The following is a 144179-nucleotide window of genomic DNA, read 5'->3' as shown; positions in this document are numbered from 1 at the left end:
ATTTGATCTATAGCCTCTGCAGTATGTTTAATGATGGTAGCCACATAATTAATCATTTTCATTTCCAGCTTTCTTCGGAAGCTGTTTATATACCTGCAATAGATAATTCGTCCATATCACCACCAGTGTCATCAGCTGCTGTCCACGTATTCAGAACAAATACGCCGCCCATAGAACTGTAATTCCATAACCTGTTTTTTTTTGCTGATTTTTATCCTTTTACATTTTTGATATTCTGAATAAGTCAACATGAAGAGATTACAAAGACTACTCTAATAATTTGCCTTTTATCTCATGATCCAATGCTTGTGTGAATTTTTGTAATAATAGTAAAGAAGTCAAAGAATATGAAAGATTTTCAAGGCCGCATATAAGACTGGATGGTACAACTTATCATTACTATATCTTTTCTTTGATGAATCCAAATTGATAAAAATCAAATAATTATATGGCCAAGATTACTTGAAACAGACAACTTAAAAGCAGTAGCTTAGCCAACTCAGTGTAGTATTCATGTGTAAAGATTATTGATTTTTTTTTCTTCTCAGGAGAAGTGACCCTTCAGGGATTGATGGAGTTAAACCTTTAGAAAATGGTGTATTATGTGATCAAGAATCAGATCAAGAAAATCCGGTAAGCGAGATTTTTGAAATTCCAAGTGGCCTGTCTTTCAAGGGGAAAATGAAGACACACAAAGTAAATATTGATTTCCAGTGGCAAAAGTAAAATTTAGTTGTAGTTAGATGTAAACTGTCAGTCCTAAAATTAGGATTAGTAGTTAAGTTATTCAGGCAAAAATGCAAGGACCATCTGGAAGCTAAAAAAAATTTGAAATAGGTGAGTAAATACTGTCTTGTGTTCACTTGATGAATCCAATGTATGATCTTGGCTATTTTATGCTGAATATTTAAAATAAATGAACTGCCAAAGATTTAGCTTCCGTAAATAGTATGTAAAAGACATTTATTATGGGCTGAATCTGCAGACTTTTGGATGTCATTTCATGAAAATTGCAATTGACCATCGGAAGGGTAAGGTTTACTAATAATCCTGTATGTGGTAAAGCTTTATTTAAAATTATAAGCTATTTAAATCGTCCAAAGGGTAAGATTTACTTATGATACTGTACGTGGTAAAGCTTTACTTGAAATTATATGCTATATAAAGTTTTCAGATGTGTTGATACTGAGTGGATGACAGTATAAAAATATTTTGTTTTGCTACCTATTTGTGTGAATATTTAATAAGAATTTTCTTTTTAGGTTATTTTAACTACAGGTACTGCACTTTATTATCTCAGAAAAAGTTCATTATTCTGTGATATGCTTTGATAAATGTGGAATATTGTGCATTGACTCCTTTACAACAAATAAAAAAATGGCCCTTTTATTATGAAAGAATTTTGTTTTATAAGAAAGTTGGTGAGAAATGGGTTGCAATATCAACTTCATACAATTTTTTGGCCAACCCAATGATATATTCTGCCACAAGGGGACCAAAGGAGGCAGCAGGGCCTATGGGAATGTGTCACAATCGCTCGCCCTTTGTTCCTGTTTCTTGAAAGCTCTTTTTACCTCTCTCACATCTATCTTCCTATCACCTAGAGCTTTTTTCACTCCATCCATCCTTGTTCTTCTTCCTCTTGTAGTTCTCCCATCAACTCTTGCATTCATCACCTGCAGTCCGCCACATTCCATTCTCTGCACATGGCCAAACCACCTCAACACATTCATATCCACTCTAGCTACTAACTCATTTCTTACACCCGTTCTCACCCTCACCACTTCGTTCCTAACCCTATCTACTCGAGATACACCAGCCATACTCCTTCGACACTTCATCTCTGTCTTCGTGTTTGTTGCATAGAGTATTACAGGCTTTATGATGTATCAAAAGTTTTTTCCCTTTTGTTTCTTAAGAAATTTTTTCTATACCACTTCCACTTCATAGAGGTTGTTGCTGCTCTTTATTATGGTATCACCTTTTTATGGCTTATAAATCTTTTGCATTTTGAGTTATTGAGCAATATTTCATACCAATTCAGTTAGAACAGTGTTGTCTTGTTTTCCTTTATCTTGTTTTTCATCATATTCTTTTGTTCCTTTTCAAAAAGCATTTAGTAATACAAATGCAATAATTTTTTATGCAATTAAATCTTTTAATGAAAATTTGGATTTTAGGCTCTCCCATCTAATGTTGAGGATTATTATTATTATTATTATTATTATTATTATTATTATTATTATTATTATTATTATTATTATTAGCTAAGCTACAACCTTAGTTGGAAAAGCAGAATACCATGAGCCCAGGGGCTCCAAGAGGGAAAATAGCCCAGTGAGGAAAGGAAAAAAGGAAAATATATTTTAAGAATAGTAACACCATTAAAATAAATATCTCCTATATAAACTATAAAAACTTTTAACAAAACAAGAGGAAGAAAAATAAGATGGAATAGGGTGCTCGACTGTACCCTCAAGCAAGAGAACTCTAACCCAAGACAGTGGAAAGCCATGGTACAAAGGCTATGGCACTACCCTGATTAGAGAAGTATAGTTTGATTTTGGAGTGTCCTTCTAGAAGAGCTGCTTACCATAGCTAAAAGCCTCTCTTCTACCCTTACCAAGAGGAAAGTGGCCACTGAACAATTAGTGCAGTAACCCCCTGAGTGATGAAGAATTGTTTGGTAATCTTTGTTGTCAGGTGTATTAGGACAGAGGAGGATATGTAAAGAATAGGCCACACTATTCAGTGTGGATTTGTGTGGGCAAAGGGAAAATGAACCGTAACCAGAGAGAAGGATCCAATGTAGTACCATCTGGCCAGTCAAAAGACCCCATAACTTATATATGCTTCTGAAGTATTGTCTTGAAACTTTAATTTGTGGGTTTTAGTGGGATTCTATTAGTGTAGCACTTTTCTCTCTTGAGTTCCTCTCTTTAGCACTGTATCCTCATCCAAAAACCCAGCCCCATTTTACATGCCTATTAAGGTTTTCACCACTTTTAGATAATTTTTTTCCTTTGGCCCTAGTCACTGAACCTTTTGTCTATCTTGAATAATTTTTTTTTTGCTCTGGTCTCCCTGTTTATTGTGTAAGCAATGAGAATTCATATACAGTTCATTTTTTGTATAAAATCAGTGTTATAGAAAGATATATAATACAGTGAATCTATTTATAATGGGAGGAGAACTATTTTATTCATACTGATGGCAGTATGCTCTCTTATTTATGTTCTGCATGCATGATAAATACTGTACTGTTAATATACACATGCTGGCTTGGTAATTTTAAGATATTCTATGTAGTATTCTGTATTGAAAATAAATTTGTATAATAATGATGATAATTTATATTTTTTCTCTTTTTTTCTTCAGTATTGTGGTGCACCTCTACACACTGGTAACACCTCAGCCCAGACAGCAGCGTGGCTAAGGGCTAACAACTTTGGTGATTACGTTTCCATGTTTTCCAATTTTACTGGGACAGATTTGTTACGATTATCACGCTCAGATCTTATAGAAATGTGTGGCCTAGCACATGGGGTTAGACTCTACTATGCACTGCATGCAAAGTAAGTACAATTAAAACATGAACTAGATATGAATATAGTAGTTAAACTTGTGAAGTTTTTAAAGGAAAATGTAGTTTATCTGTATTGTAAAACAGTTCCTCTTAATTTTGAATTTTATTTCACTGTATACTGTAGACCTAAGTATAGATTATTTCATTTCTATGAAACTTTCCTGAAATTCATGAGCTATTCATTCTTGCAATCAAAAGCATGATTGTTAAAAAGGAAATATTTTTTCAATACTGTATAGAGATTACCAATATACATGTTGAGACAGGCTGTCTTTAAAGGTTTTTACCTTGAGAGATAAAATGTTTTAGGGTAAAGTTGAAGTAAAATGAGAAATAAAATCGTAGTAGGGTAAAGTACAATTGCAGTTCTACTGCAGATATTTGAAAGAGATCAAACAGGACAGATGAAGAGCAACAGTAAGAAAGCAAAGACAACCAGGAACTGAAAGTTACTCCAAAGAATTTTCAATGCAGTTTAAATTGTTTTGTAAGGCATATTATAGGTGATAACTCTCCTGCAGTATGTCAAAAGTTGGTAATGTCTAGGACAATTCTATTTGTGAGTTGGCATTAACATTTTTTTTTTCTATGAACCTCACCTGGTGTTCACATTGCTTCTCTCTTGAAGCTTGTTAAATGTATATATTTACCTTTAAACTATAAATTTACGTTTACATTGTTTCTCTCTCGAAGCTTGGTAAATGTAAACGTTTTCTTTCCTTGTAATTGCTATACCCCTCTGATATAGTATTTGGATCATATGGTGGTTTATGGCAACATTTCCACATGGGTAGATCATATCCCTTTGTCTTTCAGTTTTCTTACCATGATAGGTACTCTAGTACACATCTCCTGTGTTTCAGATTGTGATTTTGTATTTTTTAGGAAAATTCTATAAAAATGCATTATTATTTATTCATTATAAGGGGATGTCTTCAACTGGCTTCTCTTTGTTTTATTTTGAGCATTGCTCAGTGGGTATATTGCTGAAGCAGCTAAAGTGAGATTTGAATAACTACTGTGGAGAGAGTAATTCCTTTTTAGTTCCTCATGGAAGGATTATTGTCAGTTGGTAGCTGTTACTGTAAGAGATTAAAGTCAGAAAGGGAATTGTCTTTTGATTCAGGGGAAAAGTCAGGGAAGACTACACTAAGTTGCCATATATTCACTTCTGTCAAATTGGCATTGAGGACAGTGGAAAGCACAGTCCTAAAGCCAATTCCAGACACCGATGTACTGTACATATGATTTAGCATGTTGCGCACTAAAAATTCATCAATCCACAGAATTGCACAGTTCACAGACTTTTATTTTATTTCTTGGACGGCATCTAGTGCTTGATCGAGAGAGAGGTCTTTCCATTCATCCGACATATAACGCATTCAGTGCTCTTTGTAGCTGATCATCACAGTTCAACTGAATATTGTACTAAGCACAACATCCTAGTCAGAAACTACCAATTTGGAACCAGTCTGTCATTGACCTTCGCCACTTGCTAAATGTTCTTGTAACATTTCGTAACAGCACTTCTCGAGCATGTTTGCTCTCATACCTAAAGGGCCACTACTGTTCTGTCTCTGCTGTAGGAAATTATTTTTTATAACATTTAGAAGGTCCCCATTGCCACCACTGACACAGGCATGTGGATGGCAACGAAGGGCTCCTCTTCTTTAGGTTGTTGAGAATCTTACACCTGACATCTCAAAGGCTTCCCAAGCTCTTATATCTGCGCCATGTAGACAGGTTCTATTGAAACATGGGTGAGGTGCACCTTGTATAATTGTTGAATAATGACTACATTTAAGTGCTACAGTGAGTCAGGCCATGTTGACTATCTACAGGCCACAACCAGACTAGCTGCCCAAGTGGACTTGAAATCTGCCTAATATATCTTGGTAGGGTAAGAAAAGTCATGTTTCTTTGACACACGTATGAACACATCCTACAGTTACCAATTCAAATGTCTATGTTTTGGTCAGGGTGGCTCCTCAAATATTCATCAGCCATCTCATAAAAGAAGAGGTTCCTGGACATCAGAGATATGTTGTAGTGGTTAGCTTATTGTGGTCTGGTATAGCACGCAGACTTACTATCGGGTTGACAACCTCAATCCTACCAACCCACAATTAAATAAATGTCGCCATTAATTACAGTACTACTGTATATGATACTTGGCACCACCCCTTGTTTTGATTCTGGCAAGGGGACCCTACAAGTTACATAAATTTAGTTATATTGTACATCAAATAAGATTTTTCTTTAGGGCATTACTACTTTACATACTGTAATCTACGATAAGGGAAATGGTGAGTTTTATGTAAGAATAGGACAAATAAATAAAGAAAATTTAAATGTTTTAGTTTCAAGTGTAGTGGTTGACATTTAACCAGGTTTGAGAAAGAGAAGCTATATGAACTTATAGGAGTATTTTATTAGCCGGGAAGGATTTGAACCAACATCTTTAGTTTTCATACACATTTGAAATGTATTTTCTTCGTGATAGTACTTTTGTACTCCTTAGTAATCCACTGTTTTTAAACATGATTTGTATGCAATTTTTATTATAACCTTTTTAGCTTTTTATCTTGCATTTCATTTTTTAGTTTTATATTATTAATAAATTTTAGCATTTTGATTTATGAATATCAAAATTTAAATTGTTGATCAATTAAAGTAGTTTGATATAATTTTTTTAAATTCAGCAGATCTGCAGAAAAGCTTTAAATTACTATTTATTTTGATGTTATTCTAAGTTTTGTAAATTAAAGTTCACATTTTTACATTGCAATGTGAAAATTAATCCCAATATACCTATATGCAGTACATTTCTACATTATCAACATTTATACCTTATCATTATCTTAATTTTGTTAGGTTCAGTAGTGTGTCTCTTTTACAGAAGTGTTATCCCAAGACTGACAGTTTACGTTTGTCTTGAGCATGAGCAAGTCTATCATGCTATATATTTGGAAAATCTGACCTGCCACGACTTTACACGAAAAGTTTCTTCTTTAATGCACATAATGCCTGAAAGAATACATGATGTATATCTGCAAGGCCCTACGGGAGTCCACATACTGGTAACAGATCAAGTAAGTTTGGAATAGAATCCAAGGCCAATAGCTTGAACTAATCAAAGTACCTTTTTGATAAGTTGCTTTTTCATGCAACCATTTTGATGCTCATGTTCTAGGTATTTCAGCTTCTTTTTTTACAACTATTGTGTTATGTTATCTTATCCAAGACTTGTAATATACTGTACTGTAATTGTGCCATATTTGATTTGACTAAATGTAAATCCATTGTTAATGGAGCTTAGCTATTTACTATAGTATGTCCCAAGAAATCACACACATTCTTCTGTATTTTTTTTAATCTAAAGATTACTAAATTAGAAGAAAATTTAACCATTCTGATTTTTTATTTCACAATTGTAGCATTATGGTTTTCCAACTTAGCTGTTTATAGTGATAACAGTAGTAATAATAATTAAGCTGAAAATTATTGCATCTAGACTCCTTTTCTTGTATATGTTTTTCAGGTTGTGCAAAACATGAGAAATGAATCCTTGTTATCAATTGAGGTGCTACAAGATGCTGCTGGTGAAAGATTTAGACTATTACTGAGACTTCTCAGTCCTAGTAACAATGCACAGACAAGTTAAGAATCTCTTCCGTTGGAAAATGAAGCTGGTGAGAATATGTGAACGAGACAACGTGTATAGTTTAAAGGCTGATAGTGAACCTGCTATTCATATTAGTGGATGTGAAACTTTAAAAAACAGCATTCCCATATAAACAATGTGTTATGTAACGGCTTACAAACTTCTAATGGAACTGAAGTATGTATGTGCTGTTAAACTTGTGAAGACTACTCAGTGCCTGTCAGCATAGTTGATAATTGGATTTTATATCTAACAGTTCATGTTAATTTCATTCATTTATTGTTTCATGTCTTGTTATTGTTTATACTTTTTCTCATTCTGTTATTGTTTTCACATTTACTTCATTAACATAAGTACTACCATAGTTTGGCAATATCTTTTAACACTTAAAGGTACAGTCATGTGGCATTAAGTGACAGGTGTTCCTACTCAAATACTAACCTTCTTGTTACATAAGCCTCAGTTTTCTGGTAGCTTTTAAAGTAGATAATTATAAATATAAGTAACTTAAGCAGACTGAAATGGAATTTTGAGTGATGTTTTATATTGAAATTAGTCACAATTGCATTAAAGTGTTGAGCCTGTTGATCTCTTGAATGAGAATCTGGTCAACATAATCGTATGTTAATATACAGTAAAAGACAAATGGTGGTTCAATGTCGATTGTACTGTCGACATGCCTATTTTGAAGAAACGGGATGCCTTTAATCTTAGGAAGGCAGATTAGATTTGACTTGGAATAACTATAGTCAGCTAAAAGCTACTGCTCAGAGAGTTTATGATTCAACTGAAAATGAATACAATTTGACTATAAATGAAATTCTTTTTGGTGCAACCCAGGAACACAAATGGTGGGATACCTGTAATCTGGTGTAGATTTGACAGTTCTTCCTTTACTTAAACCTGATAGATGACTGTCACTAGCTGTCCAAAGGAAAAAGGCAACCCTTTTGGCCGATATGTTTGGCATTAAGCAGAGTAATGAGAAACTCGACCTTCCTCATTCCTGTTTTCCTGAGGGTAAACCAACTAGTTTAGTTTCTCGGTCCTGTGAAATTAAACTATTGATTGATGCATATGTAGGTGTAGACCTGAATAGTGTTTTTCCCTTTGTAAGTTATAAAGACAGATGAATTAACTCTTCAGTGAATGTGTCTGTGGTAGGACTACACTGGCTGATTACCACCCAATTTCCCTAACTCCCTTATCAAAATTTTTGAACGTCTTGGCAAAACGTTAAGTAGGTATGTTGAAGGTAATAATCTGGTTCCTAGTTTGCAATTTGGTTTATGCAGATGCTTTTGAGCATGTAATGCCTTCTTACAATCTCCAATGCTGTACAGAAATTCCTTGATTTTTGGTCAGGAATTTCCTATGATTGGCCTTATTTTATTGCTGTCTTTGACTGTTAATCATAAGGCCTTGTTTTCAAACCCAAAAAGTTGGGAGTAGGTGGGTCTATTCTTATCATCATTATTGAATTTTTATGTAATGCAAAGATTTGTTGTCGATGGGCACCATGGTGAGTATAGGAATATAATGAGCGTTCCTCAGGGTAGTGGTCTGGGCCCATTAGTGTTCATATTTCTGTATATGCACATATGTGGTTTGGCCTATAAAACAAGCTTGTAGCCTGTGTAGATGATGCTACCCTCTCTGCATCAGTTCCATCTCGTGAATGTATATCTGGAGTTGCTAAATCCCTTAATATCTAGCAAAAATTTGCGTATGGTGCAAATTATGGGGCATGAAGTTGAATCCTAAGTAGGTAAAAAACAGTGGTTCCTCAACATCCAGATCTCTGCATTGATGTTTCATTAACTATATACACCCTTTAAAATTTTAGGCTTAATTCTTGATAGCAAATTAACTTTTAAGAAACATTCGGTTTATTTTTTCTTCATTTGCACAAAAAAGGCTTAATCTATCCTGAAGAAATTTTTTGATTCTGTCATTCTACCCTGTTTCAAGCATTGTTCTCCTGTCTGATCTTCAGCTGCCGACTCTCCTTTTAATGTGTCGGACAAATATTTGCAGTCTATTGAATTTCTTATGCTTAATTGGATATTACTCTCTGGCATCATCATTCAGTTAGTTCTTTATGCATGTTGCATAAGATTTTTAATAATTCTCACCACCCTTTGCATTCATAGCTTTGCGGACTGTACCATCCTGTACATAGTACTAGGTATGCAGTTAATTCTGTCAGTCCTCCATTATAAGGCTTTTAACACTACACATTACACTATTAGTTTTGTTCCAGCTGTATCTTGGATCTTCTTAAGCAGGCAGTTGAATGGGGGGAACTTCAGAAGTTTGAATTTGCAAAGAATGTTTTTATGTTGAACAGGTTGACATTATTCTGTCTTCACTCTTTATACATGGCAGATCTATTTTAATGTTGTTACTGATCTTAAGATAGTTTATATTTTTTACACTCTTCTCATATATATATTTATTTCTTTTCCTCATTGGGCTATTTGCCCTGTGAGAGACTTGGGCTTGTAGCATCTTGCTTTTCCAATTAGGTTTATAGCGTAGCTAGTAATAATAACTGGCTTTTGCGGGTATCAGAAAGGTCACAGGATTATGGAAGTGTCACCATAGTTATTGGCAAGAATGGTTCTCATACATTTAGTAAGTTGCTCTTACTTTGTCAAGTCATACTAGGGAAGCATCTATTTCCAATTATTTTATCTTTTATTTGCACCTCTATATTGCCATTTTTAGTTTTCTTGCATTTTTTTTTATGAACTATTAATAATTATCAGCCCCAGAGACTGACTTTATATACATATAATCAGCATACAAGCCCCTCTCCACCCAAGCTAGGAATAGGAAGGGCCAGGCAGTGGCTACTGGTGACTCAGCAGTTAGACCTACAGTATAAGCTCCACCAAATCCTCTACCCCCATCAGTGATGGTGAGATTGCAAGAACCACAAAAAACCATTAAGCTTGAGCAAGTCTCAAAGTGCAGCAGATCGCCATACAGGGATGTTTCCAAAAGGTCACCACCACCTTGTATCAATTACTGTATTTTTCACCTACCTTTTTATCTATTTCTCCCAGGAAATGAGGGACAGCAGTAGCATTTGATAATTTTTGTTGTTAACTGAAAATAGTTTTGGGAGATATCCCTAGAAACTTTGTGGGGAAATTTTTTCCCAATTATAAAATGATTATGTAAAAATATGTCAATTTTTATAGAATGCAGTTTCATTAGTGTAGGTGTTAGGCTTTGACAATTTTACGACCAGAGCCAGTTGATTTTGTATAATGATCACTTAAGGAGAGACTATGGTAAGGTCATTTAGACATACTGTTCACAGTCTCCCAGAGAAAATTGAAAGATAAGGGGATGATGAATGGTCAGCAGAAGATATTGTATAGGCTATGTAGCAGGACCTGGAAGCTGTCAGGAAATGACTCTATGTATAGAATAACCCATATCTTGGCTCTATGAAAAAGGGAAAGTAACTCATTTTAGAATAATCCAATTAAAACAGCTAAATGGTATCATTTGTCCTGCCAGACTCTCGGAGATCGAGTCTTTTAGGACTGCCATTAGAAATGTTTTAAGAAAATACGTCTTCCCGAAACCCTTTTAGACAAGATAGCTTAAAGTTCTTGACAAGTAAGAGTTGGTAGGAGTTTTCATATAAAATTGTACCCTTTTAAATTGATAAGTATCTCCTCTGCAAGCATATTCGAGGACATTATAGGAATATACAATTACTCGCCTATACAATTACTCATTGCACTGCAAAGTTATGTTTAATATAGACAAGCGTATGAGGGAGAGGTGCAGATGATCTACAAACCCACAGGGGAGGGTACCATTATTAAAATCTTGGTCAGTAGAGAATTAGGCAGGGCAGTTTTCACCAAGGTAAAAAAAACTTTATTTTTGATGCTGTAGCAGGATATCTCTGAAAGGTTTGTGACATTCCATCATTCACTAAAGGTTTAAGGAATAACAAGGAATGGCTATATTTCATATTTCCTCCATTTTCCACAATTAGATCTAGATCCTGAATGCAATTTTAAGGCAAGACCCTCCTTTTTTATGCATATCAGATTCCCTTGGTGGAGGTAGTAAACACTATTCATAGAGCATTACATCACATTAAGTTAATTCCTGGCCGACCTGAAGGATTTTTTTTTCAGATGTTGATCCATATTCTATCGGTGGAATTTTTGTATTTCAAATTCTGGATAGCTTTGGCCTGTTAGCCAACCCATACGTAACTGAAAAATTTATGATTCACTAGTGGATAAATGCTTCTCTCAAACAGAGCATGGGTGTGTGTAAAGTTTTTATTAGGAGCACCATAGGAATATTTCATCTTTGGAGTAACTACATTTTGTAGGAATTCTGAGCTCAGTCCACTAGCACTAGGTACTAGTACAGGAAGGACTCTTCAAACGCTGGACCACTTGAATAATTTGTATTTAGGACCGGGCTAGTATCTTTGGATGCTTCTCCATATCTTTTATTGAGAAGAGAATTTGCCTAATTCAGTATTTCCCAGTCTTATTCTGGGTAAAGAGAGTGTTTTTCAGTTGACAAGAGAACACCATTCCACAGGGGGAGTTATCCTGTGATGCTACAGCAAGTCAGCTTTAGCAGTGTATTGCTGATTTTCAGACCCATTATAGCAGTCGAAGTGCAATATCTGTAAATAGTTTCAAATGGGATAGGCCTCCCCAAGTACCCTTCTTCCTTAAAATAGGGGCATTTGTCACAGACAAAGGTCTCTTGTCATCTGTATGGACTAAATTTATGATTGTTTCATGAACTTTAGTTCCAAAAATAAAATGAGTTTGGTCTCATAATTTTAACTACTGTGCAGTAGTATTTATAAAGGAAGCTTCATTAAAATAACATGGGCAGTATTCACAATAGCTTTTGTGTCAGTTAAGCCAGTGATCATAGTCTACTGTCTGCTAGCAAAGAATAGCTTCACTTAGGAATATGTTTCATCCAATAATTGTTTTCCTAATAAAACATAGACATTTGTAAGAGAAATGCAAAGCCACATTTACACTCTTTCATCTGTATGACTGCTTGTTATTGACGAGTGTAGTCATCCATGCAGGTTACTTCATAGTCATTAGAGAATTTTGAGTAATAACATTAGTCCTTAGAATAAAAGCAGTTACAAGTCATTTTAGACTCCTTAATACAAGCTGAAATGTTTATTATATAATGCCTGCTTACATTCTTGTTGTACTGTACTGTTCAAGTATATGTATGCGAGAGTTGGATTCATGCAGTTATAAATCTGGAATTATTTTCATGATATTCATAGACCCAACACAATTCCTACCTCTGCATCATGCTGACTGAACTTTATTTGCCAAAATGATTGCATTCAAGTCGGCAATATCCTCACCCACAAATAACTCATATTCCTTTAACTAAGTAAATGCTGTGACAGTTACTTGAATTTTGAATGGCATATTTCACTATCTACCAGTAGGCTGAGATTTATGTAAAATAGGGGTCTGTATAACAGGAAATACTTAGTTTTTGTGATTTTCAAATTACTGTATGTCAAGTTAAATTCTTTTGCAAAGGGAATTTCAAGTTAGAATACAGATCAGTACAGCTATGTATTAATATAAAACTACAATTTAATTTTGCTAAAAAAAAAAAAAATTATATTTCTGAGCGGTGAGCTGTGTTGAATTGGGCAAGTCAATACAATTAATAAGTCAAATTAATTTTGGCTTTACCATATTTAAATGAATCATTGTTATTTAAGCCTATGGAAAGTGCCTTTAAGCCAGTAACAGATGATGTTCTGAAAACTTTGAGGTCCAATTGTATTTACATTCAGAATATTACTAGGGTTGTTGAAAATGTAATTTTTATTTTATTGTGAAAATTTAGGAGTGCCTCATGATATTGTATTTATAATCACATACCTGGTCCATTTGCATAAATTATCATTCAGAATAAAAGAAAACTATAATATATAGCATAATAATTTTATGTATGTATTCATGTAAATAGAGAATACCTTATATTTTCTAAACTTAGTTGCTTTTCATACTTGTTTTTTTTTTATCAAGATTGTGCCATCTAAACTTACAGAATTTGAAGGTTTTAAGTTATTCTTACTTTCATGATCTCCGTCAAATGTTGCTTTCTAAGATAACCATGAGACTTGATGATACTTTTATATAATTTTTTCCTCAGCGTTAATCAGTTAGACTTCATTGTTTAGTTGACAGAACTCATTAATATTTATATATTAAACTCTTCTTTCACACTGCCTGTTTGTAAGGCTATGGTCATATTGTTTGTAGGTTATATTGAATATAGACTAACTATTTTTCATATGAAAATGTTGGTGCTTTACACACACACTTTAAGCTATTAGGTCATGGACTAGAAAAGACCTTTTTAATTTCAGGAATTGTTTTAATATTTTTTTTTATTAAAGGTTAAGGAGAATTAAAATATTTAGGGCACAGGAAATTAAACTCATAATGTAACTTTGGAGGTTACCTAAGAAGTTTAATATATATCAATCAACCAATATGGTAGGTGTTGTTGCTTGTCGTTTTGCCTAAGCACATGGCTACATGGATGCTTTAAGAAACTACTTGTTATATATACACCTGTACATTATGATAGTTGTTTATACTGATGGCATATTTAGTTCTCTGACTATTTTAGTGCCACCTACTTACAAAATCATTCACTTTATGATGTCAGATATTTAATAGCACATACTTTCTTTTAAAGTGTGCATTTATTCATGAATGAATGTTTTTATCACACACTCGAACTTACTGTGATGTTGAGGAGTTCATGACATTAAATTGGAAAAACTATTTCTATTAAAAGTATTGTAATATGTGTTGTGTAAGTTGTGATTTTTTTAATCAGAATGTATTGATAATAGTAAAAATCTGTAGATATTTTTTATATTACATACACCATTGAAACTTAATTGAGAGTACAGTAATAGGTTATGGTTCATTTGTTTTAAAAAAAAATTATTTTCTGCATCTAATTATATCCCTCGTACTTACCAACTGTATCACTGCCAAAGTTATTGATTGCATCAAAGGAAATTATAATAAGCAATCTATCATAATGGATTTTGAAATACCACAGTTTTTGGAGTCTTGTATATATATAACTGTAAAGTAGGAACTTTTTTTAAACTCTTGAGGGTGCACAAAAATAAGGATATCAGATAAACATGAATATTCATTGTCATTATAGTCATTGATATTTTCATAACCAAAACTGAAAATTTCATCACATATTTAATTTTTTTTACTGTATCACTAAATTGTCATTGAATTCCATACTATACCTATATTATCTGTTGTGACATTTTTCATTTCCTGTAAATTGCATTGACATCATTATCACTTTGAATACACTGTGTTCATTTGAAAAATCAAATAAAATTCCATTCATCATTTTCAATCAGTGTTTATTTTAAAGAAAACTAAGGAGAATTCAAACATTCTGCTGTTAATCTAATCGCAAATATTCTTCCCTATGAAGCCAGAATGTTAAAACTACAGAAAATTCCAGTTGTTCCAACACAGGGACTTACCTCGAACTACTTTCATAGGAGTTACCTGGAACCTCCTCTCAACCGACCATAGTTTTGTGTAGTTTACCCTACTTCCGTTTTCTGTGATGGTAGGCCTAGGCGGAAGGATACGTGCCCTGAGGGCAATCTCGAGGCAGACCATGTTAGCTTGGGTCTTAACCTTCAGTAAGTTCTCTGGTCGCGTCGTGATATCATCTCAACGCTTTCCGTATCTCAGTGCGACCCTTTGTGTCCCCGACTCTTGTGTTCCACGTGTGTTTCCTCGTGGTCCGTTGTGCTTTCGCGCTTATAACTTAATTCCCTCGTGTTTTCCCTTGTGTTTATTAGTTTTCTCTTATCATTTTACGCTACGTTCCTGTGTCTGGTGGTACTGTGATAGTGTGTATGGAGCATCCCCGCCGTTGTCCTGGGCCTAAGGCCGGGAAGTCGTGTGGAGCGTTCTTGTCCAAGCCCGATGTGGACCCGCACTCCCTTTGTTCCTCGTGTAGGGGTAAAGTGTGCTCTCCTTCGGACACGTGTCCGGAATGTGTTTCGTGGAGTGAAGTGCAGGGGGTGAAGTTTGGTAATAAGAAAAAGAAGTCGTCAAAACGTTCTCCCAGGAAGGCGGGTTTTTCTTCTCCCGCGACATCGGCTGGAGAGAAATCTGACAGGGTTCCTTCTTCCCCTACCCAGAGTAGGGGACGAGGTAAGTCAGTTAAGGGGAAGAAACCGGCGGTTCTTCCCCAGGAGTGTCTTCTAGATTCTGGGGTGACTGTTTCTGTACAGGCAAGTGGGGGGCCTGAGACTATGTTTTGTGAGGGTCCGCGGGACTTTGCCCTTGTGCAAGGGGGGCACGTGTCGCCTGGCGACCCTATGTGGAATAAAAATGTCCTTTTTTCTTCTCCAGATTCGTGGGTAGATGTTTCAGGCACCTCCGCAGCGGAAGGCGCCCCAGAGAAGGAAGATTCACCGCTATAGGATCCCCTCGGATGGAGCCTTCCGAAAACTCCACGTAGGTCTCCGTTGAGAGTGGAGGACGGTCTGGGGTACTGTTTCCCGATCATAGAGCGTCCTTCTACTCCTCCAGCAACTTCTTCGGCAGTCCCTGAGGTTTTCCTGCAACCATCGACGTCCGGGACCCAACAGGTGTTGAGCAAAGCTCCACCTGCCCCTCGGTCCCGTTATGAGGAGATGTCGGAATATTCGGCAGCAGGTTCGTCGTTCTCATCAGAAGAAGAAGTTCGGAGGAGACACCGGAGGAAGGGAGACAGATCTAGGAGAAGGCAGTCCTATTCAAGGTCTCCATCTAGGTCTCGGCATAGCAGGAAGAGATCTCGTTCCCCCGAGGCGGAAGGTCAGGAGGAGCTGTTCGCTGAAAGAACAATGGGTCCTCGTCCCCCGCAGTAAGCTTGCGGACTTTACCACTATCCCGAGGACTGCGGGTCGGCTTACCGGAGACAGTCCTCCTAGAAGGGCCTCCAACAGCCACAAGTCGGCTACAGCCATGGACCATAGGTCCTCGTCGGACAGGCGTAAGACCTCGACCAAGGAGACTCAATCCGCACAGCGGAGGGAGTCGCCTCTTCGGTCGGGCAGCCGCGGCGAGTCAGCCCGTGGGAGTGATCGTCCCCGGACGGAGGAAGCGGAGGGTGATTCGGAAGACGTTCCGGCGGAGGACTCCGCGTATAGTAGAGTCATCAACCTTATTAGGAAACATCATAGGATCGAGGAGCCCGTACCTTCAGAAGAAGACGTCTGGCGGTCAAGCCTTAACAGAATCATGGAGGAGCCAGTCCAGAGGAAGCCTTCCTTAGCCCTGCCGGAGGCGAGAGATGTTAAACTGGGATGGGCCCACATAGACAAGGTTGTGGCCCGGAACAGGGAGAACTCTAAAGGGCAGAGTGCTTCCAAACTCCTTCAAGGACTGAAATCACAAAGCAAATACTATTCTTTGGAGGGACGTCCACATGGAGCCAATGACCTGGAAGACTCCCTGGAAGTATTAGGCCAAGGTTCCCCAGAGGACAGAGCCTCTTCTGCACCGATCTACTTCTCTCAAGCGGAGGCAATCATGATGGAGGAGCTGTCAAAAGACCTCATCAACATCGCCTCCTGGTTGGACTAGTGGGCTTCTACGCTAGTGGGCACCCAGATTTCCTCCGAATCAGTAGACTCCTCCAAGCGGGATGCGCTGAAAGATTTAGTCAGGTCGGGGGAAGTTTTTGACCTTCCAGTCCTTAACCTTGTCTGCCAACTGGGTTCTAAGGAGGAGGGACTCGGTGCTGAAGAATCTGTCTAGAAAGATTCCAGACAGGGAAGCGAAGACTCTACGGAATCTCCCAGTGTGGGATGAAGGGCTCTTTCCACTCAAGAAGACAGAGGTCGTCGAGAAGCTTGTGAAGAGGAAGGAGGCCAAGTTGCCTAAATCCCAACCTATGAGAAGACCTGCTTATAGGAGACCTGCTCCCGTGGCCCCTTCGACTTCTCGCGCATCTCCTACCCAGGTAAGGAGAGAGCCCTCTACGTCACTGTAGTCTCAAACTACGCATCCCACCCGCAGAGGAACGAACTCGGCCCAAGCCTCGTTTAGAACAGCCTATTCTTCATCCAGAAGGGGACGTTCTGGACGTTCCTCCAGAAGGAGGTAGGGAGAGAGGCCCCCTTCTCCTGCCCAAGCCTCGGGTAGGGGGATGCCTCAAACGATTTTGGCAAGCATGGAAGTTTCACGGAGCAGAACCGTGGACTGTGACAGTTCTGAAAGAGGGGTACAGACTTCCGTTCCTGGCAGACCCGCCCCCCCTTATCCCAGCAAGTCAGGCGGATTGGTTGGCCCCCAAGGACCCCTTGAAGAGAGCAGCCTTGCAGGAGGAAGTCTCCACTATGTTGGCAAAAGGGGCAATGGAAACTGTTCTTCTTCTGGGACCGGGTTTCTACTGTCTTCTTTTCCTGGTAGAAAAAGCAATGGGTGGTTGGAGACCAGTGATAGATCTGTCAGCCCTCAACAAGTTCGTATGCAAGACCGACTTCAAGATGGACACCCCGAAGTCGGTCCTGGAGGCCTTGAGGGAAGGGGACTTCATGTTGTCCATAGACCTCAAGGACGCCTATTTCCAGATTCCTATTCATCCCTCCAGCAGAAAGTACCTCCGGGTGAAATGGGGTACCCAGATCTTGCAATTCAGAGCACTGTGCTTCGGACTTTCTACAGCCACCCAAGTATTTACAAGGATTTTCACGACAGTCTCCGTTTGGGCTCATGAACGGAGAATCCGTCTGATTCGATACCTGGACGACTAGTTGCTCCTTTCTTCCTCAGAGGAAGTTTTGAAGGAACAGGGCACGGAGCTACTTCAATTCTGCAAGGTTCTGGGTATCACCATCAACCTGGAAAAATCTCACCTGTCCCCCACCAGCAGGATGACGTACTTGGGCATAGTCCTGGACTCGCAACTAGTCAGAGCCTTCCCATCAGTAGACGGGCAGAACAATCTGAACCAGGTCCTCTGTCCTTTCCTAGCGGGTCAACCCAGGAGAGCAAAAGATTGGCAGAGGTTGAGAGGCCATCTAGTGTCTTTGGAGAAACTGGTACCTCAAGGAAGACAGAAACTCAGGAGCATCCAGTGGAATCTAAATGATCTCTGGGATCAGAGGGACTCCCCCTACAAGATTGTCCCGATTCTTCCAGAGACCAGACAGTCCCTGGAGTGGTTGCAGGACTGGTCAAACACCCTCAAAGGGATGCCACTCTCTTCCGAGCCTCCGGAGTTACTCCTCTTCACAGACGCGTCCAAGGAGGGGTGGGGAGCCCACCTCCTAGGAAAGGCAGCAAGAGGCGTTTGGATAGAGATCGAGAGGACTCAACACATCAATGTCCTAGAGATGAGAGCTGTTCAAGAAGCATGTCTACACTTCGCATCCCTTCTAAAGGGAAACACAGTGGCGGTGATGTCAGACTACGCCACAGTAGTGGCTTACATAAAGAAGCAAGGGGGACTGAAGTTAAAGGAGTTGTGCGTTCTCGCGTTGGAGATCCTAAAATGGGCCGAAGAAGAGCAAGTCAGGATGACAGCAAGGTTCATTCCAGGGAAGAAAAATGTCCTGGCCTCGGCAGAGTGGGTCAGGTGGTAGGAACCGAATGGTCCCTTCACCCGGAAGTAGCGAAGTTCATCATTCGAATGTGGGGCTCTCCGGTGATGGATCTCTTCACAACAAGACTGAACGCACAGCTCCCCGTATTTTGTTCTCCTGTCCCAGACCCAAAGGCGGCATTGGAGGACGCCTTTCAACACAAGTGGGACAATCTCGACGTTTACGCCTTCCCTCCATTTGCACTGATCAGGCAAGTGCTCAACAGAGTAAGGACGGCTCACAACCTAAGGATGACTTTGGTAGTGCCCTGGTGGCCGGAGAGAGAGTGGTCCGCAGATCTAAAGGGACTGACGTGTCTTCCTCCGTGCCCCTTCCAGACAGGCCAGACCTCCTGAGGCAACCACACTTTCTAAGGTTCCACGAGAATCCTCAGTCTCTTCGTCTTCACGCCTGGAGGTTATCCAGCGCCTTCTGAGGAGAGAGGGATATTCGGCAAAAACAGCAGACAGGATGTCTCGTTATCTTAGACAATCATCAACAGCAGTATACCAGGCAAAATGGGCAACATTTACAAGATGGTGTGCCTCAAGAAAAATCAAGGCCTTAGGAGCCTCGATCCCGGACATCGCAGACTTTCTCGTCCACCTCAGGGATGAGGTGGGCATGTCAATTCCAGCGATGAAAGGAGTGCGTGCCGCTCTAGGCCAAGTTTTCCTCTTGAAAGGAATTGATCTAGGTGCTTCTAGACATATTTCTATGCTCATCAAGAGCTTTGAACAATCCTGTCCTCCCTATGCCTCCAGGGTTCCTCAATGGGACGTAGCTAGAGTCCTTGATATGCTTAGTAAGCCTCCTTTCGAACCGTTGAAAGATATAGTGGATAGGAATCTTATGCTTAAGACTGACTTCTTGTTAGCTTTGGCCTCAGCGAAGAAAGTGGGCGAGATCCATGGGTTATCCTATGAAGCAGAACATTCAAGAGGTTGGCGTGAGATCTCCTTCAAGTTCGTACCTTCGCTTGTGGCTAAAACACAGAACCCATCGGTCTGGGACCCTAAGTTTGAGGGTTTCTCGATTCCGGCAATTCCTAAATCAGGTAATCCGGAGGACTTGAAATTGTGCCCAGTCAGAACCATAAGAAAATATCTGAAGAGGACGGCCAGCCTCCGTCCAGGTATAAAGAACTTATTCGTTTCCACAGGTCCTGTTAAGAAGAAAATATCTAAGAACACCATCTCTTTTAGGCTCAGACAAGTGATCATCAAGGCATACAGTAGTGCTGGTCTGTCAGTACCAGGAAGACCCAGAACACATGACATTAGGGGTATTAGTACCTCTCTGGCTTTTGAGAAGAACATGGCAGTAGCACAGATCCTCAGAGCAGGCACCTGGTCAAACCAATCTACGTTCACGTCTCACTACCTCAAAGAGTGTACGAAGTCTCTAGATGGTTTTTCTATCGGGACAGTCATCTCCGCGCTCCAACCGATTTAACGGCCCAAGCCCCAGGTTCAATCGCGGGTATCAAAACCCACAGACACAGGTGCGATTTTTCTCCCTTCCCCTTGTCTTCTTTTTACTCTTTATTTCCCTTGGAGCTCGTGACCAGCATTACTGCACAAGCCATGAATATACAACTTCTTCATCAAGCACACCAACAGGGAATTCTGAAGGGTGAGTACTTAAACACTAACATGAGCTCTTTGTGTAGTTTGACCTACTATCCAGTTTCCTTATCCATCCGTACCTAGCCTCCTATCTAAGTACTTGTCATTACCGTTAGTTGGGTCTAAGTCAGGTAGGCACGCCCACCTCCTAAAGTGTAAGTCTCCTAAGAAAGTAGTTCGAGGTAAGTCCCTGTGTTGGAACAAATCACAAATTATTGGTAATTTGTATTTTTCCTAACATACTTACCGAGAACTACTTTCGGGTTATGGCCCTCCCTTCCTTCCCCGAGTGCCTCACTGATCTTAAGTATTTATTGTTTTCAAGAACTTACTGAAGGTCAAGACCCAAGCTAACATGAGGTCTGCCTGGAGATTGCCCTCAGGGCACGTATCCTTCCGCCTAGGCCTATCACCACAGAAAACGATAGTAGGGTAAACTACACAAAACTCTGGTCGGTTGAGAGGAGGTTCCAGGGTAACTCCTAAGAAAGTAGTTCGCGGTAAGTATGTTAGGAAAAATACAAATTACTAAAAATTTGTGATGTTCTGAGTGCTAATTTTATTTCAAACTGACATGAAGTGGAAAGGAATTTTTAAATGGTTATGATAAAAGAGAGCGTGCTAGAAATAGGAATGAATGGCAAGCGATTGTGACGCAGTTTTGGTAGGCCCTGCTGCTTCCTCCGGTGCCTGAGATGACCGCGGAGGTAGCAGCAGTAGGGGATTCAGCATTATGAAGCTTCATCTGTAGTGGCTAACGGGGGAGGGTGGGCTGTGGCACCCTAGCAGCACCAGCTGAACTCGGTTGAGTCCCTTGTCAGGCTGGGAGGAACGGAGAGAGTAGAGGTCCCCTTTTCGTTTTTGTTTCATTTGTTGATGTCGGCTAACCTCCAAAATTGGGGGAAGTGCCTTGGTATATGTATGTATTTATGATAAAAGATGAACAACTTCCAATCCCACTTCCATGCAAGAACACTGAACCCCTTTGTTGGAAATTTGTAAATGGTGTTGGAATTACATGTACATTAGAATCCAAATGTAACAAAATAAAGAAACTGCTTAAAAAAGTAATGAGCTGTTAACCAAAGGGGTACTTGTTCCCATGTGATGTGTTTACTCCAAACTTTCTTCTTAGATTTGGGTGTCAAACCAGTCACGACCAGATAATTCTGATAGGCCTCCCAAGTTTCCCCAAACATTGTGCAACTGGCAGGGCTTAAGACACTCTACTCAGTGGGTGAATACCCAGGTCAGGTTGCACAAAGGTATCCTTCCTCTTTACAGCTGGTCGTTATCTTGTGTAAAGGTCAGCTGCCTTCCATAGTCCAACCATTTTTCCTTGTGTGATAACACGTCGTCGTCCGGGTGTGAATGAAAAGTCTTGTGGGGCTTATCTGTTGGACTTGGAGGTAGATCCACACTCATTGTGCAGGACTTGGAGGTAGATCCACACTCATTGTGCACCCTATATTGAGGTGGTGTTTGTGTACCTGAGGACACCTGTCTGAAGTGTGCAGTGTGGCCTGAGTGGCAATGGACTCTTATGGCCACGAAGAAGAAGAGAAAGCCTCTCTCTATTGAAGAGAAGCAGGAGTTCCACTACTCCGTCAAATCTTTCTACAGCGAGGAACCACCCTTCTTTACTGGCTGTGTCTCCTGGCCCTCCCAAGGGTCCTGCTGTATCTCTTTTGTCAGGAGGGGCTCCCTTGTCGATGGAGCCATCGGCTTCCTAAGAGGCCTCCGTAGAGCAGAGCCTTTTTGCCATGTGAGCCTATTTTAGATTTAGTGAGGCTCTTCAATCGACTACACATCTAAGATGGTGGCTGCCTAATGCGCCACTGCGCTAGCAGTTTTCCAGGCTGGGCTGCTTCCCTCGCATAGCCCCTTCGCCTTGGAGGTTAGCGGCAAACCATGTGGATGCACCAGCTGTCTATGGAGCCGCCTTGCTTTACCAGTGTGCAGGGTAGCTTCCCCACTACCGCCGTCGCTTCGAGAGGACTTCCCAAGTTTCCTGGACTGGCAGCTTGGTCATGAACTCCTCTTAGCCCCTTCAAGCCTGCTTCCTCATGTCCATGTAGAGTGAAGTTGTCTCTGCCTCCTCATGTCCTCATCGAGTGAAGTCTTCTCTCCTTCCATGATACACCAGGCCAGTACTGGCCGAAGTGAGAGGTGTCATCGTTGGTCCTCATTGTGGCATGGAGACAAGAGTAGGTCACCATCTAGCAGGAGAAAATGTTTTTGTTGCATGTAGACAGGAGCAGGTCACCGTCTGGCAGGAGTAAGCATCGTCGAAGCAGGAGTGCTAGTTGCCTGTGAAACCATTGGAGTTCCCACAAGGCTCACAATAGCTTCCCTGCTTGAGACTGTCATGTTCCAGTAGACTCGGAGAGGACCGCCTCTCCCGTCACTGCTCGCTCCATTACAGTGGTGCCCACTTCATTGAGTAATGCTCCTCACTACTCCTCCTGGTCCAGGGTATCCAGCGGTGAGCGCCAGTATTTGTCGTCAGGACCCTACTATTGTGGCACCGTTTTGCCAGACTCAGAGAAGGGCAACAGTCCAGGCTCTCCCCTGCTGCCATCAGGGAGTTGGCAGCTTTGGGCATTGGGGAGGCTCATCGACCATTCTTCAGATGGTGATTTGTCGAGGCCGAAACGGGAGCAAGTCTCTGCGGAGGAGCCATCTGCTTTCAGCCGGGTCATTGCTCTGATGCAAACTCGCGTAAGACTGCCCCTCCCTATAACTCCGCCCTTTGTAGAAGGCTCCTTGTAGGTGGAGATGATTCTGGGTCTACCTCAGTAGGGCAAGCTGCCTCTCACTTTCCCCTTGTCGCGCCCGATGTCCCATGCCGCCGCCAACCAGGATGAAGTGATAGCAGGACCCAAGAATTCCTCCGCGGCTCAATAGCTTCCTAAAGCTTCTCCTCCCGACAAAGGTGTGTCACAGGTGCTTCTATACCCCGGAGGGCGTTGCATCGGGGCATCTGGTTGCCAAGAACAACCTGGTAGAGTTGGCCCCCAGCTACGCGGAAGAAAAGTTGTTAAGCAGGATACTGTTGTTCTCCCTCCAAGAAACAGTCTCAATGGAGGTCTCATCTCGATCGGCCTCGCATCTGGCTTCTTTGATTAACATTCGGACTGTGACAGTCTCGTCTTTTGCCATGCGACACATCAAGTACGACGACGAGAGGGAGCAGTTCTGAGAGTTGGTTTTGTTGGTGGGCAAGGCCGTCAACTTGTTCTTGGAGCGGGTCTTCACCCAGTGGGCGAACTGGGTGCTTCAGCGCAGGGACACGCCTGGGTTGGCTTCCTTATTAGATCCTGGACAGGGAAGGCTGTCTTCTCAGGAACTCCCCGGTGTCGGGAGAATCACTCTTCTCGGAGGACATGGTTGCAGAGACAATAGAGAATGGGCACAGGGCCAACCAGGACGCAGTTCTTCACAGAGCTGTAAAGCAGTCGAAATCACTGCCCCAAAGAAATTATCTCTAGACCTCTGTACTGGCCCCACCCTACGTGGCGCCACTGCCCTCCAGGCCCTTGACGATCTGATGGTCCCCAGTAACACGGCCCTCCTCGGGGGTTTCCTCCGCTGCATCTTCTCACCCTTAAAGCCTCTGCCAGCCGCAGGCCCCGTCATGGACGATCCTCCAGGAGGTATGAAGAGAAGGACCTATTCCTTAAGGCTCCAAGGGTTGAGGGTTGCCTTTCAATAGTGGCGTAGCTGGCCAAACACGGGCCTTACCTTTGAACAGTATAAATCCTGGAGGAAAGCTACATATCCCCTTCCAGGGCACCCTAATCCCCTCATCAAAGGGGGCCCTCCACCCTTCAACTGAAGGGCCAGTTACAGAGGTAAAGATGCTGCAGAAGGGGGCCTTATAGAAGGTGGACGAGGAGTCCCCAGGATTATTCAATCACCTCTTCTTAGACCACACAAATGACTGACAACCTAAGTGCTTCATTGGCAGCCATCTACTAGGCGAAATGGGCAACATTCGGGGAGGTGGTGTCAGCAGAAAGGCATCAAACCCTTGAAAGCATCCATCCCCCAGATAGCTGACTTCCTGCTGCACCTCAGGATGGACGAAGACCTTTCGATCCTAGCAGTGAAAGGGTACCGAGCGGTGTTGGTCCAAGTGTTTTCTCTCAAGGGCCTGAACCTGGGGTCCTCAGGCAGTTGCTGATGCTTCTAAAGAGCTTCAAGCAGTCATGTCCCCCATGCTTCTAAGTGGGACTTAAACAAGGTATTGAAATTTTGAGCCCCTCAAGGACATCTTGGAGAGGGATCTGACCCTAGAGATGATATTTCTCCTAGCCCTAACCTCAGCCAAAGGTTTAGCAAGATTCATGGCCTGTTCAACTGTCACACTAGGGGGGTGGAAGGAACTGATGTTCCCTTTTGTCCCCTCCTTTGTGGCCAAAACTCCGAATCCCGTGTTAGCTTTTAACACTCGGAGAATTGGTAATGATTGATTGATTTAAAGTTTTCGGGCATCCTGACATCTAAGGTCATTGATGCCGATATCATTTATTTGTTCCAACACAGGGACTTATCTCGAACTACTTTCTTAGGAGTTACCTGGAACCTCCTCTCAACCGACCAGAGTTTTGTGTAGTTCACCCTACTTCCGTTTTCTGTGGTGATAGGCCTATGCGGATGGATACGTGCCCTGAGGGCAATCTCGAGGCAGGCCGCATGTTAGCTTGGGTCTTGACCTTCAGTAAGTTCTCTGGTCGCGTCGTGATATCATCTCGACGGTCTCCATATCTCAGTGCGACCCTTTGTGTCCCCGACTCTTGTGTATCACGTGGTCTGTTGTGCTTACCCTTGTGCTTTCGCGCTTTTAACTTAAAATCCCTCGTGTTTTCACTTGTGTTTCTTAGCGTTCTATTTAATTTTCCGCTATGTTCCTGTGTCTGGCGGTATTGTGTTTGTGCGTGATGGAGTATGCCCGCCGTTGTCCTGGGCATAGGGCCGGGAAGTCGTGTGGAGCGTTTTTGTCCAAGCCCGATGTGGATCCGCACTCCCTTTGTTCCTCGTGTAGGGGTAAGGTGTGCTCGCCTTCGGACACGTGTCCTGAATGTGCTTCGTGGAGTGAAGTTCAATGGGTGAAGTTCGGGACTAAGAAGAAATCGTCGTCAAAACGTTCTCCCAGGAAGGAAAGTTTTTCTTCTCCCGCGACATCGGCTGGTGAGAAATCGAACAGGGTTCCTTCTTCTTCCCCTACCCAGAATAGGGGACGAGGTAAGTCAGTTAAGGGGAAGAAACCGGTTCTTCTTCGCCAGGAGTGTCTTTTAGATTCTGGGGTGACTGTTTCTGTACAGGCAAGTGGGGGGGCCTGAGGGTATGTTTGGTGAGGGTCCGCGGGACGTTGCCCTTGTGCAAGGGGGGCACGTTTCGGCTGGCGACCCTTTGTGGAATAAAAATGTACCTTTTTCTTCCCCAGATTCTTGGGTAGATGTTTCAGGCACCTCCGCAGCGGAAAGCGCCCCAGGGAAAGAAGATTCCCCGCTAGAAGATCCCCTCGGGTGGAGCCTACCGAGGACCCCGTTTAGGTCTCCTATGAGAGTGGAGGACGGTTTGGGCTCCTGTTTCCAGATTATAGAGCATCCTACTACTCCTCCAGCGGCTTTGTCGGCAGTCCCTGAGGTTTTCCTGCAACCGTCGACCTCCGGGACCCAACGGGTGTTAAGCAAAGATCCACCTACCCCTCGGTCCTGTTATAGAGAGATGTCGGAGTCTTCGGCAGCAGGTTCCTCATTTTCTTCGGAGGAAACACCGGAGGAGGAGAGATAGATCTAGGAGAAGGCGGTCCTACTCTAGGTCTCCATCTAGGTCGCGGCATAGCAGAAGGAGATCTCGTTCCCCGCAATGGAAGGTCAGTAGTAGTTCTTCCCCGAATGAACAATGGGTCCTCGTCCCCCGCAGTAAGCTTAAGGACCTTACTACGGTCACGGGCACTGCGGGTCGGCTTACCGGAGACAGTCCTCCTAGAAGGGCCTCCGACAGCTGCAAGTCAGCTACAGCCAGGGACCATGGATCCTCGTCGGACAGGCGTAAGACCTCGAAGAAGGAGACTCAATCCGCCCAGCGGAGGGAGTCGCCTCTTAGGACGGGCAGCCGCGACGAGTCAGCCCGTGGGAGTGATCGTCATGCACGGCTACCTCCGCCGAACATTCCCACGGAAGAGCTCATTACTGGTTAAAGGATCAACGAACTGCGGAGGCGCCCGTCTCTTCCGAGGGGCGTAGCCTAGATTCAGTGCCATTTCCCATCCCTGGACGGAGGAAGCAGTTGATGACTCAGAAGAAGTGCCAGCGGAGGACTCCGCTTATAGGAGAGTGATCAACCTGATCAGGAAGCATCATAGGATCGAGGAGCCCGTACCTTCGGAGGACGTCTGGAGGTCAGGCCTCAATAGGATCATGGAGGAGCCAGTCCAGAAGAAGCCATCCTTAGCCCTGCCTGAAGCGAGAGACGTTAAACTGGGACGGGTCCACATAGACAAAGTTGTGGCCCGGAACAGGAAGAACTCCAAACTCCTGCAAGGACTAAAATCACAAAGTAAATATTCTTTGGAAGGACGTCCACATGGAGCCAGTAAGCTGGAAGACTCCCTGGAAGTTTTGGGCCAAAGCTCCCCAGAGGACAGGGCCTCTTCTGCGCTGATCATCTTCTCGCAAGCAGAAGCGGTAATGATGGAGGAGATGTCTAAAGACCTCATCAAAGTTGCCTCCTGGTTGGACTGGTGGGCTTCTACGCTAGTGGCCACCCAGATTTCCACAGAATCAGCAGATCCCTCCAAGCGTGATGTGTTGAAAGAGTTCGTCAGCTCGGGGGGTCGCGCTCTGAAGTTCTTGATCTTCCAGTCCTTAGCCTTGTCTGCCAACTGGATTTTAAGGAGGAGGGACTCGGTACTGAAAAATCTGTCTAAGAAGATTCCGGACAGGGAGGCGAGGACACTACGGAATCTTTCAGTGTGGGATGAAGGGCCCTTCCCGCTTAAGGAGACGGAGGAAGTCGTCAAAAAACTGGCAAAGAGGAAGGAGACCATAGTACCTAAATCGCAACCGATGAGAAGACCCGCTTATAGGAGACCTGCTCCCGAGGCTCCTTCGACGTCTTGCTCTTCTCCTACCCAGGTAAGGAGAGAACCCTCGACGTCTGTGGTCTCAACTACGCAGCCCACCTGAAGAGGAACAAGCTCGGCTCCAACCTCATTAAGGACAACCTATCATTCAGCCAGGAGGGGACGTTCTGGACGTTCCTCCAGAAGGAGGTAGGGAGAGAGGCCCCCTTCTCCTGCCCAAGCCTCAGGTAGGGGGATGCCTCAAACATATTTGGCAAGCATGGAAGCTCCACGGAGCAGAACTGTGGACTGTGACAGTTCTAAAGGAGGGTTACAGACTGCCCTTCCTGGCAGACCCGCCCCCCCTTATCCCAGCAAGTCGGACGGAGTGGTTAGCCCCAAAAAACCCCTTGAAGAGGGCAGCCTTGCAGGAGGAAGTCTCCACTATGTTGGCAAAAGGGGCAATGGAGACTGTTCTTCTTCCGGGACCAGGTTTCTACAGTCGTCTTTTCCTGGTAGAAAAAGCAACGGGTGGTTGGAGACCAGTGATAGATCTGTCGGTGCTCAACAAGTTCATAAGCAAGACCGACTTCAAGATGGACACCCCGAAGTCGGTCCTGGAGTCCTTGAGGGAAGGGGACTTCGTGTTGTCCATAGACCTCAAGGACGCCTATTTCCAGATTCCGATTCATCCCTCCAGCAGAAAGTACCTCCGGGTGAAATGGGGTACCCAGATTTTGCAATTCAGAGCCCTGTGCTTCGGACTTTCGACAGCCCCTCGGGTATTTACAAGGATTTTCACGACAGTCTCCGTTTGGGCTCACGAACGGGGAATCCGTCTGATTCGATACCTGGACGACTGGTTGCTCCTTTCTTCCTCAGAGGAAGTTTTGAAGGAACAGGGCACAGAACTTCTTCAATTCTGCAAGGTCCTGGGTATCACCATCAACGTGGAAAAGTCTCACCTTACCCCCACCAACAGGATGACGTACCTGGGCATAGTCCTGGACTCTGTTAGTCAGAGCCTTCCCATCGACAGACAGGTTGAACAATTTGGATCAAGTCCTCCGTCCGTTCCTAGCGGGTCATCCCAGAAGAGCAAAACACTGGCAGTGGTTGATAGGCCATCTTGTGTCTTTGGAAAAACTGGTGCCTCAGGGAAGACAGAAACTCAGGAGCATCCAGTGGAATCTGAAGGATCTCTGGGATCAGAGGGACTCCCCCTACAAAATTGTCCCAATTCTTCCGGAGACCAGACAGTCCCTGGAATGGTGGCAGGATCGGTCAAACACTCTCAAAGGGATGCCATTATCTTGCGAGCCCCCAGAGTTGCTCCTTTTCACGGACACAACCAATAAGGGGTGGGGAGCTCACCTCCTAGGAAAAGCAGCAAGAGGCGTTTGGACAGAGATCGAGAGGACTCATCACATCAATGTCCTGGAGATAAGAGCTGTTCAGGAAGCATTCCTACACTTCGCATCCCTTCTAAAAGGAAACACAGTGGCGCTGATGTCGGACAACGCCACAGTAGTGGCGTACATAAAGAAGCAAGGGGGACTGAAGTCAAAGGAGTTTTGCGTTCTTGCGTTCGAGATCCTAAGATGGGCCGAAGAAGAGCAAGTCAGGTTAGCAGCAAGATTCATCCCGGGAAAGAAAAATGTCCTGGCCGACGGCCTCAACAGGGTGGGTCAGGTAGTAGGAACTGAATGGTCCCTTCACCTGGAAGTAGCGAAGTTCATCATCCGAATGTGGGGCTCACCGGTGATGGATCTCTTCGCAACAAGGCTGAACGCACAGCTCCCCGTATTCTGTTCTCTTGTCCCAGACCCAAAGGCGGCATTGGAGGATGCCTTTCAACACAAGTGGGACAATCTCGACGTTTACGCCTTTCCTCCATTTGCACTGATCAGACAAGTGCTCAACAGAGTCAGGGTGGCTCACAACCTAAAGGTGACTTTGGTAGTGCCCTGGTGGCCGGAGAGGGATTGGTTCGCAGACCTAAAAGGGCTGGCGTGTCTTCCTCCGTGGCCCCTTCCAGACAGGCCAGACCTTCTGAGACAACCACACTTTCTAAGGTTCCACGAGAATCCTCAGTCCCTTTGTCTTCACGCCTGAAGGTTATCCAGCGTCTTCTGAGGAGAGAGGGATATTTGGCGGTAACAGCAGACAGGATGTCTCGGTATCTTAGGCAGTCATCGGTAGCAGTATACCAGGCAAAATGGGCAACGTTTACAAGATGGTGTGCCTCAGGAAAATCAAGCCCTTGAAAGCTTCGATCCCGGACATCGCGGACTTTCTCGTCCACCTCAGGGATGAGGTGGGCATGTCAATTCCAGCGGTGAAAGGAGTACGTGCCTCTCTGGGCCAAGTTTTCCTCTTGAAAGGAATTGATCTAGGTGCTTCTAGACATATTTCTATGGTCATCAAGAGCTTTGAACAATCCTGTTCCCCCTATACCTCCAGGGCCCCCCAACGGGACGTGGCTAGAGTCCTTGATATGCTTAGTAAGGCTCCTTTCAAACCTTTGAAGGACATAGTGGATAGGAATCTTACGCTTAAGACTGTCTTCTTGTTAGCTTTGGCTTCAGCAAAGAGAGTAGGAGAAATCCATGGGTTATCCTATGAAGTAGAACATTCAAGGGGTTGGCGAGATATCTCCTTCAAGTTTGTACCTTCGTTTGTGGCTAAAACACAGAACCCATCAGTCTGGGACCCTAAGTTTGAAGGTTTCTCTATTCCGGCAATTCCTAGGTCGGGTAATCCGGAGGATTTGAAATTGTGCCCAGTCAGATCCATAAGGAAATATCTGAAGAGGACGGCCAGCCTCCGTCCAGGTATAAAGAACTTATTCGTTTCCACGGGTCCTGTTAAGAAGAAAATATCTAAGAACACCATCTCTTTTAGGCTCAGACAAGTGATCATCAAGGCATAAGTAGTGCTGGTCTGTCAGTACCAGGAAGACCCAGAGCACATGACATTAGGGGTGGTAGTACCTCTCTGGCCTTTGAGAAGAACATGGCAGTAGCACAGATTCTCAGGGCAGGAACTTGGTCAAACCAATCGACGTTCACATCTCACTACCTCAAGGAATGTACGAGGAAGTCTCTAGATGGTTTTTCTATCGGGACAATCATCTCCGCGCTCCAACCGATTTAACGTCACAAGCCCCAGGTTCAATCGTGGATATCAATTCCAACAGACACAGGTGCGATCTTTTTACCTTCCCCTTGTTTTCTTTTTAACTATCTCTTCCCTTGGAGCTTGTGACCAGTAGGCCTGCAAAAGCCATGAATATACAACTTCTTCATCAAGCACATCAACAGGGAATTCTGAAGGGTGAGTACTTAAACACTAACATGAGCTCTTTGTGTAGTTTGACCTACTATCCAGTTTCCTTATCCATCCGTACCTAGCCTCCTATCTAAGTACTTGTCATTACCGTTAGTTGGGTCTAAGTCAGGTAGGCACGCCCACCTCCTAAAGTGTAAGTCTCCTAAGAAAGTAGTTCGAGGTAAGTCCCTGTGTTGGAACAAATCACAAATTATTGGTAATTTGTATTTTTCCTAACATACTTACCGAGAACTACTTTCGGGTTACGGCCCTCCCTGCCTTCCCCGAGTGCCTAACTGATCTTTAGTATTTATTGTTTTCAAAGAACTTACTGAAGGTCAAGACCCAAGCTAACATGCGGCCTGCCTCGAGATTGCCCTCAGGGCACGTATCCATCCGCATAAGCCTATCACCACAGAAAACGGAAGTAAACTACACAATACTCTGGTCGGTTGAGAGGAGGTTCCAAGTAACTCCTAAGAAAGTAGTTCTCGGTAAGTATGTTAGGAAAAATACAAATTACCAATAATTTGTGATTTATAAAAAAAATAAAAGAATAATCAATTAAAACCATAAAAGTTGAATGTCATTATAAAAATTAAATAGTTATCAGAAGACCTGCTTCTGAAATAAATCTAAAAATGCTGCTCGCATGGTAGGACATATGTCCAAGAATCTTGGCAAGGATGAACCTGCTATCCTCACCTCGTGTCTCAAACAGATATCTATCCTAAGTTATTATAATTGGGACATTCGGTCAACAAATGCCTCACTGTCAAAGGTACTAAACAGTTGTCACAATACGGTCAGTGTTGGCCCTTCAGCAGAAACTCGTGTCAACCGACTGATTGATTTGGAGTTCTCTGGCATCTGGACATCAAAGGTCATTGACGCCAATATCGTTTATTATAAATAAAGACCAAAAGAATATTCAATCAAAACCAGAACAGTAAATGTTATAAAAGTTAGATAGCATTAAGAAGACCTGCTTCTGATATAAATCTAAAAATGCCACTATCATTGTACGACACATTATGTCTAAGGATCTTGGCAAGGATGAACCTGCCATCTTCACCCCGAACCTCTAACAGATATCTATTTCTTTCAGTGCTATAAGTGGGTCATTCAGTCAACACATGCCTCACAGTGAAGGGTATTTAAACAGTTGTCACAATATGGTTGGTGTTGGCCAGCCAGCAGAAATTCATGTGTCATCCGAGTGTGACCAATGCAGAGACGACAAAGAGTAGTCTCCCATTTTCGGGGCATCCCATTATATATCTCCAAGGGGATATAACAATCGCAATTTCTCTCATCTTATTTTTGCTTAAACTATCCCAATGCTGTTGCCAATTGTTATGAATAAAGTTCTTAATTGCTAGTAAAAAAAATCATTACAAAGAATGGGATACCTTCTTGGTAGCAACTCTGCTGTAGCACTCTTTGCCAGTGAATCTGCTTCTTCATTTCCAGACACACCTACGTGGGCCGGAACCCAGCAAAATCGAACTGATATACCTTTCAGGCCAATGATTAAAAGCCACTCTAAAATCTTTAAAACCTAAGGGGTACTAGAATTAAAACATTCTAAAACTTGAAGGACACTTCTTGAATCAATAAAAATGGTAAAATTGCCCTCCTCTTTTAACGCTACTTTCTTAATAGTGGTTAGTATGCCATGAAATTCCGCAGTAAATATGGAAGATATTGGAGGAAGTGCCCCTCTACAATTAAAAGAACTACTATATACTCCAAATCCAACACCAGCATCAGATTTGGAACCATCAGTATATATAAAAGTGGGTTCCTTATGTTCCTCAAAATGTTCTATAAAAAGAGACCTAGCTTCTAAGTCAGTCATATTTTTCTTAATACCAATAAAATATTCACAAAAAGATACTGTATATCAGGTAATTTCCACAGAGGGGTGATGATATCCTAAATGGAAGCACCTTACCTCTGATTATATCAACCCTGTTAATTAATTGTTTTACCTGAAAGCCATAAGGTTGAGGAGATTTTGGGTGCAACTCAAAGTATGTTGAATGCCTTACAAGGCTTGCAGTTGAAAGGTTAAAGAGTTAGGGAGTCTTTGTAACCTAAACCAATACCGAATAATGGAACACATCGGTAATGGTATAGAGGCAACTCTCCGGCATCAACAAGGAGACTTGGGATAGGTGAGGACAATCTAATACTGTACCAGCATGATGTATTGAATCTAATATCTTTAATCGGCTTGGGGTGGCTGAGGAGTATATTTCACACCCATAACTAATTTTGGAAGAAATTAAGGACTTGTATATTTTAAAATAGTTTTACGGTCTGTCCCCCTGATGTATGGGACAATACTTTTAAAAGATTCAGAGCCTCAAGACATTTAGCTTTTAATGTCTTCTAGTGTGGAACCCATGTCAACCTACAATTGAAAATTAATCCTAGAAATTTAGCTTCCCCTACACATGGGATCCGTTGTCCTTTCATGTATATAGCCGGGTCTGGATGTAATCCCCGGATATGACAGAAGTGGACAATAGTAGTTTTGCTTGTTGAAAAATTAAACCCATTCATATCAGCCCACTGAATAATTTTATCAATTATGAGTTGTAGTTTTCTCTCAACCATTGCCATTCTAGCTCCAGCAAATATAGAGAGATCATCCACAAATAGTGCAGAGAGGATATCTTGGGAAATGACTGACGATATCCCATTAATTGCTAGTGCGAATAGAGTCACACTCAGCACACTACCCTGGAGAACTCCTCCTTCCTGACATTTACTCTCTGATAGTTTCCATCACTCTCACTTGGAAAACTGTGTGTGAAAGAAATGACTGAATAAATAGTGGTAGCTCTCCTCTTAATCCAAACTCATGGATTCTTTTAAGTACTGTATACCTTGTGATATCATATGCCTTTTCAAGATAAAAAAAGACTGTCACATGTTGCTGTTTGGAAGCAAAGGCTTCACAAATGGAGGACTTCAAGTCGTATCAGCACATCAGTCGTTGAGTGCATTTTTCTGAATCCACATTGAATAGGTGATAAAATACCCGTCTTTTCAAGGTACCACATCAGCCTTGCATTGATCATCTTCTCCATGATTTTACATAAACAAGATGTCAATGCAATAGGTCGGTAGTTTGCTGCTAAAAACTTGTCCTTACCGGGTTTTAAAAAGGCTAAAATAATGGCTAGTTCCCAAACACTTGGATAACTATGATCATGACATATTCTATTAATAATGCTTAAAATAAATAACTTTGTATTAAAATGTACATGTTTAATCATTGCACATGGAATTCCATCGGGTCCAGGGGCTGTATCGTTAGAAGTAGCAAGTGCGGAATCAAGTTCTCATTCAGTAAAAAGAGAATTATACGATTCTTCCCTTCCTGTTGCAAAATTTAAAATTTTCTTAACTTCAGTGCTTCTATACTGGTGACCAAGAGCTGCTACAAACTTGCATGATACATTTGGAAAATAATCAGGCAGGGCATTACTAACTTCATTTGCTTCAGTCACATTCTGACTGTTAACTTTCAACACTGGTGGTGGGTTTGGGGTAAATTTCCCTGCAATCTTTTTTATTTTCCTCCATACAGAAGATGGTGGTGTTCTACTGTTAATGGAGGAAACAAATAACACCCAACACTAGTGTCTAGCTTCTTTCATGGCACGATGGAACTGTGCTCTACACTTTTTGTATGTTATCAGATTTCCATCAGTACGGTGTCTACGCAATCTAGTCGAGATTTTCTGGTGGCTCTGTGCAAGACTGTTAATTCTGAAGACCACCACGGGACAGGTTGTCGTTTGAATAATCCTGTGGTTTTGGGAATCAAATTGATTCCTACTGTGTGGAGAGTTCCATTCAGTAGGTCTATAGCATTATCAATACTTTCAAACTGTTCTGCACTCCCCTCGATTTCACATAGCTCACGAAATTTAACCCAGTCTGCCTTGTCAAGATTCCATCGTGGCGATCTTTGTAAAGGCGGACCCTTGTTGGTGTTTCTAATGATTGATTGATTGATTTGAAGTTTTCAGGCATCCTAACATCTACATCATTTATTTTATATAAAAAATAAAAGAATATTCAATTAAAACCATAAAAGTTGAATGTCATTATAGAAGTTAAATAGTTTTCGGGAGACCTGCTTCTGAAATAACTCTAAAAATGCCGCTCACATAGTAGGACACATCATGTCCTAGAATCTTGAGAAGGATGAACCTGCCATCCTAACCTCGAGCCTCAAACAGATATCTATTTCTTAAATTATTATAATTGGGGCGTTCGGTCAACGAATACCTCACTGTTAAAGGTACTAAACAGTCGTCGCAATACGGTTGGTGTTGGTCCTTCAGCAGAAACTCAGTGTCAAACGAGTGTGACCAGTACAGGACGACAAAGAGACGTCCCCCACTTTCAGGGCATCATGTTATACCTCCAAGGAGATATGACATCTGTTATCTCTCTCATCTTATTGCCTTTTAGACAATCCCAGTGCTGCTGCCAACTATTACAAAACAATTTCCTGATGTTGGGTAGGAAATCGTTGAAGGGAATAGGACACCCTCTTGGTAGCAGCTTGGATGCAGTATTCTTCGCTAGTAAATCCGCCTTCTTGTTCCCATACACTTCTGCATGTGCTGGAACCCAACAAAATTAAACCATTATACCTCTCCGACCAATAATAAAAAACCATTCTAAATTCTTTAAAACTAGAGGGTCACTAGAATTAAAAACTTCTAAAGCTTGAAGAACACTCCTTGCATCACTAAAAATTGTAAAATTACCCTCCTTCTCCAACGCTATTTTCTCAATAGTGGTTAGTATGCCATACAGTTCGGCAGTAAATATGGAAGCTGTTAGAGGAAGTGCACCTGTACAATTAAAATAATTACTATACTCCAAATCCAATGCCAGCATCAGATTTGGAGCCATCAGTATATATAAAAAAGTCGATCCCCTATGTTCTGCAGCATGTTCCATATAAAGAGACCTGGACTCTTAAGTCAGTCACATTCTTCTTAACTCCAATAAAATATTTACAAAAAGTTACCTCTGATAATTTCCATGGAGGCGTTGATGATACCTTATATGGAAGCACCTTACTTCTAATTATATTCAGACTGTTTAATAATTGTTTCATCCGAAAGCCATAAGGTTGAGGGGATTTAGGGTGCAACTCAAAGTATGATATGTGTCTTACAAGGCTTGCAGTCTGAAAGGCTAAAGAGTTAGGGAGTCTTTGCAACCTAAACCAATACCGAACAACAGAAGACTTTCGGTAAAGGTCTAGAGGTAATTCTCCAGCATCAACAAAGAGACTTGTAATAGGCGAAGTTCTAAATGCTCCTGTGGACAATCTAATACCAGCATGATGTATTGAATCTAACATCTTTAATCTGCTTGGGGTGGCTGATCTGTCGCATGAGGGCATTCAGGTTGAGTTCCTGCCACCCAACACCACGTCATTAATTCAACCGATGGACCAGGGGGTTATCAGGGCATTCAAGGCCCTCTACACGAAGAATACCTTGGCGGACCTCGTTGCGTGTGTGGATGCTGCCCAAGATGATGAGGATGAAACTTTCAATTTGAAGGTGTACTGGCGGAAGTACACAATAGCCACGTGCCTGCAGAACCTCCAGAAGGCACTGCAAGAAATGAAACCTGCTACTGTCAATGCGAGCTGGAAGAAGTTGTGGCCCCAGATTGTTTACGATGACGAGGGATTTACACCTGCTGAGATTCAATACTCTGCAATACGCAAATCTGTGCAGTTGGCTGCCATAATTGGAGGTGACGGGTTTGGCGAAATGACGACTAAAGACGTCGACGAGTTGTTGGACTGCCATTCCCAGCCGCTAACTGACGCAGACCTAGAAGACCTGACGAAATCGGCCAGTGAGGAAGACAGTGAAACACAGGAAGAGACCCAAGAAAATGTTGAAGAAACGGGCTTAACATTAGAACGGCTTGCCAAGCTCTGCAACCTTGCGAAGGAGTTGAGAGAAATGTCGCAAGAGTGGGACGAGGATATGGTTCGTTCTATGCAATTCTGCAACAAGATGATGACGACATGACTCCCTACAGGATGCTCTTCGAGCGAAAAAAGAAGCAGCGGCAGCAACTTCCGATCACAATGTTCTTCCAGCCTCGCAAAAAAGAGCCAGTTCCTCCTGCTAGTACGCCTTCGGAAGAAATTGAAGAAGTGTCCCAGGAAGAAGTTGAAGAGGTGTCCCAGGAAAAGACACCTCCGTCTGAAGAGACGTAAAATACTATCATTGGCTGCACAGTAGAAGACATCATCAGCTTTATCATCATCATTTCTACTGTGCAGCAAATTCATCGCCATCATCATTCAAGTTTTTCTTCAACTTCTTTCGTGGTGAGTACGGTAACAATCTTTATTTTTTTTATACGTTTTACTTTAATATTCTAACATTTTAATATTTGTGCCTGTTTTAGTTTAGTATGCATTAAGTTAAAGGGAAGGTTTTAAAAACATTAGATCAACAGGGAACCCCACCGTGTGAATTCGCTACAAAAATAGGAATAACCGCCATTTTGGATATGGTGCCATCTAGATACTCAATAGTAGTATGGGAGAATGGGTAACCTTGATAACGGCTCCCCTTCTATTTTTGCCACTCTTCCCCTCGAGGCGAAAACACTATTCGGGGTGAAGATTGCTATGTGTCGTATCAAGATATACGTCCCCTGATTTATGCGATATCCTTAAGAGAAATTTAAAGATATTCGCGCCAGGAGTTAGAATTCTGGAGACCTAAAGGTGAATTCTCTGGGAATATCACTGTAGTCAAATATCCCTTAGGAAACTACTAATAGGAACCTTCCATCAGGACGACATAGCTTGAGCCCCCCCAAAAATTTTTTTAAAAAGGCCAAAAAACAAAAAAGGGATTTTGACGAAGGAAAAATCTATTTCTGGGCAAGAGACCTGTGCCGCCCAGTGAAATGCTCCTTTAGCATCATTTCTAAGATATATAACTGCTAAATAATACCAGAGAAAAAATTGCATAGGAATGCCAGGTATGAACCCAGCTCGCTCACCTGAAAGGTGTCGCTATATTATAACAAGGGCGTGAAAATCACAAGCAGAGGTCTCGTACCAATTAGATATCTCCTCGTCAAATATCCCCAAAACCAAAACCAAGAGGGGCCATCCCAAGTCCACTACTGACCGTCGCTACCAACAAGCCCACCCACGCCAATGACGTCACTCCTCATAGCACCCAAGTTTGGGTCCATCAGGGAGGGCAAGCAGAGGGTGGGTTCACTGGGCGGCACAGGTCTCTCGCCCAGAAATAGATTTTTCCTTCGTCAAAATCCCTTTTCTGGGCTCCGACCTGTGCCGCCCAGTGAAATAGTACCAGTGAAATGGTCCCAAACTTGAAACCAAAATCTTGAGTGGAAAAGAAAAATTAAAGTCAAACATACCAAAAACATGATTTAATACAAGGTAAATGTAAATACAAGGTATTCGAGATGAATGAAAAATCTCCTTACGTAACAATATAAAGGCAAGGCGAGTATAAAAATATGGGATGCAAACTGAATGTATAATCCTAGGTATATAGGAGAAAAACACAGGCATCAAAATAAGGTCCCAGCTAAGGGAACACCAGGACAAGTTCAAAACAAATAAATTACTGTAAGGATAAAAATATTAACAATTTCGAATGAATATAAGTGATCATGGACAAAAATTATAAAATGTTGAGGACTGTACATAAGGATGCAACTGAAGGGTGCGATCCAAAAAGATAAACCAAACCACTGTAGGGACAATAAGCGAGGCAGGTAAGGGGAGGAAAAAAGGGGGAAAGCAAGACCCTGTGATTAAGATTCATGATGATCAGGAGGAACCACATTCCCTGCTGCCACTGTGGCAAATTTTATGGCTTCAAAAGGTTTTAAATAGTGGCATTTGAAAACTGTTGGGGACTTCCAGCATGTATATTTCGTGAGGTCATCAAATTTCATATGATGGAAATAATTAATAGAAGTAGCTACAGCTCGAATATCATGAACATGTGGGAATGATTCTGGGTTAGGCTGTTTAATGAAGTACAGAATCTTGTCTGATCCCTTTAAGGGTGATGGTTCCTCCGTTCTCTCTAATAAATAAGGGCCCCGAGGACTTAGTGGAAGTTCTAGTTAGGTAGGCTTTCAAAGTCGTAACTGGGCACAAGGATGGATCCCGAGGAAGGGGAACAATCTTCCAGGGGGACCATCTAATCTGGGGGTCCTCATTCTTTGCTAGGAATGTTTTGTCAGGGGAGAGTAGAACCTCTCCTGACGAGAGAAATTCAATATGGCCTGGATTTCTAGACAAGGCTGAAAGTTCCGAAATTCTGGCGCCAGAGGCTAGGCTCATTAGGAATAGGGTTTTCCGTAATAATGGGATATAGGCACATGATTCATTAAGAGTGTCAGAAGTTAATCTGAGAACATCATTCAGAAACCAGGAAACTGCGCTAGGACGAGTTGATGGTTTCAATCTGGCACAAGCTTTAGGAATGGAAGAGAGGTATGAATCCGTAAGGTCAATATTGAATCCAATTTGAAAAATCTTTTTCAAGGCCGATTTAATGGTAGTAATCGTGCTAGCTGCGAGGCCAGATTCAAATAGAGTCCTAAAAAGGTTACTGTTAGGTTCATAGTCATTCTCTCAACCTTTGAGTCCTTTAAGAACTTGGCGAGTTTCTTGACAGCCGAGTCATATTGTCGAAGGGTGGACTCCCTCTTATCTGATTCCAAATATAAAGTATTTTGAGGGTCAATATCTGCGCCTCTTTGGGTCACGAATTTCATAAAGTCCATAAAGTTAGGGCACTCCGAGCGTTTGAGGAAGCGAACGCAGTGCAAGTTTGTACTGTCTGTTAGTATTGGATTGGGGATGCGCCGGAGACGGAGGCCCAGTTCCACCAGAAGGGGGAACCAGTTGCTCTTGGGCCAGTTGGGGGCTACTAGAGCCACTCGCCCTTTGAAAGTTCTGAGCTTGTCCAACACTTTCATCAACAGGTTGATTGGAGGAAATAGATAAATCCTCTCCCAAGTGTTCCAATCCAGTGACATTGCGTCTGTGGCGTAGGCTAGAAGGTCCAGGTTGGGGGCTACGTAGCACTCTAGTTTGAGGTTGGACTCTGTCGCAAACAGGTCCACCCGGAGGCCCGGAACCTGGGATAGAATCCACTTGAATGACTTGAGATCCAGGGACCAGAGCGTCCGCCACCACATTGCGTACTCCCGCCAGATGGACTGCTGACAGATGCCACTTGTTGGATGTTGCCAAGGAGAAAATGGCTATCATCACATGGTTTATGTGTCCCAATTTGGAGCCTCCTCTGTTTATGCAGCGAACTACGACTTCGCTGTCTAGAACCAATCTGATGTGTTGGTTTTGGGCTGGGGCCAAGCGATTCAGAGTGAGGAACACTGCCATGGCTTCTAAAAAGTTCATGTGAAGTTGGCGGAACATTGGTGACCAAAGACCTTGGGTTTTCTTGAACTGGGAGTTTCCCCCCCAGCCTGTTAAGGAAGCATCTGTGTGAATGACCAGCTTTGGAGGTGGATATTGCCAGGGGACGGATTTTGCCAAGTTTTTTACCAATGTCCATGGTCGGAGCCTTTTCTTTAGGATTGGAGGGAGACGAGCTCTTTTGTCTCGATACCTCTTGTTCGCCCTGGAATGCCAAAACCTGGCCTTCAGTAATTCTCGATACCTCTTGTTCGCCCTGGAATGCCAAAACCTGGCCTTCAGTAATATGTCTGTTACTGAGGCAAACTGGAGGGCACCCAGAATCCTCTCTTGGTTTCTTCTGGACGTCAATTTGTCCTTGAGGAAACGCTTTGTGTTTTTTGCTATTTCTCTTCTTTTGGCCGATGGAAGGCATAGGGTGTGGGAATTTAGGTCCCATTGTAACCCTAGCCATTGGAATGTCGACTTCGGGACTAGGAGAGATTTCGCGAAATTGATCCGGAACCCCAAGTGTTAAAGGAATGATATGACCTTGTTTGTTGCCGTCAGGCAGTTCTCGACGTTGTTTGACCAAACGAGCCAGTCGTCTAGGTACGCTACTACCTGAATTCCTTGGGTTCTTAATTCTTGTATTACCGTCTCTGCCAGTTTGGTGAATATTCTGGGTGCTATATTTAGTCTGTAAGGCATTACTTTGAAGGTGTATGCTTGTTTGCCTAGCTTGAAGCCTAGGTACGGACGAAAGTGCCTTGCTATCGGAACATGATAGTAGGCATCAGTAAGATCGATAGAGGTGGTGACGGCCCCACGGGGAAGTAAGGTCCGCACCTGAGAGACGGTTAGCATGTGAAACTTGTCGCATTGAATGTAAGAGTTCAGATGGGACAGGTCTAGGATTACTCTTCTTTTGTCTGAGTCTTTCTTTGGCACGCTGAACAAGCGACCTTGAAATTTCAAGTGACGTGCCTTTCTGATTGCATTCTTTTGAAGCAGATCGTCTGCGTACAATGCTAACTCTTTTGTTGGGTGTTGGTAAAAACTGGTTGGTGGAGGGGGCCCTTCTATCTAACTCCACCCCAGACCTTTGGAAATTATACTGAGTGCCCAACTGCTGAAAGTCCAGTTCTTCCGGAAGATGTAGAGTCTTCCCCCTACCTGTAGTGTTTCAATAATTCGTGGAGGGTTTACCTTCTCGTCCTCCGCAGAGACCTCGGCCTCGGGGGGCGATCCTTCCACCACCTCTGTTACGAAAGGTACCTCTCGCGCCAGAGCTTCTGGTACGCTGGTACCCTTGAGAGGCACCCCGAGTCTCAAAGGTGGGGTTGAAGACTGGGGAAGCATAGGTAGCGGGGGCTATCTGAGCTTGAGGGACCAACACGTACTGTTGTTGGGGATGGCCCTTTGAAGTGGAAGGGAAGTTTCCTTGAGCTAGTAGGACCGTTTGAACCATCTGCTGGGGCTGCCGGTTTTGATAAGAGGGGAATGGCTTTAGTCTCTTCCTGCCGCAAGATCGGGGAGCGGCAGGTTCGAACTTACGTTTAGGGACTAGACCCCATCAAACCTTAAGACTCTGATTAACCCTAGCCGCTTCACTGAGGACGCTATTCACCAGATCTTCGGCAAATAGGTCCGTACCCCAAACTGGGGCCTTAATGCGCTTGTTAGGCTCATGCCTGATGGTGGCTTCAGCTAAGACGTGCTTGCGGCAGCGGCGCCTAGCTGTCAGGAAGTCGTAAGCATCCGACAACAAGGTGTGGAGCAACGACTTTGTTAAAACTTTGAAGAGGGGTTCCTCTTCATACAGGAAGGAGGTCAATTCCGCCATAGTTGCCGAGTTAATAGAGCGACTCAGGCGCATACGAGCCTCATACTCGAGGCGAATCAGGGACTCCGGGAGCTTTGGGATTCTCTCACTAAATTGAGTGGAGGCACAATCAGGGCTCAGTTTACCCACAGTAAATGTCGCCGGGGCATTAGACCAGCACTCATGGTCCCCCGGGAAAACAAGGGAAGTCAAGTCTGTCTCCCGCAACTGCGGTAATGGCTTGTCTTCGTTTACGGCCTGCTGGGCAAGGTCCATAATCTTAGTGACACATGGCGTAGGGGTGCGCTCGTCTGCCACAAACATGGTATAAGAGCTCTTAAAGGGAGTGAGCATCGTGTTGACACACTCCAGCTCATTTAGGGTTCGAACCCAAGTGAATTGGGCCTGCTCTATAGGGTAAATCACTGTCTCCCTAGGAACTTTGTCTAGGCGGACCAGAGCCTCCTCAGTGAGCCGAGCGAAACCAGGGAAAGGAAACTGCAGACCCGGCGGGTAGAACTCAAAGTCTTCCACCGGCCGGGTGCCAAAACCCTCGATGGTCAACATCCCATCCTTAAAGGGAGCATGAATGGCCAACTTCCACGGATTGTTTTTGACAAATTCCGGGAGTTTCGAGGCATCCGGGATAGCGTACTGCTGTTGCTGGGGCAGACCGGAGCGCACGAGACCCTCGACCAGAGACACTTGATTTTGTACCTTCGAGACGAGGGTGTTAACCAAGGAACCAAGGCGTTCCAAGGTGTTGGAAAAGGCCGAAACGTCGAAGGAAGGCGCCGGGACGCTTACTGCCGGCTGCGTAGGTTGCGAGCCGGGTGTCACTCTCAACTCCGGGGCGGGAGGAGCATGTGTGACTGGGTCCGCAGGGACCCTAGAAGACGAAACTCGCGAGGACGAAGTCCTAGGGGTTTTGGGCGATTTCGTCGGATTGGAAGACCTGCGGGTCTTAGATAGGGATTTGCGTGAAGGTTTAACCTTGGGCAACACAGAAGGGTTGCCGACAACAGTGCGGTGTCGTCCTGAGAACCCCGGAAAGGAAGAAGTGGAAGATGTAGAGAAAGTCGGGCTAAGGACAGGAATCTTAGACCGAGACACACTTGCCTCACTTACTGTCCTACCTGGGTCTGGCTCATCCAAGGCCATGGGCTCGATGTCCAGATTCATAGCTGCGACGTCACTGGTAATAGAACCTCCCGGAACACCGGGGTCCTCGGAGAGAAGTTGTTCGGGAATCCCGGCGATGATAGGGTCCGCCACCTCCTTAGGAACCGCCGCTGAATGTTTAGCGTTGGTATAAAGGAGGGTGCACATCTCCTCGGAGAGAACGTAGGGGTGCCGGGCCATGACATTGCGGGCGAACCCGCCGACCCAGACCTTAAGAGTCGCCAAGGCTGAAGACTTGGAAGACTGTGAACTCTGAAAGAGAAGGTACCGTTACTAATGAAGGGGAGGTAGAGAACACCGAGAAGGTGAATATACCGAACGCATGCGTCGTCGGAGCCTCCTATGACTAATTTCAAATTAGAATGTAACAGGATAGCAGGTAAATCCCGAAATTAAACCTAAGTTTAAACTATAACGTATAATAACGGTAGGAACACTTACTGAGTCCCAAGTGAGTATGGAGACAAGGTCGTAGCAGACCACACAGTTGTCGGGGTGCCAAACAGTTAAATCACCGACATGGACCGCACAGTGGGAGTGTGATCTGCACACACATCATGGCCGCATGCTTGTTGCAGAATGGCAGCACAGGCTGTCATCATACAGCGAACAACCTGTAATATAAAGGATACATAAGTATCACAGATAATTCAGTATCCTACGGGGATCCCGGGTGTGCCGGAACTAAAATAAACGATAAGTAACGTTAGCATTAGGATACTATATGAGGTCCTCCCGGTAGGGCCGGGAGAAACAGCATAAAATTAAATTAACTTAAATTAAATAAAATTAACAGTATAAGTTAACGATTAACGTTAAAAATAATAAGGGAATTCCGTGTATGGTGAGATCATTCTGGGTAAAAGGAAAGGGAGATATCATCCCTTAGGCATCAGAGTGTGAACACGTAGAAATATAAGGTTAACATAACATGCTTCCGTTGGCTCCGGAGAGACAACTGAGGAAGGGAGACGGGCACCTTGACCTACCGGGGTAGGGGGGGAGGACTCCCTACTAATCGCAGGAACCTTAAGTCTAATAAACACTTGATAAAACCATGTAATATCCCGCATGGGGGATGAACGGAGAGCTCACAACCAAAGGAACAACCAAAACCCCCGATCTCCTGATGGCCAATCGAAGAGGGCGGGGAATCCGGCTGTGGCGGAAGGAAGTGAGCAACTCGAAAGGGTAACGGCTGTTCTCGGCTCTGGTAAGGCAAGGAGTCAGGCGGTATCCCGGGGAGGGATGGGGGGGGGGGGGGGGGTTGGTCGGGCGTAAGGACGAGAGGACTCGGCCGAGAACCCGAACAGCTGACTCCAGGCCTCGAAGAGACGGCAGGTATCCCCAGGGGGGATGAGGTGTATGCGGTGGCATACTCAGGATCAGGTAGTGGGAGGAGCCCCAGAGGGGAAGAGGAGTATGGGGAGGCATACTCGAGATCAGGTAGTGGGAGGAGCCAAAGAGCCGCAGGTGGATACGAGGCGATCGCGAGAGGCCGAGCGAGGACAGGAGTACCAACCTGTCCGACCAGGATCGCGAGATACTAACATAATGAATGATCACAACATGGAATAAAATAACTAGGTTAAGGCATGCAAGATAATCTGATAAAATAAAGATGAGAGAGAGGGACGCAAGAAAAGGCAGGGAAAAACAAAATAAACGCAAGGGCGAGCCCGCCAGCACGGGAAGGACCAGGGCTGGACAGGGGGGCCAACATAACACCAATCGGATACTAACCGGACGGTAAACTAAAATGCGTTAAACACTGCCGATCGAGAGTCCCCCTCGAGGTAACATGACTAAACTCTTAAAATAACAGCGATTCCATAGAATTGCGAGAAGAGTAAACTACAGTGAACCCTCGTTTATCGCGGTAGATAGGTTCCAGACCCGGCCGCGATAGGTGAAAATCCGCGAAGTAGTGACACCATATTTACCTATTTATTTAACATGTATATTCAGACTTTTAAAACCTTCCCTTGTACGTAGTACTGTTAACAAACTACCCTTTAATGTACAGAACACTTAATGCATGTACTACAGTACCCTAAACTAAAACAGGCACAAATATTAAAGAAGATTTTATATCATGCGTTTCCTAAACACGCCAAAAAGCACGATAAAAAATGGCAACCAATGTTTTGTTTACGTTTCTCTGATCATAATGAAGAAACAAACGCATTTACTGTACACATCTGTGTATAGGTTAGTTTTTGCATCGATTATATTGATTATTCAGTACAGTATGTTGATTTTCTTATTACCAATGTTTTACTTAATTTTTCTTAGGACTTCCAAATGAAATGTTTTTCTTTATGCCGCCTGAAACGACGGCGTCATAAAGTACGCTCAGTAAACAACCACGCTCAGAACAAAGAAGGCATTTAACGCGCATGATGAAAGTGATAAATAATGATATTTACAGTAAAAGCTTTTAGAAAATATGTTATTACAAATATTATTTACCGTATCTATATAAAATCATACAGTACATACTGTACGTAGCAAAGCAGGAAAACAATTTACGAGAGAGAGAGAGAGAGAGAGAGAGAGAGAGAGAGAGAGAGAGAGAGAGAGAGAGAGAGAGAGAGAGAGAGAGAGAGAGAGAGAGAGAGAGAGAGAGATTGTTTTACGTACGTAAATGTAAATTTTAAACAAAAAAAAATATGATAGGTTACAACATGTATACTCTTCAGACTTTTAAAACCTTCCCTTTAACTTAATGCATACAGTACTAAACTAAAACAGGCACAAATATTAAAATGTTAGAATATTAAAGTAAAAAATAAAGATTGTTACTGTACTCACCACGAAAGAAGTTCAAGAAAAACTTGAATGATGATGGCGATGAATTTGCTGCACAGTAGAAATGATGATGATGAAGCTGATGATGTCTTCTACTGTGCAGCCAATGATAGTATTTTACGTCTCTTCAGACGGAGGTGTCTTTTCCTGGGACACCTCTTCAACTTCTTCCTGGGAAACTTCTTCAATTTCTTCCGAAGGCGTACTAGCAGGAGGAACTGGCTCTTTTTTGCGAGGCTGGAAGAACATTGTGATCGGAAGTTGCTGCCGCTGCTTCTTTTTTCGCTCTAAGAGCAACCTGTAGGGAGTCATGATGTCATCGACCTTGTTGGAGAATTGCATAGACTGAACCATATCCTCGTCCCACTCTTGCAACATTTCTTTCAACTCCTTCGCATGGTTGCAGGCCTTGGCAAGCCGTTCTAATGTTAAGCCCGTTTCTTTGACATTTTCTTGGGTCTCTTCCTGCGTTTCACTCTCTTCTTCACTTGCCGATTTCGTCAGGTCTTCTAGGTCTGCGTCAGTTAGCGGCTGGGAATGGCAGTCCAACAACTCGTCGACGTCTTCAGTCGTCATGTCGCCAAACCCGTCACCTCCAATTATGGCAGCCAACTGCACAGATTTGCGTATTGCAGAGTGTTGGATTTCAGACGGAGTAAATCCCTCATCGTCGTAAACAATCTGGGGCCACAACTTCTTCCAGCTCGCATTCACGGTTGCAGGTTTCATCTCTTGCAGTGCCTTCTGAATATTCTTCAGGCACGTGGCTATGGTGTACTGCCGCCAGTACGCCTTCAAGTTAAAATCTTCATCCTCATCATCTTGGGCAGCATCCACACACGCAACGAGGTCCGCCAAGGTATTCTTCGTGTAGAGGGCCTTGAATGCCCTGATAACCCCCTGGTCCATCGGTTGAATTAATGACGTGGTGTTGGGTGGCAGGAACTCAACCTGAATGCCCTCATGCGACAGATCAGTTGCGTGTCCACCAGCGTTATCCATAAGGAGAAGGATCTTGAATGGCAAGCCCTTCTCTACGAGATATTTGCTGACTTGCGGGATGAAACACTGGTGGAACCAGTTGGAGGTCAGCATCTTCGTAATCCATGCTTTTGGATTATGCATCCAGTACACGGGAAGGAGATTCTTGTTTTCATTTTTCAAAGCGCGAGGATTTTTCGACTTATAAATAAGCCCCGGCTTTAGCAAAAATCCAGCAGCATTGCCACACATCACGAGGGTAACGCGATCCTTGAATGCTTTAAAGCCAGAGGCTTTGGCTTCTTCTTTGAACAGGAAAGTTCGCGACGGCATTCTCTTCCAAATCAAGCCGGTCTCATCCATATTAAAGACTTGTATCCACCTTCGGCGATAATATTCTTGAACGTCTGGTTCACGTAAGTTTCAGCAGCGGCAGTGTCAGCGGAAGCAGCCTTGCCATGCAGGGAAACTCTTTTCAGGGCGAAGCGTTTCTGAAACTTCGCGAACCATCCTTTGCTGGTGGAAAAACGTTGTTTCTGACGCTGGGAATCAGTGGATGTCCCTGGTTGAGGTTCATCTACATCATCTTCTTCTTCAGCATGGTCGCCATCGTCGTCTTGAGGTTCCTTTGCCGCAAAATTCTCATACAAGCTCAAAGCCTTTGTTCGGATGGTGTTCGTATCCAAGGCTATGTTCTTCTTCCGGCAGTCGGCAATCCACACAGCTAAAGCACCTTCCATGCGTACGATCGTTTTATTACGCGTGGTAACGACTCGCTTCGCTGATCTGCTAAAGGTGATTGCAGCCGTCTTTCTAATGTTCGCCTCGTCCTTCTTGATATAGCGAACGGTGGATTCATTGATTCCAAAATGGCGGGCTGCGGACGCAAAACTTCTACCGTCTTTTAACATATCGAGAAGCGTCACCTTCTCAGCAATCGTCTCATCCTTCGGTGGCGTTTAGGCTCACTACCAGCCTTAGTAGAAGCAGAACGCTTGGGAGGCATTGTACAGTAGGGTTTAACAGAAAGTTCAACAAAAAGTTCAACTTAAAACAGTCACGCACAGCACAGATTAAAGTTCACAAACTTAACAACGTCTACACAGCGATACGGCAGGAGAGAAAGTGGCCGCGAAAACCTAGATGCTGGAAGTTGGAGATGCGGGCAAAACACCAATCACAGGCTAGATAACAAAACTTGAGTTCTGATTCGTCATCTATCAGCGCTTGAACCAATCACAACCCGTCTTATATGCTACGTAGGTTACCAATTCAAAGTACAAGATACCCTGCGTATACTGTACAGTAATAATAATAATAATAATAATAAATAATGATACTGTAATAATAATAATAATTATAATAATAATAATAATAACAATAATAATTTTAATAACAACAACAACAATAATAATAATAATAACAATAATAATAATACAGCTTTACGTACGCTATTTTACGCTTTTGTTGTAGGATGTGTGTGTTTCTCTCTCTCTCTCGTACGCTTATTCGAAATGTGATTTTTGCAACAAAGAATATTATTGGATGCAATACTACGTACGTATACATACAAAAGATTCATGGAAAAGAAGCATATCCATTACATTTGTAGTACAGTAGTAGCCATCAGCAGCCTTACACCATTCTAATATGGTATGACTGCATCTGATTTGCGTTTCATGTTCGATTTAATTTTATTTCGTACTGTATACAGTACTGAATTATCGTATGATCACATTCTCTTTTCGTGTTTTATTTCTTTCTGTGCTTAATTATATGTCATATGTAATGCAATGAACAATCAATAAGAGCAGATATTACTAATTACAGCATTAATGGAATTACAGGTAACGAAATATCGTATTTGGGGTCTTCAGATATCGCGGTATTTTCGAGATTTCCGGAAAATCCGCGATATGTATATATATATGGGTTATGAAAAAAAATCCGCGAAGTGGTGAATCCGTGATGGTCGAACCGCGAAGTAGCGAGGGTTCACTATCTTAAAATACCAGCATAAGGCATCTTCACGGTACTAACCGAGAAGGGCGCCGCCATAACCTAACAAGGCATGGGATAACCATGGCGATAACAATAACAGTAAAAATAACCGCTCAAGCATCGGTAATAGCGCAAAGGTTCAAAACGAATAACAATTAGTATGGGAGACCAAATGTAAATCGTTAAGAACGAGCTAGGAGTTAGCAAGAACTAAATGGCCACCGCGTCGCGGGGCCGCCAACAATAGCGAAACAAATAAACATGAATAACACTAAAGGTAAGGCTAATGCTACCTCCGAAAGCTCAGAAAACATAAGTCTGGTAATTAATTTTGATGAGGAAGCTTGAGAGTCCGACATCATGAACAGAAAGGGCGCTAAAATCCGAAAAGCACAAGCGAAAAAATCACAGCAACAAAGCGAGAGTGATGCTAAATGAGGAGTGACGTCATTGGCGTGGGTAGGCTTGTTGGTAGCGACGGTCAGTAGTGGACTTGGGACGGGGATATTTGTCGAGGAGATATCTAATTGGTACGAGACCTCTGCTTGTGATTTTCACGCCCTTGTTATAATATACCGACACCTTTCAGGTGAGCGAGCTGGGTTCATACCTGGCATTCCTATGCAATTTTTTCTCTGGTATTATTTAGCAGTTATATACCTTAGAAATGATGCTAAAGGAGCATTTCACTGGGCGGCACAGGTCGTAGCCCAGAAAAGAAAAAAATCAAATTAATTTTAAGCTATAGTAAAGTTAAGTACTAATATTTCCTGCCATTTGTTAATGTGTTTCTTAAAATCAAGTGTTAATGTTTTCTGTCATTTATTAATCTGTTTTGTAAAGTTAAGTGCGTACGTTTTCTGCCACTTGTTAACGTTTTCCGCGTTTGTCATCCTCCTCTACCGCCCCGCTACTTCGCTCTTGGACATCACCTCACTCCAAAGGTAAGGTTCCACATTTTTGTTACTGTATTTTTACTATTTGTTCTAATTATACATTTCTTTTACAGATAACCAATGGTCAAGTTATTATTGAATGATCCAAATAATTCTAGTCATACACTGAGTACTGTATAGTGGAGTGTATCCTTTTTATAATAATTCAATGTGGTGTTTTTGTAGGGTCTGGAACGTATTAGGCTATTTACATGTAAAATGAGACTCACAAGACGAAAAAATCACGTTACGAAATCCACTACAGAAGCAATTAATTTCGTGTTGTGAGACATTACTGTATACTGTAGTTGTTGTAAAGTAAAACATTGAACTCTTATAGAAGTAGTACTTAACCTTCACAAGGAAACACCTTAATCAATCCTGTCAGTTTTCAACATTTTCAACTCCTATAATAATGAATTAATTTTTGATGAAATATAATAGAAAAGGATAAATTAGAGTACAAAAGACCAAACCCCTCAAACTCACCCCTATGAGAGTTAATGAATAGAACTCAATGGTCTTCTTGCTTTATTTATTGACAATATAGATAACAGTAACAGTATTGGTTTGGTTAGATTGCTACCACGACTTAATCTACACAAAATCACTACTTCAACCACCTTCTGGTAAGTGAATTATGAACAATAAGCACAGAAAGTTGCAAGAGGCTGCTCAAGTTCAATGGATGTGATCAAGCAAAGGATCTGAAAACCTAGGGCAGGGTTAGAGGTTACCAGTTTTCTGTTATTTCTAGAATCTTTATGACATGAGTTAAGTATCAGAATTTTGCTGATGGTTTGATTAAAAAGAATACAGTACTTTTCAGTTCCAAGGTGAGGCCAAAATCTGGCAGGTAAATAGTAAAGACTATTGGCCACTGTGAATTTCAAGAATTAAGATGATTTCACCTGATATAAAAAGGGATACAGACTGGGAGGAATGGAGGTAATAGATATTAATTAGGCACAGGCAGTTTGTCCCTGAAGGTCTGGGTGCATGTTAAGAGCAATCCATAACAAGAAATAAAACTTGAAAAGTTTAAGAATTCCCTCAAAAAGCCCTCATGTTATGGCACATCAGTCTAATGTATAGATTTTGTTACAGGAGGTAATGCAGTTTCTAGATACCAACCTTCATCAAATTGTTTTTCATTGTAAAGTCATTAAACTAACGATGCTTTATAGGTGTGTAATTTTGAAGTTCATTGTTGACTAGATTTTAATATAACTACTGTACAACAGCAATGTAAGCAACACGCTGTTTCCCTTGATTTTAATCAAATTTTCTTGTTTATAAAAAAATAAAGATCCCTAAAATAACTGTAAATAACATAATAACAGAAAATGGACTAGGAATCATTTCCCTTTCTTTTAAAGCTGTACTCACTGATTTGCCACTCAGTATTCTCTGTGTCGACTGGTTCCTTCATTGTCCTCTCCTTGTAGAAAATTCTGTCTTTATGGTCCACAAGTATAACTGTGGTAGTTCTGTGGAAAGATAATATCTATCTTGGCTACTAAAATATTAAAATAGAAAGAAGTGCATAAGCAATATTTATATAAAAAAAAACACACAGGGAAAATGAAAATATACAGTGAATATGACTAGTTTTGTCTTACTTCATTGAAGAAATAAGACAAGACTAGTCAGGATTCATTCTATATTTTCATTTTCTCTATGGTGTTTTTGCATCTGAGCATCATGTTTCCTTGTGAGTTTTACATCCACATATATAAATTATTCACAGCATGCCTAGAAGATTTTTAAAATTTAGATTGGGCAAATGTTGCCATTTAGCATTAATGGGATAAAACAACTTAATATTTGCAGATGACATAGTTCTGTTTAGAAAATCATTAGAGGAATTGCAAGAGATGATAGAAGATTTGAATAGAAAACGTAGAAATGTAGAACTGTACATTAATATGAGTAAAACTAAGACAATGTTCAATGAAAATGCAGACAACAAATAAAAGTTATGGACGAACTTCTAGAGATTGTTAATGAATATACATACTTAGGACAGACAGTGTTTTCCCAAGGTCATGGGACCGAAATTAGAAGAAGTATAAGCATGGGATAGAAAGCTTATGGTAACCAAAATGAGATTATGAAAAGTAAAATGGCACTTTCTCAAAAAAAGGAAGTATTTATTCAGATGATCCTACCAGTTTTAACTTATGGATTAGAAACTTAGAGCCTTACTAATCCCATAGGACATAAGTTAGTTCCTACTCAAAGAGCCATGGAAAGAATAATTATGGGAATAATACTAAGAAAGCAAAAGAGCAACATAGATACAAAAGCAAACTAATGTAGAGGATATTCTAACGTGTAAGAAAAAGATATGGAAATGGCAGGACATATGAGAGTGACAGATAATATATAGACATTAGGAATAACAGAATGGGTCCCTAGAGATTGCATAAGAAGCAGGGAAAGGAAGAAAAGACGATGGATTGACGAGCTGGCATAGAAAGACCATAAACAGATGCATATGGAAGGAAATGTTTGAGTCCTTTGTCCTGCAGTGGACTAGCAATGGCTGATGATGCTAATCATATAACGGATTTTTAGCAAAGCGAAAAATCTATTTTTGGGTGAGATAGCCATGTCGTCCTGATGGAAGGTTCCTTTAGGTAGCTTTCAAAGGGATATTTGCTACAGTGATACTCCCAGAGAATTAACCATAGGTCTCCAGAATTCTAACTCCTGGCACAAGTATCCTTAATATATCTTTAAGGATATCACATAATATCAGGGGACGTATTTTTTGATACGGCACATAGTAATCTTCACCCCAAATAGATTTAACTCTTTGAGGGGGAAGAGTGGTGAACAAAAGGGGAGCCGTTATCAAGGTATCCAGTGGATCCCCTCCCTGTACTGCTACGGCCCATCATTCCTTGTTGCCTTTAAGCAAGAATAGACGCAGATAGAATAGTTTCGGGTGTGGTCATTTTAAGAAAGAAGGGTGGGTCCATCAGGACGATATGGCTATCTAACCCAAAAATAGATTTTTCGTTTTGCTCAAAATCCGTTTTTTGGGCTCGGCCATGTCGTCCTAATGGAAGCTTACCAGAGAATTAACTTGAAAGTACTATATCTGTGGGTTTGTATAAGTGCCTTTACTTTGAATGAGTTCCTTATATGGTCTCCTAGACCTTTATATATGACATTACCGTTGTCTGTCATATCCACTAAGCTTAGAACTAGCTTAGGGCTTCCTGCCCCTGCAGGGAATGTGTCGACTTTGACTATAAGGATTCAAAGTTTTTATCTCCATAGAGACGGACGGTAATTCTTTGAGATTATCCTTCTCATACCTTGGAAATCTGTACTCTGATTTCAAGTTGGGCCCTACTAGGGTCTAATTAAAACTCTAGTATGCTTTATTCATCTGTAACTGAGATAGCAGCAATAAGACGCAAATACGTTTAGTATTTTAAATTGCAACTAGATTATCAAATGTAGTTACAATCAGGTATGAATCTGATCCGGCATTGAAAACACATCAGGGTCCATATTTTCTCATGTCGAAAAAATATGTAATTTCATCGAAATGATGCCACGCACCCGATGCACTGGAAAGTCCCAAAGTAGTTCACTGTTCATCGCAGCGCTAGACGACGGGTTTTATAACACTACCCGCCGCCACCACAACATGTTTTATTTCATGTACTTGCTTCGTATAGTGTCTGTAAAAGATCTGGTTGATCTCCACCCAGTGTATGAGAAGAGTATCAAAGCCCCTGTGTTGGAAGAAACTCTGTGAAGAAGTAATTTTCTTTGGATCGTGACCTGCTGGTGAGCTGTCAGGATCCGCTCTGCGAATAAGTAGATGAGCATTGCTCTCAGTTATCTTAGGGATAGATTTTGATCCTGAGGTTTCACCTCAGAAGAGCTGTCCTCCCTTGAAGTCTGAAGTTCTACGAAGACAGACCTTAAGACACTCTACTGGGCATAGAGAGACATCTTCATTCAGTGGGCAGATTCTCCAAGGACCCCACCTCTTGGTGGGTAGCTCGTTCTTGGCCAGAAAGGCAGGATAAGGAAAAGGGTTCAGTTCTCTGGTGTCTAGGAGCTGAATATGGTCTACATCCCTGATAGGGCCAATATTTCACTACCCTAGCCCCTGAGGCTATTGCGAACAGAAAATAGACTTTCTGTGTTAGTTCCTTTAGAGTACAATCCTCATTGTTTAGGTTCAAAGCATAGTGCAAGACTTTGACCAATGACCATGCAATAGACTTTGGAGAGGTTGCCGGCTTGGGTCTAGTGCATGCTTTGGCACATTATAGAAGGTTTCGCTTGTGAGGTCCACTTCAAAGGCGTATAGAAGAGGTCTAGTCAGGGCCGACTTACACGCGCTTATCGTAGTGGAAGTCAGGCCTTGTTCAAGTAGGTAAATGAAGAAAGAGAGACAGAAATCTGTTGAAATTTCTGTTGGTCCCCTTGTTTTCACAAAAGATACCCATTTCTTCCAAGACAATTCACATTGTCTCCTAGTTGAACTTGACTTTTACTCTACAATGAAGTCGACCTTGTTCTTAGAGATCCCAATCTTTTGTTCGCTGCTAGGGCGAAAAAATCATGAGATGCAGGTTGTTGGTTCTCAAGGATGAAATATAAACAGTCGACTTCTGCACCAGTTTGGATAAAACTGGGTTCGGCAGAGGAAACAGCTACAGTTTCAAATCTAGAACCAGAGAGAACTAATTGTTTTTGGGCCATTTGGGGGCCACTACAGCAGCTGTTCCTCTGAAGGATCTTAGCTTGTCGAGGACTTTTAGCAGGAGATTGGTTGGTGGAAACAGGTAAATCGGATTCCATCCGTTCCAGTCGAGAGACATGGCGTCTATCACTTCTGCTTAAGGTTCTCGTAAGGGGCTACATAACGAGGTAGTTTCTTGCTGTCGCTCATTGCGAAGAGGTCGATCTACAGCTCCGGGGCTTTTATCGAAAATAAAGGAGAATGAGTCTGCGTCTAGGGACCATTCTGTGTCTATCGGCTTTCGCCTGGATAGAGCATCCGCCGTCACATCACGGAACCCTTGAAGTTGAACTGCTGATAAATGCCATCTTCTCTTTCTTGCCAGGCGGAAAATGGCTAACATCACGTGATTGATGTGAGGTGAACTCGAGCCTTGTCAATTTAGACATATTAATATCACCTCGTTGTCGATGACCAGTCTGATGTGGACTGCTCTGCAAGGGGATAATCTCTTCAACGTCAGGAAGACTGCCATAGCCTCCAAGATGTTGTGAAAGTTTTGAACTGGAGTGATCAATTCCTTGCACTTTCATTTCAAGCGAATGGCCTCCCCATTCTTCCAGGGAGGCGTCCATGTGTATCACCACTGATGTTTGTGGTAGCTGCAAGAGAATTGTCTGTGCTAGGCTCTTATTCGTTGACCACAGACTTAATAGCGTGCGCAATCGTGTCGGTGTCAACCTTGTTGATCTCTTCGAGCGTTTGATGCGTATCTTCTCCAGACTCCTGACGCATCCTTTAGCTGTGCTTCTAGCACCGGGTGTGTCACTACTACGAACTGGAGAGAGCCCAGTAATCTTTCCTGTTGGCGTCTTGAAATCCTCTTGCGTTGGATTAGTCTCTTGACAGATGCCGCTATTTCTCCCCTCTTCTTTAATAGAATGGAGAGGTGGTGTGACTGCAAGTCCCCATGGATTCCTAACCATTGAAATTTGTGAGCTGGAGAAAGGCGAGACTTCTAGCGACTGATCTTGAAGCCCAGGTGTTCCAAGAACTGGATCACCGTTCTGGCCGCTTGCAGACAAGTAAGTAGTCTTGGATGCTGCCCGCACCAGCCAATCGTCCAGATTATGCTACTACTTGTACTCCTTCGGAGCGTAGTTGCTGGACGACTGTCCGCTAGCTTCGTGAATACCTTTGGGGCTATGTTTAGTCCAAAGGGCATGGCTGTGAAGACATATTTTGACTTCTGTAGCCTGAATCCTAGGTAGGAGGAGAGGGGGCGACTGACTGGTAGGTGCCAGTAAGCATCTGCTCCTTCACACTTGCATGATACATTTGAAAAATGATCAGCCAGGGCATTGCTTACATCATTTGCTTCAGTCACATACTGATTGTCTCCCTTCATCACTGGTGGTGGATTTGGGGTAAATGGGCTGGCAATCTTTTTTATTTTCCTCCATACAGAAGATGGTGGAGTTCTACTGTTGAATGAGGAAACAAAAGATACCCAAGATTGGCACCTAGCTTCTTTCATGGCATGACGGAACTGTGCTCTACACATTTTGTATGTTATTAAATTTTCCTCAGTATGGCGTCTAAGCAATCTAGTCAGAGATTTTCTGGCGGCTCTGTGCTAGGCAGTTAATCTTGAAGATCACCACAGGGCTGGTCATTGTTTGAATAATCCTGTGATTTTGGGAATCGAATTGACTCCTGCTGTATGGAGAGTTCCATTCATTAGGTCTATGGCATCATCAATACTTTCAAACTGTTCTGCCCTCCCCTCAATTTCACTTAGCTCACGAAATTTAACCCAATGCGCCTTGTCAAGATTCCATCGTGGCGATCTTTGTAAGGGTGGACCATTGTTGGTGTTTATAACGATTGGTGCATGATCACTAGTACGCTAATCATCTAATGTCCTCCAATCAAAATCAAGAAGGCAGTTAGGATTTGCAATTGAAAGGTCAATGCATGACAAGGTACCTGTCTGAATATGGATTGATTGATTTGAAGTTTTCTGGCATCCTGACATCGAAGGTCATTGACGCCGATATCGTTTATAATAAATAAAGATTAAAAGAATATTCAATTAAAACCAGAGAAGTAAATATGTTATAAAAGTTAAATAGCATTAAGAAGACCTGCTTCTAATATCAATTTGAAAATGCCACTAGCACTGTACGACACGTCCAAGGATCTTGGCCAGGATGAACCTACCATCCTCACCTCAAGCCTCAAACAGATATCTATTTCTTAAGTTATTATAATTGGGGCATTAGATCAACAAATGCCTCACTGTTAAAGGTACCAAACAGTCGTTGCAATACGGTTGGTGTTGGCCCTTCAGAAGAAACTCGTGTGTCAACCGAGCGTGACCAATGCGGAGACGACAAAGAGACATCTCCCACTTTCAGGGCATCGTGTTATATCTCCAAGGAGATATGACATTTGTTACCTCTCTCGTCTTATTACCATCTAGATCATCCCAGTGCTGTTGCCAACTATTACAAAACAATTTCCTGATGTTAGGTAGGAAATCATTAAAGGGAATAGGATACCTTCTTGGTAGCAACTCGGATGCCGCATTCTTCGCCAGTAAATCTGCCTTCTCATTCCCAGAAACTCCTACATGGGCTGGAACCCAACAAAATTGAACCATTATACCTCTCCGACCAATTATAAAAAGCCATTCTAAAGTCTTTAAAACTAGAGGGTTATTATAATTAAAAACTTCTAAAGCTTGAAGGACACTCCTTGCATTACTGAAAATGGTAAAATTACCCTTCTTCTCCAACGGTATTTTCTCAATAGTGGTTAGTATGCCATAAATTTTGGCAGTAAATATCAAAGCTGTTAGAGGAAGTGCACCTCTACAATTAAAATCCTTACAATGTACTCCAAATCCAATGTCAGCATCAGATTTGGAGCCACCAGTGTATATAAAAGTCGATCCACTATGTTCTGCAACATGTTCCATAAAAAGAAACCTGGACTCAGTCACATTCTTCTTAACTCCAATAAAATATTTACAAAAAGATACCTTTGGTAATTTCCATGGTGGTGTTGATGATACCTTAAATGGAAGCACTTTACTTCTAATTATATTCAGCCTGTTTAATAATTGTTACACCCGAAAGCCATAAGGTTGAGGAGATTTAGGTTGCAACTCAAAGTATGAAGTGTGTCTTACAAGACTTGCAGTCTGAAAGGCTAAAGAGTTAGGGAGTCTTTGCAACCTAAACCAACACCGAACAATAGAACACTTTCGATAAAAGTCTAGAGGTAATTCTCCAGCATCAACAAGGAGACTTGTAATAGGCGAAGTTCTAAACGCTCCTGTGGACAATCTAATACCAGCATGATATATTGAATCTAACATCTTTAATCGGCTTGGGGTGGCTAAAGAGTATATTTCACATCCATAATTTTGGAAAAAATCAAGGCCTTGTATAATTTTAAAAAAGTATTGCAGTCTGGCCCCCATGATGTATGGGACAATACTTTTAAAAGATTCAGAGCCTCAAGACATTTAGCTTTTAACGCTTTCATGTGAGACACCCACGTGAGCCTACAATCAAATATCAAACCTAAAAATTTAGCTTCACTTAGACATGGGATACGTTGACCTTCAATGTATATATCCGGGTCTGGGAGTACTCCCCGGATACGCCAAAAATGGACAATAGTAGTTTTACTTGTCGAGAACTTAAATCCATTCGTATCGGCCCACTGGATAATTTTGTCAATTGAGAGTTGTAATTTTCTCTCAACCATTGCCATTCCAGCAAATGATATTGAGAGATCATCCACAAATAATGTTGAGAGAACATCCCGGGGAATGACTGAGGATAACCCATTAATTGCTAGTGCAAACAGGGTTACACTCAGCACACTACCCTGAGGAACTCCTTCTTCCTGACATTTACTCTCTGATAGAGTTTCCCCTACTCTCACTTGAAAAACTCTATGTGAAAGAAATGACTGAATAAATAGTGGTAGTTCTCCTTTTAATCCTAATTCATGAATTGTTTTAAGTATACCATATCTCCATGTGGTATCATATGCCTTTTCAAGGTCTAAAAATACTGTCAAATGGTGCTGTTTGGAAGTAAACGCTTCACAAATAGAGGGCTCAAGTCATAACAACACATCAGTCGTTGAGTGCATTTTTCAGAATCCACACTGAATCGGTGATAAAATACCCTTCTTTTCAAGGTACCAAATCAGTCTTACATTGACCATCTTCTCCATGATTTTACATAAACAAGATGTCAGTGCAATAGGTCAGTAGTTTTCTGCTAAAAACTTGTCCTTACTGGGTTCTAAAAAGGCTAAAATAATGGCTAGTTCTCAAACACTTGGATAACTATGATCATGCCATATACTATTAATAATGCTTAAAATAAATAACTTTGTATTAAAATGTACATGTTTAATTATTGCATATGGAATTCCATCGGGTCCAGGGGCTGTATTGTTACAATTTGTGAGAGCGGAATCAAATTCTCTTTCAGTAAAAGGAGAATTATATGACTCTTCCCTTCCTTTTACAAATTTTAAAATTTTCTTTTCCTCGTTGCTTCTATAATGGTGACCAGGAGCTCCTTCACACTTGCTGGATACATTTGAAAAATGTTCAGCCAGGGTATTGCTGACATCATTTGCTTCAGTCATATACTGACCTTTCACCTTCAACACTGGTGGTGGGTTGGGGGTAAATTTGCCGGTAATCTATTTTATTTTCCTCCAAACAGCAGTTGGTGGTGTTCTATTGTTAATGGAAGAAACTAAAGACACCCATGACTGGCACCTAGCTTCCTTCATGGCACGACGGAACTGTGCTCTACATTTCTTGTATATAATCAAATTGCCCTCAGTGCGGTGTCTGCGCAGTCGAGTTAAGGACCTTCTTATAGCTCTGTGCAGGGCAGTTAATTCTGAAGACCACCAGGGGACTGGTTGTTGTTTGAACAACCCTGTTGTCTTGGGAATTGAATTAATTCCTGCTGTATGAAGGGTTCCATTCAGTAAGTCTATGGCATCATCAATATTTTCAAACTATTCTGCATTTCCTTCAATTTCACTTAGCTCACAAAATCTATCCCAGTCCGCCTTATCAAGATTCCATCGTGGAGATCTTTGTAAAGGTGGAACATCGTTGGTGTTTATAATGATTGGTGCATGATCACTAGTATGCCAGTCATCTAATGTCCTCCAATTGAAATAAAGGAGACAGTTAGAGCTTGCAATTGAAAGGTCGATGCATGACAAGGTACCCGTCTGAACATGGAAGTGTGTGGGCTCTCCTGAATTAAGGAATCCGACATCTTTGTTTTCGACAATTGATGATATAATATTGCCCCTGGTGTTTGCTAAAACATCACCCCACAAAGGATGTCTACCATTCAAATCTCCAAGTAAAAGAAAAGGTTGAGGGAGCTGTTGAATCACCTCTACTGAATTATCATACAATATGTTATTATTTGGATGCAAATACAGAGAGCAGATTGTATATTTTCTCCCTATATTAATCTGTACAACCACTGCCTGCAGAGGTGTACGAATAGATGAGGGTATTTGGGGAACATCTCAAGGAACGTATGTGAGACTTCTGCCATGGCCCCCTACTCGGTGATCATATGGTGTCCTATAGCTAATATATTCGTGAGGGCAAGGGGTATTAGCATCAAGCTTGCTCTCCTGCAGACATATGATTTTGGGGGAATGCTCGTGAATAAAGAGCTTAAGTTCTTCATAAAATAATTTTCTGTACCTCCTGTAGATTGAGCAAAAAGCCCCATTGGTGGTTTTGGCTTTTTTTTGGGATGGCATGACTATTTTTATGTCTTTATGAATCCAGTCTGCTGGTCTGTAGACATCCAGATCTTTAGGTACCCCATCACACAGAGCACCCTTAATACTCATATTACCTATTTTATTTTTGATAATGTTACAGCTTGCATTGAATGCTAACTTATGACAATTAAATGATAACCAAGAATGCCATTTACCATCTTGAAGTTTCATTCTAATTTCTTTTTTTAATCCGTAGCATGCAAATATTTGATGTAGCACATCATAATTAGCTTCTAATGGGATTTGGGTAACATGTAGGATTTAAAATTTTCCTGTGTTGCCCAAATTACCCTTTTTTCGAATGTTCAAAGAATAGTTCTTTCTGGGCTCCACCTGTGCCGCTCCGTGAAATGCTTCTTTAGTATCATTTCTAAGGTATATAACTGCTATATATTACCAGAGAAAAAAGTTGCATTGGAATGCTAGGGATAAACCCAGCTCGCTCACCTAAATAAGGTGTCGGTATAGTAACTGGGGCGTGAAAACCACTGTCAGAGGTCTCTTGCCATTTAGATCTCTCCTCCTTCAAATTCCCCCGTTACTACGAGGTGCCGTTCTACATCCCACTACTGTTCGCCACTACTACACTTCCACCCACGCGAACCCGCCCACTCCTTTCATAACATCTTTGTTGGTCACACGCATGCTTTTTGGTTCTGTGATTTGGTGTTTTGTGTAAGATGTGGGATCTTTTGGAAGCTTCTACCACCAAGTTGAGTATTAAAACTATCAGTTTTGGGGTTCTGGAAGTAGCGATATTCGATACAGTCTTTTACTTAAAAATTTATGTTTCGGGAGTCGGAGAATGCCGCTCCCTGTAAGCCATTTTGATATCGCTACCTCCGAGAGCTTCTGTTTCCATGACGAATATCAATTAGTTCCTCATACTAATTGTGTTCCGTTTTATCCTTAACATCGTGCATGCTCATTGCCATTTCGCAAGTTTCTCCGCGGTGCTATTATATTACTGCATTTATTTACGTTATGGGCTCGCCTGACTACCCGACCGGGCCGTGTACGACCTTGGAAGGCAGCCTACACCAGTAACAGGTGTATTGAGTATTTTTAACTTTAGGGATTAGTTTAACTCTTTGTGTAAGTTTGTTAACCTTTCTTATATATAAGAGATAGGTCCTTAAGTTAAGGTTATGATAGAGAGGAACCTCGTGGTCGCAGGATTATATCCTTAATCAATTCTTTCGTCCCAAATCAGTATTTTACCCGATTGGGTATATCTATCAGTTAAGTGTTGCAGTCTTCCCGACCAGGTCGGTAGCTACCCGATTTTGGAGGGCTAGGCTAAACGTAATTCCCATTCACGTTTTACCCCCCCCCCATGTTCCTCTCGTAGCCGAAAATATTCACGTTATTTTCTCCTTTTGCTTGCCATCATAACCTATATCATAACCTATATATACTTGTTTCATTATATATCGTTAATGTGTATTTTATGGTCACATTGTTAGGCTATGCTGTGGGGATCAAGTGGATCCTCTGTTTCTCGGAGGGTTGTCCCGCCTGGCCGGTTTCAGGTCCACTTGATCGCCATGAACCATGTTCCTTGGCTAGTTCCCGCTTGCTACCCACCTAGGTGGAGTATGCCTCACCTCATCCCTCTTCCGGGGTACCACATGACTCACTCTCTATAGAGATTAAGCGGGGAACAGCTGATTTTATAAATGGTTGAGTACGCTCGCATGCGTCGGGTTGTCGTAAGCCGTGCTCTCTCCCGGCTGCTGACGGCTGGCGTCCGGAGGGGCCGGGAGGTTTACGGGTTGCGTATTGGGTATTCTTCAGGCGTGATCTTCTTCGTTGTTATTTCATTCACTTATGATATTCTGAGGTTAGCCTACATATGATTTATATTTGTTGGTAAATATTTTGGTCCAGGTTCATGTACATTACCGTGCTCTGAAGTGTAGGCTAACTATACGAACAAGACGAAGTAATCACGGAAGAACTAATTGAATTTTTTACTTTTATTGTCGTTGTTTCATAAGGAAAGTTCCTGGGGTTGGCGGGAGTCAATTGAACTCTTCCCTCCCTAAACCTTCCTCTTTCGGGACGTCCTACCTTGGTAGGCGTTCAAGACCCTTGGGTCTTACTCAAGTTGGCCTCCCGGATCCAACGGGAGGAATTTAATTGACTTTCAACTATTGTTAACTTTAGATTTTACATCCCCGGCATTGGCGGGATAATATAAATCTCATTTACGACAATAATAATAACAATGAATGATCATAAATTAGTATCATAATAAATTTGCATCCACCTGGATATTATAACTTCAGTTAAGCTTAATTTTAAGAACCCGGAGCCTCCGGTAATCCTATTAGGATACTCGTGTATCATTTTAAAATGATATTTTCATTATAAAATAAATTTTTGAATATACTTACCCGGTGAATATATAAATAGCTGACGTCTCCGACGGTCGACAGATTCCAAAAACTCGCGAGCGATCGCCATGAAGGCTGCCGGGTGTGCCCACCAGCGCCGACTATCGGCCAGATACCGCATATACTTCTCAACCAAACCAGTTCTTCTCAGTCCGTAGGGTCTCTTATCGGGGAGGAAGGGAGGGCCTTTAATATTATATATTCACCGGGTAAGTATATTCAACAATTTATCTTATAATGAAAATATCATTTTTAAATATTAAACTTAGCCGGTGAATATATAAATAGCTGATTCACACCCATGGTGGTGGGTAGAGACCAGTATTAAAACAATAAAGGCGTATATGCTCAAGAGTTTTTGACAACTATTCAAAAAACAAACTTAAGTATAGGTACCTGGTAAGGAAGCTGACTCTGATAATTACTCTGCCTCATTAGTCCGCTATCCTCACGAAGCCCAGCGATCCTCTTAGGATGCTGAAAGACTCCCAGGAGCTGCTATATCCAAGGTGAACACCCCTATAACAGGACCTCATCAATACCCTTAATCTGGGCGCTCTCAAGAAACAATATTTTGACCACCCGCCAAATCAAAAAGATTGCGAAAGACTTCTTAGTCTCCCGTACAACCCAAAATAAGATTAAAAATTTCAAGAGTAGATTAAAAGGATATTGGGATTAAGGGAATGTAGTGGTAGAGCCTTCACCCACTACTGCACTCGCTGCTACGAATGGTCCCAGTGTGTAGCAGTCCTCATAAAGAGTCTGGACATCTTTCAAGTAATATGAAGCGAATACCGACTTGCTTCTCCAAAAGGTCGCGTCCATAATACTTTTAATGGATCTATTTTGCTTAAACGCTACTGAAGTTGCTATCGCTCTAACTTCATGAGCCTTGATTTAAGTAAATTACGATCCTTCTCACTTAAATGAGAGTGTGCCTCCCGAATGAAAAGTCTAATAAAATAAGACCACGCATTCTTAGACATGGGCAAAGAGGGCTTTTTAACGGAGCACCATAAAGCCTCTGAACAACCTCGTAGCGGTTTAGTTCTGGATAAATAAAATTTAAGAGCTCTAACGGGGCACAGCACTCTTTCAACTTCATTCCCCACAATCTCAGAAAGACTGGGAATTTCAAATGATTTAGGCCAAGGACGAGACGAAAGTTCATTCTTGGCCAAAAAACCAAGTTGAAGAGCACATACTGCTTTATTAGTGGAGAAGCCGATGTTCTTGCTAAAAGCATGTATCTCACTAACCCTTTTAGCTGAAGCCAAGCTCACCAAAAAAAGTGTCTTGAGGGTAAGATCCTTCAGGGAGGCTGAATTTAATGGTTCAAACCTGTCTGAAATAAGGAACTGTAGGACCACGTCCAAGTTCCAAGCAGGAGTCGAAATATGACGCTCCTTGGAAGTCTCGAAAGACTTAAGCAGGTCTTTCAAGATCTTTGTTATTAGAAAGCTCAAAACCCCTATGCCTGAAAACAGAAGCTAACATGCTTCTGTAGCCTTTAATGGTGGATGCAGAGAGGGAGCGACCGTTTCTCAGATAAAGCAGAAAATCCGCAATCTGCGCTACAGAGGCACTGGAAGAGGGAATAGAGGAGGACTTGCACCAGTCTCTAAATATCTCCCATTTCGACTGATAGATCCTGATGGTAGAGGATCTTCTAGCCCTTGCGATCGCTCTAGCTGCCTCCTTCGAAAACCCTCGAGCTCAAGAGAGTCTTTCGATAGTCTGAAGGCAGTTAGACGAAGCGTGGGGAGGCTTTGATGAAATCTCTTTACGTGAGGCTGTCGCAAGAGATCCATCTGCAACGGCAGACTTCTTGGAACGTCTACCAGCCATAGAAGTACCTCTGTGAACCACTCTCTCGCGGGCCAGAGGGGAGCAACCAATGTCAACCTGGTCCCTTCGTGAGAGGTGAACTTCTGCAGCACCTTGTTTAGGATCTTGAAAGGTGGAAAGGCATAAACGTCCAGGTGAGACCATTCCAGCAGGAAAGCGTCTATGTGGGCTGCCTCTGGATCTGGAACTGGAAAGCAGTAAGTCGAGAGCCTCTTTGTCAGTGAAGTCGCAAAAAGGTCTATGGTGGGTTGACCCCATGTCATCCATAGCTTCTCGCACACAGTCTTGTGCAACGTCCACTCCATGGAGATGACTTGTCCTCTTCTGCTGAGGCAGTCCGCCAAGACATTCATTTCTCCTTGCACAAATCTCGTCAAAAGAGAGAGGTTACTTGCCTTAAATGGAGTTCCTTCTGATCCGTGGACCAAAGACCCGAGCATTCCAGACTGTCCAGTGGAGCTCCCTAACCCAAAACCGATGCATCTGAATACAACACATGGTTTGGGTTCTTGATCGCAAGAGAAAGACCTTCTCGAAGTCTGATGTTGCTGTCCCACCAAGTCAGACATGTCTAGACTGAGTTAGAGATTGGGAAAGAGATACTCTCTAAGCCCTTCTCCTTGTTCCAATGGTTTAGGTGAAATTGGAGAGGGCAAAGGTTGAGTCTCCCCAGAGAGATAAACTACTCCAGCGATGAAAGAGTTCCCACGAGGCTCGTTCAAACTCTTACAGAGCAACTGTTTTTCTCTTGCAATTGACGGACTTTTAACAGAGCTTGTTCCATTCTTGTGGGAGACGAAAAGGCCCGAAAAATTCGACACTACAGTGAACCCTCGTTTATCGCGGTAGATAGGTTCCAGTCGCGGCCGCGATAGGTGAAAATCCGCGAAGTAGTGACACCATATTTACCTATTTATTCAACATGTATATTCAGACTTTTAAAACCTTCCCCTGTACGTAGTACTGTTAACGAACTACCCTTTAATGTACAGAACACTTAATGCATGTACTACAGTACCCTAAACTAAAACAGGCACAAATATTAAAGGTGATTTTATATCATGCATTTCCTAAACAAGCTAAAAAGCACGATAAAAAATGGCAACCAATGTTTTGTTTACATTTATCTCTGATCATAATGAAGAAACAAACTGGAGGTAGAACATTGCTTATTACCCAGACATATTTCCCATACTTTTCCCTTAGAACTACATCACATCTTCCTACTTTAGATATATATATATATATATATATATATATATATATATATATATATATATATATATATATATATATGTGTGTGTGTGTGTGTGTATATATATATATATATATCTATATGTATACACATATACATACCTACATATATACATAAATACATGCATACATATATATATATATATTACTGTATATATATGGGTTATGGAAAAAATCCGCGAAGTGGTGAATCCGCGATGGTCGAACCGCGAAGTAGCGAGGGTTCACTGTATCTCCATTCCCAAATAAAGAATAGTCTGGGATGGAGTACTGTAAGTTACGACTTCTCTACGTTCACTATGAGACCTAGCTCCTTGGTTAGGTCTAATGTCCATTAGAGGCTCTCCAGACAGCGATTTAATGACGATGCCCTGATTAGCCAGTCGTCAAAATAAAGGGAGGCTCTGAATCCTCAAAAAATGTAGAGGAGCAGGAATGAGGCCGAAACACAGAGCTTGAAATTGGTACACTACTTTCCCGTCCACAAACCTCAGATGTTGTTGAAAGTTTGGATGAATCGGGATGTGGAAGTATGCATCCTGAAGGTCGAGAGAGACCATCCAGTCGCCTTCCCTTACTGCTGCCAAGACAGATTTGGTAGTCTTCATCGTGAACTTTGTCTTGACAATGAACACATTGAGCGCACTTACATCTTAAGTACTCCTGCAGTGAACGTGGCTGCCAGATCATTGGAGCCATCCCTGATAGCCTTGTTCATGCATGACATAATTGTACAGCAATACATTGACAGCTAGAGAGACCTTCTTACTTAAGGCTCCCAGGGACCAATCCAACAAATAAATACTTCAAACGCTCGAAAAAAAAACTCCTAACAGGAGATGGTCTAGCTCTGAAGCAGACCATAAAATCTTGGAGCGTCTCATGGCTAGACGACGAGGAGAGTCCACTAGGCTTAAGAAGTCTCCCTGGGCAGAGGCAGGTACTCCCAAGCCGAGAACTTCGCCTGTGTCACACCAGACGCTGGAGCGAGAAGCTAATTAAGAAGGAGGAAAAGCAAAAGCAGACTTTCCTAAACTTCTCCTGGATTCCAACCAGTCTCCCAGTAAGAGCATGGCTCTCTTGGAAGAACAAGAGAGAACTGACTTCGTAAATGTAGGAGTCGAAGGAAGTCATGCCAAGAGTAAACTCAGACGGCGGAGCAGCCGTTACAAAACGAGTAGGACAAAATTTCACTAAAGAAATTCATAACTATAAAACAAGGGATTGTTGGACCACCCTAGGATACTCCTCTTCTGAATGACTCCCCAAAGGTACATTAGTTGAAAGGGGGTCATCAACTTCTCAGAAGGCACATCATCTGATAAATCTAAAGTCTTGCGAGAAAGAGATTTATATTCAGAATGACGTGAAGGAAAAGCCTGACAGGCTACATCACCTTGTATATGAACAGAAGTTAAAGTTGGAGGGACGATGTCACGTTGTGACTGCAGAGAATGTTATTCTACTACACGTCGTGACAGAAGTAACTGACGTTCAAACGTCCCGTAGTAACAGCGGTGACTGCTGTTCGATGCTATATCGTGACTATGATGACTGACTCTCGACGTCATGTCATGTCTACGGTGTCTACCACTCAACGTCACGTCGTGTCTGCGGTGTCAGCAGCTCAACGTCACGCTGTGACTGCGGTGGCTGACGTTCAAAGCGATCAAAGTTACATCGAGATTTATGCTCCGCATCTCGTTTAACAGCAAAGCCGTCACTAGGGATAACGTCAGCGTGGCGTAACAAAGCTCGTTTAGAAGGTTGAAGACCCGAATCACGTATCCCAGAACCATGACGTACAAAAAGCAAAGGATCCTTTCGCACAGGAACAGGATCGTAAGCTTCTATTAAAGAAGAAAGCTTTAACAGCATATCTTGCAAAAAACTTAACTTCGGATCAACCTGTGACTGCGGTGGCTGACGTTCAAACATCACGTAGTAACAGCGGTGACTGCTGATCGATGCTATATCGTGACTACAGTGACTGACACTCGACGTCACGTTGTGTCTACGGTGTCTACCGCTCAACGTCACGTCGAGTCTGTGGCAGAAACGTCTGTACATGAACGTCATCGCTATGAACGGGACTCTCATGATGACTACAGCTAGGACGTTGAACTTGTTCTGAAGGAACTAATAAACGTTTCAACCGTCTCGAAACCTTACGCCCAGGCTTTTAAAGAGACGAATCATCGGAAGACAAGGAGAAACTTCGTCTCTCCTGTCTTATGGCAAGGACGTGCTTGACGAGCAATGTCTGATACCTTTGAGGGAACGTCTGTTCGTTGGTTTACACCCCTCACTCCCTTAGGTCCTACGACATTCCTTCTCCCTGGTGCAGGGGAGCCTGAAAGAGGTCTCGGACTAGGCAAGCGACAAGCACGAACAAACGAACCCTCCGCAACACAACGTTTTTTTTTTTTTTTTTTTTTTTTTGCACTTTCTTCACTGATATCGCATTTTTTAATAATTTCACATTAGACATGAATAAAGCTGATTTCTACCTGAAGCACGCAATTCTCCCTTAAATCAAAAGGTTAGAATTGCGAAATGAGTCGTATAATGTAAGCACATTAGTACAAAATGAAACACACATGCAAAAATCAATAAACATATACATATATATCGAATAAAACGGAAATATATAAAGTTAAAATGATCAGTGACTGGGGATGAGACTAAAAACTAGTTCACTAAGGACTACGTTTTCAATCTCTCACCGTACAGTGCCTTGGGATGAGAATAAAAACTAAAACGTTTTATCCTCTCTCCCCGTACAGAGACTTGGGACGAGAGTAAAAAACTGAATCGAGAACAACGTTACTCGCTCCCAAACTCCTTGTACAGAGACTTGGGACGAGAATAAAGATCGGATCGTTCTCTCTTTCTCTCTCTCTCTCTCTCGCCACTCACAAGAGAATGGCTCATTCACTCTACGTCAATAACAGGTTATTTGACTAAAGGAAAAAACTGAAAGGACTAAGAAATTGAAAATTAACATGTTCCTTTAAATTAGTATCTAAAAAACTTCAGTTTGAAAGAAGAATGAACAAAACGTCAAAATCGATTTACTCTTTCTGCAAAGTGAAACCGTGATTCTCTCTTTCTCTATCGTAACGATAGAGCGCAAACTGCGTAGCATAAATAAACCAAACGTTAGTTCATCTTTGAAAAACAGCACCAAGACTATTCAAAGAATAAATTTCTTAAAATATTTCTAAAAATATTCATCTCAGTGTTTAGTATAAATGGAAAGCTAATCGAAGAGGCCTAATAAAGGCGGGTGAGATATAAAATATATAGAGGTAAATCTATAAATATCAACAATAATTTATAAAGTGATAAAATAATTACTAAAATCCTTTAACACACTTCTGTACACTGAGGGAAGGGTCGGCCATCTATTCTCTATGGAAAAACCAGAGCCGAGATTAAAAAAGCAAGGGCAAAAACTTTTCCTCTCCTTTCAAAAGCATTTCTTTTGAAGATAGTATTGAATAATCCAACACGGCGAAAGCAATAAAACCAAAACCAAGTACTTCACCAATCGGTAGAAAACTCGAGGTCAAGCGCGAGCGGAACCAGTGTTGTCTTTAACACCGACAGAGAAGAACTGGTTTGGTTGAGAAGTATATGCGGTATCTGGCCAATAGTCGGCGCTGGTGGGCACACCCGGCAGCCTTCATGACGATCGCTCGCGAGTTTTTGGAATCTGTCGACCGTCGGAGACGTCAGCTATTTATATATTCACCGGCTAAGTTTAATATTTAAAATTACAGGTAGTACGATGCCAGATGACGGCTTGTGCGGCCGTTTTACAGCAAGCTTGTGGGCATGAGGTCTGCCGATCTCATGCTCCGTGTGCAGTCCAGGTGGACGACTTGCTGGTGTGGCACCCGGACGGGTGCGAGATTTGCTATGGGCTAGTCTCAAAGTTAACCGCGGAATCGGTAGGTATCCCCATCGGACAGTCTTATAATTATTTCTAAGTATAAGTTGATAGAGTTTAAGGAGATTATTGACTATATAATCTTAGACGGCGGGTCGGCTAGGAACAATGGTAACGAAAACATTCTTTTTCAGACCCCTCAGGCCACCAAGAGTTCTGCCTTGTCGACCCTCAAGATCTGGGTCGGCGGGTTTGCCAGGAACGTGAAGGCCAAGAAATGTGCAATCTAATCTACCCCAATGCCAAGATATCGGCAGCGGTAGCCAAGGAAGTGGCGGAACCGATCATAGCGAGGATCAGAGAGGATACTCAGGTTTTGCCGGAGGACCTGGAGGGACTTGGAGAAACGGTTCTAGAGGACGTAGCGGCCATCAGCTTGGACCTGGAGCCGATGGTTCTGGACGACGCGGAACAAGGTAGGGAGGTAAGTGAGGCAGGAGGTGCACGGTCTAGGATACCCATTCCTAGCCCGTCACCGTCTAGTTCTTCTCTAACTTCCTTCCAAGGGTTTACTGAGAAGACCATGGCCAGGGACAGGCCACGCTCAGTAATCCCTAAAGTAAAACAATTGAAAAAGACCTTACCAAAATCAGGTAAACCTTCCAAGCTACCAAAACCATCCAAGTCGTCTTTATCTATGACATTGAAAGACTCAGCAGTAGCTACTTCCTCTCACCATGGGTCGAGAGCAAGGAGCAGCTCGAAAACTAAGACCCCGGATGTACCCTTTGATCCGGTAGCCTTCTCGAATCAGCTAATGGAACAGATGGGCAGCATAGTCCAATCTCAGGTTGGATTTTTTGTTGATCGTCTGCAGTCTGTAGACACCCTGGCACAGAGACTGCAAAACCAAGAGAGTCTAATGGAGAATCTCTTGCGGTCCGGACTGCCTGAGCAACAGCAGTAAGTGATCCCGGACGCCTCTAAACTCCCGGCATTCGTGAAAAGCAATCCCTGGCGATTGGCTTTACATGCCTCCTTCAAGGATGGCATGTTGACTATTGAAGGATGTGGCACCCGGCCGGTGGAAGATTATGAATTCTATCCGGCGGGACTTCAGTTCCCCTTCCCCGGGTTTGCGCGCTTAACGGAAGAAGCGCTAGTAAGGCTAGATAAGGTTCCTAAGGAAACTGTTATCTACCCTAAGGAACAAGCACAGTCCGCCTGGGTTCGGACTTTGAACGAGTGGGAGTGTGTTAACACCATGCTGACACCCCATAAAAGCTTGTATACAATGTTTGTGGTGGAGGGACAAACTCCAACACCTTGCACCACGAAAATAGTGGACCTTGCTCTGCAAGCTGCGGTTGAAGACAAACCGATGCCACAATTACGAGAAACGGATTTGACTTCTCTTCTATTCCCGGGGGATCACGATTGCTGGATTGATGCTCCAGCAACGTTTACAACGGGAAAATTGAACGCTGCCTGTGCCTCTACTCAGTTCAGCGAACGGCTACCCAGGCTCCCGGATTCCCTGATTAAGCTTGAATTTGAAGCTCGCATGAGGCTGAGTAGGTCCATCAACTCAGCCACAATGGCAGAAATGTCCTCCCTCGTATACGAAGAGGAACCATTATTTAAGATTTTGACAAAGTCGTTGCTGCATACGTTACAATAAGATGCATACGATTTTGCGGTAGCCAGACGTAAATGCCGGAAGCACGTCTTATCTGAAGCTTCTATTCGGCATGAGCCTAATAAGCTCATTAAGGCATCGATTTGGGGTCCTGACCTGTTCCCGGAGGATATGGTGAACAGTGTTCTTAGCAAAGCTGCAAGGGTGAACCAGAGCCTCAAGGTCCGGTGGGGTCTGATGCCCAAACGCAAATTCGAACCATCCGGGAACCAAGCTAGAGGCAGGAAAAGACCAAGGAATTTTCAATCGTTCCAAGGTCAACAGACTCAACAGGTGGTCCAGACAATACCTGTACCACAAGTGAATCAGCCTTCGACATCAAAGGCACAACCCCAACAACAATACGTGTTGGTCACCCCACAACCACACCAACAAGTAGCCACTACCTCTTTTACGACTTCACCAGCCTTTAATCATACCTATGAATCACAAGGCGTGTTCCATGGGTACAATAGAAATGCCAGAGGTAGTAGGGCAAGAGGAGCCTTTAGCAACAGAGGCAGCGGAAGAGCCTACACTAGAGGCAGAGGATTCCGGGGAACCCGGGGGAATAGATCCACTTCAAACCAGTGAGAATCCTCAGGTAGGGGGAAGGCTGTACCTCTTTCGGAACTGTTGGATATTCAGCAAATGGGCTTACAGCATAATTTCCAAGGGTCTGGGGTGGAGTTGAATAGAAAGGGCCCCTCCACCAACCAGTTTTCATCAACATCCAACGTAAGAGTTAGTTCTGTATGCAATAGATCTTTTACAAAAGAACGCAATAAAAGAAGTAAAATATTTGAAATTTCAAGGTCGCTTGTTCAGCGTTCCAAAGAAAGACTCAGACAAGCGAAGAGTAATCTTAGATCTGTCTCATCTGAATTCTTACATTCAATGCGACAAGTTCCATATGCTGACCGTCTCTCAGGTGCGGACCTTACTTCCCCGTGGGGCCGTCACCACCTCTATAGATCTTACAGATGCTTACTATCACGTTCCGATAGCAAGGCATTTTCGTCCGTTCCTAGGTTTCAAGTTAGGCAACCAAGCATACGCATTCAAAGTAATGCCATTCAGACTCAATATAGCACCCAGGATATTTACCAAACTGGCAGAAACAGTAATCCAAGAATTGAGGACCCGAGGAATACAAATAGTAGCCTATCTAGATGACTGGCTTATTTGGGCAAACAGTGTAGAAAATTGTCTCAAGGCGACAAACGAAGTAATAAAATTCCTACAACAGTTGGGATTTCAGATCAACTTCAAAAAGTCACGCCTAGTCCCGGAAACAAAATTTCAATGGTTAGGGTTACAATGGAACCTAAACACACACACACTGTGTATTCCAGTAAACAAGAGGAAAGAGATAGCAAGGAACACAAAAAGTTTTCTCAAGGACAAGCTGACGTCCAGGAGAAATCTAGAGAGAATCCTATGTGCTCTCCAGTTTGCCTCAGTAACAGACATATTACTGAAGGCCAGACTGAAAGATATAAACCGAGTATGGCGGTCCAAAGCAAACAAGAGGTATCGAGACAAAATAGCTCGAATTCCAACAATTTTGAGGAAAAGACTTCAGCCATGGACAAAAGTCAAGAATTTAGCAAAATCCATCCCATTAACGTTTCCACCACCAGCACTGGTCATACATACAGACTCCTCTTTAACCGGCTGGGGAGGGTACTCCTAGTACAAAAAGGTCCAGGGACTATGGTCGATAACATTTCGCCAACTTCATATCAATGTCTTAGAGGCCATGGCAGTACTCTTGACTCTAAAGAAGCTTGCTCCAGCAAGGAAGCAACATATCAAACTAGTGCTGGACAACGAAGTTATAGTCCATTGCATAAACAGAGGAGGTTCCAAATCGAATCACATAAACCATGTAATGATAGCGATATTTTCCTTGGCAACAATGAACCATTGGCACCTGTCAGCGGTTCATCTGGCGGGAATACGGAATGTAGTGGCAGACACACTTTCGAGGACAACTCCGCTGGAATCGGAGTGGTCACTGGACTTGAAGTCGTTCAAATGGATTTCACATCAGGTCCCGGGTCTCCAAATAGACCTGTTTGCAACAGAGTCCAACCACAAACTAAAATGTTATGTAGCCCCCAACCTGGACCCTCGGGCTTATGCCACAGACGCAATGTCACTGGATTGGAACTCTTGGGAAAGAATTTACTTATTTCCACCAATAAACATGTTGATGAAGGTACTAGACAAACTCAGAACTTTCAGAGGCCGAGTGGCTCTAGTAGCCCCCAATTGGCCCAAGAGCAATTGGTTTCCCCTACTGGTGGAATTGGGTCTCCATCCTCAACGGATTCCCAATCCAAAACTAACACAAGTATTACAAACTCGCAGTGTGTTAGCTTCCTCAAAAATTCAGAGTGCCCTAACTTTGTGGACTTTATGAAATTTGCAGCTCAAAAGGATGCGGATATTGATCGTCAAAACACCCTATTTTTGGAATCAGATAAAAGAGAATCCACTCTTCGTCAGTATGACTCAGCTGTAAAGAAACTCGCAAAGTTTTTAAGAGACTCAAAGGTTAAGACGATGACTATGAATCTAGCAGTAACCTTTTTCAGGACCTTATTTGAATCAAGCCTGGCGGCCAATACAATTACAACAATTAAATCAGCCTTGAAAAAGATTTTCCAAATTGGATTTAATATTAACCTTACAGATTCATATTTCTCGTCTATCCTGAGGGCTTGTGCCAGATTAAAACCATCAACTCGTCCTAACACAGTTTCTTGGTTTTTGAATGATGTACTTAAGTTAGCTTCTTACACTCTTAATGATTCCTGTAATTATATATCACTATTTAGAAATACTTTATTCCTAATGAGTCTACCATCGGGCGCCAGAATATCGGAACTTTCAGCCTTGTCTAGAGATCCGGGTCATATTGAATTCCTTCCGTCGGGAGAGATATTAATTTCCTCAGACAAAAGATTTTTAGCAAAAAATGAGGATTCTCAGAACAGATGGTCTCCCTGGAAGATTGTCCCGCTTCCACAGGATCCATCTCTGTGTCCAGTAAGCACTCTGAAAACATACAGTGGAACCTCTACATCCGAACGTATCTACATCCGAATTTTCCAACATCCGAAGTAAAATTCGAGCAAATTTTTGACTCTACACCCGAATTTTATTTCGACACACGAAGTAAGCAATTTTCGTCGTACGGTTGTATCCGAATTTTTCGACACGCGAAGTACAATTCGAACACGTTCCGACTCTACACCCGAATGTTTTTTTCGACACCCGAAGTAAAAAATACTCGTACGCGTAGTCGGTGCTCATAGCGCCTGAAGTGTTTTTTATTTCCGCCGATAGAAGGCAGCACATCGACTTCGGAGGGACGCTCAATTAGCGGGTCTTGGGTCAGTCCTCTATTCTCGTCGGCTTCTTGCGGTTGTGCTCTGTGCGTTCTGCTATTAACTCTGTTTTAATCGTGATTTTTTACGTGCATCCCTTAACGGTAATTTACGTAAAGTATGGGTCCTAAAAGGCTTAGTTTTGCCAGTGGTAGTGGTAGTGGTAGTGGTGAGAAAAGGAAGAAGGAAATGCTTTCTTTAGAAATTAAGCAGGAAATTATTGAAAAACATGAGCGTGGCGTCCGCGTGAGTGAACTTGCTAAACAGTATGGCCGTAATATGTCGACGATCTCGACAATCCTCAAACAGAAGGAAGCTATTAAAGCAGTGAAACCTTCTAAGGGGATCACCATAATTTCCAAACGCCGTACCCGTATCATAGAAGAGATGGAACGACTTCTACTAGTGTGGATTAAGGATAGAGAGATCGTTGGCGACACCATCACCGAGACCGTTATCTGCGAGAAGGCGCACGCCATCTTTACGGACTTGAAGGAGGAGAGCTCTGGGGGTGATGCTGGGGAGAGCTCAACCGAGCCTTCCTCAGATGATTTCAAGGCATCTCGTGGCTGGTTCGAGAAATTTAAGAAACGGTCTGGGATTCATTCAGTTGTTCGCCACGGAGAGGCTGCTAGTGCGGACACAAAGGCTGCAGCTGACTTTGTCAAGAACTTCGAAAAGATCGTGCAGGAAGAAGGCTACGTAGAGCAACAGGTGTTTAATTGTGATGAAACCGGGCTGTTTTGGAAGAAGATGCCGAGTCGAACCTACATCACTGCCGAAGAGAAGAAATTGCCTGGGCATAAGCCAATGAAGGATCGGTTGACTCTTGCCCTATGTGCCAATGCTAGCGGGGACTTTAAAGTCAAGCCCTTACTGGTTTACCATTCAGAGAACCCTAGGGCCTTTAAAGCACACAACGTCGATAAGGATCAGCTTCATGTTTTCTGGCGATCCAACTCGAAGGCCTGGGTCACTAGGCAATTCTTTGTGCAATGGGTTAACCAAGTTTTCGGCCCTTCTGTGAAGAAGTATCTTCATGAACAGAAATTGCCTTTAAAGTGCCTGCTATGCCTTGACAATGCACCCGCTCACCCCCCCGGATTTGAAGATAATATCTTCGATGAATTCAAGTTCATAAAGGTGCTGTATCTTCCACCGAATACCACCTCTATCCTCCAGCCCATGGACCAGCAAGTCATCTCTAATTTTAAGAAGCTGTACACCAAGCACTTATTTAAGCAGTGCTTTAATGTCACGCAAAGCACCAACTTAACTTTGCGTGAATTTTGGAGGGGCCACTTCAACATCGTGCACTGCTCAAAGATCATAGATCAGGCTTGGGTGGGATTAACTCGACGGACCCTCAATTCTGCCTGGAAGAAGCTGTGGCCTGATGGAGTTTCTTCCCCAGATTTTGAAGGTTTTGACCCCGAACCTGATCCCGTGGTCGGTGCAGCGGAAGCCGTAGAGGAAATCGTCTCCCTTGGCAAGTCCATGGGTCTGGAGGTCAACGCAGATGACGTTACGGAACTCGTCGCCGAACATCACGACGAACTTACCACGGATGAGCTCAAGGAACTCCATGCTATGTCGGAGCACATGAGTGATGACGAGGAAGGGAGCGAGGAGGTAGAACATGTGTTAGGTTCGGCGCAAATAAAAGAGGTGTTAGGAAAATATCAAGACGTGGTCGACTTCATCGACAAATACCATCCGAAGAAATTGCAGGTTTGTCGTGTAGTTTCTCAATTCGATGATGTTTGCCTAACTCACTTTCGAAACATTCTGAAAAGTCGTACCAAGCAATTATCTATCGATAATTTCTTTAAAAAAACTGCGAAGCGAACTCGTGATGAAGAGGATGTAAGTGATTCGAAGAAAACGGCAAAGAGTGAAGCGGAAGAAAGTGAAACAAAGAAAACGGAAAAGTGAAGCAAAAGAAATTCAGTCAATTTTAAATGTAGAGAGTGAAAGTGATTAAAATTACGTGATCATCAAAAAGAAAAAAAGAAAATGTAAAAAAAAATATAAAATATAAAAATAAAAAAAAAATAAGCTAAGTTATGTTGAAGTTCACTTAGTGTAAGTTAGAATAAGTTACGGTAGTTTACGTTTATCGTAGTTAACCTCTCTACCTCCTCGCCGCCCGTCCGTCTCCTCTCTGCGTAGCAAGACTAACAACACCTGTGCTGGAGTTTCTAAGGTAAAGTGACGCTAAAAACCCGTTTCTTATTTATCATTTTTTGCTAATTCTTCTTATTTACATGTCTATTCTTCTTATTTACATGTCTATTATCTAATTTAGTGTTCATTATTCTCATGGGAGAATTATGTGTAGTAGTTTATTAAGAAGTTATCATAGGTTTTTGGGCTCAACCATGGATTAATCCTATTTCAATGTATTCTTATGGGAAAATTCGTTTCGACATCCGAACATTTTCTACATCCGAAGTTGATTCTGGAACGGATTAAATTCGTATGTAGAGGTACCACTGTATTTAAATAGAACCTCCAATAAGTCCTCGGGGCCCTTATTTATTAGAGAGAATGGAGGAACCATTTCCCTGAAAGGAATCAGACAACAGATTCTGTATTTTATTAAACAAGCTAACCCAGAATCATTTCCACATGTTCATGATATACGAGCAGTAGCTACATCCATTAATTACTTTCACCATGTGAATTTTGATGAACTAAAAGATATACAGGCTGGAAATCCCCAGCAGTTTTTAAACGCCACAATTTAAAACCCTTGGAAGCCTTAAAATTTGCAACAGTGGCAGCAGGGAATGTGGTTCCTCCTGATAATTATGAACCATAATCATAAGGTCTTGTATTAACTTTTTCACTTTCTCTCCTACCTGCCTTACTTATTGTCCCTACTGTAGTTTCGTATTTCACCTGGATTGCACCCTATGTGATATTAGATTGTATATAGATATTAGCTTTAGGCATTTATTTGGACGTCTTGTTGATTTCTTTTTACTCCCAAGAAATTTGGAACTCATTATATTTTAGTTTATGATGTTTAATTTACTGTCCTAAATGATAAGGAAATGTTAAAAACAACTTATTTTTGAATACTGTTATTTTCACATATATACAATATAGATTAAATCAAGTTATTTAACTTCAGTTTTTAATTTATTTTCCTTCTCAGGTGTTGGTTTCCAAGCTTTGGGACCATTTCTCTTGTACTATTTCACGGAGCGGCACAGGTGGAGCCCAGAAAAGGGATTTTGACGAAGGAAAAATCTATTTCTGGGCGAGAGACCTGTGCCGCCCAGTGAACCCACCCACTGCTTTCCCCACCCAGAATTGATTCAAGCTTGGGTGCTATGAGGAGTGAGCGGGTTCGCGTGGGTGGAAGTGTAGTAGTGGCGAACAGTAGTGGGATGTAGAACGGCACCTCGTAGTAACGGGGGAATTTGAAGGAGGAGAGATCTAAATGGCAAGAGACCTCTGACAGTGGTTTTCACGCCCCAGTTACTATACCGACACTTTATTTGGGTGAGCGAGCTGGGTTTATCCCTAGCATTCCAATGCAACTTTTTTCTCTGGTAATATATAGCAGTTACTGTATATATCTTATAAATGATGCTAAAGGAGCATTTCACTGGGCGGCACAGGTCTCTCGCCCAGAAATAGATTTTTCCTTTGTCAAAATCCCTTTTTTAGTTCCTAAGATGTCAACAGAATTTTCTTTAAATGGACTGCCAGAGGTCGTCAACAGTGCCGGGGGTGAGTCAGCATATCCAGGGGGGGGGGGGAGTTGTTGTCAGCAGAATCCATAAGAAAAAATAAAAGGATAATGAGATTTAGATTTGTCTGATTCACATGCTTGAGAACATTAAGGCATCACATGTTGGAAAGGAAATTTGTACTTTCCACTATCAGCACAATGAGAGTATACTTCCCAGATGGTCCCCTCCATATCCTACCGGAAGGATAGCACCAAAACAGATATAGAGGCACAGGTGTAAGCTGAACCCGCCTGTTAGAACCAAGACCAAGAAACTATGGAATCATCCTCCCCATATCTGTGATGATAGGCTTCCAGCCCAAAGCCAAGAGTCCTACCCCAAGCACTGGATCCCCCTGGATTCCAAAGACCCAACACTTGAGAATAGCTCCGCAATAAAGGTCCAAACTATCTTTGGGATGGCTGAGATCATACAATACTCTCACATATAGCTTTGAGCGCAAACACCTCCCAACCATGACACCTCCTCCGATTTATCAAAGCAGGTAACAATAACGGATGTAGAAACATCCACGCCAATGGCAATAACGGATGTAGAAACATCCAAGCCATTAAAAAAAAAGGTCATATGTACTGTACATATATACACATATACATATGGGAAATTTTACTCAAAGTGTTGGGACAGCAACACGAAAGAAAGTTTATAGGAGAAGGTCGAAGTAATATTAAGAGGAAGAAAAAGATGAGAGAGATAAATTTAGATTCGAACTCGGGGAGAAATTTCCCCAAGTTCGAGAGCCCTCTTGCCCGTCACCAAGTTTCAGCACGGGAATGATATGTCGTGCTGAAGCTTAATGACCTCATCAAGGCATTCTCTCATTAAGAGGGCCCATTGAATGAGAATCTAGTCAACATAATTGATAGGCGTGTCCCTTCTCGTGTACTAAGGTACCGAGTGAAGGACCAACCATGGTTCAATGATGATTGTAGACATGCTTATTTGGAGAAGCAGGAGGCCTATCATCTTTGGAAGGGTAACAGATCAGATTTGACCTGGAATAACTATACTCAGTATAGAGCTTTTGCTCAGAGAGTTTATGCTTCAACTAAAAAAGGATGTAATTTTAACCATAAAAGAAACCCTTCCTGTTACAAACCAGGAGCATATGTGGTGGACTACCCTTAAATCTGCACTCTTTGGTGTAGATGCAACAGTTCCTCCTCTACTTAAACCAGATGGCTCAGTCACTCACTGTCCAAATGAAAAGGCAACCCTTCTGCCAGATGTGTTTGACAGCAAGCAGAGTAATGAGAAACTCAAACTTCCTCATTCCTGTTTTCCTGAAGCTAAATTAACTAGTTTAGCTTTTCGATTTTGGGAAATTAAAGCTTTGTTGATGGACCTTGATGCTTATGGAGGCGTAGACCTAAATGGTATTTTTCTTTTGTCTTTTTATAAAGACTTAAGATTTCTTAGCTCCAAAGTTATCTGTTATTTTGCGCAAGTTAGCAAGAAGAGGAACTTTTAGCAATTGTTGGAGTATTGGTAATGTTACTCCACTACGTAAATGTGTTTGTGGTAGCTCAAGTCCAACTGATTACCGCCCAATTTCCATAACTCCCATATCATCTAAAGTTTATGAAGGTCTTTTGGCAAAATGTCTTAATAGGTTTGCTGAAGGTAATCATCAGTTCACTAGTTTGTAATTTGGTTTTCATAAAGGCCTTGGAGCATATGATGCCCTTCTTACAATCTCCAATGCTGTACAGAAAGCCCTTGATTGTAGTAAGGAAGTTTGTATGATTGGCCTTGATTTCAGTGCTGCCTTTAACCGTGTTAATCATGATGCTCTTGTTTTCAAACTTAAACATTTGGGAGTGATGGGTCGTTTCTTAGCATCATTATTGAATTTTTAAGTAATAGATCGCAAAGAGTTGGTGTTGATGGGCACCATAGTGCGTATAGGAATGTGATATCTGGTGTTCCTCAGGGTAGTGTTCTTGGCCCATTATTTTTCATACTGTATACACATGATATGTGGTTTAGTCTAGAAATCAAGCTTGTTGCATATGCAGATGATGGTACTCTCTTTGCTCAATTCTATCTCCTGATTGTAGATCTGGGGTTACTGAATACCTTAATAGAGATCTAGCTACAATTAGTGCACGATGCAAATTATGGGGTATGATTGTAAGTAGATCAAGAACCGTGGCGCTTCAACATCCGGATCTCAGCATTGATATTGTTTCTTTAACTTTGTATGACTCTTTTAAAATTTTAGATGTGATTCTCAACAGCAAATTTACCTTTGGGAAGCACGTTGGGTCTGTGACTTCTTCAATTGTACAAAAAATTGGCTTATTGGGAGAGTAAAGATTTTTGGTGATCAATTTATTTTGAAGAAGTGTTTTAATCCTTTCATTTGACCTTGTTTCGAGTATTGTTCTCCTGTCCGGTCTTCAGCAGCGGATTCACATCTTTAATTTGTTAGACAGGAACTTACGGTCTATTAAATTTCTTACTCCTGATCTCGACATTAATCTCTGGCATCGTTGTTCAATTAGTTCATTATGCATGTTGCTTAAGATTTTTCATAATTCTGACCAACCTTTACATTCAGATCTTCCTCGACAGTTCCATCCTGTTAGTAATACTAGATATGCAGTTAATTCTAAAAGTCAGGCCTTCTCCATCATGAGTCACAGTACTACACAGTACTCTAGAAGTTTTATTCCAGCTGTGACCAAGATGTGGAATGATCTTCCTAATCAGGTGGTTGAATCAGTAGAACTTCAAAAGTTCAAACTCGCAGCAAATATTTTTATGTTGAACAGGCTTACATAAGTCCTTTTATATTTCATATATAAAATATCTGTTTTAATATTGTTAATGTTTTCAAAATATTTTATTCTTATTTTTCATTTACTTCTTATATCGTTTATTTATTTCCTTATTTCCTTTCCTCACTGGGCTATTTTTTCCTGTTGGAGCCCTTGGGCTTATAGCATCTTGCTTTTCCAACTAGGGTTGTAGCTTAGCTAGTAATAATAATAATAATAATAATAATAATAATAATAATAATAATAATAATACATCATACATACATATACCAAGGCACTTCCCCCAATTTTGGGGGGTTGCCGACATCAATCAAATGAAACAAAAAAGGGGACCTCTACTCTCTATGTTCCTCCCAGCCTGACAAGGGACTCAACAGAGTTCAGCTGGTACTGCTAGGGTGCCGCAGCCCACCCTCCCCTGTTATCCACCACATATGAAGCTTCATAACGCCGAATCCCCTACTGCTGCTACCTCCATGGTCATCCAAGGCACCGGAGGAAGCAGCAGGGCCTACCGGAACTGCGTCACAATCGCTCGCCATTCATTCCTATTTCTAGCACGCTCTCTTGCCTCTCTCACATCTATCCTCCTATCACCCAGAGCTTCCTTCACTCCATCCATCCACCCAAACCTTGGCCTTCCTCTTGTACTTCTCCCATCAACTTCTTTAGCAGACAGCCATTTTCCATTCTCTCAACATGGCCAAACCACCTCAACACATTCATATCCACTCTAGCTGCTAACTCATTTCTTACACCCGTTCTCACCCTCACTACTTTGTTTCTAACCCTATCTACTCGAGATACACCAGCCATACTCCTTAGACACTTAATCTCAAACACATTCAATTTCTGTCTCTCCGTCACTTTCGTTCCCCACAACTCCGATCCATACATCACAGTTGGTACAATCACTTTCTCATACAGAACTCTCTTTACATTTATCCCCAACCCTCTATTTTTTACTACTCCCTTAACTGCCCCCAACACTATGCATCATTCATTTACTTTCTGACATACATCTGCTTCCACTCCACCATTTGCTGCAACAACAAACCCCAAGTACTTATACTGATCCACCTCCTCAAGTAACTCTCCATTCAACATGACATTCAACCTCGCACCACCTTCCCTTCTCGTACATTTCATAACCTTACTCTTACCCACATTAACTTTCAACTTCCTTCTCTCACACACCCTTCCAAATTCTGTCACTAATCGGCCAAGCTTCTCTTCCGCGTCTGCAACCAGCACAGTATCATCCGCAAACAACAACTGATTTACCTCCCATTCATGGTCATTCTCGTCTACCAGTTTCAATCCTCGTCCAAGCACTCGAGCATTCACCTCTCTCACCAATCCAACAACATACAAGTTGAACAACCACGGCGACATCACACATCCCTGTCTCAGCCCCACTCTCCCCGGAAACCAATCGCTCACTTCATTTCCTATCCTAACACATGTTTTACTACCTTTGTAGAAACTTTTCACTGCTTGCAACAACCTTCCACCAACTTCATATAACCTCATCACATTCCACATTGCTTCCCTATCAATTCTATCATACGCTTTCTCCAGATCCATCAACGCAACATACACCTCCTTCCCTTTTGCTAAATATTTCTCGCATATCTGCCTAACAGTAAAAATCTGATTCATACAACCCCTACCTCTTCTAAAACCACCCTTTACTTCTAAGATTGCTTTCTCTGTTTTATCCTTAATCCTATTAATCAGTACTCTACCATACACTTTTCCAACTACACTCAGCAAACTAATACCCCTTGAATTACAACACTCATGCACATCTCCTTTACCCTTATATGATGGTACAATACATGCACAAACCCAATCTACTGGTACCATTGACAACACAAAACACACATTAAACAATCTCACCAACCATTCAAGTACAGTCCCACCCCCTTCCTTCAGCATCTCAGCTCTCACACCATCCATACCAAGTGCTTTTCCTACTCTCATTTCATCTAGTGTTCTCCTCACTTCCTCTCTTGTAATCTCTCTCATTCTCATCTCCCATCACCGGCACCTCAACACCTGCAACAGTAATTCTATCTGCCTCCCTATTATCCTCAACATTCAGAAAACTTTCAAAATATTCCGCCCACCTTTTCCTTGCCTCCTCTCCTTTTAACAACCTTCCATTTCCATCTTTCACTGTCTCTTCAATTCTTGAACCAGCCTTCCTTACTCTCTTCACTTCTTTCCAAAACTTCTTCTTACTCTCTTCATATGAATGACCCAATCCCTGACTCCACCTCAGGTCAGCTGCCCTCTTTGCCTCACCTTGCACTTTACTTCCACATTTTTTTCTCTATATCTTTCATACTTCTCTACACTATTACTCTGCAGCCATTCTTCAAAAGCCCTCTTTTTCTCTTCCACTTTTACCTTCACTCCTTCATTCCACCATTCACTGCCCTTCCTCATGCTGCCTCCAACAAACTTCTTGCCACACACATCACTTGCAATCCCAACAAAATTTTCTTTTACTAACTTCCACTCCTCCTCTAAATTACCAGTTTCTCTTATTTTCACTTCGTCATATGCCATTTTCAACCTTTCTTGATATTTACTTTTTTCCCCCGGTTTTATTAGCTCTTCAACCCTCACTAGCTCCCTTTTACATCCACCTACTCTATTCCCCCACTCTTTTGCTACAACTAATTTTCCTTCCACCAAAAAATGATCAGACATACCATTAGCCATACCCCTAAACACGTGCACGTCTTTCAATCTTCCATTCTTTTAGTTATCAACACATAATCCATTAGCGCTCTTTCTACCACTCTTCCATTTGCCACTCTTACCCATGTATGCTTTTTATCTTTCTTTTTGAAAAAGCTAGAACTTATCACCATCTCTTGCTCAACACACATATCTACCAGTCTCACCACTCTCATTTTCACCTGGTACGCCATACTTCCCAATGACACCTTCTACCTCTCCAGCGCCCACTCTAGCATCTAAGTCACCCATGACAACTACATAATTCCTTCTACCTAGTCCTTCTACACACCTAGTTAATTCATTCTAGAACTCATTCCGCTCTTCTTCATTTTTCTCACAACACGGCCCATACGCACTGACAAAAGCCCAACATTCCCTACCCAACCTAACCGTTACCCACATTAACCTAGATGATATCTCCTTCCATTCCACTACTTTACCTGTTATCCATTCACTCAGCAATAAAGCCACAACTTCTCTTGCTCTTCCCCTTTCAATCTCAGACACTCTACCAGACATTTCACCAAACATCACTTAACCTTTCCCTTTTATCTTTGTCTCACACAAAGCCAAGATATCCATCCTTCTATTCCTAAACATACTTCTAATCTCACATCTTTTACTCTCTATTGTACTACATCCACGCACATTCAAACACCCCAAAACTAGAGTGCGGGAAGCAGTCACTCTCCCCCCAGCTCCACCTCTTTGATGTTTCATAGGATTATAATCCGTAAGGAGCAAAGGAATTCACGGCGGGTGCGGCTGACTGATTTGAGAAGAGTGGGCCATGGGAGTAACTCTCTTGGGACCTCTACCAGAAGAGCAGCCAGATCGAGGTACCACTCAGTATGAGGCCATCCGGGAGCCACCTGGTTCATCCTGAGTCCTGGCGTTATCAACAGCGAATGGTCCAAGGGCGGAAAGGTATAGACGTCTAGGTGATTCAATGCATGCTGGAAGGCATCTTCGAACATTGCTCATGGGGCCAGAACAGGGAAATAGGACCTGAGGAGATTCCTGTTCCAATATGTGGCATACAAGTTGAACTATGGGGAGCCTTCCAGGACAAGATGCTTTCTACTACTAGAAGATATAGAGACCAGTCTGCTCCTACAACCTATACCTGGTGGCTGAAAGAGCTCACTGGTACTTTCTTGTTCACAAAGTATCTTACCAACCCCTTCATGGTGTGAAAACACCTCCTAGATTTGCATTTGCTTAGTCTGGGTACAAAGAGGCTGTAAGGCCGTGCCCATTTGCTAGCTAGCTAACATAAGACACATGGTACAGTAGTGTTAACACACCTCAACGGTACTGAGTGTTTCCAAACATGACTGTAATGTTTGCAATCCTTGGAAGGCTGCTTGCATTTCAATGACATTGTAGAGCAGATGCTTTATTTTTCAGTCCACACCTAGAAGACCAGGTCAACTAGGCGTACACCACCCCGTCAATCGACATATCTGAGAACAGATATAATTCAAGAGGCAGAGTCGAGTGGAACTACTCTAGCAGGATTGACCTCATCAAGCCACCAAGCCAGACTGAGAAGACTGCCTGTGCCGAGCTGGTAATTCTGTCATGGACAGGAATCGTTGCGAAACTTCCTTGAGCCTGATAATCCATTGTCTGAAAGAAAGGTTCTCGCTGCTGCCATCGCTATCCTCATGTTCTAGTACTTCAACCTCTGCTTGAGTATGATACTCAACTTCTTGCACCATTACTGCCACCCCCAATAGAGGAAAAAAGCGAGAATCCAATCTAGACCCTGACAAAATTTCCTAACCAAGAAGGCTAGGATTAACCATGTGTCGAGATACCTCAGCATAAATCCCTTGCAAATGGGGTCATGTGGCTCCAAAGGTGTCATCTGTGTGAAGACCCTGGTAGCTGTACACAGTCCAAAGCACAGAGTCTTGAACTGATATATCAACCGTAGAGAGAGAAGCGGAGGTACTTTCGAGAAGACTGATGAACACGCACTTGAAAGTAGGCATCTTTCATATCTACTGAAAGCATGAAGTCACCATCTCAGATGGAAAAACTGCTCAGGCCATTTTGTTTTTATCCTGAACAAATTAGTTCAGAGAGAAAAGGTCGATAATCGGCCTCCAGCTCCCCAGTCACCTTCTCCACCAGCAAGAGACAATTGTAGAAGCCCGGGAGACTCGTCATAAAGACTTCGAGCGTGATCTTCTCCAACATCCCTTCCCCTCTGCCCAAAGGGCCACGGCTTTCATGGATTTGGATGACTCATTGGGAGCTCAAAAAAGCTGTGGATGCACAGACTCTTTCAGCTAAGTGTGTGAGATGTGGACTGGGATCTCAGGGAGGGCATGGGGTCCTTTCCTGATCTCCGAAGGTGCTGCCACTGTCCCCTTCAAAGAACCAGGGCTCTTGGAGGAGACTGCATGGTGGATCAGGGAGTTCTGCAAAGTAGTTCTCCATGACTCCACTGCTGCCTTACACGAATCTCCAGCAGGAGTGACTCTGTACTTCATAGTGTTGAGTTCCAGAACTCGAAAGCCACTTCTTGGGAAATTGCCTTCTGGTGGGTGAGGAAGGTGACCGCCTTTCCACCCAAAAGAACAAGGTTCCTGTATTTCTCCAATGAGTTTAGAATTACCAACCTTAACTAGTTTGTGGAGTACATGACTGATCCTGAACCCAGAGCAAGCAGGAACATCATGGACACAGGCCAAGGCCAAATCTCCAAGGTTGCTGCCTCCACTGCCTGGAGAATGGGGGCATCTGGGTCCTACCCGACTTGCTGAATCTAAGTGAATCCTACGATCCACAGATCTGAATATCCATTCGAACCCGGGTCAGACCCACGAGATCTGGTCATAGCAAATCGTAAGATGGCTTTGATCTTTGAGGGGCCTCATAGTTCCCTCCAAAGACAGAGACAGCCACGGCCCTGTGCCGAACATGTTCTAAACCCCACATTCTCAGCCTACTAAAGCACACGTGCTAGAGTATGATCTAGAAAGGTGCTATTCCATATTACCAATCAAAGGCTAAAAATAAAAAATGAAAATTGTTGAAGCTACTCTATCATCCATGGAGCAGAAAATGTACAGGGCCGTACACTTATGTCCCGATTGGACAATGAGATGGCCAAGGCCAATGGGGTAGTCATGGCCATAGGGGACCTGGCGGGACCCACGGCACAGGACCCGAACATCAGAACCTGGCCATGGCCCAGGGCCAAACTAAGCCATGGCTGTGGGTCGGCCCTCCAGGGCAAAGTCATGGTCCTCCAGAAGTGGAACACAAGGTCTTGGCCATGGCCACAGTGATGGAACACAGAGTCCCGGCATCAGCCCCAGGAGGATTGGGGCACAGGAACTAAGGCAAAGGGCTGAGAACCATGGTCCCAGCCATGGTGCTTAGGTCCATAGGCCAGGGCAGGGGCCTCACGTAACAGTCACAGGCCATGGCACGGGGACCAGACAGGTCCTGGCTCCGGTCCTATGACTCGGACCCGGGAACATGGTTCCGGCTCGGGAACCTTACAGGGCAGGTACCGTACAATTCCTTCGAAAGAGGGATGGTGTCACATCGACCCTTATCCCTGCAACTACAGCTATCCATTATAGATTCTTCGGTTTCCTCTTTTTTTTTTTCTCCTCTTCATCATCTTAGAAGTGGAGTTGGAATCTGAGGAGGAGGAGGAAATATGATAACTCTCCTCCAAGGGGAGAACAACACAGGTTGCTGTAACAATTGGACACACCATCACAAAGCCCTGCAACCCAGCATTATGTGGGCCAGAGGCACAACCACTGACACTGGGAGAGGGTAACAGCCCTGAACCCCTGTCACATGGGTTGGGGCAATTGCCAAATAATTTACTCATCTTCAAGTGCTAAGGGGGAACCACCATAACCTTCACCACTGGAGACACCACAAACATTTGAGGCACAAGTAGTACAGGGAGAGTCCGATAGAAGCAGCCTCAGCTACCAACTCCTCCAGGTAATGAAGGGCCTACCCGAAAGACCTAAAGAAGCCTAGCTTCTTTAGGTCAACTCGTTGACAGCAGACTGCCTCACAACTAAGGGAATCTCCATGCAACGAAGCTGAAACTCACTGATGTACATCTGAAAACTCTAGACCCCCACAGCGTACTCCAATGGGTACTGATCCAGGGGCGTATGCACAGGCGACAACAGCAGATATATCACCCGAAGAGACAGAAGTAGCAAAAAAAGCCTGCCTGAGTTTCCTCCCCTCAGGGTAAAGCCCGCCACTGCACCGGAAACTATGACCTACACTCAGCGCACGGGGATGCCTGCGAACAGACATGTCCCTAAGCAAAGAGGGAGTGTGTACTGTATTTACAGCTGGTTAGAGCAACTGGCTGCTGATACGACCCCTCTTCCTGCAAACGAGCTTCTTGCTTCCATTACACAATCAACAACCAACATTCACGTCTCAAAAAAATTAAGAAAATTAATAAGTTTGACAGGCATTGTCTGTACATAGTACATGACAGCAGTTAAAGTAAAAGAGTGAATGCTCTCTTGCCCGGTATCCTCACCAGTTGGATAAAAGCTTGTTTTGCAATTTTAACAACCAGTTTGAGCTCGTACCAAAGTAATTTCTCTAATTAAAGGACAAGGGCTTGTATGTTGTGTAGGAACAAACTGAGTACCAGACTGATAGACACCAAGAATATAAGTGGGGGCATGTACACCCATACCTGACTAAGACCATTTTTTTTATCAGGGACTGATTCTCTGGGGGCAATTCTCTAACCATAGAAATTGGCTATTTTATAAGTGACATGTTTGCTGTGGATATCAAACATACTATTATTTTAGAATATCCTCCGGTGAGGATCATCCTCTGATGACAAAACCTTTTATAAAAAGCACAGAAACAGGCACCACATATGACCAGCCATTTTAGTTAGAATCCCCATGGTTTTGTCAATTGTCACTTGATTTTGAAAGCTACCAAACATAATTTATTATATTACAATTATGCGGGTAATTATGCATTGAAATTAATTTTAATTAATACAGTACTTTGTCCTCATTACTTTACCAATATTAAACTGAAACTGGAAAACTCCTGCAAATATCAAAGTACAATATATAAGCCATACAAAAAAATTATTCCAAAAAAATGATTGTGAATATTGTTAGCAAACATCTAATAAAAAAAAAAAACTATTCGAAAAACAGCTTTTCGTATGGAAACTTGTTTGAAAGAAAGATATTAGAAGGGACAATTGTTTGAAATGATAATAATTCAAAATGCAGAATTATATATTCACACAAAGGTGTTAAAAATACAAAAATGCTAGTATACAAAAGAGAACTATTAAACATAAATCTCATCATCAAAATAAATTCATAATTAAAAAAAAACTTACTTATTAATGAAAGTTATGCGATACAGCACACAAATACTCTAATACTCAATACTTATCAAAGGTTGCCACTAATTTCTGCAGCCTTTTTTTTTAAATCGCGGCAGTTCTTGGAACTCTTCATATTTGTGTTTCCTGCTCTTATTTTATGCAATATGAATGTCTTGCAAATCATGCTCTCTCTTTAGAGCGTCTAGGAGCTTCCATATTGAAGGAGGATGAGATCACTTTTGCTGTAAAAAAAGCATTGTGCCATACTTCAAGGGCGTTTACGGCATCGCCAGAATGATTATGTTCACGAGGAACGTTGATCACATCACCATCTTCAGTGATTACTCAGCTTTTGCAATATGATGCAAACTTATTGCCCTTCCAAAATATCTTATTATTAGCTTGTTTTTCTTTCACGAATAGATATCCATCGATTTTAAGCATAGGCTTGCCTTTTCACTTAAAATGTATTCGGTCATCATTGAGGAGCAACATTATTAAGAGGAAATGAAGTCCGAGTAAATGAAGTACTTGGTGCTGGCTTCTTGCCCTCCACAATGTTTATCATCACTTCAGACAAAAAAGCAAACATCTGAATACCTTACATTATGAGCAATTGCGCATCAGAGTAATTCAGAGTGTCACATTGCACAATTGCCTTTAAGAGTAATGTTCCCATAATGTTCAAACATTTTGAATAATTATTATTTCATATAATTGATCAATCAAATAAATTTCCTTTAAACTATTTTCCATTCGAATAGCTGTTTTTCGAATAATTGTTTTCGATTAATTTTTTTTTTTAATAATTTTCATGATACAAAAAAAATAATTGCTTCATTAACAAAGAATGGCCATTATCTTACCTTGTCCCATATCTGACTGAGGCACACGAAACCCAGATACTTGAAAGTCCTTTTATAAAAGAAGTAGGGTGACCTTTTCCTTGTTCCAAAAGCTGCTGATCTGGAAAATTCTCCTCCTGATCTTGCATCATAGAAAAGAGTTCATTAATCAGTAATTCTTCATCTTCTATTTTTCCATACTTCTCAACAATGCCTTTAAAGTGTTTTTCTCCTTTAACCACCTTCTTGAAGGGCTTGTCTACAGGGCAGTTGCCAAAGCCATGGAATCCAGGTTCCAAAGCTTTCCATACTTTCTGTTGACTGCTATACACAGCAGCATCATATGATGTACTGTTAGGTTCTATAGTTACCAAATGGAAAGGATTATAGAGTGTTCCAGATTTGAAAATATTTTCCATGTAATCTAGTCCTGATTCTGTTCCTAACAGGAAATCAACCACTAAAAATCCTCTTCCTGCACAGTTTCTAAAGAAAGAATCCTTTGGCTGGAATATATTTAGCAGGCAGGCAACTTTACCTCTTTCTTCAACACCAAGCCAAGTCCCTCCCTCTCTGCCTTTTTCATTATCCATCCCTACAAAAAATGAGACATTGGGAGTAACTTACAGTATGTACTATACCCGCTCGAAAAACAGTACTATTATTCTGTCATTTACAAATATATGCTTCAAAATTTAGAAATAATATATATGGAGGGAGAGCAATTACATCCACATTTACAATGAAAAGCCTCTGTGATTATATCAATAACATGTTTAAAAATTTTGGATGGTATCCATTAAATCATCATTTAAACAACTGTACAACAGGGAATAGACACATTTTCATGACAAAATTCATTTTTTGGGCTTGAGCCATGTTGTCCTGATGGAAATTCCTTCGGGCAGCTTCCTACAGTATAATATTTCTGTGAGTGATATTACAAGAGAAATACCGTCAGGTATCACGGAGTTCTAACCCCCGGAACGACTATCCTAAGATATTGTGTATAATCAGGGACGTATCCGTAGATAACCATAGATATCTGCACTCCAAACAGACTTAACTCAGTCTAGGAATCTAAGGAGGAGGATAGGTGAGGAGCCGTTACATATCCTCTCCCTTCATAGTACTACTCGTCTCTGATAAACTCATTCCAATTTTCGCAGCTTACCTACGTGCTTGTTTCTTTGTCAAGAGCGCCTTTTCTCAGCTTTTTGGAGTTTTTCCTTGCATGATGGCTTCCCTTTAGTCGTCAAAGTTGAGTAACCTTCTCTTTCACAGTTTGATTTAGCTGTACAGTAACTGCTTTTGATCCCTTCGGGGAGTGGTTATTTGACTTTTTTATGGCAATGAGGGAGTGGAGCGCTCCAAGTCCAGCTTGCTTTTGGGTGCCATTTTATTTTATGTTCACTTAGTTTAATTTCACCAGTTTCAAGTTAGCTAGCTTTATTTTGGCGTTGCGATGCCTTGGCCTCTGTTTTTTGTTTGCTTTCACTACGCTTTATGGTAGTTTAAGTTTTAGTTTTATGCGTGTTGGTGCCGGCTAGCCTAGCTTAGAGATTGGTAGTTTTGTCAGAGACGGGTTCGCCGATGGCGATCAGGTTGTTCTTACTGGTCTCGTTGGCAGTGGTCTTTTTACCTTTAAAGGGTTTTTTCCTCGGTTATACTAGTTTACTGAGCCCCTTATGTCTGCTGCCTTCGATGCTCCGGTTTTTCGGCCTATTAGGCTTAGCCTAGCCGTCGTTGGCGAATCCGTTGGTCCACCATGCTGCATTTGTTCACGATCTCCCATGCTAGGACTGTGCAGTTCTTTAGAGCTCCCATTTACGAAAGGTGAGCTCTTCTTGTCGGTGTGCCGACTTTCCTGTACTGCCCTACTTTCCTAGCCTCTGGGATTTCTCGATCGACCTGCGGCATTGACCTTTTAGTCTTAACCTAGCCCTTGGTGGCGATTGGATTAGTCCTCGTTGGCGAATTCGTTGGGCCGCCATGCTACATACGTTCTTGATCTCCCATACTAGGACTGTGCAGTTTTTTTGGGGTTCCCCTTTGTGAAGGGTGATCTCTGCATGTCAGTGTTCCGACTTACCTGTTCTGCCGTTCCATCATAGCCTTTGGGATTTCTCGACTGACCTGTGGCATCGACCTACTAGGCTTAGCCATTCTGCATTCACTCGTGGTCTCTTGTGCTAGGACTGCGCAGTCCATTGGAGCTCCCCTTTGCAAAGGGTGATCTCATCATGTCGGTGCGCCGACTTACATGTACTGTTTACCTCCTAGCCTCTGAGAATTCTCAATAGAACGGCTCTGACGGCATGGCATTTATTTTGATGCATGGGTATAGCTTCTCCATGTCATCACCTCTCATTTTATCCTAGCCTTTCCAGGACGGACATGGCATGAATTTTATCATTATGCTGCTGTGTTTTTGCTTTTGTTGATTGATTGATTAATTTGAAGTTCTCTGTCATCCTGACATTGAAGGTCATTGACGCCGATATCATATATTATAAATAAAGATTAAAAGAATATTCAATTAAAATCAGAGAAGTAAATGTGTTATAAAAGTTAAAGAGTATTAAGAATACCTGCTTCTGATATAAATTTAAAAATGCCACTAGAAGTAAATATGTTATAAAAGCTAAATAGCATTAAGAAGACCCGCCACTGATATCAATTTAAAAATGCCACTAGCATTGTACGACACATCATGTCCAAGGATCTTGACCAGGATGAACCTGCCATCCTCACCTCGAACCTCAAACAGATATTTATTTCTCAAGTTATTATAATTGGGGCATTCAGTCAACAAATGCCTCACTGTTAAAGGTACCAAACAGTCATCGCAATACGGTTGGTGTTGGCCCTTCAGAAGAAACTCGTGTGTCAACAATGTTTGACCAGTGCGGAGACGACAAAGAGACGTCTCCCACTTTCAGGGCATCATGTTATATCTCCATGGAGATATGACATTTTTGGGCTCAGCCATATCGTCGTGATGGAAGGTTCCTTTAGGCAGCTTTCTAAGGGATATTTGGCTACAGTGATACTCCCAGAGAATTGACCACAGGTCTCCAGAATTTTAACTCATGGCACGAGTATCCTTAAAATAACTCTTAAGGATATCGCATAATATCAGGGGACGTATTTCTTGATACGAAACATGGCAATCTTCACCCCAAATGGAGATTTCGCTCTGAGGGGGAAGAGTGGCGAATTTGAAGGGGAGCCGTTATCAAGGTTACCTGGTGGATCCCCTCCCGGTACCACCCCTGCGAACCATTCCTTTTGAAGTAGCGAATTAAGCACGGTGTATCTCCCAACTGCTCTCGGTTTTGTTACTATTTCAAGGATTATTACTATACAATCTCCAGCATCTTCATCCTCTGGAAAGTTGAGTATTTAATGTTTCCTGTGTATAATTTTTGGCTCCCTTCTCACAGTTAAATTAGCATAATTTACATGTGTTTAGCGGAGCAGAGCCATCACCGGAGGCGGCCATTTTGGACCGCTTTCGTACGCCATAAATGCTTTTTTGGGCTCAGCCATGTCATTTTGATGGAAGGTTCCTTTAGGTAGCTTTCTAAGGAATATTTGACTAAAGTGATACTCCCAGAGAATGACCACAGGTCTCCAGAATTCTAACTCATGGCGTGAGTATCTTTAAAATGACTCTTAAGGATATCGCATAATATCAAGGGACGTATTTCTTGATATGACACATGGCAATCTTCACCCTGAATAGAGTTTTCACTCTGAGGGGGAAGAGTGGCGAATTTGAAGGGGAGCCGTTATCAAGGTTACCCGGTGGATCCCCTCCCGGTACCACCCCGGTGAACTATTCCTTTTGTAGTAGCGAATTAAGCACGGTGTATCTCACAAATGCTCTCGGTTTTGTTACTATCTCAAGGATTATTACTATGCAATCTCCAGCTTCTTCATCCTCTGGAAAGTTGAGTATTTAATCTTTCCTGTGTATAATTTTTGGCTCCCTTCTCAGTTAAATTAGCATAATTTAGATGTGTTTAGTGGAGCAGAACCAGCACCGGAGGCGGCCATTTTAGACCGCTGTCGTACGCCATAAATGCTTTATTTAGTTAGTAGTACGATGTCCCCGGTATTTAGCTTTAACGAAGTATAGCTATTTAGGCAAATTATACTAGTGAACATAAGATTACATATGTAATATTTCCTCTTCTGTTAAACGTTTCGACCATATACGATAGGGCCTCGGTGACGTAACGTAACCGAGATCCTGACTTGAGTTAGGCTAGCCTAATGCATTTTAGTACAGTATACGTTAGTAACGTTATCCCCGTTTATCCTCTTGTATCGTTTTATTGACTAAATCGGAGATAGCACATCTAGAATTACTAAAATAATTCTTTACTCGTCTCTTTTAGAGATTTAAGGATAAACCCTTCCTTCCCTCTGAGTGCCGCCATTAGGCGGCAACCCTATCTTTGGTCTTGCCATAGAGTAGTGTACTCTGGCTTGACTGGGATAGTGTTTCTGTCTTTCCTCTTTGCCGGTAGGAATCTCGGCTTTGAATTACGACAGTAACTCAGAATATTCAGTCTTGTTGCCGGCAACTCTACCGATGGGGGATTAGTCATTCCCCTGCCGGTTTCACAGTTGCCGGCATAGGAAGCCCGGTTCCCCTAGTCCACAACCGAAAGTGGTAGTACAGTTGCCGCCACCTTCTCCCTTGTGGTCTAGAAGACATGTCTTATATCCGGCAATGTCTTAGGCTGAGGAATCGTTATTCTTCTGCCGCCCAAGATGGCACCGGCATAGGAAACTATGTTTCCTTGTTTTGCGGCTGACAATGGGAGGCAGATGTGCCGCCTTCTTTATATGCAAACATATAAGACCTTGTATTCTACAATCTCCCTGCTTGTCGGGCTGATTACGATGCCGGCCGGGCTACTACAAAGGCGGCTAGATTGCCGCTTCGACCTTTCCCCTAATGGAAGCAAGGCTCCGGGAAAGGTTGTGCCGGCCATGACGGCCGCCGGTGGGAGACCAATTAAAACTTTGAGTATTCTTCAGTCCTCTCTTGGACTGCCATCCACAATCCCTGTAACCGGCAGTGCAGCCGGCAACAGAATTTGTGGCTGGATGGAAACTAGAATGAATACATTCTTTCCCCTTCCATTTGAATCCTCATTCTGGAAAGAAAGCAGTAGAGACAGTAGTCCCTACAACCTTTATTATTGTACTAAACTATAATAATACGGTAGCCCTTCTATCCATTCTTTCTCTTTCTCTGTCGGCTAGTGCCACCAGGTACTAGCCTAGCCGGTAGTATGCCGGCAGAACTACAGTATAAGACAATACAGTAGCCAGTATTCCTGCAGTATAGAAATACAGCTAGTAGAAAACTACAGTATATAATATACAGTAGTATGATTTTCCAATATATTCTGTGTGTCCTTTCACAGTCCATTGTAGAGACCGCTAAGCAAATGTAGAAGTGAAGTATTCCTTCAACATTCTAATGTATCCTAGATCATTAGAACATAAAATCTTTACCCTACAGTATTAATATTCACTTGTGGGAGAGTTAGTGCTAGTATACACTGACTCCAGCTCTACGCACGAGAGCTATTCCACCCTACATTTCCCTCATAAGGAAATTTTAAAATATTAATATTGAGGGAGGTCACAGCAATTGCCTGGACAGGAAACCCAGATATGTGTCTTTCCTATTTCCTATCTAGCTTACTATCCTAAGCTATAATTATAATAGTAATGATTACTATTTAATACGTGTGTATAATATATTATCAATATGATAATTACCCCATACTCATTTCACTCTTCCCTTCCTTACAGGAGGAGGGCAAGGTGAAGTGTGCAGTCCTGTCCTGCAACCACAAAAGTAGGACCTTTTATGGCCAAAAGATGTGCAGGTCTCATGCTCCCCGCTGCATCTTATTTGGATCCGTGATTGATTGATTGATTGAAAGTTTTCTGGCATCCTGATAACTAAGGTCATTGACGCCGATAGCATTTATTATATATGCAAAATAAAAGAGAATTCAATTAAAACCATAAAAGTTAAGAAGTCATTATAATAATTGAATAGTTTTCAGAAGACCTGCTTCTGAAACAAATCTAAAAATTCCGCTCTCATAGTAAGACACATCATGTCCAAGATATCTATTTCTTAAGTTAGTAAAATTAGGGCATTCGGTCAACAAATGCCTCACTGTTAAAGGTACTAAACAGTCCTCGTAATACGGTTGGCGTTGGCCCTTCAGCAGAAACTCGTGTGTCAACCGTGTGTGACCAATACGGAGACGACAAAGAGTCGTCTCCCATTTTCGGGGTATCATGTTATACCTCCAAGGTAATATGATATACTGGCCATTTACCTTTAACACAGGTGGTGGGTTTGGTGTGAATTTGCCTGCTATCTTTTTGCCTTAACTCCACACAGATGATGTTGGTGTTCTACTGTTAATGGAGGAAACAAATGACATCCAAGACTGGTGCCTAGCTTCCTTCATGGCGCAACGGAACTGTGCCCTTCATTTCTTGTATGTGACTAAATTCTCCTCAGTACGGCACATGCGCAATCGAGTTAAGGACTTTCTTGTGGCTCTGTGCAGGGCAGTTAGTTCTGATGACCACTAGGGGACTGGTTGTCATCTGAATATCCCTGTTGTTTTTGGAATGGAATTCACTCCTGCTGTGTGAAGTTCCATGAAGTAAGTCTATGGCATCGTCAACACTTTCAAACTGTTCTGCATTTCCTTCAATTTCACTTAACTCCCAAAATCTATTCCAGCCAGCCTTATCAAGATTCCATCGAGGCAATCTCTGTAAAGGTGGACCATTGTTGGTGTTTATAATGATTGGTGCACGATCACTAGTATGCCAATCATCTAATGTTCTCCAATTAAAATCGAGAAGACAGTTAGAGCTTGCAACTGATAGGTCAAAGCAGGACAAGGTACCTGTCTGTACATGAAAATGTGTGGGCTCTCCTGTATTAAGGAGTCCTACATCTTCATTCTCCAAAATTGATGATATAATATTACCCCTTGCATTTGCCAAAACATCACCCCATAAAGGATGTCTACTATCAAGATCTCCTAGTAAGAGAAATGGCTGTGGAAGTTGTTTAATCACTTCGACTATATTATCATATGAGATGTTATCATTTGGAGGCAAGTAAAGAGAACAGATTGTGTATTTTCTCCCTATATCAATCTGTACAACCACTGCCTGCAGAGGGGTACATATAGACAAAGATATATGGGGAACATCTCGACGAACGTATATAAGACTTCCCCCATGGCTCCCTGCTTGTTGATCAAAGTCAGAAAGTTTAGGGAGATTCTCGCTAAACTGTCGTCTAGCGATGTCTGCGTCCAGTTTCCCTACTGAGAAGGTTAAGTGGACTTCCTTCCATTCCTTCTCTTGCATGGGCGAGGCTAACGACACAGGCCTGCACTCCTCTATTGCAGGGCATGGTTTGCCTGCCTCCACTGCCTTGGCAACAGATTTAAATGCCTTCAACGTAAAGGGGCCGGCTATTGAAGCTTGAGCAAGAAAGGTAAGGTGTTTCTTGCTCAGGGCGGACACTTTCGAAACCGAATAGCCCGCCTTTCTCAAGCTACTTGACAAGAGAGCCTGTGCCTTATCGTGGTCGAAAACCATGACCTCCTTCGGTTCCATCTCCTCCTTTGGCATTGGTTCATGCTTCAGTCGAATGAAGCAATCAGGGTAGGCGTTAAAGCTTGGCCAAAACTGGATGTCGTCTAAGGGGACGGCTCCCATCTTCTCCGAGATGTAGAGTTTGCCGTTCGTAATCGGCATAAACTCCGCATACCTCCAGGGATTGGTTTTGGAGCAGGCTGGGAGGTCTTGGACTCTGGGTCGCTTGTATGACTCTCGGGAGGCAATAAGTGGAGCTTCACAGAGCTCTCTCTCGAATCTCGCTTCCTTGCTTCGCCTTGTTTGCGAATGTTCTCCATTAAAGCCGTAAGACGGGCCAGTGCCTGGCTCATGTTGTCCAATGGAGGGGTAGAAGCTGAAGATGTCGAGGGTAACGGCTCCGGTGCCGGCACAGACGGAAGGAACTCCGACTCGACATCATCATATTCTTCTGGAGGTAGAGTAGACTCCTCGTCAGGATCATCCGTTAATAGATCCTTTTCAGTGTCCCTATACACTTCTGACATCCTTTCCACCTGGTGGATGTCCATACTTTGCAACGCCTCACTGACATCCGACTCTATGGCAATCTGGACGCAGGGAGGTCTGGGTCGTGCTTGGGGCACAACAATTTCACTACCCGCTTTCAGGAACAGCAAGCTACGCATCCTATCGTTAGGTAGGTATGGTCCCGGAGAGTTCTTCTGGAACCCTCTTACCCATTTGCGCAGCCTTTCACGTGCCGCATCCCCCGACTCCGCTGACTTGGGGTCGTCGAAACCTTCGGTTACCAAGGTCTGGCAGATATTGCAGACTTGGGGTTCCCAATATTGCAGGGATTCGGTAATGATGGTGCAAGGGGCATGAGACCTGTACGCTTTGTGACCGTGGAAGTTCCTACTCCTATGGTTGCAGAAGATTGCATCGCATTCCATCTGGGGTTCCTCCTCTAAAGAAAGGAAAATCAAATGAGTATGCGATTGTTTATCTCAAATGATAAACAGATATGCAAATATTAATATTTTAACCATTATAGCTTAGGATAGTAAGCCAGAAAGAAATTGGGAAAGACACATACTTGTGTATCCCTTCCAGCCAATTGCTGTGACCTTCCCCCCCCCCCCCCCCTATTAAGGATATAGAGTTTCCTTTATCAGGGCAACTCAGAAGAGAAGGGTTCTAACCTCTAGGGATAGAAAAAGTGTACACTGCCACTGACCCTTCTTAATTATTTAATATTGTGGGGTAAGTATTAACTGATTTCTAATCAGAGTGTTGAAGGAATTCTATTCTTTCAATATAGGATTGATCTCAGCAAAAGACTGTACAAGGATACACAAGGTATGTTGAAAAATAACTACTGTATAATAAATACTGCAGTTTTCTGTCAGCAGTATATACTATACTGCAAATATACTGGCTACTGTATAATCATATACTGTAGTTCAGCCGGCATGTTGCCGGCAGGGCTAGCACCTGGCGGCACAGTCCGGCTGGCATGTCGCCAGCTGGGTAGTACCTGGTGGTACTGGTCCAGCCGGCATGCCGCCGACCGAGTAAGTACCTGATGGCACCGGCCCAGCCGGCATGCTGCCAGCTAGGTTAGTACCTGGCGGCACTAGCTGACAAAGAAAGAAAAAGCATGGAGTCAAGGGCTGCCTTATCAAATTGCATGTTTACAATAAAAAAAGGGTGTAAGTATATAACCTTACTGCCTTCCTCCAGAATGAGGGTTCAAATGGAAGGGGAGAATGCATCATTCAGGCTTCCATCCAGCCGCAAGATCCGTTGCCGGCATTGCCGGTTTCAGGAATGTTGATGGCAGTCCAAGGGAGGACTGAAGAACCTTCAGCAGAAGGGTCTCCCACCGGCAGCCGTCACAGCCGGCACAACCTTCCCGGAGCCTTGTGTCCATAAAGGAAAGACTGAATGACTAAACAGCTGCTTATGTAGGAGCCCGGCCGGCACCGCAACCTACCCGGCAAGCGGTGAGATTGTAGGACAACGGCCACACGGTTGCGATGGCTAAGTCATCGCTAAAGGACAGAGAGGGGAAGGGAAAAGGGTCCTGTATCAAGTGTAAAAGAAGGTGGCAGGACTGCCGCCACTTCCACACAAGTGAAACAATGTTTTAGTATCGGCACCATCCTAGGCGGCAGAAGAATATTTATTCTTCAGCCTAGGGTCTGCCGAATCTATCAAGTGTAGAAGGCGGCAGAATTGCCGCCACTTCCACACGAGAGAAACAATGTTTCAGTATCGGCGACATCCTAGGCGGCAGAAGTACAGGTATATCTATTCTTCAGTCTAGGGTCTGCCGACACAGGACTAGTCTTCTAGACCGCAGGGGAGAAGGTGACGGCATCATACTACCACTTCAGGTGCGACCTAGGGAGGCTTAGCTTCCTATGCCGGCAGCTGTAAGCCGGCAAAGGAGTGACTACTCGCCCTGCTGCTCTGCCGCCGGCAGATAGACTGAATACTCTGAGGTTCTGTCGAAAACCAAAGCCGGGATCACACTGGCAAAGGTGGGAGACAGAAAACCCTAGCCTAGTCAAGCCGGAGCGAACTACTCTATAGCAAGACCAGATAGGGTTGTCGCCTACGGCGACACTCAGAGGGAAAGAGGAATTACCCTTACATCTCCACAGGAGACAAGTATCGAGTTATATAATTCTAGGAGACGTACTATCTCCTGTTTAATTGATAAAACGATACACGAGGGTTAACAGGGATAATGTCTGAAAGTATCTTACAGCACATAGGCTTGGTAGCCTAGTGCGAGACGAGATCTCGGTTACCTAAATCGCCGAAACTCTTAACGTATACGATCGACAAAAGGAAGAGGAAATTATGCATAAAATATATCTTTACTAGTATAATTGTGCCTAAATAGCTTTCATAATTTATTAATGCTATCACAACCGGGAAAGTCGTTCTGCTAACTAAATAACACATGCATAACGAACGACAGTGCCCATGGCGCCTCCAGTGACAGGCCTAGCTCCTTAACACAATAAATTACACTAATTTCACTGTGAAGCAGAAGCTAAAAATTATACACTGTAAAGAATAAATACTCAACTTTCCAGAGGCAAAGGAAGCTGGAGATTGCATAATAAACGGATTTTGAGCGAAGCGAAAAATCTACTTTTGGGTGAGATAGCCATGTCGTCCTGATGGAAGTTCCTTTAAAGTAGCTTCCTAGGGTATATTTAACTACAGTGATATTCCCAGAGAATTTTACCTTAAGGTACCCAGAATTCTAACTCCTGGAGTGAATATCCCTAATTTACTCTTATAGGGATATTGCATAATATCAGAGGACGTATTCTTGACACGCCACATAGCTATCTTCACCCCGAATAGCGTTAACGCTTCGAGAGGGGAAAGTGGCAAGAAACGAAAGGGGAGCCGTTATCAAGGTACCTCTCCTCCCCGTTTCAAGTCTGTATATGACGTCATCAATGGCGCCATGTTTATTCCTTGTAGCGATAAGCGAGGTGCTACAGATACTGTACCATTGTGAGAGTCCTTTAGCCCTTTTTATAAAAAGGAAGGGTGGGTCCATCAGGACGACATGGCTATCTCACCCAAAAATAGATTTTTCGCTTCACTCAAAATTCGTTTTTTTGGGCTCAGGCCATGTCGTCCTGATTGAAGTTTAAAGAGCATTACTGTATCTGTGGATTTTTATTATGCGCCTTGTCCTCAAGACAGAATTTCCTTGGACGATTTAGACCTAGAGACCAATGATGTTACCGTCATACATCATTCCTTCTAAACATAAACAATGTTAGAGCTTCCTGCCCCCTACAGTGAAGAGTCATGCTAGACTCTGGAAAAGTCTCGAGGATGCTGAGCAGACAGACCGGTATATAGGTCTCGACCTATACCTTCTAAAGCAAAGTTTGTATTGAAAACTCACCAATGTGCGTATGTAATACTGACACCTCCCCCGGTATCCAGAATTTGACTTATGTACCGACAAAAGGTTTGTATCCATACAGGAACAAAGATTATATATCAGTTATCATCACATTCAGAGTATACTGGCCTGTCCTATATAAGGACTGGCCAAAATCAATGAGTGTTTATCTACACGAAGGAACAATCTTTCAAGATTTTCTTTTATTATCAAACCATATCCAAAGGGCAAATAAGACGCAAAGTTCATTTAGAACTAGTTTATCGACAAACAATAAATTGATAGATCAATCAACATTTATATGGAGTTATAAAATGTGGATGAAATAAATTGAAGCATAAAGATAACAGTAATACAGGAAATACTTGTTTCATCTGAAAAGGAAACATATTAATGCCACTTGAAAACGAAAATGTTAATAATTTTCATTAATTTCTGTCATTACTGTCTATTCACACTTGCGTAAAAATGCATGGCACACGTATTATGCATTATGCTTATTTCACCTTTGTGTATGGAAGAGTCCATAAGGACACCTTAGTGGCCTTTCACTTAGCATGTTGTACCATCCAGGGACCACACACACACACCCTTAAATTAATCGTCCCAATCAATTTCACTGTTCCTCGCAGAACTAAGCAACAGGTTTAAGAACACTACCTGCTGCCACCACAGACCTCTTCAATTCCTCTACCTGCTTTGCGTAATGCCTAAAAAATACTCTGGATGACTTCCAGCCAGTGTACGAGCGAAGGTGTTCGTAGTTCATATTATTAAAAAAGTTCAGGGATGAGGCAATTTTTCTTGGATCATGACCTGCGGGTGTACCGTCCGGATCTGCTCTGCGAATAAAGTAGGTGATCTTCGCCCTTAATTGTCTCAGAGACAAATTCGAACCAGAAGTTTCTCTCTTAAAAAGCTGTCCTCCCTTAAAGTCTGAAGTTCTACGAAGATAGACCTTTAGGCACTCTACTGGACATAGAGAGACATCTTCCTTCAGAGGGCAGATTCTCCAGGGACCCCACCTTTTGGTGGGTAGCTCATTTTTGGCAAGAAATGTTGGGTCAGGAAAAAGATTCAGTTTTCCCCCTTCTAAGAACTGAATATGACCTTCATCTCTCGAGAGGGCCACTATTTCGCTAACTCTGGCCCCCGAGGCTAGTGCAAATAGAAATACAGTATAACTTTTTGGGTCAAATCTTTCAAAGCGCAATCTTCGTTGTTCAACATTGAAGCGAAGTGAAGAACCTTATCCAAAGACCATGAAATGGGTTTTGGAGGTGCTGCCAGCCTGAGTCTAGCACAGGCCTTGGGAATCTTGTTAAAGATTTCATTAGAGAAGTCGACCTGAAAGGCATACAATAAGGGTCTTGTCAAGGCAGACTTACACGTAGATATCGTGTTGGCTGCTAAACCTTGTTCATGAAGGTGAATAAAGAAAGATAAACAGAAATCCGTCAAGATTTCTTTTGGATTCTTCGCCTTGACAACGGACACCCATTTCTTCCATGACGACTCATATTGTCTTCTGGTAGATTTGGATTTGTATTCTTCTAAGAAGTTTAGTGTCTCTCGAGATCCCGAATCTTTTCTTCACCGCTCAAGAGAGAAAATCATGGGATGAAGGTTTCGGGTTTTCTGTGATGAAGCGAAGACAGTCGACTTCTGTACTTGCTGAGTCAGAACTGGATCCGGCAATGGCACAAACTTCAGCCGTAGTTCTAACACCAGAGGAAACTAGACGCTGTTTGGCCACTTGTGAGCCACTATCGCGGCTGTTCCCCTGAATGATCTCAGTTTGTCGAGGACTTTCAGTAGAAAGTTGGATGGAAGGAACAGGGAAATCCTGGACCATCTGTTCCAATCGAGGGACATTGCATCCACTGCTTCAGCTAGAGGATCCTCGTACGGGGCCACATAACGATGTATCTTCTTGTTGTCGCTCGTCGCAAAGAGGTCTATCTGCAGTTCCGGGACTTGACGTAAGATGAGGGAGAACGATCCTGCGTCTAGGGACCATTCTAACTCTATCGGAGTGAACCTGGATAGAGCGTCTGCCGTCACGTTGCGGAACCTTAAAGGTGAACTGCTGATAAGTGCCATCTCTTCTTTTCCGCCAAACGGAAGATGGCCAACATCACTTGGTTGATTTGAGGTGATCTCAAACCTTGGCGATTCAGGCATCTCACTATCACCTCGCTGTCCAGGACCAGTCTTATATGGGTCGAGTGGCGAGGAGATAATTTCTTCAGAGTAAGAAATACTGCCATGGCTTCCAGAATGTTGATATGAAAGGTCTTTAATAGATTGGACCAAGCTCCTTGGACTTTCCTTTGGTGAGAGTGACCTCCCCATCCTTCCTTTGAAGCGTCTGTGTGGATGATGACTGAAGGTGGAGGTGGCTGAAGAAGTATCGATTTCTTCAGGTGTTTGGCTTTGGACCACAGCTTGAGAAGCGATCGCAATCGAGTCGGTAATGGTCTTCTCAGATCTCTTCGAGCGTTTGATGCGTATCTTCTCCAGACTCCTGTTGCATCCTTTAGCTATGCTCGTAGCACTGGGTCTGTCACTGAAGCAAACTGTAGAGAGCCCAGCACTCTCTCCTGTTCGCGTCTTGATATCCGTTTGGATTCCAGAAGTCTCTTGACAGATCCCACTATCTCTTTCCTTTTCTTTAGTGGAATGGAAAGTTGATGTGACTGTAAATCCCAGTGGATTCCTAACCACTGAAACTTTTGAGTTGGAGATAGTCAAGACTTTTTGGTGTTGATCTTGAATCCTAGACGTTCCAGGAACTGGACCACTCTCTTGGAAGCCTGCATGCATTCCGTCTTGGATGCTGCCCACACCAGCCAATCGTCCAAATAGGCCACTACTTGGACACCCTATAGGCGTATCTGATGAACGGCTGCATTTGCAAGCTTCGTGAACATCCTTGGGGCTATGTTTAGCCCAAAGAGCATGGCTCTGAAGTCATAAAGTCTTCCTTGAAGCTTGAAACCTAGGTAGTAGGAGTCGACGATTGATAGCGGATGGGGTAGTTATCCCTCACTAAAATTATCATGGCTCGTCTTTCAGCTGCGCCGAAAGTATACCCTATAAATAGCAGAGGGTTTGTATCTATGCCTGAACAAATAAAAATTGAAAAGCTTTGGATAGTACACAGCAGTACGTTCGTACTCGTTGCGGCTGAAGACAAAAGTGAGGAGTCTTTGACAGGCAGGTGAGCGGGCTACTTGCCAGCGTTCACCACCTGTCGTTAACTACCTCTTTAACGATTTAACTTCCATTTCAGCTCTGTTGAAGACATTTCTCTATTTCAAAGGACGAAAGGTTTATATACGTATACAGTAGGAACAAATAAAAATAAAGGACTGATAAAGATAACACAATATTAAAAGTACTGTATATGTATATACTCACCTCCCAGTACTTTTGTGCTCCAAAAATGGGCAGGTTTTGTGGGCCTGTCATAAGTTTCATCACGATTATTTACTAGTACAAGTTTGTAACTGCCTTCATTAATGGAAGGATTTACATACATGAAGAGGAGGCACATTATCATATGCACACCTGCAAAATTATGATAAAAAATTATTTCAACAAAATAAAAAATCAGTAAAATATGACAAATTCGCAGACATCTATTTTTCTCAACAACAAAAACCTTTAGCTATTTATTAAGGTATTACTTTAGGCAAAGCTGAAAAGGCAAGCCATTAAAATTTAGCTAGGGTCAACTACCCATCCCACTAGTTAGCAGGGGGTATGGGGGTAGCTTGCTATCCCTTCCACTCACACACCTGTAATTGAGCTCACTTTGCTTGGAGGTAAGACTTCAAGGGGGATAGGGTTGGTGGGTGAGTTTGTATAAATAGCTAAAGGTTTGTATCGTCAGGAAAAATACAAATTATCTCCGAATTTGTCATTTGTTCCGTAACTGGAATACAAACCTTAACTATTTATTAGGGGTGATTCACCCATTAGGAGGATGGACATCCCTGCCAAACTGGCTTTTTGGCTACCCAGGGGCTCCTTATTTTGAATAGGTAAGTACCAAAAGTAAGGAGTCCCTACACCTCGCTAAACCTTGCTATGCAAGGTCTGCGGCCTACGCAAGCTGTGTGTTTAGATAAGCAGTGTGACTGTCAAGGTAAAAGTTATTTCGAGTCCTTGTAGGAAAAACTATTGGATCAAGACTTTCCCAATACCACCTTGTCAGGGTTTGGGGATGCAACAGTATTGACACAATACAAGGAACACAAGGGAGCATGGTTTACCCATAGTGGCTGAGGTCAGCTTGTACAGAGAACCCAAGCTACTGCTTTCCCCATGAGAGGGGAGGATGAAGAAAAGAAAAGGAGCCAGTCATTCCTCTTCATTCACGCACACTAAAGCTAGGTAACAGTGCCCTCAACCTTATGCTACTTGTCCAATAAAGAGCTTGAGGTATTCAACCAGTTGTTGTGCAGCCACCACAGGACTGATAGAGACCACATCATGTTTATGTGGGTCAAGTCTTGCAGGTAATGGGATGTGAAAGTCGCCTGGCGCATTCATGCCCTTGCTTGTACAACCTGCGTCACAGAGTAATCTGCTTTGAAGGTCAAAGGCGTAGCTATGACCCTGACGTCATGGGTTGACATGTTGGAGGAGGATCTGGATTCAGAGCGTAGTTGATGACTCTATGAATCCAGCATTGATGGTGTTTTTGGTGTCTTGTCTCTCCTGGTGCTGACGACAAATGAAGGCACCCGTGTGGGCTCTTGCCGTTCTCTTGAGGTAGAGCCTCAAACCTCTCCCTGGGTACAGTAACAGATGATCTGGATCATGTTACAGAGCGGAGACTCGGTGTCTGGAAGGGGTCGAATCTAGGATACGTCACCTCTGGAGAATGCATCTTGGCAACAAACTCAGGGACGAAACTGAACGTTCTGTCTCAGCCTCTCCTTGAATGGACGATATCAAATGAGAGACCTTGAAGTTCATTGACCCGTTTAGCTGCGGTCAAAGCGAGTAGGGACACTGTCTTCTAAGCTAGGTGGAAATCTGTTGCCTTGTGTAGTGGTTTGTAGGGAGGTCTCCTTAGAGACCGGAGAACTCGAACCATGTTCCGAGGGGGAGGTCTCAATTCCGACTTAGGAAAGGCAAGTTCGTAAGTCCGAACGAGTTAGGAAAGATCTAGCGATGAGGGAATGTCCCTTCCTTTCAGTTTTGAAGGCAAGGCTAAAGGTTGCGTGATCGTCTTTCACTACTGAAACTGAAAGAAATCTTTCCTTCCGCAAAAACTCTAGGATTACGCTATTGCTGGAATAGTGGCATCAAGTGAAGAGATACGCTTTTCCATGACACCAACCACAGAAGACGTTCTACTCTGCCTGGTCGACTGTTGCTGACCTCAGATATCCAGACATCCTCTTTGCAACTTGTTGCGAAAAACCTCTCTGAGTCTCCAGGCGTGCAGTCATAGCAAAGCTATAGCTTGTGGTAGATGTCTAGTGCGGTTGTCTGAGTAGATCATTTCGTGGATAGAGTTCTCTTGGAGGCTCTGTCAGGAGCTGCAGAAGGACCAGAAACCATTCCAAATGATGCCATAGAGGAGCTATTATTGATTGATTTAAAATTTTCTGGCATTCTGACATCTGCGGAGCTATGAGAGTCATTGAGAGGTTGACCGATGTTCTGGCCTTGTTGAATACCCTTCTCATCAGACAGAATGGGGAAAGACGTAACTGTCATTGTTGTCCCCACTGTTGTTGGAATGCATCTTGCCCGAGAGCCTTAGGGTCTGGGACTGGGGAGCAGCGGGAGCCTGAAGTTCAGGGCCGTTACAAGCAGATCAACAGTTGGAGAACCCCACAAAGTCAGGACTTTATAGGCTACTGATGGGACTGTTGAAGGACCAGAAAGACAGCCTTCACCTCTTAAGAGATTTAAGTGAAGGTACTTTTTGGACTCTGGCGAGAGGCCTGAGGTTGTATGGTGCAGCCCGATGGTCTCCCTCTTCTATTGATGTGTGTATGCACAGCATAAAGTCTGGGGAAAGGATGAGAAGGTTTACATCCCTCCGCAGATTCTCATCTGCCACCCACCCCTTGAGGTCCATCGGCTCCTCTGGTCCCATGAAGATCAGAATGACCAGAGAATCAAAGGCCTGATTCAAATTGGATTTGAGTCGTCACTGGAGAGATAGAATCTTGAGGCAGCCGTTAGAAACTAGATGGGCCTGGGATGATAGGTGTCCAAGGAGACATGCCACTTCTGGGCTGGGAGTTCTTCACGACTTGAAAAAGTGTCTTGCGACCTTTCTCAGCTTCGTTAACCTGTCCTTGATGGGAAGGATTTGTGGAGACTGGTGTCTAAAATCATTCTTAGGTATACCAGTCTTCTGTGTGGGAAGTAGGGAAGACTTCTCGAAGTTTACCATCATCGCCAAATCTTGGCAAAATCTCAGGAGTTTGTCTTGGTGCTGAAGAGGTTTGCCACCGAGTCTGCTAGGATCAGCCAGTTGTCCACATAACGAAGGAGACGGATGCTGATCCTGTAAGCCCAGGATGATACTAGGGAACACTCTGGTGAAGACTTAGGGTGCTGTGGAAAGACCAAAGTACAGTGCCCCGAACTGGTATTACCTGTTGTTTAGACTTAATCTCTGATACTTCCTTGAAGATGGATGGTTTGGGATCTGGAAAAATGTTACCTTTAGAACTAGCGTGTACATTAAGACCTGTAGTCTTACCGCTTGTCTCTCACATGGTGTGGACATCGGCCAAAGGGCCCGCTCCTTTGAGGATCCCTTCATATAGGAGCTTGTTGAAGCTGGGGTGATGCTGTTCCTTTGAACGTTGACAATGGTCTAAGGCCGGTTATCATGGCCACTGTACAGTTGGAGAGTGCTCGTAAGTAGTCACCTGTCGACGTTTCAAGATGGTATTTGCCTACAAGTTCGAGACTTGGTGGGCAAGAAACTCGATGGTGCGAGTACCTGAGAGGAGGAAGGTTCTATAGCCTTTCTGGTACCTTTTTTGGAAAATCCTCGGTCCGTACCAGGATTCCCAAGGTCCCCAACCAAAGATCAAGTCACGAAGTAGCCTGCATAGCATACTTTGTGACTTTCTCCTGGTTGAGGATCTTTGCTGCCTTGGAAGGTCTCTTTATGGAGATCCCCTTGGTCAGCTTTTCCAGGGTGGTAGAGTGGAAGACCTGGTCGAGCTTGATTAAGACCTCAAAGTACCTCCTCTGCTGAATGTGAGGAAGTGGGAGGCGCTTGGCAGAATGAGCCCAAACGATAAGAGAAGTCGGAGAGCTGTTAGGCAATCTTAGCCCGAGCACTCTTTAGCTCCTAGGATCAGGGCAAGGCTGCACTGGCCTTTGAGGGATTCTGAGTGCCAAAGATACAATCCAGGACCATGTCTTTTCCCTACCAGGGGATATCTCTGGGTCAGTGAACCCACTGAGAACCCTGATAAGAGTGAGAACTTACCAGAAGGCATGTTCTGACTCTTTCTGCTCCCCCTCTCAAGTGGGACTGGCAGTGAAGTCTCCTTCCTCCACCCCTGAGAGCTCATCTTGGGGTGGGTCGTGGACATCCCTGGAGTGGTCGACAGGTCCTGTGGGTCTGAAAATCATCCTTGCGGAGAAAAAGGTAGGACTCTAACATTGAAGGCCTGTTGAACTTATCCTTCCTCGTTCCTACCAGTGGTGGAGAGCTCTCCGTACGAAGGGAGTCTTCCTCCGAAGGTGGAAGGGAGGACTCCTGTCCCTCACGAGGCTTCTTCGGCAAAGGTAAGACGGGAGAGCATCCGGGAGGAGTTCCAGGAAGGATTGGCAAAGAAGGCCTCACAGGGGTCGGCTTCACTCCAAAAGATGTGATGGCATATGAGACACTTCGTTTCTTCTTCAAAATGAAGCAGCCGAGATTCTTTGCCAGGACTCTGCTGGTGCCGAAGGCTGTTGGGAAATGGCAGAGGCCTCTGAGGAGCGAGTTGAAAAGGCATTCCCGAAGGCCTATACAACAGCATTGGCCATGGCACTGAACCAGAGCTGCTTACTGATGCTGGCGTTGTCTGTGAAGTCGGAATCTTCGGGATCCTGAAGTCCCCTGAAGTGCCCTTTACCTCTTTACCCGGCGGTCGCGCTAAATTGCATTTGCAGGGAAGAGAATGTTAGATGTGACTCTACGCTTAGAGGGCGAATACTTATCCTTCCGTTCCTTCCTATCCTCTGGATGGCGCAACTTCCTTAAAGTTGGAGGCGAGTCACGTTCTGCCTAGTGATGTCTGCTCTGCTTGCGCAATGGTGTGAGCAGGCGAGCTGGTGAGCGCTATCGCGCAGGAGTGTGCTAGCGCGCTGGCAAACACTGGTGTACCCGAGAGCGCTGGCGTGCCTGAGAGCGGTGGTGCGCAGGAGAGTGCTAGTGAGCTGGTGAATGTTGTCGTGTTGGTGAGCTGGTGAGCGCTGTCGCGCTGGCGAGCTGGTGAGCGCTGTCGCGCAGGAGAGCGCTAGCATGCTGGCAAACACTGGTGTGCCCGGGAGCGCTGGCATGCAGGAGAGCGCTAGTAAGCTGGTGAACGTTGTCATGCTGGCGCGCTGGTGAGCTAGTCAGCTGGTGAGCGCTGTCGCGCTGGTGAGCTGGTGAGCACTGGTGAGCGCTGGTGTGCTGGTGAGCGCTGGCACGCTGGTGCGCGGGTGAACGCTGGTATGCTGGCAAAATGGCAAACGCTGGTGCGCTGGAGAGCGCTGAGACACAGGAGTGTGTTGATGTGCTGGTGAGTGCTGATGAGCTGGCAAGCGCTGGTGCTTTGAAGTGCGCTGGACCCTGATCTGGATGTTGGTTGCACGCTGATGAACAGGAAGGCGTTGCGCAGGTGCCTGGGGCGCTGGCGAGGGCACGCTGAAGCAAGTGCTGATGTGCTGGTGAGTGCTGGCGTGCTGGAGCACGATCTGGTTGCTGGTTCATTGGCGCGCGTGCACCCTGATGGACAGGAAAGCGTAGCGCAGGTGCCTGGTGTCAGGAACGGAAAAGGCATGGCAGGAGGACAGCGAGATGCAGAAGATCGGGGTGAAGGATGACTGGAACAGGGATGTGTCCCTTGGAAGGACAAACATCTACCGAAGGGGATCAGGCCCGATCCACAGGCGAGTTCAAACCCGAAGTTTGAGGACTAGTAGCAGTGTCGTCGGAAGAAGGTCCACGAGCAGGTGAAGGTCGAGGGCCAGAAGACGACGGACGAGGAGGCTCCTCTGCGGAGGGAGGCTACGTTGACGAAGCTGAATAGCCAAAGAGGCATCTCTTCACTGGAGGTGAAGGCGCACTTCATGGGCGAAGCGATGATGCCTTCTGGTGGCCGGTGGATCAGCAAGCTTACCTTCAACAGCAGCAATTCTCTAAAGACGAGTCTCTATGAGTGGCCCCTCTCGTGAACGAGAGAGGTGATCACTTCTCAGAAGAGACTTGCCTTGGACTTAGCTCTGCCCCCGATGGAAGAGGTGACTCAGCAAGGGAGGAGCGTAGTCTAGGCGAAGAAACAACAACAGCAGATGGTGATGAAGATAACTGAAGGGAAGTTCTCCCTCAGAAGGGAAAGTAGTCTAACCCCTGGAGGCAGACCTCCGGGCAGCGTTCTATGAAGATCTGCAATGAGCGCTGCCTAAGAAAAGTAGCCGGAGCTAGTTCCTCAAAGATAGAGTGCTGATCAGGAGCTGCCATGGGCGTAGAAGGACAGGAAAGTGACGGCACAGTGACAGCAGATTCCCAAGTCATGAACGGCACTGCTCTACTTCGTCTACTCTCTTTGTCGAACGAAGAAGAACGGCATCGCTGAGGAAAAATAAAATATGTAATAAAAAACTCCCTCGGAAATAGCTCCTAGTCCTCAGACAGGAAAGGTGACCATCGAGAGAACAGACACAAAATATGAACTGTGCACTCCCTTCTGGCTGACATCGACGGGAGAAGGAGAGCGACAACATAAAAACTGTAATAAAACAAGAATTACAATTATTTATCAGCTAAAACTTTTCACTAATCAGAAGAATCACAGGACGCTCTGGCGGGAAGGGTTCCCGGCGGTATAAGAGCTGAAAAGTTGTTACAAAAATTTATAATTTCACTTGAATAATGAAGAAACCAATCGGAAGCGCAACCTAAACTGAGAACGGGAAAGGTGCTCAACCCGCGGAGTATATTGTCGGATGCCCATGAAAGGTGAACAGTGATGACTTTGAGAAAGTGTAAGACTGAAGTTAAGCTCTAAAAAGCCTGTACTCCCTTCCCACAGTAGATTACACGCAGAGGGGAACACAACAGCTGAACGGAGGACGGTCCAAACGATGATGATTCCCCTGCAATGGCAGCCAAGTCACACAGAAGGGTATCCGCCAACAGGATGACCGATGGTCAAGGGGGAAAGGTCGGAAGGGTAGGTTCTCCGTCCTTGCGCAAGTGCCTTGAGAACCTGCTGTACTACGTTGTCACACACACAGCACAAATGTTGAAAAGAAAATTTGCAACATATATATGACAAATTCGGAGATAATTTGTATTTTTTCCTAACTAATACAAACCTGCAGTCATTTATGTGTATTATCCTACAGTGTAGCCGGAAGGTAGCCATTAGACTTTAATTGCGAGGTGGCAACCCTGCAGCGGATAGGCTGGGGGTGGCCTCTATATATACTATCACAGCAGTGAGACATCACTTTTTATTGCAGGCAGGACTTCTGTGGGACAGGTGATGGCAGGCCAATTTATATAAATAACTCAAGGAGGAGAGTGCTGGCACGCAGGAGTGTGTGTTAATGCCCAAATAAGATGGATCAGGGTATTTTCCTACGAACTGTTTCCCACAACAGCCTGGTGAGCAGTGTTATGCGCTCCTCCAGGAGGAGGCATTCGTTCATAACAGGCTATAAAGACTGGGGGAGACAGGTAGTACTGTACCAGCAACTGTGAGGAAAAATTACTCCCCATCATCGGAAAATGGGAAGGGCTCTGGACTACCTGGTCAACAAATATCTAGAAGGTTGTCAACAATACCTCGGGAATGCTCTATTGCTCCCCCACCCCCAAAGGTTAGTAAGTTCCATTGAGTGGAATAAGTGACCTACACCTTCCAGCGCAAAGTTTATTCTCCTCGGTTCTTCGAGAGGGCTCTAGAGATTGCATAGCAAGTAACATCTCTAAGTTGATGTCAAGAAGTGCAACAGTTTTTACACACCAGCTATGAAGGGGGGGGGGGTTAACTCCAACTGCCACCAACACAATGGGAGTTGGCCGAATAAGTACGTTAAAATCAGTAAACCAGGGTAGCCAGTACTCCTTAGAGGAAGTTGTTATTACAACGAATCTCTTGGTGATCGCTTACGGGCAAGAGACCGGTCAGTAACGATCACGATCCCACCCAACTACTTCCGAAAGGTAAGATTGAGATGTATCTTCAATCTATTGTTGGACAGGTAATGTATGCATAAGTCCATCTACAGACCTGTAACACAGACCAGGGAGGTGGACAAATATATGGGCATAGCCCGAATTATTAGCAGTGTCCCGAACTTGGTTGGAGAACGTTGATAAACGTTCGTAACTGAGACCTCCTTCCTATGAAAGATGAAAATGTTTGGTTTGCATTTCTTCGTCTCTGATCGGCAAAACTGGAATATGTTTCGAATTTTCCCTTTCAGGAAACCGATTCACTAAAGTGAGGTTTCTGATCTCAGTATTATTTGGACCAGAGCCTCATAGTTTCTAACTCTAACGAGGGAAAAACAGCTGATCTTCAAGTCCAGCACAGCCTTTTTTGTTCCCTTCGTGGGAATGACAAAAGGCTACTCACATCCCCCTTTTTTTTGGGGGGGGGGTTAGGAGTACTAAGAGGCGAGGCGAGGGATTTCTCGTTTCATGTGAGACCCTCGCTGCGTGCTTGACTCTCGCCTCGAGCGAGACCCTTCCCTCGCCAGGTTTGCCCGAGGCGAGGTTTTGCAAAATCCTCGCCTTAGTACCCGTAGTGAGTTTGTGAACCCTCCTCACCATAGTTAGAATAGCGAACGCTACTGGGTCTAGCTGGAAAGGAGATTGCTGGCGCTTTCTATATTCTCGTTCCCGGATTCTCGCTGGCATTCGTGGTCGATTCCCAGCACTTTGTGGACGCTCGTCAGCGTTTGCTAGTATCAGATGGCGTTCACTGATTCTCGCAAGTGTTCGCGAGTGCTTGCCAACGTTTGCAAACGCTCGCTAGCATTCGCTGGCAACAGTGTACCAAAGCGTTCTGAGACAACAAATCCATTCATGCAAGACTTAACTTTTGCATGGGTATCTCTCGGTCCTGAGAAGTTTTACATATCTACAGAAGTTTGGTAAAATTCTATAAAAGGCTGAAACGAACTCCTGTGGTGCATGTGCTCTCGCCAAGATAAAAAAAACCTCAGGGTTATTGCCAAAAATAACAAATTTGGAAGTAATATGATATTTTGATTATAAAATAAATTTTTGAATATACTTACCCGGTGAATATATAATAGCTGACGTCTCCGGCGGCTCGACAGAAAAACACAAAAACTCGCGAGCGATCGCTATGAAGGTTGCGGGTGTGCCCACCAGCGCCAACTATCGGCCAGATACCGCATATACATGTAAACAGCTCCAGTTCTTCTCATCCCGCTGGGTCTCTATCGGGGAGGAAGGGGGGGCCTTTAATTTATATATTCACCGGGTAAGTATATTCAAAAATTTATTTTATAATCAAAATATCATTTTTAAATATTTAACTTAGCCGGTGAATATATAATAGCTGATTCACACCCATGGTGGTGGGTAGAGACCAGAATTAATAAAGTTTACAGCGTATATGCTTAGAGTTTTTGACAGTTATATCATAACAAAACCCAAATATATATAGGTACCTGGTAATGAAGTTGACTTAGACGATTACTCTGCCTTGTTAGTCTGTCTTCCTCACGAAGCCCAGCAATCCTCTTAGGATGCTGAAAGACTCCCAGGAGCTGAAGTATCAAGGGCTGCAACCCATACAACAGGACCTCATCAAACCCCTAATCTGGGCGCTCTCAAGAAATGACATTTGACCACGCGCCAAATCAACCAGGATGCGAAAGGCTTCTTAGCCTTCCGTACAACCCAAAAACAAGATTAAAAACATTTCAAGAGACAGATTAAAAGGATATTGGAATTAAGGGAATGTAGTGGCAGAACCCTCACCCACTACTGCACTCGCTGCAACGAATGGACCCAGTGTGTAGCAGTCCTCGTAAAGAGTCTGGACATCTTTTAAGTAAAATGACGCGAATACCGACTTGCTTCTCCAAAAGGTCGCGTCCATAATACTTTGCAGAGATCTATTTTGCTTAAAGGCCACGGAAGTTGCTATAGCTCTTACTTCGTGCGTCTTAACCTTAAGCAAGCATCGGTCTCTTTCATTCAAGTGAGCATGAGCCTCTCGTATTAAAAATCTGATAAAATATGACAAAGCATTCTTTGACATAGGCAATGATGGTTTCTTAACTGAGCACCATAAGGCCTCAGATCCACCTCGTAAGGACTTAGTACGAGCTAAGTAGAACTTAAGAGCTCTAACTGGACACAGCACTCTTTCAAGTTCGTTGCCTACGATCTCTGACAGGCAAGGTATATCAAAAGACTTAGGCCAAGGACGAGAAGGCAGTTCATTTTTGGCCAGGAAGCCAAGTTGAAGTGAACATGTGGCTTTTTCTGTAGAAAAGCCGATGTTCTTACTGAAGGCATGAATTTCACTGACCCTTTTAGCCGAAGCCAAGCACACTAGGAAAAGCGTCTTGAGGGTGAGATCCTTCAGGGAGGCTGAATGTAATGGCTCAAACCTGTCTGACATGAGGAACCTTAGGACCACGTCTAAGTTCCATCCAGGAGTTGCCATACGACGTTCCTTAGAGGTCTCGAAAGACTTAAGGAGATCTTGGAGATCTTTATTGTTGGAAAGATCTAAGCCTCTATGTCGAAAGACCGAAGCCAACATGCTCCTGTAGCCCTTAATAGTGGGAGCTGAGAGGGAGCGAACATTTCTCAGATGTACAAGAAAATCTGCGATTTGGGCTACAGAGGTACTGGAAGAGGACACAGATCCTGACTTGCACCAGTCTCGAAAGACTTCCCACTTCGACTGGTATACTCTGATGGTAGAAGCTCTCCTAGCTCTCGCAATCGCACTGGCTGCCTCCTTCGAAAAGCCTCGAGATCTTGAGAGTCTTTCGATAGTCTGAAGCCAGTCAGACGAAGCGCGGGGAGGCTTTGATGAACATTCTTTACGTGGGGCTGACGTAAGAGATCTACCCTTAGAGGAAGACTTCTTGGAATGTCTACCAGCCATTGAAGTACCTCGGTGAACCACTCTCTCGCGGGCCAGAGGGGAGCAACCAACGTCAACCTTGTCCCTTCGTGAGAGGCGAACTTCTGCAGTACCTTGTTGACTATCTTGAATGGTGGGAATGCATATAAGTCCAGATGAGACCAATCCAGAAGAAACGCGTCTATGTGGATCGCCTCTGGATCTGGGACTGGTGAGCAATAGATCGGTAACCTTTTGGTCAACGAGGTGGCAAAGAGGTCTATGGTGGGTTGACCCCAAGTCGCCCAAAGACTCTTGCACACGTCCTTGTGGAGGGTCCATTCCGTGGGTATCACCTGACCCCTCCGACTGAGACAGTCTGCCAAGACGTTCAAGTCCCCCTGGATGAATCTCGTCAACAGGGAGATGCCTCGATTTCTTGACCATATGAGAAAGTTCCTTGCGATCTCGTACAGCGTGTGGGAGTGTGTGCCTCCTTGCTTGGAGATGTACGCCAAAGCTGTGGTGTTATCTGAGTTGACCTCTACCACTTTGTTTCGAAGAATGCTTTCGAATTTCATAAAGGCCAAGTGGACTGCTAATAGCTCCTTGCCGTTGATGTGCATGCTCTTCTGACTTGAGGTCCACAGACCCGAGCATTCCCGACCGTCCAGGGTCGCACCCCAACCCAAATCCGACGCGTCTGAGAACAACACGTGGTTTGGGTTCTTGACTGCTAGGGATAGTCCCTCTCTCAGACTGATATTGCTGTCCCACCATTTCAGGCATGCCTTTACTGGTTCGGAGACTGGGATTGATACCGTCTCTAACGTCTTGTCCTTGTTCCAGTGAGAGGCTAGATGGAACTGGAGAGGCCGAAGGTGTAGTCTCCCTAGCGAGACAAACTGCTCCAGGGATGAGAGAGTCCCTACGAGACTCATCCAACTCCTGACTGAACAACGTTCTCTTTTCAGCATTAGTTGGACTTTGAGCAGGGCTTGTTCTATTCGGGTGGCAGACGGAAAAGCCCGAAAAACTGGACTGCGAATCTCCATCCCCAAATATAGAATAGTCTGGGATGGGATCAGTTGGGACTTTTCTAGGTTGACCAAAAGTCCCAACTCCTTGGCCAGACCCAACGTCCAATGTAGATCCTGCAGACAGCGATGACTGGACGATGCTCTGAGAAGCCAGTCGTCCAAGTACAGGGAGGCTCGGATTCCCGATAGATGGAGGAATTTTGCCACATTCCTCATGAGCCTCGTAAACACGAGAGGAGCAGGACTGAGACCAAAGCACAGGGCTCGAAACTGGTACACCACATTCCTGTAAACAAACCTCAGAAACGGTTGGGAATCCGGGTGTATAGGAATGTGGAAGTACGCATCTCGTAGGTCGAGAGAGACCATCCAGTCTCCCTCTCTGACCGCTGCTAAGACGGACTTCGTGGTCTCCATCGTGAATTTTGTTTTTGTAACAAAAACGTTGAGCGCACTGACGTCTAGCACCGGCCTCCAACCTCCTGTATGCTTTGGGACTAGGAAGAGACGGTTGTAAAACCCCGGTGATTGAAGGTCCGAGACTTTCACCACCGCTCCCTTCTCTAGCAACAGAGACACTTCTTGATTTAGGGCTTGTCTCTTTGACTCCTCTCGGTACCTGGGAGAGGTGTCTATGGGAGTTGTTACTAGAGGAGGTTTGCGTACAAACGGTATTTTGTACCCCTCTCTGAGCAACAGAACAGACTCTTGGTCTGCACCCCTCTTCTCCCAGGCCTGCCAGAAGCTCTTCAATCTGGCACCTACCGCTGTCTGAGGCTGTGGACAGTCAGATTCTGCCACGGGAGGACTTGGCTCCTCTCTTCTTACCTCTCTTTCCCTCGGCACGAGAGCTTCCCCTGCTGGGAGCTCTGCCACGAAAGGGCGGGATAAATCTAGACGCAGGAGTCTCGATCCTGGGTCTCACAGCAAAGAATGAAGAAGGAGCCCCTTTGCGAGCAGAGGACGCCATCAGGTCATGGGTGTCCTTCTGCACAAGCGAAGCAGCTATATCCTTAACCAGCTGTTGTGGAAACAAGGCCGCTGATAAGGGAGCATAGAGCAGTTCCGATCTCTGACAGGGAGTAACTCCTGCCGAAAGGAAAGAGCAAAGGGTTTCTCTCTTCTTTAAGACTCCCGACGTAAAGGTGGAGGCGAGCTCATTGGAGCCATCGCGGATGGCTTTATCCATACAGGACATGATAAGTAAGGAAACATCTTGGTCGGCAGACGAGATCTTCCTACTTAAAGCTCCTAATGACCAGTCAAGAAAGTTAAACACTTCAAAGGCCCTGTATACGCCTTTAAGTAGATGGTCAAGGTCCGAGGAGGACCAACAAATCTTCGAGCGTCTCATGGCCAGGCGACGGGGAGAGTCTACGAGGCTTGAGAAGTCACCCTGGGCAGAGGCAGGGACTCCCAAGCCGAGAACTTCTCCCGTGTCATACCAGACGCTCGATCTAGAAGCAAGCTTAGAAGGAGGGAAGGCAAAGGCCGTCTTCCCCAAACTCCTCCTGGTATCCAACCAGTCGCCTAGAAGACGTAAAGCCCTCTTAGAAGAGCGAGAAAGCACTAGCTTAGTAAAGGCTGGCTTGGTAGCAGCTAAGCCTAGAGCAAACTCAGACGGAGGCGAACGAGGAGCAACAGCAACAAAGTGATCTGGAAAAAGATCCTTGAAAATCATCATGATCTTCTTAAAATCCATCGAAGGAGGAACAGCCTTAGGTTCATCTACATCTGAAGGATTATCATCAGGATGAGGATCAGCAACGTCCTCATCTGAAGGAGCTTCGTCCGATAACTGCTGAGTCTCAAGCAAGGGAGAGACCTGCCTTGGTGGCAATGCTTGACAAGCAGAGTCCACACGCACCGGAGCATCAGTAGCAGTCCAGGACGCTACGTCATGTAACTGCTTAACAGACTGACTAGCAACAACAACAGGAGCGGGAGGACGCTCGACGTCAACTCGAGACTGCCTTGACTGCCTAGACTGAGCAGTCAAAACAACTCTTGACTGCGGTGCTTGACGCTCAACGTCAAAACAAGTCAACTTCACTGGTTGGTGAACGTCCTGAACGTCAACAAGAGCATGCGGCAGCGGCTGAACGTCCACAAGCGGCTGAAAGTCAACACGGGACTGCATCGAGTGAGGCTCTACAAAACGTGACTGACGTGACTTTGTAACGTCAACGTCAACAGGACGAGCAAAGGCTCGTTTGGGCGGCTGACGGCCAGGATCTCGATCAGCTAAGCGGCGAGGATCATCGTGAACCTTCTCAGCAGAATAGTCCTCCATAAGAGAGGCAAGCTTATTCTGCATGTCTTGCAGCACAACCCATTTAGGATCAACGGGAATGGGTGCGGTAAGAGACGAGGGTAACGTCTGTGACTGCAAAACATTGCCTACACTAAGACTCTCGGAGCCTGTGTTACGCTTCTGTTTAGGCGGCGAGCAGTCTTCCGATGACTGCACAGGGTCAGAGCTGTCCCAATGGCTACAACCAGGACGCTGGACCTGTCCTGAAGGGACTGACTTTTGCTTTAAGGGTCTCGAAACCTTGCTCCACGGTTTCTTACGCGATAAGCCTTCGGATGACGAGGAGAAAACCGTCTCGCTCGTCTTATGGTAGGGGCGGTCTTGACGAGACACGCCTGAAACCATAGAGGGAACGTCTGTTCGTTGGTTAAAGCCTCTCGAACCCATAAGTCCTACGACATTACTTCTCCCTGGGGCTTGGGAGCTTGCAAGAGGTCTCGGACTAGGCGAACGACAGGCACGAACAGACGAACCCTTTGTCGCAACACTGATAACACTTTGCGCACTAATCACTTTCTCCCCACGATTTTCTAATGTGGCACTCTGACACTTTAACTCTTTTACGTCCGCCATGAGTTGATTACGGTCCGTAGCTAACGACTCAACTCTCTCGCCCAAAGCTTGAATGGCACGTAACATATCCCTCATTGATGGTTCCTGAGTGCTAGTAGAGGGTTCAGGCACAACTACTACTGGGGAAGGATTAGGTTCAGGGGCATGGGAGGAGGAAAATTCTAACGATCTAGAGGAACTTCTCCTCACCCTATCTCTCTCTAGCTTACGAGAATACTTGTCAAACTCAAGCCAATCGAATTCCGAAAGGCCCACGCACTCATCACACCGATCTCCTAATTGACAGGTTTTACCCCGACAATTAGAACTCACAGTATGTGGGTCGAGAGAGGCCTTTGGAAGACGCTTATTACAATTCCTAGCATTACATTTACGAAATCTAGGAATTGGAGAAGGGTCAGCCATTTTGAAAAGTCAAAGAAAGTCCAAAAAACAATCCAAAGTCATCAACAATTAAATCTATCCAAAAAAGAGTTCAAGAGTTTAAGTTGAAGATAAAACACCTGCACTGCGAAAGCTCAAACCAAAAAGAAGTACTTCACCAAGACTGTTGAAAAACTCCAGGTTAACAGCGAGTAATGGAACAACTTGTCGATCAGACAGACAGAGAAGAACTGGAGCTGTTTACATGTATATGCGGTATCTGGCCGATAGTTGGCGCTGGTGGGCACATATGCAACCTTCATAGCGATCGCTCGCGAGTTTTTGTGTTTTTCTGTCGAGCCGCCGGAGACGTCAGCTATTATATATTCACCGGCTAAGTTAAATATTTAAAATTGTATTTTTCCTAGCAATACAAACCTGGAGCTCTTTACAGAGGAGTATTATTTCGGCGAAAGGTGAAACCAACCGATAAACTTTTTGTCAGGGTGTAACTACCCACCGTTAATTAGCGGAGGGGGGAGGGGGGAGTGGGGTAGGTTAACCCTCCCGCTCAAACCAGCACTAGCGAGTAACCATCAATTTTGTAATTGCAGCAGGACTTTCAGGGGCTTGGTGCTGGCGGGTCAGTAGGTGTAAAGGGCTCCAGGCTTGTATTGCTAGGAAAAATACAAATTACTCACAAATTTGTTCCTATGCAAAATACAAATCTCCGACCTTTACTGAGGACACTCACCTTTAGGTGGGTGGGAGTCCAAAACAACGGGCTGGCAACTGTCCCGGAACGGCCTCTGTATAGTGATACTGTACCTTGAGGGATCCTGCACCACATTATCTGCCAGGGCAATCATTGCTGGAGAATAAGGAATTAATCTCTTGAAACATAGATCATAGCTATTCAGGCCGTGCCCTCTACTAATGTATATTTCTTCCCGCCTTCCCCTGACAAGAGGATGGGGACATTATATATATATATATATATATATATATATATATATATATATATATATATATATATATATATATATATATATATATATATATATATATATATGTATGTATATGAGGTTGTCTAAAGAGCGTGAAACTTACTCACAGAAGAACGAGGTCAGCTGTACAGGTTTCCCCAAATGCAGCACCCCAAGAGAGGGGAAGATGAAGTAGGAAGTGGCCTGTCACTGCCATATTCATCCTAGACTTACTTCGCGGGTAACTTCCACCCTCAAACCTCTGATACTTGTCCCACAAGGGAGCTGAGGTGTTTAAATCACGTTATGAGCAACCACCACAAGATCTATTGAGAATGTGTCTAGGCTCCTGTGGATTATGTCTTACAGGTAGCTGGAGGTGAACATTGATGTTTCCATCTGCCTGCTTGCAGTACCTACTCAGCAGAAAAATTCTTTGGAATGCCAGGGAAGTATTACGGGGACGTCTACCTATCGTCAAGGTGTCTGAGGTCCGTGCCCTTTCTATTACTCGTCTGATCCAAGAGGAGATCGAGTTCTTTGTGATTCTCCATTTGGTCTTCCCCGTGCTGATGAATAGCATGATGATCTGGGGTCGAGTTTTTCTCATCCTTAAGAGATATAACCTCATCGTCCTTACTAGGTATAGTAACAGTCGATCAGTATCATCTGTTACCGATTGGAGACTCCTAATCCGAAAGTCGAGCTCTGGGTTGTCAGGCAGCCTTCTCGCGGACGAACTTGCACGGAATGAGCAAATCTACTTGACACGGTGAAGGTTCATTCACATGGCATGGAAAAATGTTATTTTCATTAGTAAAATAAATTTTTGAATATACTTACCCGATGATCATGTAGCTGTCAACTCCGTTGCCCGACAGAAATCTACGGTCGGGATACGCCAGCGATCGCTATCCAGGTGGGGGTGTACTCAACAGCGCCATCTGTGGTCAGGTACTCAAGTACTTCTTGTCAACAAGAACTCAATTTTCTCCTCGGTCCACTGGTTCTCTATGGGGAGGAAGGGCGGGTTCTTTAATTCATGATCATCGGGTAAGTATATTCAAAAATTTATTTTACTAATGAAAATAACATTTTTCAATATTAATCTTACCCGATGATCATGTAGCTGATTCACACCCAGGGTGGTGGGTGGAGACCAGCATACATGTTAACAAAGAAGCTAAGTATCCCGTATTTCATTTTATTAGTTATTCAAAATAACAAACATAAAATAAATAAGTACCTGGTAAGGAAGTCGACTTGAACCATTACTCTGCCTTTATTAAGTACGTCTTCCTTCCTTACTAAGCGTAGCGGTCCTCTTAGGATGCTGAACGACTCTTAGGTGCTGAAGTATAAAGGGCTGCAACCCATACTAAAGGACCTCATCACAACCTCTAACCTAGGTGCTTCTCAAGAAAGAATTGACCACCCGCCAAATCAACCAGGATGCGGAAGGCTTCTTAGCCGACCGTACAACCCAAAAACAACAATAAAAAGTATTCAAGAGAAAGGTTAAAAAGGTTATGGGATTATGGGAATGTAGTGGCTGAGCCCTCACCTACTACTGCACTCGCTGCTACGAATGGTCCCAGGGTGTAGCAGTTCTCGTAAAGAGACTGGACATCTTTGAGATAGAATGATGCGAACACTGACTTGCTTCTCCAATAGGTTGCATCCATAACACTCTGCAGAGAACGGTTCTGTTTGAAGGCCACTGAAGTAGCCACAGCTCTCACTTCATGTGTCCTTACCTTCAGCAAAGCAAGGTCTTCTTCCTTCAGATGAGAATGTGCTTCTCTAATCAGAAGCCTGATGTAGTAAGAAACTGCGTTCTTAGACATTGGTAGAGAAGGCTTCTTGATAGCACACCATAAGGCTTCTGATTGTCCTCGTAAAGGTTTTGACCTTCTTAGATAGTACCTAAGAGCTCTAACTGGGCAAAGTACTCTCTCCAGTTCGTTCCCCACCAAGTTGGACAGGCTTGGGATCTCGAACGACTTAGGCCAAGGACGTGAAGGAAGCTCGTTTTTAGCCAAAAAACCGAGCTGCAAGGAACATGTAGCCGTTTCAGATGTGAAACCTATGTTCCTGCTGAAGGCGTGGATCTCACTTACTCTTTTAGCTGTTGCTAGGCACACGAGGAAAAGAGTTTTTAATGTGAGGTCCTTAAAAGAGGCTGATTGGAGCGGTTCAAATCTTGATGACATAAGGAACCTTAGGACCACGTCTAGATTCCAGCCTGGAGTGGACAACCGACGTTCCTTTGAGGTCTCAAAAGACCTAAGGAGGTCCTGTAGATCTTTGTTGGTGGAAAGATCCAAGCCTCTGTGGCGGAAAACCGCTGCCAACATACTTCTGTAACCCTTGATCGTAGGAGCTGATAGGGATCTTACGTTCCTTAGATGTAACAGGAAGTCAGCAATCTGGGTTACAGTGGTACTGGTTGAGGAAACTGCATTGGCCTTGCACCAGCTTCGGAAGACTTCCCATTAGACTGATAGACTCTGAGAGTGGATGTCCTCCTTGCTCTGGCAATCGCTCTGGCTGCCTCCTTCGAAAAGCCTCTAGCTCTTGAGAGTCTTTCGATAGTCTGAAGGCAGTCAGACGAAGAGCGTGGAGGTTTGGGTGTACCTTCTTTACGTGAGGTTGACGCAGAAGGTCCACTCTTAGAGGAAGAGTCCTGGGAACGTCGACCAGCCATTGCAGTACCTCTGTGAACCATTCTCTCGCGGGCCAGAGGGGAGCAACCAACGTCAGCCGTGTCCCTTTGTGAGAGGCGAACTTCTGAAGTACCCTGTTGACAATCTTGAACGGCGGGAATGCATACAGGTCGAGATGGGACCAATCCAGCAGAAAGGCATCCACGTGAACTGCTGCTGGGTCTGGAATCGGAGAACAATACAACGGGAGCCTCTTGGTCATCGAGGTAGCGAACAGATCTATGGTTGGCTGACCCCACAGGGCCCAAAGTCTGCTGCAAACATTCTTGTGAAGGGTCCACTCTGTGGGGATGACCTGACCCTTCCGGCTGAGGCGATCTGCCATGACATTCATATCGCCCTGAATGAACCTCGTTACCAGCGTGAGCTTTCGATCTTTTGACCAAATGAGGAGGTCCCTTGCGATCTCGAACAACTTCCTCGAATGAGTCCCTCCCTGCTTGGAGATGTAAGCCAAGGCTGTGGTGTTGTCGGAGTTCACCTCCACCACCTTGTTTAGCTGGAGGGACTTGAAGTTTATCAAGGCCAGATGAACCGCCAACAACTCCTTGCAATTGATGTGAAGTGTCCTTTGCTCCTGATTCCATGTTCCCGAGCATTCCTGTCCGTCCAATGTCGCACCCCAGCCCGTGTCTGATGCGTCCGAGAAGAGACGGTGGTCGGGGGTCTGAACAGCCAAGGTAGACCTTCCTTGAGAAGAATGCTGTTCTTCCACCACGTTAGAGTAGACCTCATCTCTTCGGAAACAGGAACTGAGACCGTCTCTAGCGTCATGTCCTTTATCCAGTGAGCAGCTAGATGATACTGAAGGGGGCGGAGGTGGAGTCTCCCTAACTCGATGAACAGGGCCAGCGATGAAAGTGTCCCTGTTAGACTCATCCACTGCCTGACTGAGCATCGGTTCCTTCTCAGCATGCTCTGGATGCATTCTAGGGCTTGGTTGATCCTTGGGGCCGACGGAAAAGCCCGAAAAGCTCGACTCTGAATCTCCATACCCAGGTAGACAATGGTCTGGGATGGGACGAGCTGGGACTTCTCTAAATTGACCAGGAGGCCCAGTTCCTTGGTCAGATCCATAGTCCATCTGAGATTCTCCAGACAGCGACGACTTGTGGGAGCTCTTAAAAGCCAGTCGTCTAAATAGAGGGAGGCTCTGATGTCTGCCAAGTGAAGGAATTTCGCAATATTCCTCATCAGTCTGGTAAACACAAGAGGTGCCGTGCTTAGGCCAAAGCACAGGGCTTGGAACTGGTACACAACCTTTCCAAAGACGAATCTTAGGAAAGGTTAGGAGTCTGGATGGATGGGGACGTGAAAGTATGCGTCTTTCAGGTCTAACGAGACCATCCAGTCCTCCTGCCTGACCGCTGCTAGGACCGACTTCGTCGTCTCCATCGTGAACGTCTGCTTGGTGACAAAAGCATTGAGAGCACTGACGTCCAGCACCGGTCTCCAACCTCCTGTCTTCTTGGCTACCAGGAAGAGACGGTTGTAAAAGCCCGGGGATTGATGATCCCGGACTATGACCACTGCTTCCTTTTGTAGCAAGAGCGACACCTCTTGTTGCAACGCTAGCCTCTTGTCCTTCTCCTTGTAGTTGGGAGAGAGGTTGATGGGAGATGTAGCTAGAGGGGGATTGCGGCAGAACGGAATTCTGTATCCCTCCCTTAGCCACTTCACAGACTGAGCGTCTGCACCTCTGCTCTCCCAAGCTTGCCAGAAGGTCTTGAGTCTGGCTCCTACTGCTGTCTGGAGAGGAAGGCAGTCAAAACTTGCCTTTTGCGGACTTGGAACCCTTCTTGGACTTGCCACGGTGACTGTCTGCACGGGTACCTCCTCTGCTGGAGGTTCTGCCACGAAAGGGCGGGATGAACCTAGAAGCAGGTGTATCAACTGCTGCAGGGCGGAAGGGTCTAGGCACGGAAGGTAAGGTTTTAGCCTTACGTGCAGAAGCAGCCATCAGATCATGAGTATCCTTCTGGATAAGTGAGGCAGCCATCCCCTTAATCAACTCCTCCGGAAACAGACACTTGGAGAGAGGAGCAAACAACAACTCTGACTTCTGGCAAGGAGTGATACCAGCAGATAAGAAGGAGCAAAGATGTTCTCTCTTCTTGAGGACTCCTGATACATATGAAGCCGCAAGTTCACCAGACCCATCCCGAATTGCCTTGTCCATGCTAGACATGATCAGCATGGCCGAGTCCTTATCTGAAGGGGAAGTCTTCCTGCTTAAGGCTCCCAAACACCAATCGAGGAAGTTGAATATCTCGAAGGCACGAAAGACTCCCTTCAACAGATGATCTAGATCGGAAAAGGACCAGCAGATCTTCGAACGTCTCATAGCCAACCTGCGGGGAGAGTCAACCAGACTTGAGAAGTCGGCCTGGGCAGAGGCAGGAACCCCCAAGCCAGGTTCCTCTCCCGTGGCATACCAGACGCTCGACTTAGAAGCAAGCTTGGGAGGAGGAAACACAAAAGAGGTCCTTCCCAGTTGCTTCTTGGAAAGCAACCAGTCCCCCATAACCCTCAAAGCTCTCCTAGATGATCTGGCGAGAACAAGCTTGGTGAAGGCAGGCGCAGCAGACTGCATGCCCAGAGCAAACTCGGAGGGAGGAGAACGAGGGGTAGCAGACACAAAATGCTCAGGATACAAGTCCCTGAACAAGGCAAGGACTTTGCGAAAGTCTAAGGAGGGTGGCGAAGACTTGTGTCCTTCAACATCAGAGTGAGGTTCATCCAGATGAGCAGCTTCATCATCCGATACATCATCATCCGAAAGTTGAGTTGTGAGTGGCAAAGGCAGAGCAGCAAGCTGAACGGCTGAATCCTGCAGAACGGGTGCATGCGTACCTGCGGATCCAACATCATGCCTCTGCTGGACAGTCTGCGAGCTGGCAACAACAAAAGCAGAGGGCTGGTGTGTGGGAGGGGCTGCGGTGGGCTGAGGAGCATGCGGTATGGTATGCAGAGCATGCTGTAAGGTATGCGGCTCATGCTGCATGGTATGCGGAGCATGCTGTAAGGTCTGCAGAGCATGCTGCATGGGCTGAGGAGAATGCCGCATAGTGCTGGAACCCGGCAACTCCTGATGCGGCAGCTCACGCATGTTAGCAGATGGTGCAGCAAGAACATGCGTCTGGCAGGGAGGACTGCGCATCGGTGGAGGAGCTCTCACAGGTGGGGTGTGGGAGCAGGCAGCCGCAGTATCTGCTGAGCGCACAACCTCTGCGGGTTGTAGGATAACAGGAGAGGTGTTAACCTTCTCGGCATGATACTCCTGCATGAATGCCGCAAGGTGAGACTGCATAGTCTGCAGCATGGACCACTTAGGGTCTACTGTGGTTGGAGCAACAACAGACGGAGCAGTAGCCTGTTGAGGGACCACTCTACCTCTCTTGGGAGGTGTGCAGTCATCAGATGACTGTGGCGAGTCCGAACTGACCCAGTGGCTACACCTGGGCCGTTGGACTAGCTCGGAAGGGACCTTACGTTTGAGCGGTCGTGAGACCTTGGTCCACCGTTTCCTCCTGGAAACTTCTTCCACAGACGAGGAATGTAAGGGCTCATTCGTCTGTATGTGGATGGGACGATCCTTAACAGATACGTCCGCAACCACTGAGGATACATCCGTGCGCCGATCAAGGCCTGCCGAACCCTTTGGTCCTTCGACATTGCTTCTCCCCTGGGCTTGGGAGCTTGCAAGAGGTCCCGGACTGGGAGGACGACTGGCACGCACAGATGTACCCTCATGCGCAACACTGACACTGACACTATGCACATCACTAGCACTAACACTTCCCACTGCACTCTTCGCTTTCAGCTCTCTGACATCTGCCAAGAGCTGATTGCGGTCACTAACCAACGACTCCACCTTCTCACCGAGAGCCTGAATGGCACGCAACATATCAGCCATTGCAGGCTGAGCACTCGTAGCAGGTTCGGGAGTCACCACCACAGGGGAAGGAAAAGGTTGAGGGGCATGGGGAGAGGAAAAATCCACAGAGCGAGAAGAACTCCTCCTATCTCTCTCCTTCTCTAACCTACGTGCATATCTAAGGAATTCGTTAAAATCGAATTCCGAAAGCCCAGCACATTCCCCACATCGATCTTCCAATTGACAGGATTTACCCCTACAATTGGAACATACGGTGTGAGGATCTATAGAGGCCTTCGGAAGACGCCTAGTACAAGTCCTAACACTACACTGCCTATATTTAGGAACTTGGGAATGGTCAGACATCTTGAATTTAGAAGTAGTCAAGGGGGAATTCCAAAATTAAGCAAAGTTCGTTAACCAATAAATCAAATTAATTCCAAAAGCTTGCTAAGCTAAGGATAAAGCTTCCTGAACAGCGAAGGCTAAACTTTAGAGCAAATACATCACCAAATCGTGAACAAAAGACTCCAAAATCAACAGCGTATCCAAGTAGGTCTTGCCGGCGGCACGACAGAGGAAAAATTGAGTTCTTGTTGACAAGAAGTACTTGAGTACCTGACCACAGATGGCGCTGTTGAGTACACCCCCACCTGGATAGCGATCGCTGGCGTATCCCGACCGTAGATTTCTGTCGGGCAACGGAGTTGACAGCTACATGATCATCGGGTAAGATTAATATTGAAAAAGACTCCTCTGTGGAGGAGAACAGAGCCACCTTACTAGGGGAAGCAGGGGAGTCCTCCAGCCTAAGGGTTGTCCAGAGCCAAAGGGGAAGAGATCGTAAGAAAGGTGTCTCTGCCCTGGAGGAAAACACTGCACTACAGCGTATATGAACCACTAACAGTCACAGCTTTGAAAAATAAACAAAACTAAAAGAACAAATAAGTCAAGGGCCAGTCCAAAAAGATTGGGCTGTAGAGAGAGACGAACATCCAATCTCCACCGAGCCAAAAGTAAAAGTAACAATAGAACATAGGTGTGTGTGAGCTCAGTAGCCAGTACCAGCCCCGCAAACTCACAGTTGGGAAGCTACGCCTCACTTATAGTCTTATGGCTAGTCTTCCAGCTTCGCCGAAAGTATATTCCATAATAAAGAGAGAAAGGGTTTGTATTTAATGTCGGGAAAAAGTTGTTTTTCTTGTTTTCAGACTGGCAACGTGCCATACTCCCTGTAGGGCACTGTGATGGTAAAACTTAAACTTTAGCTGTACAGTACTGTATAGAACCTGTTTCTACCGATGTGTCTGGTGTGATAAAGGTATAGAACACTATAACATGCCCACTGTGATCGTAGCGTCAAACATTAGAAAGGAAGATAAAAATTTGTGTGAATCTATATGTATCTAGCATCACTGCTACAAATGTGACAATTGACAAAGGACAGGTGAAGTTGTGAAGGGGTAAGTTTAGTTCAAGTAACGGTCCAGCGTGTTTTAGGCATTGTGCAGCCACATACCAATTCCTTTCATGTCGAAGATTTGCCAGTGTAGTTGGATAAAGGGTTATGTTCCTCCAGTCTATGATGTAAAGTGCTGGCCATTTATGTCCTTCAATTGTACCCTATGAAGAGTACCTATTTGTGGAGGGGCACTGTTCAGCCACAGAAATATTCCTTTCATCCACTGTATTTTTCAGTGTAGTGCGGAGTTAGTGTGGTTAGCATTCTGTCACTAGGTACAGTAGTCTGCATGCTACGTCCAGCTGCAGTCTGCAAATCACTACAGCACTAAGAAATCAAGCATGTGGAATGTGAATTCATGAAAAATGCATACAAGAATCTAAAACTGGGCAAGCATAATTGTGATGACCTCACAGAAGGTGAGTAAGCGCGTGGAATCACATCTATAGGTGGGGTGGCATGTGAAGGCTAAGCCTTAACATGTGGAGACCTCGTGCGTGAAATTCCAGTATGTAGAAATTCAGAGCGTGGAAACTCTGCTCATGGAGATTTAACAAGTGGAGAGTATATGTACAAGGACTGTGTGGAGACTTTATGCATGGGGACTGTGCGTGGAGACTCATTGAGTGAAATCCTGATGTCCCTAGATGTAGTTCGACATGAAGGCAATCATACCTGTGTGAAGAATTATCCCCTGGGGAACGCGTGCGTGAAGACAACAGTGTACGAGGAGAATTCCCATGAGGATAGCTCATGGAGGTTTTCATGCGCATGGATCTTGCTGGCTCTCAAGTCTCTCAGCCTGCTGTAGGTCTCGTTCAGATGGCCTCTTGTGTCATTTGCGCCGAGTTGTCCTGGGTGTCTCGCTGTTAGATGAAGGAAGACGACAACGCATACCTACAGCAGAAGCAAAGTGCCAACTCCTTGTACTACAGTACTTCACCTTCTTAACGGTTGACAATAGTTGCTGCGCCACCCGTCAAGAAGGAGGTCAGAAGTCAGGGAAGACTTGGTACAGACAGTTTTCTTCATCTTTTGAAATCAGGCAGCATCTGAGGGCTTCGTAGCAAATGACGAGGTCAAAGGATCAGGTCTGGGAGGAGAAGGAGGGCAAAGCAGAAAGGTGAGGAAAATGGTAGCACCCTTTATCCTGACCAACAGTGTGTCCTATACAAACCCTAGCATTGGCAGCAGGAGTGTAGACACCTGTACCATGCACCAAATTACTTTCCCTCCTAGGGTTGGTACTCGGTAGTTCACTGTATCTCCCTGGAGTATGAGGAGAGAAATTGGTCTTCATGGACTTTTTGGAAGAAAAAGGTAGTCACAAGAATCAGATGAAAAGGAGAAAGAGGAAGAAGAGGAGAACTGGTATCTATTTCCCTTACCAGCCTTCTTAAAGGTTGAGACCTGAGAGACCAACGACAATTTTCCCATATAAGAAGAAACTCCATGGTCTTCGTAATCAGCAGCTGAAACCACTTCCACAGATGCCCGGCACTCTAGCATCTCCACAGCTGCAGGAGTTGGGATCATCACCACAGGGCCAGCCCCAGAAGTCCAGGCAGTGTCCAAAACCTCCAAAAGATTCTCTGTTAATGGAGCACCAGCAATGCTCAAGGAAGACCACAACTTCCTTAGGAGACACAGCAGGTTAAGTTCCACCACAGTCTCTTTGGTATTAAATTCAGCATTGCTAGGACTGACTAAGAAGGGTACTACTTTGCCTTTTTCTTCCTCTTCTTGGCAAACTCTTCCCACTGAAGAGGGGGAATGGGGGATGACTACAAAGCAAGTTATGACCTCTGCAAAAAGTACAAAGTAAACGAGGTCATCAACAATATGTTTTGTCATAACCCTGCCACATTTCTTGCCGGTTTTGTCTGGACACAGCCGCATCTCTTTACTATCCATTTAAACAGTAATCTTACTAAAAAGAAAAATGATTAACATGACAATTTTGAAGGGGCAGGAACAGCACATTCATGCTCATTGCAACTAAAGTCAAACGTGCTAGTCTCGCTGACTGACAATGTGGACAGGTCTTACCCACAGCACCCTTTAGTAGTTATAACTACAGTACCTTGTTAACATTACGATGGCCAGGCCAATCCAGCTTGAGCTGACATCCCATTCCTATTAAAGGACGATGGTTAGTATTCATGCAGAAATAAATTGTTTTTTCTATTTTTCCAAATCCAAAATTCCTGGTTCCCCATAGCCTGATTGCTCAATGTTGGGATGGGAGTAAAACTGCAGAACAGTTGCTCATCAAGCAAGAACACAATATTCTGGTCCATTCTACAAGGACTCTTCCTTTCTCATCATTGCTTTGAGGGAGAGTCCTAACATTCCTTAGGGGTGTGGGCCCTATCTCAACTAAGGATCTTTGTTTTCCCCAACATCCCCAACCTAACCTGACCTGGGTGCCATAAATCTTATAATATGGTAACTCTGTCATCTTAGCAAGTAGTTTTTAGTGAACCTTTACCCATGCACCATCATTAGTAAACGTTGGACCCTATTATTACCGTTGAATCTTTATCTGTTCGCCATCACTATTATTATTATTATCATTATTACTTCCTAGGTTATAACCCTAGTTGGAAAAGCAGGATGTTATAAGCCCAGGGGCTCCAACAGGGAAAATAGCTCAGTGAGGAAAAGGAAAAATAAAATATTTTAAGAAAAGTAACATTAAAATAATCATCTCCTATATAACTTTAAAAAATTTAACAAGAGCAAGAGAAATAAGATAGAATAGTGTGCCCAAATACCCTCAAGCAAGAGAACTCCAACCCAAGACAGTGGAAAAACCATGATACAGAGGATATGGCACTACCCATGACTATACTTATTTTTTTTTAATGAGGCGCATTTGCACTGACTCGCAGTGGCGCCCTTTTAGCTCTGAAAAGTTTCCTGCTATCAGATTGGTTAGAATTATATTGTCCAACCAATCAGCGATCAGGAAACTTTTCCGAGCTAAAATGGCACCCCTGCGAGGCGGTGCAAATCTGCCTAACTAAAAAAAAATGACTATAGTAAACATAGAACACTCACATTTGCCACTCTAACCTACCCTAGGATGCCATGTCCTTGCTGGTGAAGCACTCCAATCCCTTACACTGACCTATTATTACATATCAAACATATTGGTACTAATGAAAAGTGCACAAGTAAAATCATATAAAATTCCCCAACCATACCTAGAACAGTTTCCTTATCTATTGGCAACACACCGATTAACTAAGGACACTGTTTTCTTATCCATACTGTAGTACATGGAAATAACCCTGAACGGTGCATGGGTAAAGTTAAACAACAGTTCCTCCTCTACATTATATGGACCTATTCTAGTACTGCGTTAGGTGGTTTAACTAAACAACAGGCCAGGAATTTCTAGAAAAGGGTTAAACTGATCACAACACAGACATATCTACGTAGTCTGGAATGATAATAGATCTTGTACTTAGAGAGATATCAAGTTGTCATAAGATACCATCATAGTAGACCTTATTTACAATTGCTGGTTTTCGGGGTAATCTTAAGAACTCTAGACTGCAATACCAATAAATACCACCTTTAACCTTGGAACAGTGATAATTTCTATGATAAAGAAGATGACAAAAACTCCCTAAAAAAAATCTATCAGAAACACCTTATAATTGCCCGTAATCAAAATATCCAATTGGGCGATAAGCATCGAAATGAGCGATAACCCCTATTCCGTCGTGTGTCACAACCACCCAATTAAACGTACGTTTCCATTTAATATTGACATTACCACAATTACCTTATGAGATTACCCCAATAACGTTAAAAGTAAAGAAAAGAGTTTATTAATGAGTAAACAAAACTTACGGAGATCAAGTACAGAGATGGTTAATGTTTGTTTACACTGAGACAGTATTACCGAAGTGCCGCAACCTTAGTCCTAGACTCCTAGTGTCTGTCATTGCTATCTTACTTTTCAAAAGCACTCGGAGAGCGACAGGCCCCAAAGGAGAATGTTAAAAGCGACCAAAGAAATTTTACATTACAATAATCAATAAATAATTATTAAGAGGAAAGACTTAAAAGATGCGCTTTAATTATGAAATCATATGTGGTCATATATATATATATATATATATATATATATATATATATATATATATATATATATATATATATATATATATATATATGTGTGTGTGTGTGTGTGTGTGTGTGTGTACTAATAAAGCTTGTAAATTTGCCTGTCTGCGTGTTCACAGACGTGTTCGCTATAGAAAAATTGTATAAGGAACTTACAGAATATTTAAGGATCGATTTTTATATAATTTTTATCGAGAAAGCTAACGTCATTATTTTCATTTTGATTAAGATCCACCTTGAGGGTCAATGGGCCCTGTGAAGAAATTTGTTCACTCTCCTTCGTTCCTTTAGTATTTGTTCTCTCTCCCAATATTCTAGTTACCCCTAAAACATTCGCTCCCATACTTTACGTTTTCTGTAAAAAATAGGGATAGACTACACTAATTTAAATCGTTGCCAATACCATACGCTATGTTCGTGACGCCACAGCGTAGAAACAAAACAAAAGCCTTACGCCAGCGTACAATGATTCTTTTCTTAAATTACGCGTATCGAGATAAATTACTATACTGGTTCTGAGTATAACGTTAGTATTGCTAACTAATAAGCAGCTTACTGTATCTCTGAGTACCTATTCAGGTCTGATTAATTTTAAGATGTATGGCCATAACACCAGCCCCTTGCTATTTACTCATGTAAGAACAGCAGCTCTATCGGCTCCCAAGTGGCCCAAGAGCAATTGGTATCCTCTTTTTCTGGAACTCAAACCTCTCCATGTCCTTCTACCATCTCAACTGCTGTCCCAGAATGTTCAACAGAAGACTGTCTTCGCTTCCTCCTGGATAACAAAAACCCTTGTGGCTCAAAAAAAGTTCAAAGTTGCAAAGGAGAGAATTGGCTTCATAGAAGAGTACAAGTCCAACACCACGAGACGACAATATTTGTCTTCCTGGAAGAAATGAGTTGCATTCGTGAAAAGTCATCAGCCCTCTTCCATTTCTATGGACTTCTGTATTTCTTCCTTTATCTCATTGCATGACCAAGGTCTGGCCTCTACAACTACTGTCTCATGTAAGTCGGCACTAACTAGACCCATTGCTTATGCTTATGTTATTGAACCCAACAGCAAGCTGCTCGATAAGATCCCGAAGGCTTGTGCTAAACTGAAACCTAATGCTCCTCCCAAGGCTATTTCTTGGTAGTTGGATAAAGTCCTGCACTTTGTCTCCTCGATAGATAACGCCTCTACTTCTCTAAGGGATCTTACTCAAAAGTCTATCTTTTTGCTTGCTATGGCTTCTGGTGCTAGAGTCAGCGAGATTGTGGCCCTTTCAAGGGATGATAGCCACATTGAATTCTCGGAATTGGGAGAGGTAAATCTTTACCCAGATCCTGCATTCTTGCCAAAAAACGAACTTCTCACGAAACGCTGGGGCCCTGGAACATTGTCCCACTTTAGGCGGATCCTTCTCTATGCCCCATGGAGTGCCTGAAGGCCTACCTGTTAAAAAAACCGGGTATTTAAAGACGGTCAAGATTTTAAAGGGGGAGATGACAGGATCTAATCTTTCTCTGAAACAGCTAAGGTCCAAAATCACCTATTTCCTTAGAAGGGCTGACCCTGATAGCACACCATGAGTGAATGACCATAGAAAAGTTGCCTCTTCCTTAATATTTTTCCATCTATGTCCTTTGCAGACTTACACGGTATGGAAATATTCAAGAGTGTTCTTCAAACATTACTTTACGTCAGTTGGAAGAGATTAAACAATTTGTAGTGGCCGCTGATAGTGTTATTAAACCAGCTTCCTAAGAGTTGTATATGGACTCTTATAGACTGTATATTGGAACTTCAGTCTACATTGTGCAAGGGGACTCATATCTCTCTTTTCAATGAACTATTTAATATTGTAAAGGATCAAAGGGGACATTTTTCCTTTTATGTCATGAGTGTTACTATTTTACTACTCCGTTACATAATTTTGGGGTCGGAAAATTCCGGTTTTCTGTATATATCTACTGTATATAATGTTACAATTGATTACTGTTACATTTATGCATCTTTGGAAACAATAAAAGACTGCTGTTCCTATTGCGTTTCCTTTCACTGGAGCTGCCTTACAAAGTAAAAGTAGTGTACCTCAATTTTTAACACTTTATAGACTGGTCTTTTCATTTACTGGAGACAAAGATCTTCACAGTGAGTGGGACTGTGATGTTGATTTCCTTTGCTCCTACTTTTTACAAACACATCGCTTCCTCCATAGCTTGGTACCATAGTTACCAATGCTATGGGAAGTATGATTATGTCTATGGGGTTTAAAGGGTTAAAAATCTGGCCACAACTGAGAATGATAATTCTCTGGTACACTTCCATCAGGACGACATGGCTCAAGCCCAAAAAGACGGATTTTGATATAGGAAAAATATTTTTTTTGGGTGAAACAGCCCTCTCATCCTGATGGCCTGCCCATTACTTTTCATCCCTTCCCAGTTCTCAGTGTGGGACCTCGTGTCATGCGATGGGTGCTCCTGGAATGGTTTAACAGGAAACGTGTTATTTGTAGCACTAGCACATTGAGATCGGGAGTTATAACAGCTCTTTCGCCCACGTATCCAATTCTATCCCTTATCCTTCAAGACAAGGTTAACTCTATTCTGGGAATGATATTCATGGCTTGTTATTAACAAGTTCCTGTTATATACACGATATCTCTCGGGATATTTTCTCCGGAGGTTAGAATTCCATTGATACCTCTGAGGTAAAATTTCTCTATTATGTCTCTTGCAGAAATATCCCAAGTAGAAGCGGCCAATGAGGAACTTCCATCAAGACGACATGGCTCTCTCACTCAGAAATGTCAAAATCCATTATATATATATATATATATATATATATATATATATATATAACATATGTAAATATGTCTATATATGTGGAGAAATGTATTTATTTTTATTTTATTGTTAAGTTGGAACTTGTTGCTCCGGGAAAGTTTCCCTACACCATATCAGCGAAGGTCAGCCGCTAAGGAAAAGGAGCACTCTCACTCAAGGCACAAACACCCTGTTAATAACCTTGCTTTTCCAACTAAGGTTTTAGCTTGGCTAATAATAATAATAATAAACGGATTTTGAGCAAAGCGAAAAATCTATTTTTGGGTGAGATAGCCATGTCGTCCTGATGGAAGGTTCCTTCAGTAGCTACCTAAGGGTATATTTGACTACAGTGGATATTCCCAGAGAATTAAACTAAAGGTTATCACAGAATTCTAACTTCTGGTGCGAGTACCCTAAAGGTTTCCCTCTAGGATATCGTATATCAACAGGGGACGCATGTATCAACACGCCACATAGCTTTCTGCACCCCATATAGAGTTAACGCTTCAATATGGAAAGGTGGTTGAGTAACTGAGAAGCCGTTCCAAAGTTACTCTCATACGTGGCTACTTTTGGTACTCGAGACGTAAACAAACGGGCGCCATTGTTAAATGACGTCACGTCCGTCTTATTCCGGCGTTCAGCTCCTACCAATCTCCGCGATACATTATGTCAGGGAGGGGCCTGGAAGGCTGAACTGGAACAGACGGGTGGGTCCATCAGGACGACATGGCTATCTCACCCAAAAATAGATTTTTCGCTTTGCTCAAAATCCGTTTTTTGGGCTCAAGCCATGTCGTCCTGATGGAAGTGTACCAGAGAATTAATGTATCGTGGATTTTTCCCCAATCCAAGTGCCTAGGTCTTCGAACAATATTCCTATGGTCTGGCGACCGTGGAGACTCTGACATTCTTAGTAGATGTCCTTACCAGAGGTTCTATGATGTTCTGGCTTCCTGCCCCCCTGGCAGGGGAGTCCTGGTGGACAAGAGGGATATCTCAAAATGATCGGTTAAAGAACTACTCACCTGGTGGAGAGATCGTGCCGGTCTCGGAGACAGATCGAAGGTTCATATTCGTGTAGGAACATTATTAAGTCATTAGGTGAGTATACAATATAAGATACTTATATCATTCTCATTATCATAAGAGGAAAGGGGGTAAATGAAACTATAACAATCATATATTTCTTAATAAAGAATAGGAGCGAAAGGAGATGCACATGGTAAATAAAATAGACATTTTATTTCTAAGTTTGCAAGTAATTATAGAAATTAATTACAATAATGATTATAGAATTTATTTACAATAATAATAAATAATGCACATAGAATTACTGAAGAGATGGTGATCTTGAGTCTGAAAAGGAAAAAAATTTTGCCTTTAAACACAAGTTCCCGGGGGAACGCCAGTCTTTTAGAGTTCAATTAACACTCCATGCTCGAGAGCATGTGGCACACGTGCAAAAATTCTATGACCTTTCACCTTGATGAAGAACAGTCTATTAGAAACACTAAGTGTCCATTGAATCACTATGTATCACGATAGGGTCAACACAGACACCCGTAGAGTTAGTCCCCCGAAATAACTCACTGTTCTATGCAGATTTAAGCAGCAGGTTTCATTACACTACCTGCGGCTACCACAAATCGTTTCACTTCGTGCACCTGTTTCGCATAGTGCTTGAAGAACACGCGCGATGATTTCTAGCCCGTAAAACTCCTGAGGCTTTCGAAATCCATTCCTTGAAAGAAATTCAGGGAAGAGGCGACTTTCCTAGGATCATGACCTGCGGGTGTACTGTCAGGATCCGCTCTGTGAATGAAGTAGGTGATTTTCGCTTGTAGTTGTTTCAGTGACAGGTCACTACCCGAGGTTTCTCCTTTGAAGAGTTGTCCTCCACCGAAGTCTGAAGTTCTTCGACGATAGACCTTAAGACTCTCCACTGGGCATAGAGAGACATCTTCCTTCAGGGGGTAGATTCTCCAAGGGCCCCATCTCTTGGTGGGTAGTTCATTCTTTGCGAGAAACGTTGGGTTGGGGAAGAGGGCAAGTTCCCCCGTGTTGGCGAACTGTATTTGGCCCTCTTCTCTTGATAATGCCACTATTTCACTGACTTGGGCTCCCGAGGCGAGAGCAAAAAGGAAAATAACTTTTTGAGTCAGGTCTTTCAGAGGGCAAGAATCGTTGTCCAGACTAGAGGCAAAATGGAGCACCTTATCCAGGGACCAGGAGATAGGTTTTGGTGGAGGTGCTGGACGTAGTCTAGCACATGCCCTTGGTAGTTTATTGAAGATTTCGCTGGACAAATCAATCTGGAAGGCGTATAGGAGTGGTCTAGTCAAGGCCGATTTACAAGTGGAAATCGTGTTGGCCGCTAAGCCTTGTCCATGAAAGTGAATGAAGAAGAACATGCAAAAATCAATGGTGATTTCCATAGGATTTTTTGCCTTGATGAAAGAAACCCATTTTCTCCAGGAAGATTCGTAAGCCTTCTGGTAGACTCTGTTTTGTACTCCTCGAGGAAGTCTTAAACTATTCTTCGAGATCCCAAATCATTTCTTCACGGCTAGGGAGAGAAAATCATGAGATGAAGGTCCTTGACTTTCAGTGATGAAGCGAAGACAGTCAACTTCTGTACCTGTTGGGAGAGAACTGGGCCCGGCAGGGGGATCAGCTTGGGCTGCAGCTCCAGGACCAGGGGATACCAATTGCTCCAGGGCCACTTGGGAGCCACTAAGGCCCCTGTCCCTTTGAAGGTTCTCAATTTGGAGAGGACTTTCAGCAGAAGGTTGGGTGGAGGGAACAGGTAGATCTTGGACCATCTGTTCCAGTCCAGGGACATGGCGTCCACTGCTTCTGCATTGGGGTCCTCGTAAGGGACCACATATCGAGGAAGTTGATTGTTGTCGCTCGTCGTGAAGAGGTCGATCTGAAGTTCCGGGACTTGGCGAGAGATGAAGGAGAATGATCTTGCGTCTAGGGACCATTCCGACTCTATGGGGCTTGTCCTTGATAGAGCGTCCGCCGTCACGTTGCGGAATCCTTGTAGGTGAACTGCAGACAAGTACCATTTCTTCCTGTCCGCCAGATGGAAGATGGGTAGAAGCACCTGATTTATCTGGGGCGATCTCGAGCCCTGACGATTGAGACATCTTACTACCACCGAGCTGTCCTGAGTCAGACGGATGTGGATCGAGGGAGGCGGGGAAAGTTTCTCCAGGGTGAGAAGAACCGCCATGGCCTCCAAGATGTTGATGTGAAACGTCTTGAACAGGGTCCTTGAACCTGCTGTTGGTGGGAGTGACCTCCCCAACCCTCCAGAGAGGCGTCCGTGTGGATGTTGATCGATGGAGGCGGGTGTTGAAGAGGGATGGACCTTTTCAGGGCCTTTGCTTCCGACCACGGCTTTAGAAGTGAGCGAAGTCTGTTTGGAAGCCGTCTCTTGAGGTCTCTTCGAGCGATGGATGCGAAACCTCTCCAGACTCCCGCAGCATCCTTTAGCTGTGCGCGTAGCACTGGGTTTGTCACTGAGGCGAACTGTAGGGAGCCGAGAACTTGTTCCTGTTGGCGTCTTGAGATCCGTTTGGATTTTAGAAGCCTCCTGACAGACCCTGCTATTTCCTTCCTTTTCTTCAGTGGGATGGAAAGGTGGTGTGACTGAAGGTCCCAATGGATTCCTAACCATTGGAACTTCTGAGCTGGAGTGAGGCGAGATTTCTCGGTGTTTATCTTGAACCCAGATGTTCCAGGAACTGGGTGACTTTGTTGCAGGCTCGCAGACAATCTTCGGGCGATGTCGACCAGACTAGCCAGTCGTCTAGGTAGGCCATCACTTGGACGTCCTGAAGACGTAGCTGTTGGACGATTGCGTCTGCCAGCTTGGTGAAGATTCTTGGAGCCACGTTGAGCCCGAAGGGCATGGCCCTGAAGGCGTAACTTTTCCTTTGGAGTCGAAATCCTAGGTAGGAGGAAGCGTAGTGGTTCATTGGAACGTGCCAGTAGGCATCCGCCAGGTCTATGGAGACCGTGTAGGCCTTGTGAGGCAGTAGGGCCCTTATTTGTTGAAGAGTCAGCATCTTGAATTTGTTGTTGAGAGGGGAAAAGTCAAGAAAGACTCTGAGTTTGTCTGAGTCTTTCTTGGGAACACAAAAGAGTCTTCCTTGGAACCTGGTTGACTTTACCCTCTTGAACACCTTCTTGTTCAAGAGTTCTAGGACATATTCTTCCAAGAGGAGGGTCGACGGTTGGAAGAATTGCTGGAAGGATGGGGGTGGTTGAGTCCAGCTCCAGCCCAGTCCATTCTTGATGATGCTGTGTGTCCAAGGATCGAAGGTCCAATGATCCTGGAATTGGCAGAGTCTTCCTCCCACCGGAAGCACTTCATTGCTTCTGGTGTCCCGAGGGTTCACTATGAAGGGGAAGTGTACCAGAGCGGCCAGCTCAGCAGAGGAGCAAAGCTAACCCTACCACTCCGCCCAAGGGAGTTGTTGTAGGACAGCGGACAGGGGTGTGTAGGCAGGCCTACACGAAAGGGATAGAGAGGGGAGGGGAGTAGGGGTCTTTCTAGTGTGGAGAGAGACTGTATGAGTTAGGCCGCCAAGGCAGGGGAGAACACTCCCCAACCTAGGATAGGTTAGCCCTGATCAGGTACAGCACTGGTGTACTGTCATAAACTATAATAAAGCAGAATCTCCCCCCAGAGCCTAACCTAAACCAGGAGAACCATTCTCCTAGGTTAGGGAGGACTGGAAAGACACGTCGCTAGGTTGCAGGGAGGAAGGGGTGTCCGAACCAAGTGCAAACTGGGGAAGAGCAGAGCCCTTCCTATGGTCTCAGACACGACCCTAAGGGAGATTCATTCCCTTAGGGTGGGTTGAGAGGAGCGATAAATACTCTGGGTGAAAGGCAAGATTCTCCCAAATATTAAATAAGGGAGAAACAAGGCTACCCAGAGGGAATTACCCGTAGGTAAGGGGGATTTAGGAAGCATACAAGGGTCCCAGCGTTAGGTTAGGGGAGGGTGGTGCACAGACCGACACGGTCCCTTGTATGGTCCCTCGAAGGCGAAAGCACATGTACAGCACAGTAACTAGTATGTTTAAAATGCCTTAACTTAGGAACACTTATTATATCATGCAGCAATATGAGCACTAGGCTATCAAGTCTAGGGGCTAGGCCAGCGATCTAGTAAGGGGTCGGCAAACGTCAATTGCCGAATGAGCGCTAATGCATAATATAATTACTTCCTAGCTATGAAGGCTAAATAACTAATGATATTAATTAGTTAAAGGACCGGAGAAGGCTGTTCTGGCTAACTAAATAAAGCATGCGACATGAACAGCGGCGCCGTAAAATGGCGCGTCCGGTCTTGGCACAGCTCCGCCACAAAAATCAAAATTTTAAGAAAAGTAGAAGTTACTTTACGGCCAGAGCTTATTTAAACAATACTAAGACCTGGTACACAACTTTCCAGAAGAAGGTGAGGCTGAAGGCTGAGACATGGCAAAGATGAACACAGATAAGAAAATCCCTTGGGAAAAAGCCAGCTGCAGGTAGGAACTACAACGAAAGGAATAAGACGGACGTGACATCATTTAACAATGGCGCCCGTTCGTTTAAGTCTCGAGTACCAAAAGTAGCCACGTATGAGAGTAACTTTGGAACGGCTCCTCAGTTACTCAGCCACCTTTCCATATTGAAGTGTTAACTCTATATGGGGTGCAGATAGCTATGTGGCGTGTTAATACATGCGTCCCCTGTTGATATACGATATCCTAGAGGGAAACCTTTAGGGTACTTGCACCAGAAGTTAGAATTCTGTGATAACCTTAAGTTTAATTCTCTGGGGATATCCACTGTAGTCAAATATACACTTAGGAAGCTACTGAAGGAACTTTCCATCAGGAGGACATGGCTTGAGCCCAAAAATAATAATAATAATAATAATAATAATGTGTTCTACTAATAGGTTGGTGTTCCCCCTCTCACCCTATTTACTATTACTTTAAATTCACTATCATAGTGTGGCCCAAAACATTCTATTATTCCTTCAAATCGTTACATTATAAGCTACTAGAAATGAAACAGTCCTAGTATTGGCTATAACATCCTAAGCAGCGAATCTTTGTTGTCTTTGTCTACTATAGCTTCACACATGCATATCTAACATTGTAACTGAAACAGTCAATTTTTCTTTCAAATAATCTATATCATACTTGAAATTTAACAAAACACGAATTACAGTCATTCTGTAGTTTCTTCACAATATATGTCAGATAAATTGATAGTATTTATTTGAATACAAAATAATAGACCTGAGTTACTCAATACCTCAATCAAGGCAGCAAACAGAATGAATCAGTCATTTAGAGAACCCTTTAAAGTTCTTCCTACTCCATATGACGTAACAAACTTATTTTCTTTATAAGATAACTATTTGGTAAATAGAATGTATCCCTCTGATGAAATATGTAATTAAACATCTTATGAAATATGTAATTAAACATCTTAGGAAATATGTTATTATCATCTTATAATGGATTTACTCTACGTGTGTTAAAGGAAATATACATCTAATTCCTCTAGAAGCAAAAATATCTTCAGCCCTCCCCCCCCCCTAAATAGCTAGAGCGTTAGAAAAAGGTTTTCTTGGAATTCGGACATGTTATTCGTACAGCAACTCATAAATTTGTGGAATTCTCTCGTGGTGAAATATTACAGTCATCTGATTGGCTGTATCTTCTCATCTGTGATTGGTTATTGCCTTTGCATACAAACTCACACATACTCATCTAGCATCGTAGCCAAACCCGAGTCAGTTATTCCTTGAAAAATGAGGTATTTGTTTAGCTTACGCATTTGAACAAGAGCCATTACTTATTTTATTAATAAATCAATAATAGTCTGAGTTTGTTTTCATAAAAGTTTTCAATTTTTTGGTCTTAATTTATCTATAATAAGAATAGTTATTTTACTTACCCGGTTAAATTCATTCATAAAATTCGGGGTTATATGACGTCACATACAGCCACCAATCACAGCAGAGGACGAATCAGCTAATGAGACGCCAGATATTTCTCGCTAAGTAACCACATGAAATTAAAGTGTCACCTTGCCTCATGGGCTGCTGTTGGCAAACGAGTCAAATTGACAAGAGATATTTCGTTCAAACAGGCCTT

At 43.6% G+C, this 144179-nt stretch overlaps 2 protein-coding genes and 1 pseudogene across 10 annotated transcripts in view; 2 read left to right on the top strand and 1 right to left on the bottom strand.

Moving 5' to 3' along the window:
* The window catches only part of LOC137622962 (transcription factor CP2-like), a 230113-nt gene extending 222326 nt beyond the window's left edge, over positions 1–7787 (top strand). For 5 of the 6 annotated variants that reach the window (XM_068353553.1, XM_068353555.1, XM_068353551.1 and 2 more), the window contains 5 exons: positions 69–178; positions 549–696; positions 3379–3575; positions 6486–6678; positions 7128–7787. In XM_068353553.1, the coding sequence (XP_068209654.1) occupies positions 69–178; positions 549–696; positions 3379–3575; positions 6486–6678; positions 7128–7250 (771 nt within the window). In that variant the 3' untranslated portion in view covers positions 7251–7787. The remainder of the gene's footprint in view (positions 1–68; positions 179–548; positions 697–3378; positions 3576–6485; positions 6679–7127) is intronic. The other variant, XM_068353552.1, reaches the window with a different exon arrangement.
* A 42934-nt stretch (positions 7788–50721) lies between these two features.
* On the bottom strand, positions 50722–134034 carry Tango2 (transport and golgi organization 2). Of its 4 annotated transcripts, none has more exons than XM_068353547.1 (5): positions 133903–134034; positions 105806–105955; positions 90805–91378; positions 51593–51693; positions 50722–50918 (listed from the first exon to the last, which is right to left on the bottom strand). In XM_068353547.1, exons 2-5 carry the CDS (start codon positions 105945–105947, stop codon positions 50842–50844), a joined length of 894 nt encoding a protein of 297 aa, XP_068209648.1. In that variant the 5' UTR covers positions 105948–105955; positions 133903–134034; the 3' UTR covers positions 50722–50841. The 4 variants fall into 4 exon arrangements, with proteins under 4 accessions (XP_068209648.1, XP_068209649.1, XP_068209650.1 ...); XM_068353548.1 differs by lacking the exon at positions 133903–134034 and adding an exon at positions 133700–133723; XM_068353549.1 differs by lacking the exon at positions 133903–134034 and adding an exon at positions 133248–133267.
* On the top strand, positions 70078–72453 carry LOC137623871 (uncharacterized; annotated as a pseudogene).
* Positions 134035–144179: the final 10145 nt, after the last annotated feature.

Source organism: Palaemon carinicauda, chromosome 30 (assembly GCF_036898095.1).
Source record: "Palaemon carinicauda isolate YSFRI2023 chromosome 30, ASM3689809v2, whole genome shotgun sequence".
NCBI lineage: Eukaryota > Metazoa > Arthropoda > Malacostraca > Decapoda > Palaemonidae > Palaemon > Palaemon carinicauda.
The sequence above is the reverse complement of the archived record's forward strand: the minus strand, read 5'-3'. Positions and strand labels throughout refer to the sequence as shown.

What these genes read in the sequence shown, in the direction of transcription:
- Tango2 (XM_068353547.1), bottom strand. Translation starts at nt 105,947, where the DNA reads ATGATAATGTGCCTCCTCTTCATGTATGTAAATCCTTCCATTAATGAA. An exon ending in GAGCACAAAAGTACTGGGAG is followed by an intron (nt 91,379 to 105,805) that starts GTGAGTATATAC and finishes CATTTTTTGTAG; the next exon opens with GGATGGATAATGAAAAAGGC. An exon ending in TCAGTCAGATATGGGACAAG is followed by an intron (nt 51,694 to 90,804) that starts GTAAGATAATGG and finishes ATCTTTCCACAG; the next exon opens with AACTACCACAGTTATACTTG.